The 122,827-nt window shown below is 39.8% G+C and overlaps 2 protein-coding genes across 5 annotated transcripts; one reads left to right on the plus strand and one right to left on the minus strand.

Moving 5' to 3' along the window:
* Positions 1-2,352: 2,352 nt before the first annotated feature.
* Arsk (arylsulfatase family member K) lies at positions 2,353-27,234 on the minus strand. 2 transcript variants are annotated; one of them, XM_045134440.1, is made up of 9 exons: positions 27,006-27,233; positions 23,525-23,574; positions 20,308-20,437; positions 17,147-17,306; positions 12,541-12,823; positions 11,257-11,428; positions 8,031-8,255; positions 5,824-6,048; positions 2,353-3,607 (listed from the first exon to the last, which is right to left on the minus strand). In XM_045134440.1, exons 3-9 carry the CDS (start codon positions 20,375-20,377, stop codon positions 3,327-3,329), a joined length of 1,416 nt encoding a protein of 471 aa, XP_044990375.1. In that variant the 5' UTR covers positions 20,378-20,437; positions 23,525-23,574; positions 27,006-27,233; the 3' UTR covers positions 2,353-3,326. The 2 variants fall into 2 exon arrangements, with proteins under 2 accessions (XP_044990375.1, XP_004651487.2); XM_004651430.2 differs by lacking the exon at positions 23,525-23,574 and having other exon boundaries at positions 27,006-27,234.
* A 162-nt stretch (positions 27,235-27,396) lies between these two features.
* On the plus strand, positions 27,397-105,117 carry Ttc37 (tetratricopeptide repeat domain 37). Of its 3 annotated transcripts, none has more exons than XM_045133591.1 (43): positions 27,397-27,449; positions 32,632-32,702; positions 35,317-35,467; positions 37,109-37,199; positions 40,857-41,000; positions 42,585-42,676; positions 43,058-43,133; positions 44,039-44,179; positions 48,347-48,445; positions 48,553-48,661; positions 53,640-53,780; positions 54,963-55,064; positions 55,825-55,964; positions 56,869-56,955; positions 57,151-57,254; positions 57,748-57,874; positions 59,270-59,449; positions 60,128-60,252; positions 61,094-61,347; positions 63,188-63,290; positions 66,873-67,049; positions 67,137-67,281; positions 67,437-67,515; positions 67,606-67,667; positions 67,757-67,813; positions 68,874-68,942; positions 69,704-69,778; positions 71,048-71,189; positions 72,892-72,985; positions 75,511-75,588; positions 77,980-78,104; positions 79,315-79,438; positions 80,826-81,047; positions 88,763-88,835; positions 91,579-91,632; positions 91,811-91,922; positions 94,342-94,470; positions 97,455-97,576; positions 100,000-100,158; positions 102,049-102,201; positions 103,707-103,837; positions 104,200-104,323; positions 104,690-105,117. In XM_045133591.1, the coding sequence occupies exons 4-43, from the start codon at positions 37,110-37,112 to the stop codon at positions 104,762-104,764; spliced, it is 4,695 nt and encodes a 1,564-aa protein (XP_044989526.1). In that variant the 5' UTR covers positions 27,397-27,449; positions 32,632-32,702; positions 35,317-35,467; position 37,109; the 3' UTR covers positions 104,765-105,117. The 3 variants fall into 3 exon arrangements, with proteins under 3 accessions (XP_044989526.1, XP_004651671.2, XP_044989527.1); XM_045133592.1 differs by lacking the exon at positions 27,397-27,449 and adding an exon at positions 27,472-27,490; XM_004651614.2 differs by lacking the exon at positions 32,632-32,702 and having other exon boundaries at positions 27,406-27,449.
* Positions 105,118-122,827: the final 17,710 nt, after the last annotated feature.

Here is a 122,827-nt window from a genome sequence, read left to right on the forward strand (position 1 = left end):
GGAACTCCAGACACATGCAGCACTTTGTGCATCTGGCTTTACGTGGGTACTGGGGAAATTGAATCCTGCTAGTTAGGCTTTCAAGCTTGGCAAGCAAGCACCTTTAACCACTCAACCCTCTCTCCAGCCCCCAAATCATTTTTCTTTTTTGTTTCCTTGCTTGGAAAGAAAGCATCCGTTAGTGACATCTTGAGAAAGGGTAACTTTTTGGGAACTTGCATGTCTGAAAATTTCTTTATTCTTCTCTCAAGCTTAGGTGATGATTTGAGCAGGCTTAGGATTTTATTTTGGATAATGTTTTCCTCCTAAATTTTAAAGGCATTACATCATGGTCTTCCAAGCCATTCTGATTTGTGTGTTGGTGTGGGTGCACATTCATTCTCTCTTCCTTTCTAGAAGGTGGTTTTGCTTCTCCTTGCCTCTAACAAGTTTTATGTGATATTTTTATCCACTGTGATGAGCATAAACAAGGACTACAGATTGTATTTAATTATAGTGTTTCCTTAGTGGCATTTAATGTAAGTCAGCCTTCTGACCATTCTTTCCTATATTGCATTTTTGTGTGTGAGTATAGTATGAATGGTATGGTATGGCGTGTGTGCGTGCACATGCATGCACACTATGTATGCTTACGTACCCTGTCCTGTGGGGTAGCCTGTGGTGGCCAGAGAACCTTGGCCTGTGTCCCCCTCCATCACTCACCAGCTGGGTCTTTTCTGGGGCTGGAGCCCCTTTCTGATTCTGAAACTTGCTGTTCATGAGCCCTAGCGATTTTCTTCTCTCCTCCCCCTACACCCCCCACAGGACTGAAGATACAGTGTGCAAGGCTACGCCCAGCACTTTATGTGGGCTCCAGAGATTGGAACTCAGGTGGTCTCAGGCCTCATACATGCACAGGAAGCACTTCACGGCTGAGCCATCTCTCGTCCTCATCCAGTTTTTCTCCATTCATGACACTGACATTTGAAGTCCATGACGATGTTTGCAGCCTCTTCCTAAAATTGTCCTTGCTTTCACATGACTACCTTTGAGTTAGATCCACTCAGATGGGTATTTTAGACGGGTACACAGTCTTTCATACCGTGAGTACATAATAACATCTTGCCTTGATGTTAAACTTGCTGTCTTGAAATTGCAGTATTTTGTACATACAAAGTACAGAAAAATTAGCAGATTCACAGCCATGAAAAATTGGGCACAAGGATCATAGTTTGAACAAGATTCCAGACTAGCAGTTCTTAAATTTTGTTACACATTACAATTGCCTAAGATGATTTTCAAATCCCAATGCTTGGGGTAGAAGATAGACTTATATACTATTTTGAAACATCCTTAGGGGATTCCAAATTACAGCCAAGCTGTGGACCACAGGTCTAGACTAACATTTAGTAAGATGTGGCCTATAGGCCACACCTGTATTTTTATAAACAAAGCTTTATTAGGGTGTAACCATGAGCATTTGCTCTGTATTGCCTGTTGTGCATTCATGGTGAAAATGCAGAAATCAATGGTAGTTGAGAAAAAGTCCATATGGCTCACAAAGCCCCAAACATTTAGTATCTCAGGTATCTGGTCACAGTAACCAAAGAAATGTATAATACAAACCCTCAAAACATTAAAGTTATATCTCTAATATGTAATACATTTCACCATGAGTCAAAGGGTGAAAAATTAAACAATCCACAAAGGCAAGGGGGAGAACATTCTAAACATAATACAAAATTCCAAAGTCATGAAAATAAAGATTTGTAACTTTTAAAACACATGCTATTTTAATTGAAAAAAATCAAAATTATGCTTGGTGTTTTGTACAACGATTCATAAATTCACAAATGTACAGTATGAAATACAAATTTCTACATAACAAATAACTATTAAGAGACAAATGACAGTGATAAGATAGAAAGAAATTATTGCTATTATCATTATTACAAACTGTTAGTATCTAAGAAAAAGTGTGCCTACAATGGAAAAACGAGACTAACAAACAACAGAGAGGCAGGCTAAGACTAGAAATAGAGAAAGTAATGATAATGCAAATTTTGATTGTTATTAGATATATGAAAAAATGATCTCATTACGCAGAGAAAAAATATATAAAATAAAAAAAATATCTTTTATCTATCAGGTTGGCAAATGATGTGAGGACATGCATTTCTGATGAGAATAACTGTTAGTGTAATTGCTTTAGAAGCAACTTAGTATCTACAGTAATTTTGTAGATTTACTCTTAACTCAGCAATTCTACTTCTAGGTATTTACTGGTGAAGTGGAATGAAAAGAATAAAAAAAAAATGGGGCAATCTGCAGGAAAAAACAATGTGTATAGTATAGTCCAATTGTGTGTGTGTGTGTGTGTGTGTGTGTGTGTAAAAATATATCTGTTAGTGAATATGTTGCTTGGCTATAAAAGCAAGCGTAATGTGGTTTTAGTAGTTGAGTTTTTTGAAAGGGTACTGATTGAAAAAAAGGGAGACTTCTCATCCCTTGTTAACTCTTTTGTTCTATTTGAAGCTCATAATACGTTGTGCATGTATTACATATTTTAAAAAAGACCAGTAAGGGCTGGAGAGATGGCTTAGCGGTTAAGGCACATGCCTGGGAAGTCTAAGGACATAGGTTCAATTCTCCAGGTCCCACATAAGCCAGATGCTCATAATGGTGCATGCGTCTGGTGTTTGTTTGCAGTGGCTAGAAGCCCTGGAGTGCCCATGTGCTCTCTGGCTGTAATAAATGAGTAAAAATAAAGCATTCTAAAAAAGACTAATAAAATCAGTAAATAACCCATTAAATAGTCCTAATGCATCAAATACATCCACGTCATCCTATAAGATACAAGTAATTCATGGACCAATCATCAATTGCTAATATATTACTATTTTTATGGTTCATAAATGGTGGTTATTAGGTTATTAAAATATTTTGTATTTTGTATTATATAGCAAGATATAACTTGTAGTATTTATTTCTATCCTTTAATTCTTTGATTATTAAGATGGCAGATGCTTGTAAGAATAAGGTCTTAACAGTAACAAAGTTTTGAAAATATGAAATTTGAGCCAGGCATGGTGGTGCATGCCTCTAATCCCAGCACTTGGGAGGCAGAGGTAGGAGGACTGCCTTGAGTTCAGGCCACCCTGAGTGAATTTCAGGTTGGCCTGGACTACAGTGAAACCCTACCTTGGACACCCCCCCAAAAAAAGTAGCCATTGGCACTTTAAGATATAATACTTAAAAGTAAGTAAAATTAGTAAGCACTAACATCATGTCAGTTAAAGTGTTATCAACAGGTTTAGAACACTGCCTCCTTGTTATTGTTCAAGTTGTTACTGGAATTGTGGGGTTTTAAGCCATTCACGGATGGCCTTCTCATACTTCCTTGGTTCTCTCAGCCATTCTTCATGCCACCGAAGGTTTGCTATAACATTTGAATAGTTTTGCCCTAAACTCTGTTTCCACTTGATAAACTGCTCTTTATTGTATTGGTGGACAGCAGCAGACACTTTAGGGTAGTTTACAATAGAACGAAGTTTCTGGTCCAAAGAGTGAGCAATTTCTGGAAATTTTGTTGCAATATTTATTAGTTCATCTGGATCCGAGGAAAGATCTGAAAGAATGAAAATACCTGTCAAAATGGCTATTTTCCCCTAGAATATCATTTAAGACAGATAAAGTACTAGAAATCAAGAGCTGGAGAGATGGATTAGCAGTTAAGGTATTTGCCTGCAAAGCCAAAGGACCTTGGTTCGATTCCCCAGGATCTTTGTAAGCCAGATTCACAAGGGGCACATGTGTCTGGAGGTCGTTTGCCCATTCTCTCTTTTTTTCTCAAATAGATAAATAAAGTTTAAAAAAATAATTAGAATTCATTTTCATTCAGTTCCAGCAACGAGACGGGCCCTGCAACATGGTGAGACACTCATCCTTAGTGAGCTGGTTTCTCTCTGATGTGCAGGGGAATCACAGCAATGCTGGTACTTCAACTGCCTTGTACTTCCAAGATATCAGGATTCCTCATTTAGATAGGTCATGCTCCTTCTGGCTTAGTACTACTTTTCACTAACTCCTATTGTTTAAGTACCTTGTGCCCGCATTGCTGACGTTACATTCGCCAGTACTGTCCATGGAGAAACAGCCATGGACAAAGCGCTTCTTTCAAGCACTGCCAAGGAGAAAGCAGACAGACTTTTCTGAACTGCGAATGCTCTTATTTCATATGCTATGGGCAGGCAAAGGATGGAACTTAAGATGTCAGTCTAATTAGCAAGAAAAAAAACAAACCAGAAAGCCAAAGATCTTATGGAAACTAACTCCAGATACTGAAGAAAACTATATGCAGAGGGAAACTCTTCTATGGGTCTGCCTGACTGCACTGTCCAGACAGACCTGGAGACACATGTGACTTTGCGGGTTACTTCATAGTGCTTCTCTTTAGGAAAGGGGGGTCCACAAGAAAACTGTAATGTGCAGGCATGTCCACAGGCTGCATGTGGCGGACAGCAGCTTTCATCAGCCCAACATGAAACTGTTAACTCCCTGAAAGCATTATGAGATTGTTTTACAATTGATTTGTAATATGACTGTGCAGCCCCTCAGCAGGAACTCTGTACACGACACATGCAGTGTCAAAATCCACCACCCTTCAGCAGTCACATCTGCTTTTTTTGCAGAACATGGTATATATAAAAAAAAAAACCTGAAAAATGTCAACAAATAAAGAATTGGCTTTTATTTAGTAACTTGCCCAAAGAATTAGGAAAGGTGTTCTGATGAATGGAGAGGATGATACGTGAGGATGAGACAGACTTTGTAAGTTGAAAAAGATGAAGAAATTGGAAACAAGAACAAAAATCAGATGGGTGGTTATAAAATTAATTCCTCCTATGGTGCAAGAGCACAGTCCAAATGGTGGGCTTCTTCAAACTTCATTTTACAATGACTGTTGAAGGTGCGTGAGAACTTCATTAGTCATCAGGATGAACATTTAAGGACTTCTGTGTGTGTTAACTCTGATATTTGTAACTAGGAAAGAAACTTAGGGAGAAATAAATATTAATCATGGGCTTGGTAACTATTTTATGTAATGCTGAGGGTAAAGGATAAGAAAAACTAAATCAAAGAAATGCTATTTAAAAATTAGTTCATAGATAGTGAAGCTGGCAGGCATTTTTAGAGTGGAAGAAGCTAGGATGTTGGAGAGATCTATGTTGAACTCTTTGTTTTGCTAATTCTTAGCTGTGAGACTCTACATAGATGTCTGAATTTCTCTGACCTCCTAATCTCCTTCTCTATAAAGCGAGGAGAATGGGACTCTCTTGTAGGGTCATGGTAAACATGGAGCTATATATGTAGACTGTTTAGACTCCATAACAGTCAGCCATTAACTTTTCAGAAGCGATGAAACCTAGGCGCAATGTGAACGTGTGGCCTATTGACAAAGAAATACAACAGTGGGTATCCGAAGATCACTGATCTGAACACAGTGTCCCTGATCCAAAGCCTCGGGGAACTTGCTCTAATATTCAGACGCTGACCTGCAAGGGAGCTGCTCCCCTTTCATTCCTTGAGCATTCATAACTGGCATCATGACATGTTTCTGTCATCGGAGGCCGCAGAGACTGTAGATGACACCGTTTATGAACACACTGCTACTACAGTCAAATGCTTACTCTAAAGGCCATAACATCTGGGTTAACCATTTGTATAGCCTTCCCCACCAGGAGAAGCAGTAGGTATTCATTTACTTAACACTGATTATCGGAGCTCGTGAGCAAGTCTCCGTACGTGAGCTCATCACACTGACAGCTATGCGAGCAAGTTTACCGAAGAGCTGCGGCGGCACGGAGGCGCCGTCGGCGTACGCTATGTACTTCCACTGGTCGGTCCGGAGCATGTAGGTAGAAGCGTTTACGTCGCATCCGTGGAATTCACTCAGGACCCAAGGCGGGTGGAGGTTCTTGGTCGGATGTTCATTCCCAAATGGTTTGGATGATAGTGGCAACAAAGAGAACCCACTCAGGTTCTTAGGAAGAGGAATCCCAGCAATATCTTTGGAACAAATATATATATATACATATATACATATGGTTAAAAATAAGTATTTTAAAATAATTCCATTTTTAAGTAGTTGGAATTAAGAAATGACATCATTTACATTTTTTTCTATCATTAATAAGTAAAATTACATTTCTATAAGATCACATTTTTTGAAATTCAAAATAAAAATCAGAACTTTTCAATGGGAGGAAGGCAAGTGTTTAACAAAAATGTTAACTATTAAAAGAAAAATGCGCTTGAAATTTTTAAAAATTTTTTTTATTTATTTTTATTTCTGTATTTGACAGAGGAAGAGGTAGATACAGACAGAGAGTAAAAATGGGCCAGCAAGGGCCTCTATCCACTGCAAAGGAACTCCAGATGCGTGCACCCCCTTCCTTGTACATCTGGCTAACGAGGGTCTCGGGGAATTGAACCAGGGTCCTTTGGCTTTGCAGGCAAACGCCTTAACCACAAAGTCATCCCTCCAGCCCTGCACTTGAAATTTTGTGTTTAAAAGTAAAAAAAAAAAAAAAAAAAAAAAAAAAAATTTATTTCAATATCGTACACCAGGCTGACCACAAACTCACTATCCAGCCAAGACCTGACCTTGAACTCCCAATCCTCCGGCCTGCACCTCCCAAGTGTTGAGATCACAGGTGTATGCTACTTTGCCTAGATCTTCTTAAAAAAACATGCAGTTGCAAGTCTGTGGTTGCTGAGCATGGGCATAAGCACACAAAATCAGTCACTGCTTGGGAATTTTGCCACACTGATTCAAACGAACTCTGAAGAAATTTAGATAAATGAGTGTAAAGACTTTATAATAAAAAGTCAGGGATTTGTACTGCTTTGAATTTAAGATTTGTGTTTCACACTTTACCATTTCTGAAGAGAAGAAATAAGGTATCTACGATCTATGTGTATTGATAGTTTTTAAAATTCATGGTGTCACAGAACAGACGAACTGCAGTGTTTAAGTGCTAATGAAACTAAAGTACTCTTGAAATGAGAAAAGAAGCCACTAGTTTTTCATGATTATTCTACTATCTTCAACAAAAACTTCTTACCACCTCAATCTAAATGGTACTCTTAGAGATCTGTGGCTATGCCTGTATTGAAAAGGCAGTAAAAGCCGGGCGTGGTGGCGCACACCTTTAATCCCAGCACTCGGGAGGCAGAGGTAGGAGGATCACTGTGACTTAAAGGCCACTCTGAGACTACATAGTGAATTCCAGGTCAGCTTGGGCTGGAGTGAGACCCTACTTCAAAAAACAAAAAACAAAAACAAAACAAAAAGAAAGAAAAAGAAAAGGCAGTAAAGCAAGCAGTGCACAAAACTAGCTAAAAAGCTGAGGAGAAATGTTCATAGTGACAAATTAAGGGAATCTCCTAACTCTGTACACAGTTCATAGATTCAAAGTGGATAGAATATTCTACAAAGAAAATGCTTACATTTTAGGGAGAAGGTGGTTGAGGAGAATTACATGTTCTATAAATTAAAAATAGAGCTGTGGGCTAGAAAAATATGGCTTAGCAGTTAAGGTACTTGCCTGCAAAGCCAAAGGACCCAGGTTCAATTCTCCAGGACCCACGTTAGCCAGATGCACAAGGTGGTACGTGCACCCAAGAGTTCATTTGCAGTGGCTGGAGGCCCTGGTACACCCATTCTCTCTCTCTCCCCTCTCTCTGTCTTTAATAAATAAAGAAATCTTAAAAAAAAAAAAAAGAAAGAAAATGGAGTGATGAACTTGAATATCTTGTATGACGTACTTTATAGTCACATTCTGCTTGTGACTCCTCTGAGGGGAAAATAACAAAAGTGAGTGAAGAGCGCAGGATCTGAAGATGACCCATGTGCTTCAGAGAACCGCTCTGACTCACCATTCCACGAGCTGCTCGAGACGAAAGAAAGTTAGCAGGACCTCTGACTACTTTGCTTATTCATTCTCCAGAATCCCAAGTATAAAGATTTCCAGAACCGTTTTTCTTACCAAGCATAGTCGGGTAGATGTCCACGAGAGAAACCACATTTGGCACTTGTACACTGGCCCTAATTCCTGGTCCCATCATCAAAAGGGGCACATGGGCACTGGCTTCATACATGCTCATCTTGTAAAACTGCCGGTGTTCCATGGCCATCTCTCCATGGTCTGAAGTGTATATGACAACAGTTTTCTGAAGAAGACCTAACTGGCGAAGAGCTAAGATAATCTCACCTGCAACGGAATCAAGACAAACCCATTAACTCTTATGTTTACTTATCTTTAAAATATATACGTTTTAGTTTTGTGTGTCTGGAGAGAGACAGAGAAAGAGAATATGGGTGAGCCAGGGCCTCTTGATACTGCAAATGAGTTCCAGATGCATGCACCACTTTGTGTGTCTGGCTTTACATGGGTACTAGGAAACTGAACTCTGGCCAGAAGGCTTTGCAAGCAAGTGCCTTTAACTACTGGACCATCTCCCTAGCCCTATCACCATAAGTTTTTGAAAATTATTTATTTATTTATTTGAGAGTGACAGACAGACAGAGAAAGAAAGAGGCAGATAGAGATAGAGAATGGGTGCGCCAGGGCCTCCAGCCACTGCAAATGAACTCCAGACATATGGGCCCCTTTGTGCATCTGGCTAACATGGGTCCTGAGGAATCGAGCCTTGAACCGGGGTGCTTAAGCTTCACAGGCAAGGGCTTAGCCACTAAGCCATCTCTCCAGCCCACCATAAGTTTTTTTTTTAAATATTTTATTTTTATTTATTTATTTGAAAGAAAAAGAGGGAGAGAGAGAGAGAATGGGTGTGCCAGGGCCTCCAGCCACTGCAAATAAACTCCAGATATGTACCCCACCCCCTTGTGCATCTGGCTAACATGGGTCCTGGAGACTCAAACCTGGGTCCTTTGGCTTTGCAGGCAAATGCCTTAACCGCTAAGCTATTCCTCTGGCCCAATTTTTTTTTTTTAATTTAAAAAATTTTTATTTATTTGAGAAAGAGAGGAAGCCAAAAAGAGATAGAGTGCACGTCAGGTCCTCCACTCACCACAAACGAACTCCAGACACATGTGCCACCTTGTGCATCTGGCTTACATGGGACCTGGAGAATTGAACCTAGGTTCTTAGGCTTCACAGGCAAGCACTTTAACCACTAAGCCATCTCTCCAGCCTGTGTTATTTCTTCTTATTTATTTATTTAAGACAGAGACAGAGAGAAAGAGGAAGCGGGGGGGAGAATGGATGCACCAGGGCCTCCAGCCAGTGCAAACGAACCCCAGATGCGTGCGCCTCCTTGTGCATCTGGCTAATGAGGGTCCTGGGGAATCCAGCCTCAAACCAGGGTCCTTAGGCTTCACAGGCCAGCATTTAACCGTTAAGCCATCTCTCCAGCCCCTGTGTTATTTCTTAATACTATTCAACACAGTGCCAAATAGAGTACATAACAGTAAAATGTTTGAACAGTAATAGATACAATTTGTTGACTAGACCACAATACATACAAAAAGAAATGAAAAATGTATATATTCTATAAACTTTGTAACTTGAAGGACACAAACTGCTACATGCAGTTTTCCCTGAAGAGACAAGAATGTTAATCTCATTTTTTTTTTTTTTTTTTTTTTTTTTTTAAGATTTTCAAGGTAGAGACTCACTGTAGCCCAGGCTGACCTGGAATTCACTATGGAGTCTCAGGGTGGCCCCAAACTCATGGCTACCTCTGCCTCCCGAGTGCTGAGATTAAAGGCGTGCGCCACCATGTCCAGCTCATTCTCACATTTTCTGTAGCAGCATTAAAGTGGAGTATTTTACTTTAATAGATATGGATGAATGGGTGGTGGGAAGCTTTTTCTTAAATTTAATTTTATATATAACAGGTTATACTCTTTTATTCTCTCACCCCTGCTCCCATTTCCTTGGGGACCCTCCTCAGTGAGGTTATGGTATTCACTGTGGGGTCAAGAAGGCCTTAGTCCCATTGAGGTAGTGGGGGACCATGCCTCTGAGTATTCCTATCCGGGTGGCAAACTTTTAAAACCAACTTGTAAGGTACACATGAGTGAACGTTCCCTAACACAAGAAAATGCCAATGAAGTACAACTCAACAGATGTACGAGTTCAAGGCCAGCCTTGGTTACATAGTGAATTCGAGGTCACCCTGGGCTGAAATCCTGTTGCAAAAGATCACGTGCCTGGGAAGTCTTCATGACTCTTTTTTTCATTCCTACATTTGTTATATTATAAGTAACTCACTCAGTGCTTTTTCCTTTCTGCTGTATTCTGTTTACTCAGCCAGTAATTTCTCACAATATTGGCCAAAGTTGCTGTGTGGAGGAGGGGCCGCCTACACCTCACGACACAGTTGTCCTTCCCTTTGAGCTGCGGCACAGTGAGTGACATCATGCTATGGCAATAACGTTTGCTATCACAACAGCGATTATTTCCTACAACCAAGGTTTCTTCACACAGGAGCTGGAAACCTGAAACGCTACAAGTGAACAGATAAAACTTTCTTGACAATCATCTGCAGGTGGAAGGTTTGGTTCTGAGCTGACCATGAACCCGAAGGATGGCAGGAAATTCAATGGGAGAAAGAATTTGTTTTGTACGTGTTACAGGTGTGGAGGGAGGGGCACGATGTAACAACTTCTCATCGCGTTTCTTAGAACCCAAACGTCCTTGCAATTACCTGTTGGATGCCAGCAAAGAGGTGTTTCAAGATGACAGCATCCTATGGCTCTTTGTGTATAAACAAATCTGAGCATTTATAAATCTGAGAAATCATGATTAATTAAAATAGGGCTTTACTTTCCAATATTACTAGAATAGGAAAAGCTTTTTATTCTACTATTCATGCATTTTATGTCAAGGTCCTTAGCATTGTAAGTATGAAGTATCTTAGCAACTGTGGTAAGCAGTATCAGAATATACATACTCCTGCAAGCTTCAAGCAGCATGGCCACGCTTGATCAGAAAAGTATTATACTGTTTCTAGGGCTCGAGGGATTGCTTAGTGGTTAAGGTGCTTGCCTGCAAAGCCAAAAGACCTAGGTTCGATTCCTTAGGAGTTTGTTTGCAGTGTCTGGAGGCTCTGGCACACCCATTTCTCTCTCTCTCCTTCCTTCTCCCTCTCTGTGCCTCTTTCTCTCTCAAACAAATGAATAAAAATAAATTTATAAAAATATTATGCTTTTTCTCTATGTAATTGCTTATTAGTTATAACACCTACCAAGCATAGCATCTGTCTCGGCACACATTGCATAGTAAAATGCTCTAATCTTCTGAATTTCTCTCTCTGTGAACTTCCCAGTGCAGTTTTTTGTGTAAGAAGAGTAATAATCGACAGGGTGCATTTCTGGTAAAGGCAACCACTTTGGGATTTTAATGGCATCATGAGATACCTGAAAAGGAGAAGAGAAATCACTGCCATATTAGCAAAGTCATAATACACCTTTCCTCTGAGAAGCACCTATGCACACTTTATAATGCTTCATTAGTTAAATAGTTCAAAAATGTTTATGAGATGTGTAAAGAAAACAGCAAGTCAATGGGACTGGGGGAAGGCTTCGTGGTTAAGGCATTTACATGCTAAGCCTAAGGACCAGATGCACACAGTGGTGCATGTGTCTGAAGTTCATTTGTAGTGGCTAGAGGCCCTGGCACACCTATTCTATGTCTCATAAATAGATGGATAGATAGATAGATAGATAAAATATTTGTAAAGAAGGAAATAGCAATCAAACTCATAAAGTATGAACCAACTGACTATCTTGTATCTGAAATATTTAGGTTAAGAATGCTCAAGATTTTACTAAACTTTGCTCTACAGACCTACGGCAGTAGATGTGTCTCCTAGTGATAAATCTGTGACACTTGTACAAAAAAACCAGTATAACAAAAGAAGACTTAGTCAACAAAGATGAACATTCAATAAAGAAATGAAAGTGGGGCTGGAGAGATGGTTTAGCTGTTAAGATGTTGGTCTACAAAGCCAAAGGATTCTGGTTCGATTCTCCAGGACCCACGGAAGCTGGATGCACAAGGGGGCACACGTATCTGGAGTTTGTTTGCAGTGGCTGGAGGTCCTGCCACACCCATTCTCTCTCTCTCTCTCTCTCTCTCTCTCTCTCTCTGTGCCTCTTTCTCTCAAATAAATAAATAAAATATATTTTAACAAAAAGAAATGAAAGTGATATGAGATTACAGCTCCACTCCAGATATCCCAATGATTCAGAGCTGGAATAACTTAGTGAGTATACATTTGTCCTAACAAGAAATGACTCAGGACTGCCTGCACTGCTGAGAAAATGTCTTTCAGTCCCTCTTTATATGTAGACATAACACATGAAAATCCATACAGTTATTTTATTTCTTTAAAATTACCCCTTCAGTTTTTAACAAATTGGTATTGGCCAAGTCTGAAAATGTAAATTTCCAATTTTTCCTTAAAAGGAAAAAAGGCTGCAGATGCACTCTGTCCACTTCTACTTTTGAACATACACACTACATTTACCTTTTCAAGCCAATAAAGGGATGTGTGAAATGTTGAAGAGCCAAAGTTTTCTCCGGAAGATGGTGAGGGGTAAGGGTGTGGCAAGTTTAATCCCAAGTATAGGACAAATGGTCTGGTGTAATTAACCGCTTCCGTTCTTAACCAATGCACTGCTTTGTCCACGACCTTCCAGTCCTTTTCCATTACTCTTACTTTATCCTTACTGGGAATAAGATTAACCATGGGCCTGCCTTCTTGTTTGAGTAAGAATTCAACGTCTCTTGTCCATGCTTCCACACGATTACTGAGGGAGTAAAAAGAAAAAGATTTTGTAAGATATCTAGAGAGTGGCGAAAAACTGGCTCAACATACACACAAGGAAAACCATTTAAATAGTCATGGACATGTTCAAATAACTAGATTATATCTCAGCTGAAAAGCTGTTGAGTGTTACAAATTTGAAAACTATGGAGAAACAAAAAATGAATATTCTTTAATATGTTCTTTAAAATTAAGATAGATTCTTTAGACTAGTTAGTTTTCCTATCGAGATGGCTCAGAGGATGCATCACCTGCTACACAAGTGTGATTAGTTTAGTTTAGATCTCGAGAAGCCAGATAAAGCCGGATGCTGTAGTGGGCATCTATAATCCCAGAGCATTTATGGCAAGATGGGAGGAGGAGACAGGAGAATCTCCTGGAAGCTTGTGGGCTGGCTAAATGGTGTATGCAGTAGAGAAACGACGAGAGACCTAGTTTCAAAGAAGGTGGAAGGCCAGGAGCAATACATGAGGTTGTCCTCTGACATGACTGCCTTGGCATGCACGTGCCTGCACACCCACATAAACACACACACACACACACACACACACACACACACACAGTGATACAAAAGATTTACAAAAAAATTTGGCCTAAATTTCTAGTATTTTCCCTTATTCACTGAATTTTCTCGCATCTTAATTTTTTTCTCTCAGAGGACAGTACTAGCCAATGTTACCATAATTTTAATCAGTCTCTCTTTTACTTTGATGTCATGATCTTTTACATCCTCTTATGATGGTCTTGTGTAGGTAGTGTCAGGCACTGTGAGGTCATGGATATCCGGGCCATTTTGTGTCTGGAGGAGCACATTGTAAGGAGTTCTACCCATCCTTTGGCTTTTATTTTTACTTATTTGAGAGAGAGAGGGAATGTGTGAGAATAGGCATGCCAGGGCCTCTAGCCACTACAAACGAACTCCAGATATATGTGCCACCTTGTGTATCTGTCTTACGTGGGTCCTGGGGAATCAAACCAAGGTCCCTTGGGTTTGCAGGCAAATGCCTTAACTGCTAAGCCATCTCTCCAGCCCACCATAATTTCTTTCCATCATTAATGCTCTATATTTAAAACACCCTACCTACCACATATACTTCATATACATGTCTAAAGTGAGGTAAGGTCTCTCTCTAGCCCAGGCTGACCTGCAATTCACTATGTAGTCTCATAGTGGCCTTGAACTCACAGCAATCCTCCTACCTCTGCCTCCCAAATGCTGGGATTAAAGGCATGTACCACCATGCCCGGCTAAAATTTCTATTTTAATATGTTCCCAGTTCTTATCTTTTCTCACTAAAAATCAATTTTAACTATACTTTAAGTTAATAGTGACATGAATTTCTTATTCATTATAAACTAGATATTTTCTTCAACAGCTTGGCTTCTACGTTAATGACTTACGCAGTTCAATTTTTGGAAGTTGACTTGATTTTTTTTTAATGCAACATCCAAGTATATGTGGCTGACATAATTGATTAGAAGCATACCCAGACATTTCCAAGAAATTTGTTTTTATAAGTTTCAGTTAACATAAGTACATCTGAAGTGCTCTGTCAATTAAGAAAGACTTTTTAGGAAGAGATCAAATTCTCATTAATTGCAGATGATATGATTCTATACATAAAGGACCCTAAGGACTCTACCACCAAACTGTTAGAGCTGATAGACATTTTTAGCAATGTAGCAGGATACAAAATAAACCTAAAGAAATCAATAGCCTTCTTATATGCTAATAACAAACATGCTCTAGGATGAAATCAGAGAATCATTCCCATTCACATTTGCCTCAAAAAAAAAAAAAAAAAAAAAGTACCTTGGAATTAACCTAACCAAGGAAGTGAAGGATCTCTATAATGAAACTTTAAAACACTCAAGGCAGAAATTGCAGAAGACACTAGGAAATGGAAACACATCCCATGATCTTGGATTAGAAGAATCAATATTGTGAAAGTGTCAATCTTACCAAAAGCAATCTATACATTTAATGCAATCCCCATCAAAATTCCAATGGCAGTCTTCATGGAAATAGAAAAACAATCCTAAAATTCATTTGGAAGCAAAACAAAACAAAACAAAACCTTGAGTAGCCAAAACAATTCTGAGCAAAAAAATAAGGCTGCCTGCATCACCATACCTGATTTTAAGCTACACTAAAGAGCCACAGCACTATATATAGCATGTAATGTACGGGCACAAAAACAGACAAGTAGATCAATGGAACACAACAGAGGACCCAGATTTAAGTCTGGGAAGCGATATCCATCTGATTTTCAACAAAAATGCCAAAAATATTCATCAGATTAAAGACAGTCTCTTTAAAACAAATGATGTTGGTAAAACTGGATATCTATATGTATCAAATGTCTATCAAACCACCAGACAGGGCCATAGTAAGTCACTCTGGGCACTTACAGTACGGGTGAAAATACTTGTAGAGTCACGTTAGATGCCACACAGAACGGACCACACGAGGAGGCATTTCTAAGGCTATGTTAGCACTGACTTGCACCAATTAGCTAAACCTTCTCATCAATGAAATTAAACTCCAGCTAGCTTATGGGTGTCCAAAATTCCCAACCACAAGTTCAGTAGTGGAGACATTAGAATTCAAAAGTAGGCAAGCTCAAGTCAGGCTTGGTGGCACACACCTGTCCGCCTAGCAGGTTGGAGGCAGGAGGATGAGAAGTTCAAGGCTAGACAGCCGGTTTGAGGTCAGCCCGGACTACATGAGACCTTGTCTCAGAAACAACAGGACAAAACAGAACAAAAATCAATACGTAATTTGATTCTAGATTTTTCCTGTTAACCATGATGCCTGCCTGCCTGCCTGCCTGGCTATCTATCTATCTATCTATCTATCTATCTATCTATCTATCTATCTCCCTCACTCTCTCCCTCCCCCTCCCTCCCTCCCTACCTATCTACCTATCTACCTATCTACTAATCCATCCGTCCAGCTGTTTTTTTAATGCTGTGGATAGAATCCAGGACCTTGTGGCTGCTAAGTACGTGCCCTACCACTAAGCTACCCCTTATGACAAGAGGGCTGCAGGATTTCTGAAGGCCTATTTAAATGAAAGAAAATAAGTAGCAATAGTATTAAGTTGTAGAGAACCATCCAAGGCGAAACCAAGAAGTAACTGTTGTGAAAATAAGAATACGTGTTATAAAAACAAGAGTCAAGGGCTAGAGAGATGGCTTAGAGGTTAAGACACTTGCCTGCAAAGCCTAAGGACCCAGGTTTGATTCTCCAGGTCCCACTTAAGCCAGATGCACAAGGTGGCACTCGCATCTGGAGTTCGTTTGTAGTTTCTAGAGGCTCTGGTGCCCATATCCTCTCTCTCTTTCTTTCTTTCTTTCTTTCTTTCTTTCTTTCTTTCTTTCTTTCTTTCTTTCTTTCTTTCTCTCTCTCTCTCTCTCTCTCCCTCTCTCTCTCTCTCTCTCTCTTTCTCCCCCTCTTTCTGTCTCAAATAAAAATAAGTAATAACTAAACACAAAACAAAAAAACAAGGGTCTGCTAGGCCTAGTGGTGCACGCCTGTGATCCCAGCACTTGGGAGGCAAAGACAGGAGTTGTCATGAGTTTGAGGTCAGCCTGGACTAGAGTGAGACCCTATCTCAACCCTCTCCAAAAAGAACAAGAGTCAAAATAAATCAAAAGCTAAGCTATTTTATAGACATAATTTAGACTTTGTTTGTTTGTTTGTTTGTTTGGTTTTGGAGGTAGGGTCTAACACTAGCCCAGGCCGACCTGGATCTCACAGGGTAATTCTAGCTGGCCTTGAACCCACAGCAATACTCTTACCTTTGCTTCCTAAGGGCTGGGATTAAAGGTATGCACCACTACATCTGACTCAGGATTTAGACTTTAGCATTTAAGAAAAGCAAAACCACCTGAATACTAGCAATTTTAATGTTTCAAGCAGATTAAAAAATCTGAAGCTTTAGTCAAATTGGCACAATTAAGGGATTAAAAGATTGACTTTCACCTCTATGAAAGAAAGAATAAAAAAGAGAATACATGGGCTGGAAAGATGGCTAAATGGTTAAGGCGCTTACCTGTGAAGCCTAAGGGCCCATGTTCAATTCTCTAGATCCCACATAAGCCAAACACACAAAGGTGAGGCAAGCGCAAGGTCGCACATGACCACTAGGTGGCACAAGCATGTGGCATTTGGTTGAAGTGGCTGCGGCCCTGGCATGCCAATTCTCTCTCCCCATACCCCCCAAAATCAAAAAGAGCGTATGTGCTACCACAGAGGGTAGCAATTAGGATGACGATGATGATGATTGTGATGATTACTTACCTAACAGAATGATGTCCTGAAGTATAGTCTAGTTTTCCAAATTTTTGTGTCCAATAGCCATGCTCCTCCATGACATCCATCCACGTTGTGTAATTTGGATCAAGGCCCTTAAAATTATTCCATGATTCTGTTAAATGAGTGAAGAGGCCACTCCACATTGCTGGGAGACAAAGAGAAATAACAGAAACTGGCTAAAGAACAGCTTAACCATTTGTTTTGACTATGCTTAAGATAAGTTAGTTTTCTTTTGAAAATAAAAATAAGTTAGTTTTCATCACAGCTGGAATTGAATAGAAAGCCTGAGTGGAATTAGAGCCCTTTGTTCAGTTGTAAATGCAATTTCTAAATGTTTTCTCGGTTAGCTTTAGCAGTTACAGGTTAGACGTATCGTATACAGCTTCACTTTGCCGGGATGAACCTCCACGCACACACGGTTTCATGGGAGAAACAGGACTTATTTTAGCTTACAGATCCAAGGGAAGTTCCATTCATGGCAGAAGAAGCTGGTTCTCAGTCATCACAAATACAAGGAGAGAGAGAAACCATGACTAGCCAGAAAACATCAAAAAGCAGGAAGCAAGAACCGTCAGCAAGCGTGACCCCACCAGAGCTCAAACTGCTCTCTTAAACCTTAGGGCTAGGGCTGGAGAGATGGCATAGTGGTTAAGCACTTGCCTATGAAGCCTAAGGACCCCGGTTCAAGGCTCGATTCCCCAGGACCCACGTTAGCCAGATGCACAAGGTGGTGCACGCGTCTGGAGTTCGTTTGCAGTGGCTGGAGGCCCTGGTGCGCCCATTCTCTCTCTCTTTCTCTCTATCTGACTCTTTCTCTCTCTGTCTGTCACTCTCAAATAAATAAAATAAACAACAACAACAAAAATAATCCTTGGGCTAGACTCCAGGATCTGCCACAAGTGCCACCTCTTCCAGCCAGGAGGCTGGAGATCTGGGTTTTAAGTTTCATTTTGTTTTCTTTTTATAGTTTTTCAAGGTAAGGTCTCACTCTGGCCCAAGCTGACCTGGAATTCATTATGTAATTTCAGGGTGGCCTTGAACTCATGGTGATCCTCCTACCTCAGCCACCCAAGTGCTGGGATTAAAGGTGTGCCCACCACACCCGGCTTATAAATTTAATTTTAACACCTGAGTCAGTGGGGGGTCATATACCACAAGGTGCCTGCAGGGTAGACCTTACTTCCGTTTTATCATTAAGGATTTTTTTTTAAAATTCCTTGGCCTTTTCCAGGTTTTAAGGAAAATATTTAACTGTACTATGTGCATTCTCTCATTTTTCTGTAACTTCTTTTAATATTTTTCTTCCTTTTCTTATTTTGGTGTACACATATATTAGTTTGGAATCAGGTTTCTTTTTCTCTTCTAATCAAATGCTTCCCAAGAGGTGAGGTATCACCTGGGTTTGAATCCCAATTGTCTTCCTTCTTAAATAGCCTTTGTTAAGATATTTAACCTTTGCACATTTTAACTTTCATCTGTAAACTCAGGATAAAAACAGCATTTACCTTGTAGAAATTTTATGCTTGTGTGTTTATTTTATTTTATTTGACAAAGGGAGAGAGAGAATGGGTGCACCAGGGCCTCCAGCCACTGCAGACGAACTCCATACGCGTGCACCCCCTTGTGCATCAGGCTAATGTGGGTCCTGGGAAATCAAAACTGGGTCATTTGGCTTTGCAGGCAAATGCCTTAACCGCTAAGCCATCCCTCTAGCCTAAAATTTTAAGCTTATATATGTTAATACATGGAAAGCAGTTAGAACTCACCAGACACATAGTAAGATGCAGTAAGTATTCATTTTTATCACGCTTATTCCTTTTCTTTGATCAAAATCTTCAAAGTAGGGCTGGAGAGATGGCTTAGCGGTTAAGCACTTGCCTGTGAAGCCTAAGGACCCCGGTTCGAGGCTCGGTTCCCCAGGTCCCACGTTAGCCAGATGCACAAGGGGGCGCATGCGTCTGGAGTTCGTTTGCAATGGCTGGAAGCCCTGGTGCGCCCATTCTCTCTCTCTCCCTCTATCTGTCTTTCTCTCTGTGTCTGTCACTCTCAAATAAATAAATAAATAAATATATAAATAAGATTAAAAAAAATTAATGAAATCTGTCAACAGATTTGTGTACGAAATTCTTACATAAGCATTGTGCTAATAAACTGATTTTTTTTAAAAAAAATCTTCAAAGTATAATTCTTCCAGAAAAAAAAAGACCATTTAAAATTTTGCGGCCACTAGGGTTCATTAATAATTTCCTCACTTATTATATCAATTGTATATGCTGGGAGGGATACAGCGCGTGCAGCGTTTTGTAGATAAGGATACAGTAAGTTGCTTTACATGGTTCTTTAATGGCTAGAATCACCTTAGCCTCACTCAGTGTTCATTCTTATCAACATAGGATCAAACCCAGCCAAAATGTTTTTATGTATGGCTGGTTCTTCAGCCCTGAGCTATCAATTAGGATAGTTTAGGTTTCCTTTCATTGCTGGAAAATTCAGATAAACTTGACGATGAGAAGTTCTAACTACTTTGTGTGTATTTTCAAGCCCAAAGAGTGAGTTCCTTTTTCATTCGTCCACTGAAAAGTTTTCTTTTTTTTTAAAATTTTTATTTATTTATTTGCAAGCACAGAGAGATAGAGAGAAAATGGACACGCCAGAGCCTCTAACTACTGCAAATGAACTCCAGACACATGTGCCCTTGTATCTGGCCCATGTGGGTCAAACCAAGGTCCTTTGGCTTTGCAGGCAAACGCCTTAACCGCTAAGCTATCTCTCCAGCCCTGAAAAGTTTTCTTGGAGAGAGAGCTCGTCTAAGAAGGGCTCGTGCTTCCTCCTTTGCTAAGTCAGAAGCTTCTGAGTCATCAGCCAAAAAGGAAACGAAACAGAAACACCCAGAGAGACAAGACAGCATCGCAGGCAGTAACAGTTCTGTCTCCTGAAAAACACATTAAAAATCCCAAAACACATTAAAAATCCCAATACGCCCACTGCTCAGCCCACACCTTAGAACGCACACCTTTTATTGTGAAGTGTTTTTCTTAGCTTCCACATATGACCTTCTGACACTACTTCTGGCTATGGTATTTTAAACCGCAAATAAATTTCTAGGGCCTGGACACCCTCTTCCATTAATATTAGGCATGTCATACCTGCACGGGATGGGCAACAGATTGGTGAGTTTGTGTAGGCATTCAGGAAGGAAGTGCCATGTGATTTCATGAAGTCGATAAAAGGAAGTTTTACCACCTGACTTCCTGGTTGAAATGTTAACCTTCCATCCTGGAGGAAAGAAATTAAACCACCACTTACTACTTTACAAGAGAAGAAAGTCATTTCTTTTAATTTTAACCATACTATGTATTTAATTAATTAATTAATTAATTTACTTTTGTTTTTTTGAGGTAGGGTCTCACTCTAGCCCAGGCTGACCTGGAATTTATTCTGTAGTCTCAGGGTGGCCTTGAAGTCATGGCAATGCGATCCTCCTACCTCTGCCTCCAAGTGCTGGGATTAAAGGCGTGTGCCACCATGCCCGGCTAACCATACTATTTATAATGCAAAACTGCAATACAAAACTGCCATATGAAACCTCAAAAGGTAAAAAGCAAGCACAGAGTGTTAAGCACCCAGTGCCTGAATGTCTAGAATTTAACGCAGCGTGTTACACTTGAATCCATTTGGATGTAGCAAATGAAAGGATTTCTTTTATTATTATTTATTTATTTATTTGACAGAGGAGAGAGAGAGAGTGAAAGGGGGGGGGGGAGGATGGGCACCAGGGCCTCTAGCCACTGCAAGTGAACTCCAGATGCGTGCGCCCTCTTGTGCATCTGGCTAACGTGGGTCCTGGGGAATCGAACCTGGGTCCTTTGGCTTTGCAGGCAAACGCCTTAATTGCTAAGCTATCCCTCCAGCCCTGAAAGGATTTCTTGAAAAGTGCTTCTGGAGGGAATGATGGACTAATTTAACAAACACGTATTGAGTATTTCCTGTGTACCAAGCACTGTGCAAGACCTAAGAATGTAATGCTGAGTAGCATCTTGCCCCCAGTAAGCTTACAGTCTAGTCAGGGGCAACGAGTGCACCATCACAATCAGCCGTCATCGACACTTGACAGGCTCCAAGAGCACCGTGAGAAGCAGCCGCTCCCTAAACAGGGCTCGGTATTTAGCGTCTCATCATTCCGGGCCAAAGAAAGCCGGAGGAGAAGTCTACATTTCAAGCACTGTGCTAATGAAAGAAGGAAAGAGTAACCTGGTTTATCTGTCATGGCACGAGTGATTGCATATAGTGCTTTTTTTTTTTCTTCTTCTACACTTAGCCACCACAACTGATATTCTTAGTAAGTGTGTAGTATATATTCTTTTTTTGGGGGGGGGGTTCAAGGTAGGGTGTCACTCTGGCCCAGGCTGATCTGGAATTCACTATGAAGTCTCAGGGTGGCCTCAAACTCACAACGATCCTCCTATGTCTGCCTCCTGAGAGTGCTGGGATTAAAGGCGTGCGCCACCATGCCTGCGCCTGGCTTCTTTAGCTTTTTTGGAGGAGGGGAAGTTTCTTTAGCTTTAAAAAAATTTCTCTCTCTCTATATATATTTTGTTTTATTTTTGTTTTTCGAGGTAGGGTCTCACTCTTGCCCAGGCTGACCTGGAATTAACTATGGAGTCTCAGGGTGGCCTTGAACTCACAGCAATCCTCCTACCTCTGCCTCCCGAGTGCTGGGACTAAAGGCGTGCACCACCACACCCAGCTCTCAATATATTTTTTATTGATATTTGAGAAAGATGGAGAGGCAGAGAGAGAAAGAGAGCCAGAGACTGAGAGAGAGAACGGGTACGCCAGGGTCTCCAGCTGCTGCAAGCAAATTCCAGATGCATGCTTTAGCTTAGTGGGCTTTGGGGAATTGATCCAGTGGGTCCTTTGGCTTTGCAGGCAAGTGCCTTAACTGCTAAGCCATCTCTCCAGCCCTCTTTAGGGTTTTATTTATTTATTTATTTATTTATTTATTTATTTATTTATTTATTTATTTATTTTTAATGTGTACTGAAAACCAGTGACTCCAGAAATCCTCCAAGTCTTGAGCTTGAACTGCTGAGACATCTCTGTGGACTAAGCAGCTGCCAGTTTCTCTGCCTCGACAGACTTCAGCCAGCCGTCGTTGGACTGCCCAGTGCCCACGAACTGGGAGCCGTTCTAGTGAAACCCTTGATACCTATCTGGCTCGTTTTCTCTAGAGAACAGTGTCTGATACAATGGGTATGTGAGTTATTTCCACTTCTCAGCCATTAATATAACACCTCTGTGAGTATTCATGGAGAAGCTTTTGCATGGACTATTTTCATTTCTCTTGAATATATATCTTAGCATATAACTGGTGGATTACACAGTTGCTCTATGGTTAGTCAGAAGACCTGCCAGACTTTCCCAAAGTGGCTTAACCATTCTGCTTCCCCAATAGCGGTAAGTGTTCCAATTTTTTCATGTTCTCATAAACTACAGCTGTTCTCTCTGTGTGTGTGTGTGTGTAAAAATCAGTGTATAGAGTAATTTTAAGTATATATTAACTGTACAAAATAATTGGCTCACTGCAACATTTTCACACCTGTATATATAATATACTTTGATCACAGGCAACTCTCTGCTACATTCACTTGGTCCTCTCTTCTCCTGATACCCTAAATTTCTTGGTAATTCTCCTTCAACTTAAAAAAAGTTTTTCAAATATTTATTTATTTGACAGAGAAAGAGGGAGAGAGACTGAGAGAATGGGCACACCAGGGCCTCTAGCCACTGCAAACAACATCCAGATGCGTGCACCTCCCTTGTGCATCTATCTGGCTAACATGGGTCCTGGGGAATCCAACCTGGGTCCTTTGGCCTTACAGGCAAATGCCATAACTACTGCTAAGCCATCTTCTCCAGTCCTCTTCTTCTACTTTTATTTAGATATGTTGGATTATGAATATTTAAAAATATTTCTATGTATTTGAGAGAGAGGAGGAGAGATGAGGGGAGAATGAGAACACCAGGGTCTCTTGGCTGCTACAAACTAACTGCAGATGCATGAATCACTTTGTGCCTCTGGCGTTAAGTGGGTCGTGGGGAACCGAACCCAGGCCTGCAGGCTTTGTAAGCAAGTGCCTTAGCTGATGAGCCATTTCCCCAGCCCTGATAATGGTGTCTCATGGGGTTCATCTGCATGTCCTCAATGATGTTGAGTATTTTTCATGCGCTTATCTGACATCTGTGTGGCTTCTATGGAGGAATGCCGATTCAGATCTTTTACCCATCTTGGGCTGTCTCATCCGAAGTTGCAAAAATTACACTTATGCTTCCGTGTAAAACTTTTACAGCTTTAGCTCTTACAGTTAAATCGCTTCCCCCGCCGGAGTGAGGTCCTCAAAGGAAATGGGAGTCTGCAGGGGGAAGAATGAGAGAGAGAGACACCAGGTTGCTGTTGCAGGTGACTCAGGGTCTCTGCCTTCCTCAAAACCTTGTGTTTTATTTATATTACTACAGAACAAAAGCAGGCTTATTTTCCAGGAAGTATCAAAACACTCAATTCTCAGCAAAGTGCTAGACAGACTGTTTCACACCGAAAGGCCATTCTTTTAACTTTCTTATACATTCCTTGTGACCAAGCTTAGCAAAGGACTTATTAACCTGTTTGATTAGAGAGTTTTATTGTTTTCTAGATAACAAACACCAAGCAGGACCTGGTCGAGCAAGCCTTTCCAAGAAGGGCAATGAACTATAGGGTATCCATTTTCCATTCTTGCTCACTATGTGACCCGAGTTTTCATCACAAATTCCTGTACAGGGTAGAGGAGGGCCAGCAGGGTCAGGAAACCTAAATGCAGTGGCCTTAGCTCCTCAAGGTGGACTTCGGAATTTCTGGTGTTGTAATGGAAGGACCAAGAAATTCTTTTTTTCTTTCCGTCACTTTGCAAAGACCTCCTTATTAGTCATATTCTTATATTTATCTAGGGAGCACAAATCTGTACAAATGTTTTATTTTCTTTCAGCCCTCATTTCTCTACAGCAAGGAACAGTTTGAGTTTCCTTTTCTTGAAAGCCTAAAAAAAGACAGGAGTGCTATTGCTGATAGGAAAAACTTACCACGGGATATTGTTTACAATCATGGAAGTTGTCAATAAAAAAGTAAATTTAAAAAAAAGTTAAAAAAAAGAAAGAAAGAAAACCAAACACAGGGAACTGAATGGTTTCAGCTCCATCATGAAGTTACAGCCATGTGGAGTCCTCTTCCTAGCCAGGACCATTGTCAAACAGCAGGAGTGACTTTGCCTCCACCAATCACTGATTCATTTTAAGTTAATTTTTGTATGGTAGAAAGGTCCAACTTTATTCTTTTACATGTGAATATTCAGTTTTCTAAGCACTATGCATTTTATTTTTATTTATTTATTTATTTTGGTTTTTCAAGGTTGGGTCTCACTCTTGCCCGGGCTGACCTGGAATTAACTATGTAGTCTCAGGGTGGCCTCGAACTCATGGCGATCCTCCTACCTCTGCCTCCCAAGTGCTGGGATTAAAGGTGTGTGCCACCACGCCTGGCCTGTTTTATGTTTTAAACAAATACATCACTCTATTAAACACTCTTGTTTTTAACTTCTGGACTCTTTTTTTTTTTTGTTGATTATTTAAGAGCGACAGACAGAGAGAGAAAGAGGCAGATAGCGACAGAGAGAGAATGGGCACGCCAGGGCTTCCAGCCACCGCAAACAAACTCCAGACGTGTTTGCCCCCTTGTGCATCTGGCTAATGTGGGTCCTGGGGAATCGAGCCTCAAACCGGGGTCCTTAGGCTTCACAGGCAAGTGCTTAACCGCTAAGCCGTCTCTCCAGCCCTGGACTCTTAAATTTAGTAGTTTCTGATATTTTGAGGGGTTTTGGTTTTTTGAGGTAGGGTCTCTCTATAGCCCAGGCTGACCTGGAATTCACTATGTAGTCTCAGGCTATCCTTGCACTCATGGCGATCCTCCTATGTCTGCCTCTAGAGTGCTGGGATTAAAGGTGTGTGCTACCATGCCCGGTCTAGTTTCTGATTTTTTTTTTTTAATATTCAGGGTCTTTTAATTTTCATATGAATTTTAGGATAAGTTCTTCTACTTCTGTTAAAAAAAATCACAAAATCACAGAAAGAAGGAAGCAGGGCTGTGCAGTATTGTGAGGATGGGCTGTACATCAGGGCGAGATGCCATTCCAGGGTGCCTGTCTGGGAGGGAACAAACTAGTGGAAGGTCACCCCAGCCCTATTCACAGATGACATGAGTTTGTATATAAGTGACCCAAAAGACTCCACCAAAAAACTTCTAAAGGTGATAAATTATTTCAGTCAAGTGGCAGTTACAAAATCAATACCCTCAAATCAGTAGCTTCCCTATATGCCAAAGATAAACACATGGTAAAAGAGATAAATGACAAGATTCTGTTTTCAATAGCCACAAAAATGAGTAAATAAATACCTTGAGAAGTCACTAACCAAGGAGGTGAAAGGCCTATACAAAGAAAACCATTATGTATAATATTAGCTCTCACTTTTGCATTTACGTGAGTGCCCTTCATGTCTAGTTGGTTGAGTACTCTTATAATAAATAAATTTTGTTAAGTGCATTGTCTCCATCTATTGAGACGGTCAGTAATATTTTGTTGAGGATATTTGCATCTCTATTCCTAAGAAATACTGGTCTCTAATTTATTTATTTATTTATTTTTGCCATGTATTTGTCTGGTTTTGGAATAACACAACTATTGATCACACAGAACAAGTTAAGGAGTGGTACCTGCTCTACGATTTTTGAAAAGTTTAGGAAGAATTTGCATTCATTCTTTAAGTGTTGGGTAGAATTTATCCATGAAGCTACCTGGGCTTGGGTATTTTGAGAGATGTAGTTAGTTTTTCTTTTTAAATTTTTTTGGGGGGGAGAGTGAGAGAGAGAGAACTGGTGTGTCAGGGCCTCAGCCACTTAAATCAAACTCCAGATGCTTGTGCTACCTACTGTGCATGCAGAACCTTATGCTTGCATCACCTTTGTGTGTCTGGCTTAGGTGGGATCTGGAGAATAAAACATGGGTCCTTAGGCTTTGCAGGCAAGTGACTTAACCACTAAGCCATCTCTTCAGCTCCCAGTCAGGGATTTTATTTAGAACCTTCTGGTGATCAAATCTAGAAACTACATATATAAATTTCTTCACATCTCACCCAAACATTAATTCCTACAAACTTGGGTGACCTGACCAATGACTTAGAACACTGATACTCACTTATGGAAATGCAGGATTCTCTAATTTCTCCCAGAACTGAATCAAAACGTAGTGTTACTAAAAGTTAACAGTGGTAAAGTAATTTAGTGGATCCCACCTGTAGTTTCAAGCAGGAGAAGGGTGAGCCTAGGAGTTCCAGGCCAGAAGAGAATGCATTATTTAAAAATAAAAGTAAAACAAAAAAAAAAAAAAAAAAAAAAAAACCTCCTCGTCGCGTTTTATTTACTGTTATTTCATGTGTAAGCATATGTATGTGGTGTAGGAGTTGTGTTTATTTGAACGGGCGCACCAGGGCCTGTATCCCACTGCACAGGAACTCCAAAAACATGCACCACGTTTTGCATCTGGCTGAAGGGGGGTCGTCGGGAATCGAACCTGCGTCCTTAAGCTTTTCAGGCAAGCGCCTTAACCGCTAAACCGTCCTCCAGCCCAGGAGTTGTGTTTCTTACTTTGCATCAGGGTCTGCCCGATGTCCAGAGTTAGGCAGCCCGAACGGGGAAGCCTCTCTGAATCGGATGACGGCCACCGGTCCATGAAGGGGACCCCGCCCTCCCCGTACTTACGAAGGAGTCGCTGGCCACTAGCACCACGTTAGGCGCCGCGGATAAGCCGAGCCTCTGTCCCCCTGCCGCGGGGGTCGGTGCAGCCAGCGCCGAGGCTGCGATCACCGACACCCAGAGCAGCAGCATCCCGCCGTGAGCGGTTTCCAGAGCCGGACGCCGGGCCTGCCTCCTCTGGAAGTGCCTCTCGGGGCGAGGGGCGGCTGGGGGAACAGAACTTCTAGCTTGGTTTCCAAACATACCCTTCGGTAACGCCCCCCCCTTCACTGTAGAACTACAACTCCCATCAGGCGTCGAGCGATCGATGAAGAAATCGACCGCCCAGGCCTTAACCCCAGTTGAGACCATGGCAATCAAACACCGAGCCAACCAAATCTCAGCCACTTCCTGTCACGTGGACAACGCGCCGGCGCCCTGTCCCTGTAGTCGTGGAGTCGTCAGTCCCAGGTGGGCTGTGGTGCGGCGGGGCGGTGGGAGTCTCCGGGCAGGTGAAGCGCTGTTTCGGGAGGGAAGGGACGTCCGGTTGGGTGCGGCGCAGGCATGGCTGGAGGCGTGGCGGGGCGGCTCCCCGGGGGTGTCCTGCGGCTGTTCCCCCCCCCCGACGGGATGCTGCGGTGGGGGTGCCGTGGGATGCCATGGGGTGGGGACCCCCTCGCCGAGGCGCCCCGAGGACGTTCGCAGCCGCAGCGTGTCTTCGAGGGGGCTGTGACTGTTGGGGTGCGGAGCGGGGTCCCCAGGGAGGCGCCGGTGCGGGGCGAGTGGAAGGCCGCGAGCCGGGCCTCGGCGGGCCGGAGCCGGGGGCGAACGTGCGCGGCGTGGGGCCGAGGCGGCGCTTTGTGACGCGCCCCGCGGGCAGCTCCCCTCTGATTGTGGGGTATCCTTGGGAGCATTCTGGAAGCGGCAGCTTTCTGTCCCAGAGGCGAGCTCTTCATTTCACCGTGGTTTTCAGGTGCACAATTGCGTACCACGCTAAGTCGTTTTCATAGTCTAGCAAGAAAAGGAGGAGGAGGAGTTCTATTTTTTTTTTTAATTAGCTCTAATATCTAGCAGTGTTTTGTATAGAATAATTAGAGTAGGAGAAGTATCTTTAAATAGCTTACATACAGCGTTATGCGCCGAGCATTCTATTAAGCTTTGACTAAAGTACTTTTGTCACATGATTTTTATATGTGTCGAACCCGTTTTGTAACCACGTTGTACATAGGAACACAGACTTGGAGAGATGACCTGACTTGCTTGTCCAGAGTTAGGCAGTCTGCATTGGATTGAAAAGCTGACTAATCTGTGCCTCCAACTCATTAAAGACTTTATCTTCAGTTAATTACCAAATCTTATGACCAGCTGTCAAATTTAATCTCTATTTGTGAAGCAAAGTTGTAAATCTAGCTCCACCCTAAAGATACTTTGGTATATGCAGATCCGTACTCATGGTCCGCAGGGAACTTACTCTGGGGAGATCAGAACCTAAAATATATAAGATAATAGTACAGTAAGAAAACTTACGCAGATAGATCCCCTTATCATCAGGATGTGTGCCCCCAAATTGATTCGCATTAATTTGCAATGTAGAAGATACTTTATAGAAACAGTTTTGAGTGACATTTGGATTCATGAGACTTGTATCTAACTTGCTTTGTGGCATAGTGATGGTTATGAGAGCTCTTTGTTCCTGGACGTGTCTGCAGGATGACAGAGCCCACACTCTTTTTCTTCCTCCTCCTCAGCAGGGTCGGTGAGAGCTGGTGCTCAAGAGGGTTGGAGCAAGATCGATCTTTTCACGTCCAGAGACAAAATGCTACAACCATGCTAGAAGCTCCCAGTCCTCCTTTCCTTCTAATATTCAGTATTTCCGCCAGGTGGATTGCTCCGTCTGGACCTTTTCATCCCCTTTGATGGAAAACATGTTCCCTTTGAACAGTTCACTCTTCATTTGCGTAGGTCTGAAATTGAAAGTTCTTATTTTGAGCTAGTCAGTCTTTTTATACTTTTTACCATTCATTAAATCATTATGCTTTACTTTAAAAAAATATTTATTTGTTTGAGAGAAAGAGAAAGGCAGAGAGAGAGAAAAAAATGGGTGTGCCAGGGCCTCTAGCCACTGCAAATGGACTCTAGACACATGTACTAAGTTTGTGCATTTGGCTTACATGAGTCCTGGGGAATCACACCTGGGTCCTTTGGCTTTGCAGGCAAGTGCCTTAACTGCTAAGCCATCTCTCCAGCCCTGTGCTTCACTTTAACATGGATATTGTATCTCTCAGAAAAATCCTTCCTTTTGCTCCCTCTTCACTGGAAGTATTTCCCCAGTTCAGCTCATAATCATATGACTTCAGGTTTCTTCATTGTTTTAATGACTCTTCTGAATGTTCAGCATTGTTTTTGAAACTTTAAAAAGAAATTGAGAAAGAGGGGGAGAGAGAGAGAGAATGGACGCGCCAGGGCCTCCTGCCACTGCAAACGAACTCCAGACACACGTGCCACCTTGTGCATCTGGCTTACATGGGTCCTGGGGAATTGAGCCTGGGACCTTTGACTTTGCAGGTAAACGCCTTAACCACTAAGCCATCTCTCCAGCCCCTGTTCAGTGGTTTTTGGTAGTTACTAAGTTACCCTGTTAGCAAAGGTGCTTTCATGTGTGCATGTGTTTGTACTTCATGTGGCAGTGAGGGTAGGAGATCTGTATTCATTTTCAAGAGCTAGCAACAAAATAACACATACTCTCTTCCAATACTGGAATTTAGAAGTCTAAAATCGGAGTTGGCAGGTTTGGTTTCTTGAGGTCTCTTGTTGGCTGGCACATGACCACCTTCCCGGGGTATCTTAACTTGATCTCTCTACGCGCATGTGCATGCCTGGTGTATCTAATTTTTTTTTTTTTTTTTTAAGGATGACAGACTGGATTAGGGCCTATCTGCTTAATCTCATTTGGGTTTATTACCTTTGTAATTTCCCATTGCTGTTGGATTCTGAAGTACTGGAGTTGACACTATACCATGAATTTTTTGGGGGATACAATCATGCTCACAACAGAGTCCATTTGATAAGTCCATTTTTAAGGTATCTGCTTGGTTTTGTGAGCGTATTTTGCTGTTTAGAAAGTTCATTTGGAGAGTCTTGGTCTAGCTTTTGATTCATTGTAGGTCTTTGTACAAAAAAATTTATTTATTTGTTTTGTGAGAGGGCACACCAGGTCCTCTAGTCACTACAAATGAACTCCAGATGCATGTGCCACCTTGTGCATATGACTTATGTGGGTCCTGGGGAATCAAACCTGGGTACTTAATGCTTCGCAGACAAGTGCCTTAACTGCTAACCCATCTCTCCAGCCTTCATTGCAGGTCTTTTAATTTAAAAATAATAAAAAAATGATTTTAGAGAATGGTAATGTTTCAAAATCTTAGTTTTCTCTGAAGTAAATGTTCCATGATCACAGAAATTTCAGAGTTGCTAGGTTAAGCTGTCTTTGGGCATTTCTAAGAGGTTTTAAGTGCTAGTATACGTTATGACTTTTAAAGAGAGATATATAACATATGGCAACAGCAAACTTCCTCCACAGTTGATTAGATTAATGCCTTTAAGCATGGGAGTGAGTCTTCTTTGAATACATTGGAAATGTTGGAGTAACAGGTTCAGACTAGTGTGAGTTTGGTATAGTATGGAGCTGTATGTTTGCTACTTGAACTTGGTTTTGAACTATATGAATGGGTAGAAGTGGGAGCAAATAACTGAATAGAAAAAGCAATGATAAGCAGGTAGAAAACTTTGGAGGCTATAATATGAACTAATACTACAATGTTAACATACCTTTGCTTACATAGGCATTGAAAGCTGGAGGTCAGCTGTTTGTTGTATGCATTGCTGAGAGATTGACCATATGAGAGACCTACAGTTAGGGATTTATTGAATTAGGAGGGAGGACATGTCTTCCTAGAATAATTTAAAAATTACCTTAGCTGCTAAGTGGCTCAGCAGAGGAAGTTATACATAACTATAGCAGGTTTGACTGTGGTGTGTGTAATTTGAAGAGGCTGCTCATATTTGATGACAGCTGTCTTTCAGTAACATAGGCAAGAAGGTTAGTTCTTGAGAAGGCAAGGAAGAAGGTGCCCGTGGAGATGCAGAGGTTTTGAATATGTAGAGAAAATGTATAATAATAGTAGATCATTATCACACTTGTTTTTAGGAACGCCTGAAAAGTAGTGAGGTTAGTTGAGTCCCAGTAGATAAAGGAAACAGAATCAGTGTACATTGTGTTTGGCCACTCCATCCGTGTGCATGTCAGATAAGTGATAGAACCCTCACTTTACCAAGGAGAAAATGGGCTTGGAATGGTGAAGTAGGGTTGCTCAATGTCTAATGGTTCTTGAATGTAGATCCATTTGAACTCCTGTCATTTTCAACCATGTTATTAAGTCTTAGTGGGTGAATATGCCATAGTGAAATGACCAAAATATTTCTTTTAAACTTTTATGTATTTGTTTATTTGAGAGAGAAAGAGAGAGAGAGGGGCAGGTGAGAATGAGAGAGCAAGCACGCACATGCGTGCACACAAGGGCCTCTGTCCACTGCAAATGAACTCCGGACGCATGCACCACCTTGTGCATCTGGCTTTTACGTGGGCACTGGGGAAGGGAACCTGGGTCCTTAGGCTTTTCAGGCAAGTGCCTTAACACTAAGTCATCTCTCCAGCCTCCACCCTCCCACTTTTTTTGACATTGGGTCTAGCTCTAGCCTAGGTTGACTTGGAATTCACTGTGTAGTCTCAGGCTGGCCTGGAACTCACAGCAATCCTCCTATCTCTCCCTCTGGAGTGCTGGGATTAAAGGTGTGCACCACCACACCAAGCTGGGTACTTTGTAAGAGCAGGGTTAAAGTAACTGAGTAATGAAATCAGGCTGGGTGGGAAAGGTAAGCAGGTAATGTTGGATGGGAGTTAAAGGAACCAGTGAGAAATCTAGGTTACTACCTTGGTTTTATTTCTTTTGTGAAAGCTCTTCTTTCATAACGATGCATTATCATGCTTTTTTTTTTTTTTTTTTTTTGGTTTTTCGAGGTAGGGTCTCACTCTAGCCCAGGCTGACCTGGAATTCATTATGGAGTTTCATGGTGGCCTCGAACTCATGGCAATCCTCCTACCTCTGCCTCCCGAATGCTGAGATTAAAGGCGTGCGCCACTATGCCCGGCATCATGCTTTCTTTTCTTAACTGTGAGACCTGTTCTGTTGAACTGACTTTCTGCTTAGGTAGATTATTTATGCCTGTTTTCATCTAGTAAACTTCCTCTGAGTCCTTTTTTCACTTTTCACCTAACATTTTTCACTTCCTAGTTCTGAAGTGATAATCATGGTAAAATTTTGCCTATTTTATATGCCTATATGTCTAGGGTTGCCTAAGAATTTTGGGGGGCAAAAAGGGATCATAATTGGAAAAAAGAAGTCCAGGTTTAAATCAATTCAAAAATTTGGGTGGAGTAAGATTAGAAGAATAACTGAAAAGTATACTTATTTCTTATGTTTTAAATTATGCTAATTGAATGTGAATCTGATGCTTTAAAATGCAGAAAGTTTGGGGTTGTAAATGTCATCTGTTCTGTGTATTGATTTCATATATTTTTAAAAATTTAATTTAGATGGAAAATGGGTAAGGAGCATTCAGAAATTCAGTTCAGGAAGAAGATACAAGTATGATAATAGGTAAAAGGTGAGTGTCTGGAATTGGAATCTGTTTTTACTTAATGTTACCAGTTGTTCCTTTCAGTAGAAAGAATCAGTATAGACATTTTAGTATTAGACTATATGTCTATACAAAATACTTTAGACTTCTGTTATGTTTTATTCCTTTCTGTAATTAACTTCATTGCCATTATCATGTCTGTTTATTATTATTATTGAATCTTAGTATGATCATGACCAAATACACTTTAAAGTTTCCATAGCTTCAGCTGGGGATGTCAGGAAATATCCAGTTCAATTAGCTATAGGTAATAACTTTGAAGGTTATCATTATCTTTTTATTGTGACTTATTTTCTAATCCTTTTAAGTACAGTTGTTGCTATTTATAATATTTAATTTTTTTACACTTTCAAACAGGTATATAATGTATTTTGATCATATTCACCCCCATTGCCCTCTCTTTATTTCTCTCTGAACACTTTCTTCCTCCCAGCTCATTCTGCTGCCTCCTCCTTTCATGTCTTTTTGCTTTCATGAACTGGGTAGGAGTTATTTACTGGAGCATCAGGAACATACCATGGTTCTACCACTTGGGAAAAGTGACTTCCCGGCTGGAGAGATGGCTTAGCGGTTAGGGTGTTTACCTGCAACACCAAAGGACCTAGGTTTGATTCCCCGGCACCCATGTAAGCCAGATGCACAAGGCAGCACATGTGTCTGGAGGTTTTTTGTTTTTTTTGGGCAGCATCTGGAGACCCTGATTCGCCCATTCTCTCTCTGCCTAACCCTAACCCTCTCTCTCAAATAAATACATAAAAATAAAATATTTTTTAAAACAAGAGAGAGAAAAGTGACTTCCCTTTCCCAGCAATCATTAACTGTCAATAGCCCCTTAGGGAAGAGTGGAGCCTCCAAGTTGTTGTTCCTTTTTGAGCCTCATACATGTTGGGTGCAATCCTTTTAAATTAGCAATAGGAAGATTTTCATTATAGAAAAACATGCAAATATACCTTTTTAAAATAAACAGCTCAGCTGGAAGTGGGGAGAAATGATAGGAGGAAAGGTATTAGGGAAAACTATTGAGTTGTGGAAGGATGTTACAGACAGTTGTAAGAGCCCTAGAGTGTTGGAAATACTTAGATGTGAGGAAGATATCCCATAGTGGATTTATGCGTTACGTTTTCTGGCAGTGAGTTTTTACTTCATGAAAGGAAGTGAATTTGAATGGTAAATAGTAGGTAGATAATTTTCAGTAAAGGTTTATTTTTTAAAAAGTTAAGTGGTCTTTCTCTTTCTGCTCCTCCCCCAAAAAGGTCACTTTTAGGGCTAGAAAGGGACAAATTATTTTGTGTTTGAAACTTACATACATGCATATATGTGTGTGGATTTGTGCACACATACACACACACGTCAGATGAGAAGAGCATCTCAGTACCAGCATATTATGCTAAAAGAAGGAATGGGAAGAGAAGGCCAGAAGTATATTGCAATGTAAAGAATTGTAAAGAATGCATTCACATTCATACCACTTTAGAGAAAGTAATACTCATGGTAATCCTCCATGAGGAAACTGTCAGTATTCTAATTTATATTTTATGGAGCCTAACATTAAAACAAATTCCTTAAACTTTTAAAAATTCTGCCATTATAGTTACTAATGTGTTTTGGGTTTCTTCTACTAAATCTTGCTTGTGAAATTAGATTGAGATTAGTATATGGAAAGATATTGGATACAGATTGCTTAAAGAGAAAATGAAGTTTGTTTGTAGTGGGTTTTACAATAACATAATTGGAACATTTTCAGTTGTTCTATGTTGCTCATTTAAGTCCAGTCTGTCTGCCTCACCTTCATGATTTTCATGGTTGTATATTTTACCTGTCAAACTCACCGTCTTCTATTTGGTAAACTCCCGTGTGATCTGTTCAGCTTGGTTTTCTCTTTGTTCCTTACCCTTGACTTCTCTCTGTACACTTATCTCCTACTAGTAATTTGCTTTCTTCCCTCTTTCTTAGTACTGTCTTCTCCACATACTGGCCATTAGTGACTTTGTACAACTCTTCTTTCTCAACTCCTACTGGCCTCTACTTTCTATTCTTGGTTCTCTAATGGTTTCTATGTGTGAGGCGCTTCTCTTAATTTAGGTTATGTTTAGAGTGGCGAGACCTTTTATGTCTTTTTTATGTCACGTGCAGTGACCAGCTTTTGTTCTGGATGTAGATTTAATGCCATTTGGTTCTCAGGTGTGTGTATGTGTGTGTGTGTGTGTATATACGTGCGCGTACGCACCCGCATGCTCCCACCTAAACACTGGGTTGTAGAAGAGATGGGTGCTTCATCCTGGGAGGATGTGGTCTTCTGCTTACTCTTTTGTTTGTTTGTTTATCGAGGGAGGGTCTTACTGTAGCCCCAGCTGACCTGGAATTCACAGTGTAGTCTCAGGGTGGCCTTGAACTTGAGACAGTCCTCCTATTTCTGTCTCCTGAGTGCTAGGAATAAAGGTGTGTACAACCACACCTGCCTGTTTACTCTTACTTTGAAAACTAGTTTTATTCTTTTTAAAATATGGACATTTCTTGAGTTTTTGTTTTACTTGATGTCGCCTTTTCTTGGCCTCCATCACTGATATTCTTGTCCTTTTAGTCCACAGGTTATTTTGCAGAAGAAACTGGTTTGGAAAATTTAATGTGAAGTCAACATTGAAATGTATTAATTACGGCCATCAAGATTTGTAGAACATAAATAACTCCTCCTCGAGTTTGCACCTTTCAGCTAATAACCAAAATCATTTTAGGTAAGGCAGTAGTTTCTAAGATAACAACACATGAAATATTCTATTTTAAGGTTGATATTGTATATATGTAAGTACAATGATTGTGATGGAGAGGTAATATGGAGAATGGCATTTCAAAGGGGAAAGTATGGAGGGGGGAGGGAGGGAATTAACATGTTTTTTTTTTTTAATTTTTTATTTATTTATTTGAGAGTGACAGACACAGAGGGAAAGACAGATAGAGGGAGAGGGAGAGAATGGGCACGCCAGGGCTTCCAGCCTCTGCAAACGAACTCCAGACGCGTGTGCCCCCTTTGTGCATCTGGCTAACGTGGGACCTGGGGAACTGAGCCTCGAACCGGGGTCCTTAGGCTTCACAGGCAAGCGCTTAACCGCTAAGCCATCTCTCCAGCCCAAGTCTATAACTTCTTAATACCCAACTTTTTTTTATTTTCTAATGAGATCAGAGATAAATGGAGTTGGCTGAAAGTACAAAGGTTTCTCTTTTCAGTGTTGAATTTGTGTTGAGTTGGATTTGCTCCTGGCAAGCCAGAGTAAGTTGTAAAATATTAAGATGTGCTGATAATTAGTCCATCATCAAATTAATATATTTTAAGTTGGAGTGAAGAAGTATTTTGTCTATCAAGTGAAAAAAATGTGGGTTTTTTTTTTTTTTTTGCTTATTTGTATATTTGAGAGAAAGTTTCATGTAGCCCAGGCTAGTCTTAAACTCACTATATAGCAAAGGATGACCTTGATTGATCCTCATGTCTCCACCTTCCAAGTGCTGGGATTACAGGCATGCATGCACCACCACACCCAACAATAGAAAAAAAATGTGTCATAGATAAAATTAGTGCACAGGTTGTTTTTTTTTGGGGGGGGGGTAGTCATCACACTTCCATTAAAATGAAAGCATTCACATTCATACCACTTTAGAGAAAGTAATACTCATGGTAATCCTCAATGAGGAAACTGTCAGTATTCTAATTTATATTTTATGGAGCCTAACATTAAAACAAATTCCTTAAACTTTTAAAAATTCTGCCATTATAGTTACTAATGTGTTTTGGGTTTCTTCTACTAAATCTTGCTTGTGAAATTAGATTGAGATTAGTATATATTTTAGGTAAGATCAGATTATCTGTGATTCAGCTAAATGTATGGAAAATATAATTCTAATACAACTTAGTTTAACACACATTTATTAATCATCTATGATTCGTCAGATACTAAGTCCAGAGAGAATGGAACAGTGGAAGAAACAAAAACAAAAAAAAAAAAAAAAAAGAAAAAAGAAATTGTCTTTACCCAGAACTGAGATTCTAATGGAGTCAGGATAATCAGTTTGATTAGGTAGAATATAGTGTGTCAAATGAGTTAAGCGCTTTGAAGCTAAAATGAAGCTAGGTGTCCTTGTAGGGAATAATGAATGGGTAGTTGTGAGTAGATAGAAGGGTTAAAACCCTAGTGGAGTCAGGGAAGATTCTACCGAGGAAGTGACATTTGAGTAAAAATTTGAAGAGATGAACTGTGTGTATAGTAGGGTTTATGCAGAGATACAGAAGGAGTTAGTTGTCTTTTTTCAGATGGTTAAATTTATTAGACCTCTTTGATTAGGGAGTTCTTGTTGTGCATTCACCAGGCATTTTGCTTTGATAGAATGTCAAGCAAAGAAGTGAAGACTGCTTTGAAAAGTGCAAGAGATGCAATCAGGAACAAAGAGTACAAAGAAGCCTTGAAGCATTGTAAGGTAACCGACGGGTTTTCCTTGTGCCTTCAGTGACATGCCAGCTTGTGAGTTAAGTGTTATGTAGCATGTGAGTCATTTACAGTTGCAATGCAACAGAAATGGTAAGCCTTCTTAGGACCATTAGAGTATGGTTGGACCAATAGCTTCTTACTATTAGTATAAGCTGATAAGTTACACTTAAGTATTGTGTTTCTCTTTATTGCTAAATTTTCAAAGTCATGATCTCCAAACTTTTATGTGTCAAAAATTATCTTGGGCCAGGCTTGGTGTCGTACATCTTTAATCCCAGTGCTCAGGAGGCAGAAGTAGGAGAATGGCTATGAGTTCAAGGCCACCCTGAGACTACAGAGTGAATTCCAGGTCAGCCTAAGCTAGAGTGAGACCCCACCTCAAAAAACAAAACAAAACAGAAATCTTTGGATAGCTTGTATTATGGAAGGCTGCTATACTTTAGCATATTTCTTCTTTTATGGTATTTTGACATTCTCTATGGTCTGTGGGTTGAGGAATCAAGAGAGTAATGCTTCTTTGTATGATGAGAATGTTTCTGTTAGAAGAATTGTGCAGGAAAGATTGAGGACCATGGTAGAAGTGAAGTGCTTAGGAAGGTGAGAGAGGATGTGGTCCAGAGCTTGAAATGCAGCCTTCACCCTTCTATCTTAGGAGAAAAGATAGTATAAATCCATGCAGGGTTCAGTTCCTAGATGTGGTAGGAGAGGGTTAAGAGCATTCCCCTCTGATGCCTCTGCTTTCTTGATGAAGTACATGGTGGTAGAGAGAGACAACTTCACAGGAGGTTTGAGACATCCGTAGGCCTGAAGCAGGCATCATTGACTGTGAGAAAACTTAATAGTGAGAGTTGGAGGGATTGCTTAGCCCTGCTGAATGCTGATTTGAAGTTTCATGTTACTAAAGTGAATTCAGTGAACTCAGTCAGCTGTAGTTATCTACCATCACACTCAGCTTGTCTGGCTTGGGTACGGGAATGGTGGAGTTCATCAGTGGATGGTGGGAATGATAAAGAGAAAGAGGCAGAGGAGCCAAGGATGTGATGGCAAAGAAGAGATGATAGTGATGGGTTGTAAGAAGGTATGAGAAAAAGTACTAGGAAAGAGAAGGCTTCACACCTTAAAGATATGTGGGGCTCAACAGTTGTTACATGACAGTGAAATAGTAATTGAAGTGGGAAGCTTGGAGAGAAGCAGAATACTGATGTGGGCAATGCAGGTTTTAGGTGGTACAGTCGAATGAGGCTAAGTAACTAACCGAGGGGCCAGTCTGTAGTGAGACATTGTCATGTGTGGTAGGATGAATACAGGAATTGACATGGAGAAGGATACACAGCTTTCACTGAAGAAGAGTTTCCAAGGAGTTGGTAGATGGTAGCAACAAGCATTTGTTTAGTAATATTTTTGGATGGATGGCCCAAGGTTAAAATATGGCTGATCCAGATTGTGTGATCCCTGGGCCCAATGAAGAATTTGGGAAGGTAGTGTGGAAGAAGTTGGGTAAGATCAGGAGAAACAGACATATGAAGCTGAGCATCTAAGGAGTAAAGAATGTCTTGTGAGGTTTAGGCTTTTGGTGGTGACAGGCCAGGAGGGATCTGAATGCACAAGGGCACTCATGCTGTGAGTACTCTGTTCAGGCTGGGAGAGGAGACTATTTCATCTGGTGCTAGGCTTATCTGACTAATAATGCCCAGATAGATCTTCCAGGTGCATTTTGGCTGACATCTCTTGAAGAGTTTCTGCAAAATGATGGTGTGAATTCCACTAAGTAGTTGATAATTTATAAAGGCGAGAGATCTAGTTAAAGAACACAGAGGAACAGAGCAATGGCAAATGCCTGATTACTCATCTGTAATGATCCAGAAAGTTGCTTGAGACTAAGTAAAAAAATTTTTTAAATATTTTTTTTTTTTAAGGAAAAGGCTTAAAATATTTTTATTTATTTATTTGCAAGCAGAGAGAGAGAGGGAGAGAGCGCGCGCGCACGCGCGTAGGGCTGGGTGCACCAGGGCCTCCAGCCACTGCACATGAGCTCTAGGCACTCGTCTCCTTGCTCTTTTAGCTTTATGTGTGTACTGGAGAATCAGACCTGGGTTGGTCATTAGGCCTTACAGGCAAGTGCCTTAACCACTGAGCCACTCTCCAGCCCCTTAGTAAAATTTCTTAATATTTTTATTTATTTATTTGGAAGGAGAGGAGAGAAGAGAGAGAGACAGACAAGACGGACAGACAGAGACAGACAAAGAAGGACACAACAGGGCCTCTAGCTGCTATAAACAGACTTCAGAAGCATGTGCCACTTTATGCATCTGCCTTTACATGGGTACTCGGATCGTTAGGCTGTGTGGGCAAACACCTTAATTGCTGAGCCATCTCTTCAGGTCCCTAAGAAAAAATTGTAATGAAGAAATGTGTATTTGCTATGGTTTTGCCTGATCACCAGCTTGCCTGCTTGTGGGGCTTTATAGCATTGGAGAAGTGTCTCTTCAGGAAGCTTTTCCCAGTTCGGGCACATGCAGTGAGGTACTTTTTTCTCTCTTTGCTTGGAATCTTGTGCCTATTTTCACCACACTTGTAATCTCAGATTCCGAATCCCTGATCACTAGTCAGGTAATCAGTAATTACTACTTGGTGGCTGACTGATGTGTATCTTGTATTGAGCATTTGCTTTCCTCTAGCTTACAATTTTCTACAAAAAAAAAAAAAATCAATATGTCTAATATAAGAAAACATTATTATGGTAAAGGAAAATGTCACAGTTAGCTGAAGTGACATGAAATGCAGAACAGTTTTATGAGTGGACTAGTAGCAGTGTGGAGGCCAGAGGGATGTGGGCAGTCACCACTGTGTGCATACTCGGAGGGATGTGGGCAGTCACCACTGTGTGCATGCTCGGAGGGATGTGGGCAGTCACCACTGTGTGCATGCTCGGAGGGATGTGGGCAGTCACCACTGTGTGCATGCTCGGAGGGATGTGGGCAGTCACCACTGTGTGCATGCTCGGAGGGATGTGGGCAGTCACCACTGTGTGCATGCTCGGAGGGATGTGGGCAGTCACCACTGTGTGCATGCTCGGAGGGATGTGGGCAGTCACCACTGTGTGCATGCTCGGAGGGATGTGGGCAGTCACCACTGTGTGCATGCTCGGAGGGATGTGGGCAGTCACCACTGTGTGCATACTCGGAGGGATGTGGGCAGTCACCACTGTGTGCATGCTCGGAGGGATGTGGGCAGTCACCACTGTGTGCATACTCGGAGGGATGTGGGCAGTCACCACTGTGTGCATGCTCGGAGGGATGTGGGCAGTCACCACTGTGTGCATGCTCGGAGGGATGTGGGCAGTCACCACTGTGTGCATGCTCGGAGGGGTGTGGGCAGTCACCACTGTGTGCCTGCTCTGCGCTCTCAAGGAGGAAGAGGGCCTTTGATGGAGCCATCATGCTCCCTTGGGCAGCTACAGAAATATGTCTCACTTTTCAAGCCCTTTGTAGTCTCGGATACTCAGTTCACTCTGTCTTCAAGGAAGCTGAAATCAGGTCTCCCTGTTAGTGCTAGATCCAGTTTTCAGATTCATAAAATGACTGTTTTGTTGTTGTTTTAGTAATTTCTATAATTTAATGGCTTGCTCTCATTTTTTTTTAACCAGACAGTGTTAAAACAAGAGAAGAATAATTATAATGCCTGGGTTTTTATTGGTGTTGCTGCAGCTGAGCTTGAACAACCTGATCAGGCCCAGGGTGCATATAAGAAAGCTGCCGACCTAGAGCCGGACCAGCTACTTGCTTGGCAGGTATGTAGATATTTTTTTTTCTTATAATAAGGGTAAAGATATTTTTCCATTGTCCAAAGTTAGGGTAAAGTGTTAATGTAAACACTTGAATTTATATTTTCCTATATGAAAAAAGTGTTAAATTTTCTATATGTAATAGTTTTTTGTTTTAAAGTGATACTGAACATATTAACACTATTTAACATCCTATTTACTGGATTATCTCTCAGTGTACAGACTTAAATTGAAACATGATTATATAAATCTTCATCTTAGTCATTACTTTCTAGAACATTACTTTAACCATTACTTTCTAGAACATTCTCTATGCTTACCTGTATTTTGTATTATCTTCTCTCTAGAAAAGAATATAAAGAGAAATAATATATAAAATTTTTGTTCTTTTGTGTTTTATTTTTTATATATAATATACTACAATTGTATATTTATTTTTTGTAATATATAATTTTGAATTTGACTCTGAGTATGAGTTGAATTTTTATTACCGATCTTAATGTTTTTAATTAGATTCTCCAACTTTTTAATAATAAGTAGATTTATCTCATATGTCAGTCACATTTCTGCAACAGTAGGAGGTAGTTGGCTCTGGTGAGTACGAACCTGTTGGTCTCAGCTTATCATGAATGAGAGCTTGCTATATACACTTGGAAATGGCTGTTCTTATAATGTACTGGTTGGCTGAGGATATCTGACCTTTATTTCAAGTAAAATAATAATTTCCATAGCAACATGATTTTATTTTTGACTATGTCATAAAAGTAGTGTCATGTAAAATAGTCCATAAATCTTCTCACCACATCCATGCCCACCTATATAAACACAAAAACGGAATTGTAGATGTCATAGATACATTATTTAGCTTAATTGTAGTACCCATTTTATCACATACAAAATTTTATTGTATATTTTACATATTTATTACATATAACTTTTTCATACCAATGATACTGCAATGAAGCTGTTTAAAATTTTTGAAATTTTTAAAAGTCTTGTTGCATGGTGAAAAGCACTGAAAAATTATTTTTTATTGTGAAACACTTCGAGGTAATTTTGAAAGTAAAGAAAATGGTGGGCTGGAGAGATGGCTTAGCGGTTAAGCGCTTGCCTGTGAAGCCTAAGGACCCCGGTTCGAGGCTTAGTTCCTCAGGTCCCACGTTAGCCAGATGCACAAGGGGTGCATGCGTCTGGAGTTCGTTTGCAGAGGCTGGAAGCCCTGGCGCGCCCATTCTCTCTCTGTCCCTCTATCTTTCTCTCTGTGTCTGTCGCTCTCAAATAAATAAATAAATTAATTAATTTAAAAAAAGTTCTTTAAAAAAAAAAAAGAAAAGAAAATGGTAAAAGCATTCTTCTGCTTATCATCCAGACTCATCAGAAGTTTACTGACAACCAGTATTTTTTCATCAATGACTTTGCTATTCCCTCCTACCCTCAGTTTATTTGGAGGGAAGTCCCATATATATCAATTCCCCTGTAAACTCTTACTGTAAATAGTCCTTAGAGATTAGGACATTATTCCACACAATAAGTAAATGTGGGAACATCAGAGATTTTTGTAAGCATAGTGACCACTACTTACTCTTTCAGGGCTTAGCCAGCTTGTATGAGAAGTGTAATCACACAAATGCCAAGGATGACTTGCCTGGTGTTTACCAAAAGCTCCTGGACCTCTATGAAAGGTAAGGACCACTTGTGTGGAAGTGCGGGTGAAAGCGGAGAGGCGTGGAAGTAGAAGGACTGCAGACACGTGCCGAGGCTTGGGAAGCGCTTTCCTTTTCGAAGTTCGTCACGGGTGTTCCTGTGACTGAAATAGAATTAAAGCACTACTAGTAAGAAAACCGACTCACTTTGGAATTTTGATATTATATAGTCAAGATAATGAAAGATGGCATTTCTTAGTTCTTTTATGAAAAACATGTTTCTAAAATACTGTAGTATGAAAGAAAATGTTTTACTATTTAAAATAATATTGATAATATTGGAATATTTAAATTTTTAGTGTCCTTGGTTATTTTCATTATCAAGTTAACAAATTCTGTTTTCTTTCTTTTTAACCTAAGTGTTGACAAGCAGAAGTGGTGTGAGGTCTGTAAGAAACTTGTGGATCTGTATTACCAAGAAAAGAAGCACCTAGAGGTGGGTTAACTATTTGTTAGGGTCCAAGACCTTTTTCAATAAAAATCTTAGAAGAAAGCTAGTGTCTTAATTCAAATGAAAATTCAAAATTGATATATAATTTGATATCAAAGAATTTAAGGGCTGGAGAGAAGGCACAGTGGTTAAGGTGTTTACCTGCAAAGCCTAACAATCCGGGTTCAAGTCCCCTGTACCTACATAAAGCCAGATGCACAAAGTGGCGCACGCATTTGGAGTTTAATCTGTAGTGGCTAGAGGCTCTGGTGTGCTCATTCATTTTAGTTCTTTTTTTTTTTTTTTTTTCTTGGTTTTTCAAGGTAGGGTCTCACTCTAACCCAGGCTGACCTGGAATTCACTGTGTATTCTCAGGGTGGCCTTGAACTCACGGCAATCCTCCTACCTCTGCCTCCCGAGTGCTGGGATTAAAGGCCCGGCTTCATTGTAATTCTTATTCTCTCTCTCTCTGCTTGCAAGTAAATCAAAAATATTTTAAAAATTAAGAGATAATTACAGTGTTTGAAAACTGAATCTGAATTTGAATGTAAGGTGCCACAACTTGTAAACTTGAAACCAGGTAGAGTGTAAGTTAGCTAGTGTCACTTGTGGAATCTGGTGACCAATTTGTTGTTATCTCCATAGATGTTCTAAGTTGTGGAGATTATACCTTGTGTCACCTCTCCTGTCTACTAGGTGTCTCTGTTATACTTTTGATAGAAGATTGTGGAAATTTTCCTAATCAACTTGTTTTATTATGAGTTTATGTGTGCTTTTATTATGATGATGAGTTATGATGGTGTTTTTATGTATTAGTGGGTAAAATATTTTTATCTTTAGGCTCTGTGATTTTTGGTGTTTCTTTTTGGAACTGAATATCAAATTACTATTTAAAATTTCCTGTTTAATAGGTGGCTCGAATGTGGCACAAGCTGATAAAGAGACGGCAGGAGGAAGGCGCAGACAAGCAGGAGCTCCACCAGCTGTGGAGAAGAATGACTCAGTTGCTGGCCGAGAGCGTGGCAGACGAGAATAATGAAACCCAGCAAATGGTATCACGCTTATTTATTCCTCATAATTTGTAACTTGGAAATTAATTAATTGAATCTGGAAGGTGGAAATGCAGCGTATTCGTGTAGGAGAATGCTGCACGTTAGGCTCGTCTCGTCAGTTTTGTGAGTTTAAACTTACAGGGGTTCTCTGTGAGGGCCGGCAGCCCTACGCGGACTATGAAGGGAGTAGACCTCCTTTTTGGTGCTAGAATTCTTTCCTTTGTATTCATAAGAGTCCATAAATACGTTAGTAACTTAATAGCTGCAGAAATGAAACTGTACAAAAATCGACTTTCACAACTGCTATAACTTCAGAAAGTTGTGCTTTGAAACTATGTTTTTTTATACTTGTGAACTTAGAACACTGAATTCCTTTGAGGCAATTCAATTAGAGTATTTGTATTTGGTAGTTAGATTATTGTTCTCTTTTAGTGTATAGATTTTCAAGTAATTAAAAAGGATTTTTAAAAAAATGTAAAGAATGGTTAATTTAAGTGGAAGATATCATTATCATAAATTTTCATTAATGAGTTATTTTATTACAATAAATCACTATCTTTGTTAAATATAATTGTTAACAGTTATAGGCTCTGTATTAAATGGGAACTTTTTTGTATATTTGCTCAGTTGTTCACTCATTAATTTGTTCTTTTATTCAGAAAATATTTATTGAGAATGTACTATATGTCAGGCAATGTCCAAAGGGCTGAGGATAAAAATGTAAGAATAAGATTTTTTCTGTTTTGTCTGATATGTCTGTCAGCTTTTTGTCATGGAACAAAATACCTGAAAAAAAATCGACCTAAAAGAGGAAAGGCTTATTTGTCTCAGTTTCAGAAGTTTTAGTTCATAATGATCTGCTTTGGTGGGTCTGTGGTGAGAACACCCTGCTGGGGACCCCGTGGTGGAGTGGCGCTTCTCACCTCATGGCTCTGATGCAGAGATGGAGAGGAGGGGCCAGAGCCTCAGTGTCCTGTTCAGTGATCCCTCACCTACCTCACTGGGCTGCGCTGCTGCAGTCTTACCACCATGGCTGCTACCACTAGGCAACCCTGCGCACATAGATGGCCTGTGGGGGCACTTAAGATCCAAACCTGTGAGGATAGTGATTTTTCTGTCTATAAGAGCGTTTGTAGAGCTTTCATGATCGAATTAGGCAGCTTGTCACTTTGTCTGGAGCCATATCTTCATAATACAGCCTCATTGTTCTTAAGATAGTGTAGGGTGCCAACATAAACAAAAAGCCATTTTAAAAATATATTTATTTGTGTGTAGATATGAGAAAGAGAGACACAGAGGGGAGTAGGGAGAGGGGGGAGAATGGGCATGTCAGGGCCTGTAGTCATTGCAAAGCAATTCCAGGTACATGTGCCGTCATGTGCATCTGGCTTACTTGGGTTCTGGGGAGTTGAACCTAGGTCCTTAGGCTTCCCAGGCTAGCATCTTAACTGCTAAACCATTTCTCCAGCTGGCAAAATGCTATTTTTATGTATACTATACTCCAGAAAACATAATTCATTTTTTTTCTTTTAAAGAGACAGGGTCATACTATATTGCCCAAGCTGGCTCCAAACTGCTGGGTTTAGGCATTCCTCTGTAAGTTCTCTCTCTCTCTTTTTCTCCTTTCTGTTCTTTTTTTTTTCCTTTTCCTTTTCCTTTTCCTTTTCCTTTTCCTTTTCCCCTTTTCTACTTTCCCCCTTCCTGTTCTTCCGTTTCCTCTTACTTTTTTCTGTGCTGGAGATTGAATCCAGTACCTTGCACATACTGAGAATGTACTCAGCACTACACCCTAGCCTCCGTTTACGTGCGCACACACGTGCACGCACACACACACACACACACACACACACACACACACACACTTTGTTTTTATTAGGTTGAAAGTTTTGTGGATACATCATATATTAGCACTGTCATATTAGCACTATCTTTTCTCTCTTCCCTACCCCCATTCCGCTGAGGCCCTCCTCAGTGGGACAGCTGGTGTTCCCCTGGGGTTGCGGGTTATGAGATGTGAGAGCATCAGTCAGCCATTGCAAGAGGAGGGCAATGCCTCTGGACATTCCCTCCCACTCTGTGGCTCTTACATTCTTTCTGCCCCCTTTTCTGCAAAATTCTCTGAGCCGAGGTGGGTGTGTTTTAAGTCTGCTTTTAGTGCGGACACACACATTTTTGATGTTACTTGCCGTGTTTTTTGTTTTTAGACAGGCTCACTCTTTAGCTCAGGCTGGCCCAAAACTTACTGTAGAGCCTGGTTAGGTTTGCTTCTCCTACCTCAGCTTCGTAAGTGCTAAGATTCCAAGAGCATGCCATCATGTCTGGCAATAATTTTTAATTAACATATATTGATTGTGTGTATTGGTGGCTCATGCACACAAGAAGCATTAATCATATCCAACTGTCATTCTACTGCTTTCTCCACCCCTGCACTCCCTTAATCCCTAAGATTAAGAATTGATTTCTAAGCTGGGCATGGTGGCACATGCCTTTAATCCTAGCACTAGGGAGGCACAGATAGGATTGCCGTGAGTTCAAGGCCACCCTGAGACTACATAGTGAGTTCCAGGTCAGCCTGGGCTGCAGTGAAATTGTACCTCGAAAACAAAGAAAGAAAGAAAGAAAGAAAGAAAGAAAGAAAGAATTGATTTCTATATACTGTAAATTGGATAAAAAGATAAGGGTTGGAGTTTGAATAATAATAAGTGTTCAGAAAAATGCTGCCTATTGTCCATTTGGAATCATTGCATTATTAATTTATGAGCTCATTATATTAGATTATTTGAGATTAGGCTTTCTTTATCATAAGATCATTACCTTTGCCAGAGCAGTGCAGTTTTCTTTCCTTATGTAGACTTTATATCATAATTATCAAATTTCAGGTAATTGGTGGTTATGATAACTAATTTTGATTGTCAACTTGATTGTATTAAGAAGCACCAAGAACATTAGTGGAGTCATACCTTTGGGTGTGTGTCTTTGTGCTTTCTAGAGAGGATTAACTACTGGGGACTGTGAGGGTAAAGACCAGCCCTGAATATGAGCAGTACCATTTCATGGGCAGAGGCCCTGCACTCAAGCTCCTGCTCCAGCCACATATGAGCACCTCCTTCAGACTACTGTTGCCCTAGCTGCAGGCTGACCCCAGAGCCTTACCTAGCCAGCCATAACCCCAGGACCACGGCATGCTCGCCATGATGGACTGTACCCTCACACTTAAATCACAATAAGTCCTCCTTCTCTTCACTTGCCTGGTGTCAGATATTTGGTCCCAGCAACAAGAAAAGTAACTAATACCAGAGGTCTTGTCCTTAAGCCACGCTTATTAATTTAAACATGTCAAATTTGTATAGTCAAGTGGGGAGTAAATTATGCTTTCAAGTACTTACTTGTTTTGGATTCTTCTGTCACTTTTCTTTCTCAAGACATATTTGGAAGCCTCTTTTGGAATTTTCTTGAAAGTCTGTTAATGCAATTTGAAGAGAAATGACTTTATCACTGTTCCATCATGCTTGTTTTTTTGTAACCAAAAGTAAATCCAACTTTTATAATGATTAAGCATTTTCTACTGTTTTACTTGTTCCAAAGATTATGCTAGTGATTTCAGAAGAGATGGTGTGAAAATACTGAGCAATAGCAGGTATAATAGCATATAAGATTGTACTACAATAGATTGCTTTGGAGCAGACAACCAAGAAATGTAAGAATGTTTTATTAAATTAATGTCAATTTATAGTTACAACTCCCTGGTTTACTGAAGTCTTGTTAGCAAGTTTGAGTTAGTATACATTCTAAAACACATTTTTTCCTCATTGAAATTGTTAGAGCCAGTCTGTCTGTGGTGGTTCACATCTGTTATATCCCTTCATTTGGGAGGCTGAGGCAGAAGGATTGCCACAAGTTTAAGGCTGGCATGGGCTACATAGTGAATTGCAGACCATTTATACTATAGAGTGAGATTCAAACTCAAAAGAACAACCAACTGACTGACCAACCAACCAACCAACCAACCAACCAGACAAACAGACCAAAGAACTGTCAGGACCAGACAAGGAAGTGTGTTTGCAGCTTGTTGACTGCATAGCTTTTATAAAGAAGTCTTACTCATTCAATTGCTTATCACATTTGTCATTAAGCATACTACATAAATAGCTTTTTGGTTTGTTTCAGCTTTTAACTGCCTTTGAGAATGCATTGGATTTATCAGACCAGATCCCTGGTGAAGATCACCAGGTACTTTATAGGCATTTCATTGAGTGTTTATCCAAGGTAAGTAGACTTTGAAAGCATAATGTGCCACTTGTGTTTTTCTAATTATGAAAATGTTCACCTTTACATTTTACTATAGTTGTTTCTTTTGCTTTCATGTTTTCAAGTTTCCTTCCGAGACTGCCAGGTTGAAGAAGGCCTGTGAAGGAATGATAAACATCTACCCCACCACAGAGTTCCCCTTAGAAGTGCTTTGTCTACATTTCATTGAGTCAGGTACTTCCTTCTCTGTGTTTGGTAGAAGTGGCCTACTTGGGAGTGATGCTGCTGTGACTAACAATATCTTAGTGCTTATTGTATGCAAGATGTTATATCAGTGTTTCTGAACATAAATGAAATTCAGTATGGTTTTGCTGAAGACAAAATAGGCAACTGCAGTCAGCCACAGGAATTTTGAGTTTTAGTTACTTGTTCAGCACTGAGAAAGACAGAAAGAATGGGTATACCAGGGCCTCTAGCCATTGCAAACAGATGCACTCGCCCCCTTGTGCGTCTGGCTTTTGTGGGTACTGGGGAATTGAATCTGGGTCCTTTGGCTTCCCAAGCAAATGTCTTAACTGCTAAGCCATCTTTCTAGCCCTAGCAATGAAGTCTTTATTTATCTATTTTCCTGTTGGTAGGAATTAAAGGGTATCTTGAATTTTCTGCAGAGATTACATAAGCAAGTTTGTTGAAAAGTACTCCAGATGTTAGGTGCAGAGCTATGGAGCAAGGCACAGTTTTGGGGGGAGGGGAATAGTAAAATATTGTTTGCTGTAGTGGAGGAAACAAGTAAAACATACTTGGCTGAATGTTATGAAAAGAATTTTTTGGAAGATTAACCTTTTCAGTATGCATGTTATACCATAATCACAAGTTCATCTTTATGAATCCTGCAATGTCGCAGTATTGCAGTTTGTGACTGAAACAGAGCAGATTCAGGTTAGAGTGATGGAAGTCTGTAGTTGTGGATGTCTGCATCTGGAGTCTGAGGCTGCCAGTCAGGCAGATTGGTCATCTTGGTTTTTCACCTCAGCCTCCATAATTTTTGTCAATGTTTATGTTGAATGGATTACTTTATAATACTTGAATTTCACCCATGCACATGCTTTTATTCCCCTGAAGTCAATAAGTTCACAGAAGACCTGATTCATTTTCACCATCATGTCAGGCTTTATAAAAGAAGTTTAGAACAGCCTTGGCAATTGTCACTTGTTGTAATGTTCTTTTTTTTTTTTTTTTAATTTATTTATTTGAGAGCGACAGACACAGAGAGAAAGACAGATAGAGGGAGAGAGAGAGAATGGGCGCACCAGGGCTTCCAGCCACTGCAAACGAACTCCAGACGCGTACGCCCCCTTGTGCATCTGGCTAACGTGGGACCTGGGGAACCGAGCCTCGAACTGGGGTCCTTAGGCTTCACAGGCAAGCGCTTAACCGCTAAGCCATCTCTCCAGCCCTGTAATGTTCTTTTATGCTAAATGGCCTTCTTGATTTTTTTGCTTTGTTGCTGGCAAGGGGGAGGATGTGGAAGCTTGCTTCATCAAATTCAAGTAGAAAATGGCTTTTCTTAACATTTTGTTTTTAGGGGCCAGGGAAATAGCTTATTGGTTGAGCACTACTTAGCATGCTTGAATAAGGTCCCGGGTTTGGGCTCCAGCACTGGGGAAAAAAAAAAAAAAATGGAAAGCCCAGGTGAAAATGAAGAATTGAATGTGATCATGTTGTACTTTTTCCCCCCTTATTCTCCCATGCTGTATTTGTTTAAAACTGAAAATTATGTAATGTTGATCAGTTTCTTTGGTATGTCAGGTTTGAATTATTTTCAAAGTCATACTTTCTTGTAGTATAATTTAGGAAACTGAATTTTCATAGAATTACTTTGCATCTGGCAAATTTATACTAGGAATTTTACTATTATCAGCCCAAGACTGGATTACCCTTTTGAGAAATAAAATAATATGATTAAGCTGTTCTAAAATGTGTTAAATATGGGTTTAGAATCTTTCAAAAGTTAGAACTGTTAAGTTAAATAAATTATATTACAAACAAAAACAGCTAGTTCCTTTCTGTTTTTATTCTTTACCAAGATATTTAACAAATGTCTTCAACATCAACTAGCATGAAGAAGATAAAGATCGAGGGTTGAAGCTGGAATATTCCTTCCCTCTTCACATTCTTACTGTTGCTAGTTTTAGGGAACAGTAGGTCATTTCTCTCAATGCCATTTGGTCACATGTGGCCATGTGTTACCTGGATCTATAGAAACAGTCTTTTGAGATGTCTTTCTCTCTCTTTTCCCACCTTCCCTTGCTTCCTTCTTCAGGGTCTCATGTAGTCCAGGATGGCCTTGAATTTGATTAGGTAGCTTTCAACTACTGTTTCTCCTCTCTCTCCAAATGCTGGGATTAAAGGTGTATGCTGTCATGCCCAATTAATTTTGTTTATTATAAATTGAGCTTCCAGGCATTAAAGGAATAAATCTATTAGGAAGGCTTGCCTTGTTTGAAATGTTGCCTCTGTCTCACCTCCACCTTTGAGAAGTGGCCTCTCCACCTCATGCACCCATGTGCATGCAGTGTAGGGTTCCCCAACCGTGAGTGGTCATTGACTAGAGGTGCACCTGGCATTTCCTCTGGTTATCCCAGCTGTTTTGTGGAATAAAGGCAGTTGGTGTTTCAAGGTTGTCTGTCATGAATTGTATTTCTTGTTTGTTCGTGGCAAGGGCTCACTAGCTCAGGCTGGCCCTGAGCTCATTCTGACCCACCTTCCTCAGTTTCCAGGGTGTCGAGATTGGAGGCATGAGCCACCATCTCCAGCTTATGAGTTCTCTTTCTTCAGAGTAAGAGTTTTTTATTTTAATATTTTATTTTTGCTTGTTTATTAGAGAGAGAGAGAGAGAGAGAGAGAGAGAGAGATAGATGAGAATAGGCAGATAGAGAGAGAGAGAATGGGCACACCAGGGCCTCTAGCCACTGTAAACGAACTCCAGATGTGTGTACCCCCTTGTGCACCTGGCTTACATGGGTTCTGAGGAGGCAAACCTGGGGTCCTATGGCTTGGCAGGCAAGCGCCTTAACCACTAAGCCATTTCTCCAGCCCCAGAGTAAGAGTTTTGAGTCAGATGGGTATTAATCAAAGGTAAAATTTTAATAGCTACTTTTTCTTTCCTAGAATGTAGACTCTAAACTTATCCATTACCAATTAATAATCAAAATGTTTTTAAACATCAGTTCATAATGGTATTTTCTTTTTTTTTTTTTTTTTTTTTTTTTGGTTTTTCGAGGTAGGGTCTCACTCTGGCTCAGGCTGACCTGGAATTCACTATGTAGCCTCAGGGTGGCCTTGAACTCGTGGCAATCCTCCTACCTCTGCCTCCTGAGTACTGGGATTAAAGGCGTGCGCCACCACGCCCGGCATAATGGTATTTTCAAAGGATTATCCTACATTTAATGAATGCCCACCGTATATGAAATAGCACGCTAGTATCTACTGTCCAGAAGTTACCGTTTAGTTTCAGAGACACGGAGGCAGGGCGTGTGTATGAGGCTTAACAGCAGAGCTGACTAGATTATTAGCAAGTCCCTGCAGTCCTATGGTTCGTAAGCATAATCTCTGCACTAGTAGCGTCAGTATTACCTGAGACCCTGTTAGAAACAGATTCTCCAGTCTTAAATTTGGACCTGTTGAGCCAGAAGCTGGGAGTGGCGCTCAGCATACTCTGCTTGCAGTCCTTTGTTTACTGAGTAGTTGAGGCGTGTCCGCTTAGACCAGACCACTGGAGAGAGATGGAAAAGCCACTGCTGTGTGTAGTGAGATACAGTGGGTATAGAAATAGATGTATCTGTTTCTGGAGTTCATATGTGTATAAGCAGTAGTGAGAAATATTGATAAAAGTAAATTCATATCTGGAAGTAAAATGTCTAAGCAATTTGATGGTCTACTAATTTGCTTTCGCAGTTTGTCAAACAGTACTAAAGTTTTAATTATTTAATCATTAGGAATTCATATTTTGGTACTAATTTGGTGTTAAATTTATTATAGAAAATGTTATTTATAGATTATGCATTGGTATGCATTTAGTTTTGAGAAATTTGAGTTACAATGGTTTTATACAAATAATACACTTAGCATCTCTGGCTAAGTGATTCCATATAAGTTTGGTGATATGTTTTACCAGAGAGGTTTTTTAAAATGATCTTATCATATGTTATGTTGAATTTATGTTATAAAATTTTATTAACTATATTATATTTTACTATATGAAGACATTTTTATTTGTTTCCATGTTTATTGTTCCAAATTTAGTTTATTTTCAGTACTTTTAAAGAAACTTCCTATGTGATTAAACAATTTATTAAAGTGTTAAATACTATTCACTAATTTTAAGAAGAGAAATCATAGCTTTCATTTGTTATGTTTGCTTTTCTGAAAATTGAGGTTGGGGGAAATAGAAATATATATCTTTTCAACTAAATTTATTTTGTTAAAATAAATTTAAAAATAAATGTAGGCATTAGATGATTATTATATAAGTTAAATTTTTATATAGGTAAAGGTAGTTTGAAAAAAATGTAGAGCTACATTGCTGAATTTGTCAACATTAAGACAAGTGACTAGGTCTTTGTTCAGTGTCTTGCTGAGTCATCACCCAGCATCTTGGATGCTAGGATGCTGGGATTGACTTTTGTGTCCCTAGCAGAGCATGGTTGCTCCTGAACAGAGATTGATGAAGATACTCTCCTTTCACCCAGTTCCTTCATTTCACAACTAAAATTGTTACTGCTAATAGGAAAAACAGACCTGGCAAGCCATAGGTTATATGACTGCCTGCTGACAAATGCCAGTAGATTTCTTGCTTGAAACTTAAGTATGACTTAAAGTTTGATACTTGTGTAGTTTTTATTTCTACTGTTTAAGAAGGTACAAGCCAATAGTTTTTGTTATGAAATATTCATATTGTCTATATTTGTTGATTTATTTAAAATTGTAATACCTAAAGTCAAGATAGTAAAAAAGTAGCTTTTAGAAGTTTGGTGTGTGTGTGTGTGTGTGTGTGTGTGTGTGTGTGTGTGTATATATATATACACACACATACATACATACATATACATATACATATACATATACATACACATATACATACACATATACATACATACACATATATACATACACACACACATATATTAATAAGTTTTTATTTTAATTCTAGGAAATATTACAGAAGAGGGACAGCAGTATTGTTGTAAACTAGTGGAAATGAATTCCAAAAGTGGCCTGGGCCTGATTGGCTTAGGCACTAAAGCACTTCAAGACCGAAAGTACTCAGATGCTCTTCGTAACCTAGAAGAAGGTAAGGCGCAGTTTGCAGCACTTCACAGGAGGCTTGGCCCTCAGTCAGTAGGGCTGCTCTCGGAGCTTTTCGTTTAGTCTTTTGTCTTTATTTATTTACTTGAGAGAGAAAGAGGTGGACAGTGAGAGAGAGACAGAGATAGAGACAGAGCAAGCATGCCATGGCCTCCAGCCACTGCAAACGAACTCCAGATGCATGTGCCACTTTGTGTATCTTGTTTAGGTGGGGTCCTGGGGAATCGAACCTGGGTCCCCTGGCTTTGCAGGCAAATGACTTAATTACTAAGCCATCTCTGCCCCCCCTCTTGTAACTTTTTTAAAGAAAGTGTCTAAGATAGGAAAAAGAAAACACACACCTGGGAGCTTGCTGAGGTTTAAACTCCCAACTTTTCTACTCCACAGTTTTAAGAACACAGAATTGAACTTTCTTAATATTTTTATTTATAAAGGAAGAATGATTTCAGGAAGCCTTAGACTTTAACTCAGTCATAGCAGGTATGATGGTTTTTGGATGAGCATTTGTTCAAGATGAGATATGACTGAGTTACAAACCAGGCAAGTAGATGAAAATAGTGGAAAAAAAACATTTGAGGCCTAGAAATGGACCTGTGGAATTGCTAAAGCAAAACTGTTGTTCAGGGTAGTCCAGTGAGATCTGATAATAAAGAATGCACGGAGCTGGGTATGGTGGCGCACTCCTTTAATCCCAGTACATGGTAGGCAGAGGTAGGAGAAGCACCATGAGTTTGAGGCCACCCTGAGATGACATAGTGAATTCCAGGTCTGCCTGGGCTAGAGCGAGACCGTACTTTAAAAAAAAAAAAGTGCACAGGAAGTGAGGCTGAAGAGAGCCTGGGAGACCTTGTCAAAAGTCTGCACAGCATTCTGGGAGCAATGAAGAATCTGTGGAAGGCGCTAAAGAGTTTGTCTTTCTAGAGATACGTGACGACAGTGTAGCACATGCGTTGCAGGATTCGGGGCACCTCAACTGCAATGGCAGTGGTGGAGATAGAGAAGAGTATATGGGCACAAATGGATTGAAGCGTGGAATCTGTGTGCCTCATGGTCTATTAGAGGAGAGAGCTGAGGAAAGGGTGTGGGGTCTGATTTGGAAAGTAAACAGAACTGTCATTCATCCAAGTTCTCATGGAAACCTTGGTATTTGCTCTTTTTCTCCTTTCAGGGTTGAAGGACAGGCCCGTGTGCACAGTGGGATGGTGTCATCTAGCGGAAGCCCAAGTGAAAATGCACAGGCCTCGGGATGCGCTTCTTTCCTGCAGACAAGGTAATCTTGACCTCCTGTGTTTCCACAGAGCTGCACGCAGAGCTGCTTGTTTTCCCACTGAATGACAGAGAGACTAGTTTTTTAAACATGTTTTCTTTCCATCTTAAACTGGCATAACTAGTGTAAATTTCACTTAGGAGGATGAATAAATACCCAATCTTATGCGTGTCTACTAGTAGCAATGGGTACTTAGCAAAGGTTTCCTGCATTGGTAATTTTTACAGTATAGGCTTGAGGGGAGGTGTTCTGCCCTTTTAGCAAGGAAATTTTCCGTTATATCCAGAACCTTTATGAATTCTTAGTTTGTTTGATATAGGTAAGGGAATTCTTAGCCCTTAATGTAACCCATTTAAATGTAGTAAGGTAGGATTGGAACTGGGAAATCAGAAACAGGTGATTCTCTGTTCTTGACCCAGTGAGTACCTGAACTCTCTAGCTATAAGAACAGTGGAGGTAGTAGATCATTGTAATTGGTCTTCTTTCAAGTATCCTTAACTTGCTGTACTGTAGGTAAGAGCTAACAGACAGCTACTGTTATGGCTGTGAATCTTCAGTTTTATTCTTGTGAAGAGAAGGTTTTAAATTGGTATGCTTTGTTTCAAATTCTGGTCTTTAATTACAGGGTACTTAGATCTTCAGTTATTCTTCACATATATTGTTTGAGAAATTTATGCTTAACAGTATGTGCAGTATTGTATATCATCTTTAAAATGTAGACAAAGTGTGCTGTTGTTTCCTCACTTATACATGCTTTTGTCAGCTCTGAAGAACATGGAAAGCATTGATGCATGTGGCGACAGCCTTCATCAGAAGAATCGTTGTCTTCGTTTGAAAGCGGAGGCTTTGATTCAGCTCTCAGACTGTGAGTCTTCAGAGGAGGCAGTGCGTACTCTTAATCAGGTAGGCCTTGACTTTTCGCTTTCAGCTTCAGTTTCCAGCAGCGAGGTAACAGCCATCTCTCCTAGCCAAATGTTTACTTGCATCCTGATAAATCATTCATGTGCTTGGAAACTCCTAAAGTTGTTTGTTTTCTTTTGATCAAGAACTCCAGTGTTCCTTGTGTGAGGAAGTCTTTCTTTAGTCTCAGCTGCTATATTCCCTTCCCTTTGTCCTCCTGGGTTATGACCACAAGATTATTACTAACTAGGTTTCTGAAGTTTTACCTTTAGAAAACTTACTACAGGTAATTGACAGCCTAATTGTAGGTGGATGATAGTTGATTATGAGTTTATTATAGTAGTTTCTAATTTTCTTAGGCATTTGGAATTTTACATAATTGGAAGTATTAATATAGTAGAAAGTGAAGCCTTTGTGTCTTTATTCTGTTAGATGTTGGTCTTCTGTGAGCATGTTTTGGGCACGTGTACATGCATGTGTATGAGTGTTCATATATGTGTGGGTGCGTGCGTGTACGTGTGTGTGTGTGTGTGTGTGTGTGTGTGTGTGTGTGTGGATATGGAGGCCAAAGGTCTATGTCAGGTATTTTCTTCAGTTGCTTTCTACGTTGTTTTTTCAGAGAAGGTCTAGAACCCATAGCTCATTCCTTTGGCTAGACAAGCCAACCAGTACGAACTAGGGATTCTCCTGTCTCCACCTCCCCAGCACTAGGATTGCAAGTGTGAACTACCAAACTTGGCTTTTACGTGGATGATGGTGATCTGAACTTAGATCCTCATGTGTGGGCAGCACACGCTTTGCCCAGCAGACATCTCCCCAGCTCTCTGACCATTCTTTAGTTTGAACAAATATTACTGCAGTTTTGTTGAAGGAGAATTAATAGCCATTTTGTACAATTGTTTTCTAGGTTTCTGATGCAAATAATATCCCAGGACTTCTAGTCCTTAAAAGCTTGGCCTATCTGAACAAAGGCTCGGTAGATGAAGCCACCAAGGTTGGTGTTTTTTATTTAAAGTAAGTTTTACTTAGCACTTAAAAATTCATGGTTGGGGATTTAGTTCATTGGCACAGTGCGATGTGCCAGTTAGGTCCCCAGCATGTGAACACACTCACAAAACAAAACCCCAAGGGAATAAAAGTTAAGAGCCATTTTACGTGGATATGAAATTGACAAGTATCTCCTTTATAGATCATGGAAGACCTTCTTCCTTCTTACCCCGACCTAGCTGAAGTGCATGCTCTTGAAGCATTGATTCATTTTACCAAAAAGGACTATGTGCAAGCAGAAAAATGGTAAGGATGCATAGACTGCCTGTAGATCTAGGATCATACTGTATGTCTCAAAATTTCAGAATGGGTTTGATGAAGATCCAGTTTCTGAAGGCTTTAAAATACATTTCAGATGTAGCACAGCATTCATAAAGATTTCTGTGATGGATTTTTAATCCAATTAGCTGATCAGACGATTCTTCTAGCCAGTGCTGTATTTGCTATATGCTCTGAACACTTAGCACATGTCAGTGCCAGAACACCACTGTCTTGCTTTTAAAGCCCATCTTCAAAACAAAAAAAAAAAACCAAAGCAGAAATAAATTGTTTTTTCTTATCCTTGCCTAAATCTTGAAGTAGTAATATATTTTAAATTTGGGTGCCTTGTATCACTTAACTTGATTTCAGTGCAGTCTTGGAGTGTCGTATTTTACACACACGTACATTGCACATACATGCACATGGCATGTCAGAACACACACTTAATACTCCTTTCTACCCCCTTTGGTGATCTTAGTTTCCTGAGGGCACTTGAGAAGGATGCTGAGGTAGCTGAACACCACTGCCAGCTTGGGTTAACATACTGGCTTATGAGCGAAGAGACAAGAAAAGACAAAACAAAGGCTCTTGCCCACTTTCTGAAGGTAACAGTTGCTACTCTCCTTGCGTGAAGTGGATTCCACTTAAAATCAAATAGGAATCATGCACATCAGATGTTTAAATTTACTGTTTACTGAGCTGCATTGTTTTCAAGATTTAAGGAGATGTTATTAGATTAAGAGAAGGAAAGAGGAGAGAGCATATAAAGAGCTCCTGCCTATGAGAAGGCAGGGCGGGTAAAACCCGGGGTAGAGCGTGGCTGCCCATGAAGACAGAAGCAGAATTAAGCTCCTGAGCTGCATTTTCGTGTGTCATTTCTTACATAATGTATTTTGTGATGTTATGTGGATTCAAGGAGAGAGAGTTAAATCATAAAAGTATAAAAGTATATTTCTTAGAAATTTATCTTACAGAAAGTGAAACATGATCTCTGGAAAAATACTGTTTTAGCTCATTTCCACTAGTTTTATGGGTATACCCGTCTAGGATTTCAGTTTCTTTTTCTTTTAGATGTTTAACATCTGTAAGTCTTACTTTTTTTTTTTTTTTTTTTGCTTTTTTGAGGTAGGGTCTCATTCTGGTCCAGGCTGACCTGGAATTAACTCTGTAGTCTCAGGGTGGCCTTGAACTCACGGCGATCCTCCTACCTCTGCCTCCCAAGTGCTGGGATTAAAGGTGTGTGCCACCACGCCCGGCCCAAGTCTTACATGTTTTTTAACTAGTTCTTTTTTATTATTTTATCTTTACATCTTTATTTGAGAGAGAAAGGCAGATAGATAGAGTAAGTGAGAATGGGTGTGCCAGGGCTTCCAGCCACTGTAAACGAGTTCCAGACACATGCGCCACCCTGTACATCTGGCTTATGTGGGTCCTGGGAAATCGAACCTGGGTCCTTTGGCTTTGAGAGCAAATGCCTTAACTGCTGAGCCGTCTCTCCATCCCTGTAAATCTTACATTTTTATCTTGACCTAGAAGAGTCAGTGAATTAACAGTTACTCAAGCTTCACATTTCATTCACCAAAGAAATTATGGTTTTGCTTTTGTTTATTTTCAGTAAGCAGTGAGAGCCTACTTTCCTATCTGTTTTAGATGTTTTATTTTTACTTATTTGAGAGACAGAAAGAGGCAGACAAAGGGGAGAGAGAGAATGGGCACGTCACGGCATACAGCCACTGCAACTGAAGTCCAGACACATACGCCACCTTGTGCATGTGGCTTATGTGGATCCTGGGGAGTCGAACCTGGCTCCTTTGTAGACAGGTGCCTTAACCACTAAGCCATCTCTCCAGCCCTCTTATACTAATGGATATTTTGGCATAGTTTTGTATTTTTAATGAAATTGTTTCTTCTTTTAAATCTGTTTACTATATCTCTTGTGATTTTAACAATACTCATTGGAACAAACTTTTAATATCCTGGTGTCAATATTTATTTCCAAGGCTGCAAGACTGGATCCATACATGGGTAAAGTTTTCCGCTATTTGGGTCACTATTACAGAGATGTAGTGGGAGATAAAAACAGAGCCCGAGGATGTTACAGAAAAGCTTTTGAGTTAGACGACACTGATGCTGAGTCTGGAGCTGCGGCAGTTGACCTGAGTGTGGAGCTTGAAGATACGGTATGCCTCAAGACCACTTTTGCCCTCTTATATTTATTTATTTATTTGTTTGTTTGTTTGTTTTTGTTTTTTTGAGGTAAGGTATCACTCTAGCCCAGGCTGACCTGGAATTCATTATGTGGTCTTAGAGTGGCCTTGAACTCAGGGTGATCCTCCTACCTCTGCCTCCCAAGTGCACCATGCCCGGCTTCCACTTTTTTTTTTTTTTTTTTTGAGGTAGGGTCTCTCTCTAGCCCAGACTGACCTGGAATTCACTAGGTAGTCTCAGGCTGGCCTCGAACTCACAGCAATCCTACCTCTGCCTCCCAAGAGCTGGGATTAAAGGCGTGTGCCACCACGCCCAGCCCCCTCTTATTTTTTATACTGAGTATTTAAATGAAAGTGTGTGTGAACACACACACACACACACACACACACACACACACACACACACATTTGAAAATTATCATTAGTTTTCATTTTCTTTATAGATACCATAGAAATATTTTTTGCCATCATTTCTCTTTGGCTGATACTGAAATTCCTTGCTACTTGCTATTGAAACTAGTTTTATATATACCATTGTAAATTAAAAGACTAGAAATGAGGAATTAAACTATATTTGTGTATGTTACATAGGTGCTTGGTATTTTCATGGTAATTAACTTGGTAATTCTGATACTGATATTTTCTTCCTAGGAAACTGCCTTAGCAATCTTAACAGTAGTAACTCAGAAGGCAAGTGCTGGAACAGCCAAGTGGGCCTGGCTCAGGCGAGGACTGCACTATTTGAAAGCTGGTCAACATTCTCAAGCAGTGGCTGAGTAAGGCATCTTGCTTATATTTAGACATTGTAATGGTTCCTAAATTCAGTTTCTTTTATATACCAAATAACTTTTGTACATGGCCTCTTACCACGTTGCTTTTTGACAGAAGAAATAGCAAACTTATTTATAGTTGATTGGTACTTATAGCCTGTAAGGTAGTAGAATTGGAAACTGGGTTACCTCATGTACAATGTAGTGAAGCCTTTAATAGTATATAAGTACAGTAGGTTCTTGAGAAGTTTCATTCATGCTAAAAATGTTTGTAGTTCCACAAACATTCCTTGTTTTTGGACAGGGGAGACACTTGGCAGTTTGAAGAACATTTGTACTTAAGTAGCTCAAGTATGGTTGTGTTTGGTCATTCGGTTTGATCTATACTACAGGGTTAACATGCTTGTATCAAGACAGTTATTTCTGACATATGCTAACTTCTAGAACATAGGCCATCTGAAATTTTTCATAAAAATGGAAGTTGATCAGAAATTTAAAGCATCCCTTCTATTTCTATATTTTAATTGTTCCATATTAATTGATAGAAGGGTTGATAAGGGCAGGCTAAGATTTCACATGCCCTTGTGGGATAGAAAATGGAATTCTTCAAGATAATCCAGAAAAAGAGATTTTGGTCAGCATTTTGTTCTCATTCATTCTAAATTGTAATAAAGCATCCCAGTGTTAAAAGCATTCAGGTCATAAAGAGAAAGGGAACCTACTTTTAAGTGCCACATTCATTAACGGAAGGGCTTGTAATTGACTCAAGCTGTTTATTTCATATTTTCCTTTCATGTAGACATGGTTCTATTACTTTTCATTCTCTCACTGTTTCTTAAAACTTTAGTTTACAGGCTGCCTTAAGAGCAGACCCAAAGGACTGCAATTGTTGGGAGTCTTTAGGAGAGGCATACTTGAGCAGAGGCAGCTACACAACTGCCCTGAAGTCCTTCTCAAAAGCCAGTGAGCTGAACCCCGACTCCATATACAGTGTGTTCAAGGTGGCAGCCATACAGCAGACCCTAGGCAAGTACAAGGAGGCTGTAGCGCAGTTCCAGCTGATCATTGCAAAGAAGGCAGAGTATGTTCCTGCTTTGAAAGGTAATGTCCCTGAAAGAGCTTCTTTGGCTCTGCAGCACTGAAGTCTAAGCCCTTGAGTAAATTTTCTACCTAAATGTCTTGAGTAACTTGAAAAGAACTTACTTAGTCAGTAGCAAGTGTCTGATATGAACATCTGATGGTATTGCTATGGAGATTTGAATGTCAGAAGGTCTAGTTTTACTTCCAAGCATTAGTAAATAGTAAGACAAAGCTTTTCTTTTAGACTAATGGAATGATAGCTGCTGGACACAAACATGGATCTCTAAAGCAGTTGTAAATTCTTTTTTTATTTTATTTATTTATTTTTTTAAAATTTATTTATTTGAGAGCGACAGACACAGAGAGAAAGACAGAGAGAGGGAGGGAGAGAGAATGGGCGTGCCAGGGCTTCCAGCCTCTGCAAACGAACTCCAGATGCGTGCGCCCCCTTGTGCATCTGGCTAACGTGGGACCTGGGGAACCGAGCCTCGAACCGGGGTCCTTAGGCTTCACAGGCAAGCGCTTAACCACTAAGCCATCTCTCCAGCCCTGTGAGTTCTTTTTAATTGCAGCTTGTATTGTATTGTATCTATTCCTTAACAAATTATTTTTAGTGGTATAAGGAAAAAAAGGCAACTCCATTTATATATAACTTAAACTTTTAAGATTTACCATTTCAAAAGACTCTCTAGTCTTTTATATATGCTTTCCTCCATTTCTTTCACTACTTCTCATGTATTTATTTGGTGTTACATTTTAAAAACCTTTTTACACTCTTATCTTATTATGGGGCGCAGAATTGGCACACTAGGGCCTGTAGCCACCACAGTCAAACTCCACATGTGTGAGCCACCTTGTATGTATGTGTCATCTTGTGTGTCTGGCTTACATGGGCTCTTGGGGGTTGAACCTGAGTCCTTAGGCTTCTCAGGCAAGCACCTTAACAACTAAGCCATCTCTCCAGCCCTTAAAAAACTTTTACTTGATAACTTCCATACATATAGACAAAATACCATGATCATAATCCCCTCCCACATCCCTTCTTCATTGAATCTCTTTTGTCTAGTCTCTCTCGTGTTTTGATGTCATCATTTCCCCTCCTATCATGCAGGTCTTGTATAGGCAGTGCCTGCTGTGTTTCCGGAAGACGTTATTTCTTTATTGCAGAGCACCCCACCTCTTTTTTTTTTGGCTCTTACATTCTTTGTACCACCTCTTCCCCAATGGTCCCCTAGCCTTACTTAAGAGTGTGATAGAGATGCCTTACTTACCCTCACTTATTTTTGGAGAGACAGTTGTGGTTTAAATTCCTGAGTGCAGCACCTTAGGCTGCTCTGCCATCCTGACTTGCTGAGGTCTAAATTCATAAGTGTTGGTTTTGAGTAACATAATTTGGAGATTGAAATATTTTTTTTTCCTGCCTGTTTCTGTCCCTCCTTCCCTTGTTTTGTAAAACCCTTCTCAAAAGAAGGAGTGTTCACCTTCATGAGATGTTGACTGGCACTTGCAAAAACTATTTTGTCCAATTTTTATAGTTTGCTATACAGATTTTAATATAAAAAGGTTAAATCTTGTTTCAAAGCAGTTAAAATCATATAATAGAACATAGGTTTAGATAAAATCCTCATTTTGGAGCTGATGTTTGTAAGAGGAAAGGTAACTTTTCATAATTTGTAGTGTGTGCTTATTCCAACCAAACTTGCATTCCTTTCTAATGATATCAACATTATGTCTAGAGATAATTTTATAAAATATCCTTTTGTTTTCTGTGAAGTGGCCTTAAAAGAACCACAGTATGTTTATTATTTGAAGTTTGCTTTGTATATATTCTAAAGACAAGTGCAATCTTGCCTGGTTGCAGGTTTGGGCGAGTGCCATCTTATGATGGGAAAAGCAGCTCTAGCCGACTGTCTTGATGGGAAAGCTGTGGACTACATAGAAAAAGCATTGGAATATTTTACTTGGTTAGTATTACTGCATTTATTTTCTTAGTACTATAAAGTCAAATTTAGAAAATAATTTTATGACCACTCTGTTTGATACAGAAGTTATGCAGAGTATCAGGCACAAAGAATAAATAGTCATTTAATCCGGTAGCATCTGTGTTGAGCTAATATCACACTTGGAGGGAGAGGGCTTCTTGTGCTCTGAGTGGTGGCTGCCATGCTGAGGGAGTGGGCAACAGCTCTGGCAAATGAACTCGTGCTCTCTGTCCTGAGCTCTGGAAATGGAGCGTCCCTCACGGAGCGGACTGGGACACGAGGCTTCAGAGCACACTGCTTGCCGTTCAGCAGCAGGGCCTATGCTAGCCTGTTGGTAGGGAAGTATGCTGTCTAGTTATTACAGCACAAAGGCTGTAAGCAAAAAGGGGTGTGTCTAAAAAATAATCAGAAAAGTTTGAGGACATCTGGTATGTTTATAGAAGTACAAGTTTATTACAAAGTGTTACTTGTGGAGGATGACTTTCAAAAGTTCACAAATTGTGTTTGTGACACACACCTATAATCCCAGCTATTTCAGAAGCTGACACAATAATATAGTGAGATCATATCTCAAAAAGAGGGGAAATGGAGAACAAATTAGATATCAGGTACAAATTTTAATTTTATGCCTCTTTAAGCATCTCTTCTAGAGCTTTCCAAGTTTGTTCTTTTTTTTTTTTTTTTTGGTCCCCAAGCCTTCTTGGCTCACAGATTTTTACTGCTATTTTTTTTTTACAGACAGAGAAAGAGGCAGGTAGAGAGAGAGAGAGAGAGAATGGGCGCGCCAGGGCCTCCAGCCACTGCAGATGAACTCCAGATACGTGCGCCCCCTAATGCATCTGGCTAACATGGGTCCTGGGGAGTTGAGCCTCGAACAGGGGTCCTTAGGCTTCACAGGCAAGCGCTTAACCGCTAAGCCATCTCTCCAGCCCTTTACTGCTATTTTTAAGTCACATGTAATACAGTTCTTTTCAAAGGGGAAGTTATTGTGAAGAGGGCATTCATTGTTGTACCTGGCATTTAACAGTCCATGTGAACTTTTTGATGACAATACTTTAGCTACAAATACTGCCTTTCTGAGCTGGGGGCATTTTATTCTGAATGACATGTAGCACTCAAACCAATTTTGAGATGGCATATAAAATGTTTAAAGTTATAATCCCCCATTTATCTTTATTCTGGACTTCTGAGGCCTTCATACTACCACAGTTATGTAAGAGTGATAGTTATTTTGCTTACAGATGTTTATTTAGTTAATTAGTTATACTGGGGATTGACTCTGTGGCTCTGTACATACTAGCCAACTGCTTTACCACTGCGCTGAAGTCATACACTTAGTCCTGAATGTTTTGTTTGATTGTGTTTTAGTGATATGGAAAGGACGTTAGAGTTTGGCCTGGTGAAATTGGCCTTGTGTGCTTTTCATGCTGCCAGTTTTAGAGATTTTACTGAAGTGTTTAGCAGTCCGTTGCCTTATCTACTTGGTTACCTTGTACACTTTACTAAGGTATTTAAAGGAACTTGAAATAATATCTTTCTTTTTGAGCTTCACAGTGGGTTTTTCAGGCAAGGCTGCAGTGATCAGTCTTTCTCAGGAAGATATTGGGGGATGATTTTTAGCTAAACTCCTTGAGTAGAAAAGGCTATGGAAAATGTTCCATCTACTTGTCCATCTGCCTGTGACAGAGCAGTGTATGACAGCTGATTATTGAGTCTTGGCTTAAATGGGATGCTGTTTTTTATTTATAAGATCCTGAGAGAAATGGAGAGAAACATATAGCTCTGGTTTTTCTTTCTACCAAGAACAGCCTTCCTCCATCTCCAGTGTAATCTCGTTTTACTTTTAGAGCATTTTTATTCATGTTGCTCTTGCTTCTGAATATGGATCTTGATATTATCATATTTATAGCTTTCCTAGTTTTGGTTCCAGAATGAAAATGCTTTGGACCACCAAATATATTTGATATGCTTGCTGTTTTTTTGAGGGCTGGTCTAAAAGCAAAATTCTGAGTTTATAATATGCAAATGTGATTACTGCCTTAATTATTGTTTAAACAAACAAAAAAGTACACTTTTTAAAAAACCTGGTATTGGGGCTGCAGACAGGCTAGTTGCTTGCTTGCGAAGCCTGTGGGCCTGGGTTCAATTCCCTAGCGCCAGCTTACTGCAGGATGCAAAGTGGTGCATCCATCTGTGACTAACATGCCTACTATACTGGGAGACAGTGCAGAGGGAATCCAGAGCTCAGAGGAGCCACCTGTCTGACAGTCCTTTGTTTGCAGCAGCAAGAGACCTTTCTCAAAGAGGATGGAGCACAGACAGCTTCAGTCTTCTGATCTCCATGTATATGCCATGGCATGCATGTGACCCCCACACATATGTATGCACACACAAACACACAAATGCATAAAAGTAAACTTGTTAAAATTCAAATTTTAAAAAAATGTTTTATTTATTTGAGAGAGAGAGAGAGAAAGAGGCAGATAGAGAGAATGGGCATGCCAGGGCCTCTAGCCACTGCAAATGAACTCCAGACACATGTGCCCCTTTGTGCATCTGGCTTTCATGTGTCCCGGGGAATCAAACTTGGGTCCTTAGGCTTCTCAGACAAATGTCTTAACCACAAAGCCATTTTCCAAGCCCTAAATTCAAAAATTTTTTTAAATGTTTATTTTTATTTGTTTGAGAGAGAGACAAGGAGGCAGACACAGAGAGAATGTGTGTGCCAGGGCCTCCAGCCACTGTAAATGAACTCCAGATGCATGTGCCACCTTGTGCATCAGACTTTACATGGGTCTTGGGGAATTGAACCTGTATCCTTTGGTTTTGTAGCAACTACCTTAACCACTAAGCCATCTCTCCAGCCCAAAACTAATTTTTTTAAAAAATTAAATTGGTTCTGAAGGTTTTTTTTGTTTTTTGTTTTTTGTTTTTTTGAGGTAGGGTCTCACTCTGGTCCAGGCTGACCTAGAATTAACTCTGTCATCTCAGGGTGGCCTTGAACTCATGGCAATCCTCCTACCTCTGCCTCCCGAGTGCTGGGATTAAAGGCATGCGCCACCATGCCCGGCTGGTTCTGAAGATTTTTTTTTCTCGATTATTTACTTTCTGCCATCTCTAACACAAATGAAAATAAAGAAAAAAACTGCAAAATTTCTGCCTCTTAAAGTAATAAAAAAAATCTTTCCTTTTTATCTTCCTATTGGAGGACATGTGTGAATAGAATTTAGTTAAGAAGAGGTTAGTAAACTCTCTCACCGAGCTTAACTGTGGTCATTCTTTTTTTTTTTTTTTTTTTTTTTTTTTTTGATTTTTCAAGGTAGGATCTCACTCTGGCTCAGGCTGACCTGGAATTCACTATGTAGTCTCAGGGTGACCTCAAATTCACAGCAATCCTCCTACCTCTGCCTCCTGAGTGCTGGGATTAAAGGCGTGTGCCACCACGCCCAGCTTGAGATCATTATTCTTAATCAGATCACATGTTCAATTTTTCTGTTGTAGTGTTGCATACTGACCTAATTTTCTTGGAAGTAACTTTTGAGAACCACCTTGCTCTTCCCTCAGGGCCCTGAAGCATCGAGCTGATGTGTCCTGCCTCTGGAAGCTCATTGGGGATGCTTGCACCAGTCTGCATGTGGTTTCTCCAGCCAAAGTGAATGTTCATATCTTAGGGGTCCTTCTTGGTCAGAAGGAAGGAAAACAAGTATTAAAGAAAACTGAACTCCTCCATCTTGGTGGAAGGTAACTTAGAAAGATTCCCAGTCGTTGACATTTGTATTGAGTTAGAACATTATAAAAACATACCATTCATTTTTATTTTTTCCATAGGTGTTATGGTCGTGCATTAAAACTAATGTCTACATCAAATACGTGGTGTGATCTTGGAATTAATTATTATCGCCAAGCACAGCATCTAGCAGACACGAACAGTAACACAAATGATCTTAAAGAGTTGCTGGAGAAATCTTTGCATGTATGAAAATTTTTTTATAAACTTTAAAAAAAGCTCAAGTACTTTTATGAAAAAATGTTTGATAAATACTATGGTATTTTCACATAAACTCATATTTATCTTTATGCAAGTTCTATTATGCAAGAAATAAAAAAATCTAATTTGACTTCTTTCAGTGTCTGAAAAAGGCAGTGAGACTCGACAGTAATAATCACTTATACTGGAATGCTCTTGGTGTGGTTGCATGTTACAGTGGTGAGAATCGAGTAACACTTACTTCAATATTTTAGAAGGCTTTTTTTTCAGGTAACAACGTTCAGTTACTTCACATTCTATGTGTTTCAGGTGTTGGAAATTATGCCCTTGCTCAGCACTGTTTCATCAAATCAATCCAAGCAGAACAAATTGTAAGTGTTCTCCTGGTCTATGACAAAGAATTTTCTCTGACTCTTACTTACATAGGGGACCTAATTATTTCTTTAAATACATGTTTTAGAATGCTGCTGCATGGACGAACTTAGGAGTGTTATACCTTGCAACTGGAAACATTGAGGTATCATTCTCAATTTTTATGTATTAAGAATAAATAATAGTTTCTGCATATTAATGTGTAGAGAAATACTTTTCTTATTATCCAGTCTACTCTTAGATATGCTAATTGATTATAGCTGATTGACATCTAATTTATTATGTTGTATAATAAATGTATAATTTTTTTTTTTTTTTCCTTCTTTGATACTCAAGAAACTTCTGGTTTTCTACTTATGGTTTTGATGATGCAGGGATTGAATGCTGGGTCTTGTGCATGCAAAGCAAGTACTCTACCACTGAGCTTACTTTCCAGCTCTGTCTTTGTTTTGTTGAGACAGAGTATTACTGTGTAGCCCAGGCTAGCCTTGAACTCACTATGTAACTCACACTGGTCTCAATAATTTGAAGCAGTCCTCCTATCTAACAGTTCTGTTATAAATTAATTTGGTGACTGTCTACACATGTAAGAGAAATCCTTGGTACACATTATAGAGGATGGGTGGGCGTAGGTAAGGGAGAAAATGAGTTAACCTATGGCTGTGTAATTGAAATATTTGGCTTTATGCTAAATGCTAAAGCTTAAGTAAGTAGTGTTTTAGTTGATAAACTCCGATGACTAGTTTCATTATAGCCAGGCACAATCATTGCTCATGAGCTGTCTTCTTCATCGGAATATAAGTCTCCTCCTGTCACATACAGGTTATTGTGAAACAGTGTAAAGGATTATGGAATAGTAAGTTGTTTTTTGTGGCAGGGGAAACAAAGCATGCCAGCCAATAATGAAGTGTCTTTCAATCCTCTTGCTATCAAATGGGTGTGTGATTGGGTCAAAGTGCTGCAAAATAGAAGGTAGATGCCTATGTGTCAGTTTTGCTGGGATCAAAACTCCCAATCTGTAGGGAAATCTGTTGTATACAGGATTGTTCTAATACTATGTTGTGAAACATTGCGTTAAACATTGCTTATTTTACTGAACAGTATAATTTTAGTTTCAAGTTTAACTTCTCGTATTTCTTGTGCTTTTTTAGCATAATTTAAGTTTATAAAATTAATGTGATATTTTGTTATCATTGTTTTCCTAGCTAGCTCATGAAGCTTTCAAAATGGCTCAGTCTCTTGATCCATCTTATTTATTGTGCTGGATTGGACAGGTAAGGTTATAACAGTTCCCTAATACACGTATTGATATAAGTAACCTGTTCATATTAACAGTGGTAGTAATGAGAACAGACAGCATCTGAAAGCTTGTTGCATGCTGGCCACTGTGCTTAGTTCTTTGTGTTCAGTATTTCAGTGTGACTGTTATGTTCTCAGTCAGTAGGTATTACCATAGTCATCAAAGTTATTTTATTTTTCTATTTTGAATATATTTTTGTTCTTAAAAAATAACACTTCAGAGGCTGGAGAGATGGCTCAGCAGTTAAGGCGCTTGCTCATAAATCATAATCACCTGAATTTGATTCCCCCGTACCCATGTAAAGTCAGATATACAATGTGGCTCATGCATCTGGAGTTTGTTTGCAGTGGCAAGAGGCCCTGTTGTGCCCATTCTCTCTCTCTCTGTCTCTCTGTCCCTTCTGGGTGTTGTGGCATGTACCTTTCATCCCAGCACTAGGAGGCCAAGGTAGGAGTTCAAGGCTAGCCTGAGACTAGATAGTAATTCCAGGTTAGCTTGGGATAGAGTAAGACCCTACCTTGAAAAGCCACAAAATTTTTTTTAAATGAAAAAAAAAAAAAAAAAGTGCACAACTGGTTAAGATGGTAGCAGTAGAAGTAAACTTAACTTTTCTTTTTAAACATGGCTAGTAAGCCTCTGGTTCTTTGATGTTTAGGTCTGCATATCATCATTATTCTTTTTTAAAACGTATTCTTAATTCTTTTAAAATGAATTGAGATTTTCCCCCTTTTATAGGCTCTCATTGCAGAGACAGTTGGAAGTTATGACACCATGGATCTCTTCAGGCACACCACAGAACTTAGTATGCATGTAAGAATTTGTGTTCTTCTTGAGGATGTGTCAATGAATGAAGTATTGTCCTTGTTAAGAAAGATGAATAGAAGCAGGGCACACTAGCACGTGTCTGTATTCCTAGCACGTAGGTGGGGGAGGCAGAAGAATTAGAAATTCAGGGCCTTTTGGGCTGCATAGTGATTTTGAGGCCAGCCTGGGATAAGACCTTCTTTCAAAAAGAAAACAAATGAGGACTGGAGAGATGGGTTAGCGGTTAAGCGCTTGCCTGTGAAGCCTAAGGACCCTGGTTCGAGGCTCTATTCTCCAGGACGCATGTTAGCCAGATGCGTAAAGGGGCGCATGCATCTGGAGTTCGTTTGCAGTGGCTGGAAGCCCTGGCGCACCCATTCTCTCTCTCTCTCTCTCTCTCTCTCTGTCTCTCTCTCTCTCTATTTGCCTCTTTCTCTCTCTGTCACCCTCAAATAAATAAATAAGTAAATGAACAAAAATAAGTAAATAAAGAAAACAAATGAGTGGGATGTGGTACAAGGGTAATTATAGCAGTCGTTTCCACTCTTTCTTAGAAGCAGATGTACTATGTTCATGTGGAGGCCTTTTGGATTTCATCTTCCTTTTCGTGTTCAAAACTGATAAATGACATTGAGACTTAATAGATTTCGTAATAGTGGTTGAGGAGAAATTGAGACTGAAAAAAATAGACTTGAGATGAAGAGTAGGTTTGGTTGACATTTCTAGATTATGAAAATGTTTAAGGGCTGGAGAGTAGCCATTAAGGGACTTGCCTGCGAAGCCTAAGGACCTTTGTTTAGCTCTCTGGGTCACATGTAAGCCAGGTGCACAGGTAACAAAAGTTTAAGGTCGCACATGTGTATAAGGTGGCACATGTGTCTGGAGTTTGATTGCACTGGTTGGAAGCCCTGGTGTGCAAATTCTGTCTCTCTCGCTCTCGCTCGCTCTCGCTCTCATTTAAAAAAAAAAAAAGCATTAAAATTAGTCTGTTTCCACCTGTGGGAATGGTACTGGGAAGGGAAAAACCAACCCAGTTTGGAGGCCTCTGTTTTCTGCAGTGTATGTCATTTGATTCTTCTACTCAAGATTGAAGCAAATGTTGTAAATATGACCTTAGCTGTGTTTTATCATGGCTACCCTTTATTTGAAGGCACTTAACAACTACTTAAAGAAGACTAAGATATTTGTATTATGTTGTGGTGCATTATCGTATTTCGTCATTGGTACTGGTGCATTATTACCTTTGCTCGCTCACTCACTTTGGCTTTTTTCAAGACGGAAGGCGCATTAGGTTATGCGTACTGGGTCTGTACTACGTTGCAAGATAAAAGCAACCGAGAAACTGAGCTCTACCAGTACAACATCCTCCAGATGAATGCGATTCCTGCGGCACAAGTTGTTTTGTGTAAATATGTAGGTAAGATACTTGTTATGTACTAGCACAGTATTTGACTACTAAAATGATTTAAGAATCTCTAAAACTAACTCCTTCTAAGTAGGGTTTGGGGAGATGGCTCAGTGGTTAAAGGCACTTGTTTGCAAAGCCTGCTGGCCACAGACTTCCTCAGCTCTAGGTGTTTACGAGAGTGCTCACATGTTGGTCTAGTAGTGTCCCAAAAGGCTGAACAAATTGCCTTCTCTATTAAGTGGCCAGGCTAAACGTTTTCTTACTGCAGAAGTAACTTAAATTATTTACACAAAGAAGTAAATCTTCAGCTTTTAGTAAAATCCAGATACCTGAAACAATGAACAGATCATTCTCTAACAAACATGCATAACTAATTTTTAAATTATATGGTGGATCCCTATTGAGTATTTAAACTATATGTATGTATGTATTTTGTTTTTTTGAGGTAGGGTTTTTACCCAGGTAGACATGGAATACTATGTATTCTTGGGCTGGCCTCAAACATGATCTTGGTGATCCTCCTACCTATGCCTCCCAAATGCTGGGATTAAAGGCATGTGCCACCACACTCCACAAAATTCAGTACTATGTCTTTTTGGGGGGGTGGGGTGTTAAACAAAATTTGTGCTTATTAAGCAAATCAAACTATGTTATGTGCTTGGTTAAAAAAAAAATGAAAATAGAAACCTAAAAGACAGGCTGGTAGAAAAGAGAAGGCAGATTATACCTATCTTTGCTTCTGACTCTGTGCCTTGGAGGGCTGTGGCACTTGGAGGTCTGGATCTGCTAGCTGATTTTGACAGTTTTCTCAGGTGGTGACTTGAGAGATTATCCGGAAATAACTTAGACCATGTGATCTTCAATGTTTGTGCTGATGTTAGTACCTAGGAAATACATTAGATATTGTATAGTTTCAAAGGTTTGACTGCTTGCTTCTCACTACTACTTTCAGGTAGATTAGATTAAGCATATTTTTCCTTCTCTGATGTACCTTAATGTCTGATGTATTTGACATTAAATTTAAATATATTGCATTGAAAATGACCAGATCATCTTTTTTTTTTTTCTAGTGTAAAATGCTGAGTTACTGTTTTTCAAACCACAGTGACTGGAACAGAAACACTAAGAGAAATTGTTGTTAAATTAAATTATAGGATGGCTTATTAATTAGCAACACAACTGAAATTTTTAAATAAATGTTATGACCAATTTTAACATGTATTACAATTTTAAATTGCTATACTTTAGAAAAAATATTTAAACTCTAAAACAACTATAAACCATAACAAATAAATATTCAGTAATTTTTAAAATCATAAAATGATTACTAGCATTTTCAAGATAAAATTAAACCATTCTTTGATTTACAAATATATTTAATTCTTATTTATTTGTTTGAGAGAGAAGAAAGCAGAGAGAGGGTGAGGAACAAAGAGAGAGAATTGGCAGGCCAGCAAACTCCAGAACCATAAGTCACCTTGTGTGTCTGGCTTATGTAGGTCCTAGGGAATCAAACCAAGGTCCTTTGGCTTTGCAGGCAAATGCCTCAACCACTAGGCCACCTCTCCAGCCCAAAACTATTATTCTTAGTAATTTCATTGATCTTGGTAGGTAGTCTGATGTTGAATACTAAAAACAGGGGAATTAAAGTAATATTTTTGTGAATATAACCAGAACACTCATACAAAGTAAAGATATTTATGGCTTTCAGAAAGAATTCAGAATTATGCTCCAGCTTTCACAATGTTGGGTTACTTAAATGAACATCTACAACTGAAAAGGAAGGCAGCAGATGCATACCAAAGGTAAGAGGCTTTTATCTGAACTACACTCATTGTTATATTGGTTAGTTATTTTAGATTTAGTCTCATGCCCTCGAAGAAGGAACTGTGTTTTCCTAACACAATCAGATATTCATATGAAAGCTGTGAAAGTGAAAAGATCCAGTCCCACATTTTCAGCTGTATTTTGGATTCTGTTATTTAGGGTAGGCAAAACAGAAGCACCTAGATTTTGTTTTACAAAAAAAATCTTAAAAAAAATGAAAAAGGGCTGGAGAGATGGCTTAGCGGTTAAGCGCTTGCCTGTGAAGCCTAAGGACCCCGGTTTGAGGCTCGGTTCCCCAGGTCCCACGTTAGCCAGATGCACAAGGGGGCGCACGCGTCTGGAGTTCGTTTGCAGAGGCTGGAAGCCCTGGTGCGCCCATTCTCTCTCTCTTCCTCTATCTGTCTTTCTCTCTGTGTCTGTCGCTCTCAAATAAATAAATAATTTAAAAAAAAAAGAAAGAAAAAAGAAAAAGCCAGGTGTGGTGGTGCACTTGGGAGGCAGAGGTAGGAGGATCACCTCGCTGTGAGTTTGAGGCCACCCTGAGACTACATAGTAAATACCAGCGTGGTCAGCCTGGACCAGAGTGAAACCCTACCTTGAAAAACAAAACAAAACAAACAATAACAACAACAAAAATTTTTTCTAAGAGCTTGTCTAAGTTGTATTGAGTTAAAAAAAAAATAGACTGGGCTGGAGGGATGGCTTAGCACTTACGGTACTTGGCCTACAAAGCCTAAGGACCCATGTTTGACTTTTCCAGTTTCCACATAAGCCAGACACACAAAGGTGAGGCAAGTGCAAGGCTGCACATGTCCACAAGGTGGCACAAGTATCTACAGTTAGATTGCAGTGGCTGAGGCCCTGGTTGGTGAGCCGACTTTTTTCCTTCCTGTCTCTAAAATAAATTAAAAAAAATAAAAATTATTAAGAAAAAAACAAGATCCTGTTATCATGCTGGTGGGAGAGAGTCAACAAGCTAACAAATACCTGATTAGTAATAATTGATAAGAAATGAGCAAGAGAATTCAGAGGTAAGAAATAGCATTTTATTTATTTATTTTTTTCAAGGTAGGGTTTTACTGTAGCCCAGGTGACCTGGAATTCACTAGTCTCAGGGTGGCCTCGAACTCATGGCAGTCCTCCTACCTTTGCCTTCCAAGTGCTGGAATTAAAGGCGTGTACTGCCATGCCCAGCAAGAAGTGTCATTTTAGATAGACCGAGAGTAAGGGCTCCCAGGGAGAAGTACCCAGGCCTATGGAAGAAGCCAAATCCCTGTGTGCTCAGCGGTTGAGCAGCCCTAGGTATGGCTCTCTGGGAGTCAGCACAGGTGGATAAGACACTACTTACAGGAATGACAAATGGAAGATTCCTCAGATCTAAGCAAGTACCAGAAGTCTGGTCAGCTGTAAATGAGGTCTCCCAAATAGGTTGCTATATCCTTTTCTAGATCTCTACTATGTAGTTTACAGGTGTAATCACTAGATGGTACTGTAGGCTATAGATAAGTGAATTTTGCAGGTGATGGAGGTTTTGGAAAAAAACCCACAATTTTCTTAAAAGTATCCATAAACTCACAAATGAGCAGTATAAATGTATAAATGTAGTATTCTATAGCAAGCAGAGAGAACTAGACAGCTTTAAGGTGTTTGATATACTGCAGATATTATGACTCTTAACATTGGCTAAAAGTGGTGATTCCACAGTCCCATGAATACACACTACTCATTTTTGACTCATTACCACTGCTGTTTCATGCCTTATATTATTAAGGTTTGAGATCACAAATCTTGCATAAATCTAACCAGAGGTATAGTTCTTAAAGTCCATAAAACGCTTATGCTTCCTCCGCAAATTGTTTCGTACATGCTAAGGGGATGGAAAGCTTTCTGGGACTGCTTACTGGCAGACTCTCCTTCAGCGGAAGAGAGGCCACACTGAATAGCCAGGGCTTTTTCGTTGTGCGACATTCCCTCACTGTCCATGATGACTGAGCATGGAAAGAAAGTGCATGCCCCCAGGTACTTACCTAAGCCTGGAGCAACTTCAGATCTTCTGCTGGGCTCACAGCCAAGGGCACATGAAAGCACTGTTTTCTGTCTTTGTGACTCAGAGTACTAGTACATAAATATTTCCAAGAATGTCTTCTGTAAGCTATAATATGTTGAACTCTAGTACTGTGACAGTCATTTCCCATGTTTTGATTAGAAATTTTAGAATATGTCAAACTCAGTACAGTAAATAACTTCACTAGCCCAAAGGAACTAGAGATTATTTTATTAAAACTATTTTTTTCTGACAATCTAAAATCTTTTAAATTTTAAGTGCTTTTGTGGTATCAATTTAACTAACTAAAAAATAAGTATTACAAATAGTACTAAGGAATTAGTAGAATTGAATGAAAAGAAATTTTGTACATGTGGCCAGGGAAGAAAGAGTAAGATCATGCTGTTTTACTAGATAATTTGAAGTAATTTTCTACCTCCACCCCACTTTTTCTTAAAGGGCAGTTATGTTGTTACAGACTTCGGACGACAGAGATTCTTACAATGTGACCATAAGAAATTATGGCAGATTACTATGGTAAGCATATTTTTTCCATTAATTCTGTGAAGCTTGGGTTGCTCTGGGAAAGTTACGGGATTAGAAAGGTACAGATTAGTGTCCAGGGCACTGGAACAGGTAGGATATATTATTCCCAGAATTCTAGTATATGTTAACGCTTCCTATACATCTAACCTAGTTTGCCTTGGGAGGAGTGAAGTTAGAACACATGGCTTGTGTCTCGTAGAAGAGAACATTTGGAAGAGAGCTAGTCACTATCTGTAATAGAGGCCTGATTATCTAGAAGAGGACCGATTTTATACTGATTTATTGTATTTTCTTAAATTAAGGGTAGACATTACATGTCTAGGAATCCCTTTAAGACAGTATACAAAATTTGGAAGGCTGGCCAGGTGTAGTGGTCACCTTTAGTTCCAGCACTTGGGAAGCAGAGGTAAGAGTGTCACCATGGCTAGCCTGAGACTGCCTGGGCTAGAGTGAGACCCTACCTCGAACAAACAACAACAACAAAATTTGGAAGGATGGAGAAGGAACTATGCATCTAGCTTCCTGATTTAAAACAAAATAGCAGAGAAGATTAAAACTAGTTGTTTTAGAAAGTAGAACTAAGACCAGGGCTAAAAGTATAGGAGCAAAGTTTTTGAGTAAAGTTAAGGAATGATTGCCATTTAGAGCTGCCTTAAAATTGTCTAAAGCAAAACTGCAGATTGATGTTTAGCAATCAGTGCATATATCTTTTTACAAAATAGAAACACAAGATGGCAGTTCTTTCCTTTTACAGATGCAGTTGAACCCTGTCTATAAACATGTACATTTTACTGTTCTGTTTGCTGCTCCTTTTAAACCATTATATTGAAGAGTTGGCAGGACTTTTTGTTTTAAGATTCTTGTGAAGCAGAGGATATCTTTTGTAAGAAATTACATGCAGTGAAGTATCTGTTCTCTTTAGTTTTGATATTTTATATAAGTATATATAATACTTGTGAAGAAAAATTTTATCTTCTATTGAAAAATAGCCATCTATTTTCTTTTGTATTTGTCTTTAAGAGGAAGTACACTGAGCATGCAAGCTTGTAGTAACAAAGGATTGAATATAAATTAATGAAGAGCCACCACTCAAATGTAGCATCCTAAAATTCTACCATAATCACTACTGTGCATTAACACATACACTATAATTCATATTTTCTCAATAGGGCACAAAAAACTTACGTGTACTTTTGTCTGTGAAATTGTATTATGTCTATATGTGCTCCAAAAAAAATAAATGGATATGCAGACAGATGGTGTATGTAAAGGCTAGGTTTTGATTCTTACTAGGCATTTTGAACTTATTAAGCCTGCAAAGGTTCTAGCATCATATTCTTAGGATAATATTTGATTAATTTATTAAGCTTAAAAATAAGAATTTTTTATAAAATTCAACCTGGAGTTATTTTTATAACTTGGGATTTTAATTAAGGTTTACCAAAATGAGAGAGAGAGGGACTAGTTACAGCCAATAATTTTCACATAGTTTTAAAGAAACAGAGTATAAAGTTAAAATCCTTTTAGTATGTCCTATACATGACATGCCCTTATTTATTTATTTATTTTTTTTTTGAGGTAGGGTTTTGTTCTAGCTCAGGCTGATCTGGAATTCACTATGTAGTCTCAGGGTGGCCTTGAACTCATGGTGATCTTCCTACCTCTGCCTCCCAAGTGCTGGGATTAAAGGCATGTGCCACCACGCCTGGCTTATGACATGCCTTCTATTTTGTCTTTTTAACAACTTTAGCATAGACACGCCTGGCTTATGACATGCCTTCTATTTTGTCTTTTTAACAACTTTAGCATAGATTGTAATTTATAGATAGATTATAGCTACTATAAAAAGGGCAGTGTAAGTAAAGTTATTAAAAGAAGCTTAGCTAGGCATGGTAGCTCTTACCCTTAATCCCAGAACTCAGAAGGCTAAGGTAGGAAGAGCACCATGAGTTTGATGCTTCCTTGGCTACAGAGTGAGTCCCAGATCAGCCTGGGCTAGAGCGAGACCATGCCTCAGAAGAAAAAGAAGTCTGTATTTTGATGAAATTTTTTTTTTTTTGCTGGGTGGGGTGGTGTATGCCTTTAATCCCAGCACTTGGAAGGCAAAGGTAGAATTCGAGGTGAGCCTAGGCTAGAGTGAGACCCTGCCTTGAAAAAAAATTTTTTTAAATATTAAAAATAAGTTGTAGTCAGGCATAATGGCACATGCCTTTAATCTCAAGAGTTGGGAGGCAGAGGGAGGAAGATCACTTTGAATTTGCGGCCACCCTGAGACTACATAGTGAGTTCCATGTTGGCATGGACTAGAGTGAAACCCTCCCTCGAGAAAACAAAACCAAAAGACAAACAACAACCACAAATACTTTGTGTTTTGCTTCATAGTTCCGTTGGTGAATATGACAAAGCTATTGAGGCCTTTAAGTCAACATCCCTTGAAGAGCTAGAAGACCTCATAGGTTTCGCATTGGCTCTGTTTATGAAGGGCTTATATAAAGAGAGTAGCAAAGGTAAGCATATTGCTTCAAGCAATGGGGCATATCTTTTCTGGAAGTCAGTAGAGTTTAATCATGATGAGCTTACATGCAGAAAGATGTGATAGAGAGAACTGGGGTGGTGCCACAGTGTTAGAGGAACCTGACCTGGAGCCAGGAGCCAAAGTGGGTGCTTATGTGACACCTCATTTGTGTGTTAACGATGAAGAGTCCTTTCACTAGTGCTGTGAGGTAAACATTTATCTCACGTGGAAGGAAATGGAGGCACTCAAGGTAAATAGATGAGTTACCATGTGAAAGCTTATTGCTATGCGGTGCTTAAATTAAGATTTCTGAGAGTTGCTGGAGAGATAGCTTAGTGGTTAAAGCACTTGTTTGTGAAGCCTGGGGACCCATGTTTAACTCTCCAGGTCCCACATAAGCCAAACGCACAAGGTGACGCAAGCTTGGCAGGTTGCATATGTTTACCTGGCATGCCAATTCTCTCTTATAAAACAAGATTTCTGATAAATGAAGACCTCAGCTGTTGTTAGTAGTGGTAGATTTTGATTTCTCCACAAATGTCAACTGGATAAAGTCTAAACATATGTGCTGGTCATTTTCAGTATTCTGCTGGGTGATGTTGCTGGTCTGTGCCGGAATCCCCCCCCCACCCCCCAGGATTTTTGATGCTGTCCTAGTGACTCCATGCCTCCGCTTTGACCCTGAAAGATAGTGATTCAGACCCCCAATATGTACTGACTGTAGAAGATGGTGATTGTTGCATCATCTAATGATACCCCAGAATCACCTTGGAAATAGCTACATCAGGGTAGACTGTTAGAGAATTCTGTTCTACCTGCTTGAAAACAAGGGAACAATAAAAATAAAAGTTTACAGGCAGGACAGATGGCTCAGCAGTTAAGGTGTTTGCCTGTGGAGCTGACAATCCAGGTTCAATTCTGTAGTACCCACGTAAAGCACAGGGTGGCACCTGCATCGAGAGTTCATTTGCAGTGAGTGCATAGAGGTCCGGGCATGCCCATTCTCTCTCTCTCTCTCTCTCTCTCTCTCTCTCTCTTACTGTCTCACTCTGCTTGTAAATAAGTAAATAATTTTTTATAAAGAAATAAATGTTTAGTTAGATCTTTTAAAAAAAAAGCACTAGGAAAGGGGAGAAGCTGCATTTGTATCAGTTCGAATGGCTTTGATATGTTGCTTGCTCTTTTCTTGTTCTCTGTAACAGCCTATGAGAAAGCCTTATCTATTGTTGAGTCAGAGCAAGACAAAGCCCATATCTTGACAGCTTTGGCAATAACAGAGTACAAACAAGGAAAAATGGATGTGGCCAAGTCACTGCTATTCAAATGGTATGTGTGGCTGATTTGAACACAGCCTGATGAGATACTTCAGTGTTTGGGTTAAGGTTTGGAGCAATGTAAAATCAAATGCTTAATGTTTTAGTAACTTTGGGGTGCACAAAAGGAATTGGACCCACTTGGTTCTAAATTGACAGTCACAGGTAAAACTGATTCTCAACTCAGGACCCATCCAGTACTTCAAAACCATCCTCTACTCTGTGTGTACCATTGTTTTGTGTTGTCTGGTTTTTTGAGAACAATTGATCACACGATATGATAAGATCGTAGATCTTTACAGAGTTGGAAGCCTTAATTTTACATGGAAGCACCTTCTCCCACCCCTCCACCCTCAATGTTGGGAGGTACTTCCCATCTTCAGATTTCTTGACCAAGCTTCTGTTAAAATCACAGTTACTTCCTTGGCCTAACCCAGTAGTCTCCTGGAGTGGCTGCTCATCGTGCCAGTGAAGAGGCCTTTGGACTCAGGGATTAAAAATTGCAGGGGTTTCTAAGCAGTAAGGTCAATAAGACTCTTCTTAAAATAACTCCATTATAGTACCACATGAATTTGCTTGGAAGTCCAGGGGACCTTTTGGGCAGGCTCAGCCCACTAGACAAATGCTAGCTCTCCTTTCTACTTAATGTTTGTAAAGCATTGGGCTCTGTGCGGGAATCACCACGGCTGTCTCTCAGCCCTGCTGAGGTGAAGCCTCTCCCACCGTAGCACCTCCAAGCTGGTGGTGGTGGCTCTGTTCCTCTGTAGCTCCAAAACCCAGTGCTTCTGGTGATGGTACAGTTCGTTTCCTCCGTGCCTCTAAAACCCAGTGCTTCTGGTGATGGTACAGTTCGTTTCCTCTGTGGCTCTAAGACCCAGTGCTTCTGGTGGTGGAATGGTTTTGTTCCCTCTGTGACTCTAAAACCCAGTGCTTCTATGTAGTCTGGCCACCATCTCTACTGTTACGCCCTGGGGCTTTCCCACAGCTCTGTACCTTACCGTTCTTGTGCTTAAACCTGGAGAATGCTGTGTCTCTGTAATCAGTCATCCTCTGACCTCCTTTGTAGAATTTTACTAACACTAAACATTCCGCTAAAATATTGTCATTATTTAACTAAAACTGAGACCCAAAGAGGCTAATTTATATGTTTGTAGAATTTAGACAAAATGACCAGAAAAAAAAACGTGGATATTGCTGCTCTATGTAGAGTGACTGGTATTTTCTTCAGCCAGGAGAATTACTGTGTTTAAAAGCCAAGGAATTTGTTTTTATTTTAATCATAAAACTGACTTAATTTGATGAACCTTGCATTTTGTATTAAAATACTAAACATCATTTAGTAGTTATAAACAACACCATATTTATAATTGGCTAACAGACTATTAAACATGTATTTTCAGCTCTCTCTTAAAGGAACCAACCACAGAAAGCCTCCAAGCCCTGTGTGCTCTGGGGCTGGCAATGCAGGATGCCACGCTGTCGAAAGCAGCGCTGAATGAGCTGCTGAAGCACGTCCAGCACAGGCACAGTGACTACCAGCGCTGCCTGCTGACTTCAGCCGTTCACGCCCTCCAGGGCCGCAGCGCGGCTGTGCAAAGACAAGCTTCAAAAGCTGTCCACAGGTAAGCCTGGAACGTGGTACAGTATGGCTCTGTTCAACATTAGGGCTTTATTAAGAATATAGAAATATGTAAGCATATTTATTTGGCAACCAGACTCTGATTTGATGAAATTATACATCAGGCCAGGAAACTGACTTTGCCTATTTATTTTACATCTAAGGTCTTAAAAAAATTATTTAAGCTGGGCATAGTGGCTTGCATCTTTAATCCCAGCACTTGGGAGGCAGAGGTGGGAGGGTTGCTGTGAGTTTGAAGTAAGCCTGGAGTACAGTGAGACCCAACCTTGAAAAGAGAAACAAAAAAATACTTATTTCAGAGTAAGAGGTAGACACAGAGAGACAGAGACAGAGAATAAAAATGAATGAATGGGGATGCCAGGGCCTCTAGCCACTGCAAACCAAATCCAGACACGTGCCATCTTGTGCATCTGGCTTTCTGTGGCTTCTGGGATATTGAGCTTGGGTCTTTCGGCTTTGCTGTCAAGTACCTTAACTGTGAAGCCATCTTTCCGGCCCATATCTAAGGGCTTTTTCTTTTAATTCATTGGATGAATTTGGCCCTTATTTAGATGAAGTCTTAACATATTTTTATATAAAAACCTTTGATTCTCAAGATTATAATGTTGTTCATTATTTGATGCAGACCAGGTTGAAGGTTTTAGGAATTTTGGGTCACTTAAATGCTCATTAATGCCTTCAAAATTTGGAAAATAGGAAGATATTTAGTGACAATGGTTATTTTATTTTTGGTATTTTGTATTTTTATTTTTTTTTCTTTAATGGTTCATTCTTATTCATCTCTGCTGGTTAGATACATTTTAAAAAATTATTTTTATTAATAACTTCTATGATTATAAACAGTATCCCAAGGTAATGCCCTTCCTACCCCCACTTTTCCCTTTGAAACTCTATTCTCCATCATATCCCCTCCCCTCTCAATCATTCTTTCTTTTATTTTGATGTCAAGCTCTTTTCCTCCTATTATGATGGTCTTGTGTAGGTGGTGTCATGGATATCCAGGCCATTTTGTATCTGGAGGAGCACGTTGTAAGGAGTCCTACCCTTCCTTTGGCTCTTACATCTTTCCGCCATCTCTTCCGCAATAGACCCGGAGCCTTGGAAGGTGTGATAGAGATATTGCAGTGCTGAGCACTCCTGTCACTTCTTCCCAACACTATGATGCCTTCTGAGTCATCCCAAGGTCACTGTCATCTGAAGAGAAGGTTTTCTACCAAAAGTGAGAGTAGCATTAATATATGGGTATGAACATTAAGAGAAGTGCTTACTGGGCAGTTTGATAAGCATAGTGTATACATTTAGCCAGACAGCAGCAGATGTTACACCCCTAGGGCTCGTGACTACCCGTTTTAGGTTTTCAGTATCAGGGACGTATTCCCTTCTAGGTTACGGGCCTCCAGTCCAATTAGAGGCCAATTGATTTCCACCATGACAGACGTACCACTATTGTACCCACTGGTTCATTTGGCCTGACTGGCCATGTATAAGGCTTTCAGTGTCCTCTGCTGAGTATCTTCACTGGTGATTTCTCTCTCTCTCATTGAACTGCATGCAGAATGGCTTCTTCCAGCTTTCTGTCAGCTGGTCTACATGGAGGAGGTAATCAGCTCAGTTCCAGCAGGATTTCTCAATGGCCTTGCAGCCAAGGTGTGGAGTCTTCAGCAGTAGGGTCTTACCATCTATTCCTGGTGGGAACCTAAGAGCCTTGACAATGGCCTGCAATGTTTTGGGGGCATCAGGGACCTCCCTGGCCAACAGCTCACTGGAAGGTATCCCATCCGTGGCACTGAAAATTTTCTAGTAACAGTCTGGCTCCCGAGTATTCCATTGTCCAACAAAGTAGGTTTCCATATGATTTATTTATATCCTCCTAGATTTTGATAAGCCCTCCCTCCACCTTTCCTTTACTCAGTCTCTTCCTGCTAACATCACTTAGGCCTTTTCACCCCCATTAATCTATTCTTCTACTTACATATATACAGTGCCATACTATTAAGTACCTTCCTCCCTTCCTTTCTCTTACCTTTATATCTCTTTTCTAGTTTACTGGCCTTTGCTACTGAGTTTTCTTCCTACTCACACAGAAGTCCAATCATCTGTAGCTAGGATCCACATATGAGAGAGAACATGTGACGTTTGGCTTTCTGGGCCTGAGTTACCTTGCTTAGTATGATCATTTCCAGATCCATCCATTTTCCTGCAAATTTCATAACTTCATTTTTCTTTACCGCTGAGTAGAACTACATTGTATAAATGTGTCATATCTCATTATCCACTCATCAGTTGAGGCACATGTAGGCTGGTTCCATTTCCCAGCTATGGTGAATTGAGCGGCAATAAACATGGTTGAGCAAGTATCTCTAAGGTAATGAGATGAGTCCTTAGGATATATGCCTAAGAGTGCTATAACTGGGTCATATAGTAGATCTATTTTTAGATATCTTAGGAACCTCCACACTGATTTCCACAATGGCTGGACCAGATTGCATTCCCACCAACACTGTAGAAGGATTCCTCTTTTTCTACATCCTCGCCAGCATTTATGTTCATTTGTTTTCATGGTAATAGCCAATCTGATAGGAGTGAGATGGAATCTCAGTGTAGTTTTAATCTGCATTTCCCTGATGACTAGGGATGTCAAACTTTTTTTAGATGTTTATATACCATCTTTGTTTCTTCTTTTGAGAACTCTCTATTTAGTTCCATAGCCTATTCTTTTAATTGGCTTGTTTGATTTGTTATTATTTAATTTTTTGAGTTGTTTGCACATTGTAGATATTAATCCTCAGATGTGTAGCTGGCAAAAAAATTTTTTTTTCCCATTCTGTAGGTTGCCTCTTTGTTTTAGTCACAGTGTCCTTTGCTGTACAAAACCTTTGTAATTTCATGAGGTCCCAGTGGTTAATCTGTGGTTTTTATTGCCTGAGGAATTGGGCTTATATTTAGAAAGTCTTTGCCAAAACCAACATGTTGAAGGGTTTCCCTTACTTTTTTCCTGTAGCAGTTTCAGAGTTTCAGGCCTGATGTTAAGGTCTTTAATCCATTTGGACTTAATTCTTGTGCATTGAGAGAGAGAAGAATTTATGTTCAATCTTCTATAGATATATATCTAGTTTTCCCAGCACCATTTGATGAAGAGGCTATCTTTTCTCCAGTGAGTATTTTTGGCATTTTTTTGTCAAATATTAGGTGGCTGTAGCTACCCAGACTTACATCTGGGTCCTCTATTCTGTTCCATTGATCTACATGTCTGCTTTTTTGCCAGTACCATGCTGTTTTTGTTACTATGGCTCTGTAGTATAGGTTAAAATCAGGTATGGTAATACCACCAGTCTTATTTTTGTTGCTCAGTATTGTTTTAGATATTCGAGATTTTTTTATGATTCCAAATGAATTTTTGGATTGTTTTTTCTGTTTCTGCTAAGAATGTCATTGGAATTTTGATGGGGATTACACTAAATGTGTAGATTGCTTTTGATAAGATTGCCATTTTTACAATATTGATTCTTCTGATCCAAGAACAAGGGATATCTTTCCATTTCCTAGTGTCTTCTGCAATTTCTTGCTTGAGTGTTTTAAAGTTTTCATTGTAGAGATCCTTCACTTCTTTGATTAGGTTTATTTCAAGGTACTTGATTTTTTTTTTTTTTTTGATGCAACTGTGAATGGGAGTGATTCTCTGATTTCATCTTCTGTGTGTTGTTGTTAGCATATGGGAAGGCTACTGATTTCTGTGTATTTATTTTGTATCCTGCTAGATGACTATAAGTGTTTATCAGCTCTTAACAGTTTGCTGGTAGAGTCTGTAGTGTCTGTTATATGTAGAATCATGTCATCTGCAAATAATAACTTGATCTCTTCCTTTCCAATTTGTGTCCCTTTTATGTGTGTCTCTTGCCTTATTGCTATGGCTAAGACTTCCAGAACTATATTAAATAAAAGTGGGGACAGAGGACACCTTGTCTTGTTCCTGATTTTAGTTGAAAAGCTTCCAGTTTTTCCCCATTTAGTAATATATTGGCTGCAGGCTTGTCATAAATAGACTTAATTATGTTGAGATAGGTTCCTTCTATTCCTAGTCTCTGTAGGAGTTTTATCATGAAGGGATGTTGGAATTTGTCAAATGCTTTTTCTGCATCTAATGAGATGATCATGTGATTTTTGTCCTTCAGTCCATTTTTATAATGTATTAGATTTATTGATTTGTGTACCTTGAACCATCCCTGCATCTCTGGGATAAAGCCTACTTGGTCAGGGTGAATGAGCTTTCTGATCTATTCTTGTATTCTGTTTGCCAATATTTTGTTGAGAATTTTTGCATCTATGTTCATGAGGAAGATTGGTCTGTAATTTAATTTTTTTGTTCTATCTTTGCCAAGTTTTGGTATCAGGATGATGCTGGATTCGTAGAAGGAGTTTGATAGGATTCCTTCTTTTTCTATTTTATGGAAAAGTTTAAGAAGCAGTGGTGTTTAGTCTTCCCTGAAGGTCTGGTAAAATTCAGAAGTGACTCCATCTGGGCCTGGACTGTTTTTAGTTGGAAGATTTTTGTTAATTGCTTGGATCTCCATACATGTTATAGGTCTGTTTAAGTGATTAATCTCATCTTGATTTAATTTATGTAGGTCCTATAGGAAATAATACATTTCTTTCAGATTTTCATACTTAGTAGAGTATATGTTTTTATAGTATGTCCCTATGATTTTTTTAGTTTCTCTGTTATCTGTTGTGATGTTGTCTCTTTCATCTCTAATGTTATTAATTTGTTTCTCTTCTCCATTTCTTTTGGTCAGATTTGTTAAGGGTTTATCAATCTTGTTTATCCTTTCAAAGACCCAACTCTTCGTTTCATCGATTTTTTTGGGTTGTTTTTGTTTGTTTGTTTTTGTTTCTGCTTCATTAATTTCTATCCTAATCTTTATTGTTTCTTCCCGTCTACTGATTTTTGGTTTGCCTTGTTCTCCTTTTTCCAAGGCTTGTGGGTGAAGCATTAGGTCATTTATTTCAGACCTTTCTAATTTCTTAATAGAGGCACTTAAAGCTGTAAATTTCCCTCTTAGGACTGTCTTCATTGTGTCCCAAAAGTTTTGGTATGTTGTGTTCTCCTTATCATTTGACTCTGAATTTTTTGATTTCCTTCTTGATTTTTTCATTGACCCATTCCTCATTTAGTAGTGTATTGTTTAGAGTCCATGATTTTGTGTATGCTCTATAGCTTTTCTTGGTATTGATTTGTAGTTTGATTCCATTGTGTTCAGATAAAATGCAAGGAATTACTTCAATTTTTCTGTATTTGTTAAGATTTGTTTTGTGTTCTAATATATGGTCTATTTTAGAGAATGTTCCATGTGCTTCTGAAAAGAATGTCTGTTCTACAGAATTTGGATGAAATATCCTATATATGTCGGTTAGGTCCATTTGTTCTACCTTATTTAATCCAGATGCCTCTCTGTTTATTTTTTGCCAGGATGACCTGTTTGTGTTTCTCTTTGTTGGACTTTGTTAGATCTGCCACCTGATCTTCTAGTTTAGATATTCTGTCTTCTCCTTCATCCATTCTACTGGTGCGATTTTCTACATAGTTTTTTATTTCATTGACTGTGTTCTTCATTGCTAGTAATTCTGCCTGGTTTTTCTTTATTATTTCTGTTTCCTTATTTATATTTTGTATTGACCTCTTTATTTCATTAAATTGGTTTCCTGTATCTTCTTTGATTCCTTTGATTCCCTCTTTGACTTCTTTGAGCATATGTATAATCATTCTTTTGAGATCTTTCTCAGGCATTTCCTCTAACTCATTCTCACTGGAGATCATTTCTGATGCATTAATACTTTTTGTTGGATTTACATTGTCTTGATTTTTGGTATTTCTTGTGTTATAATGTACATATTTTTGCATCTTGGATTAATACTTGGATTTTCTAGTTAGCTGCAATGTTATTAGATGTATCATTCAATCTGATGATACATATCTTCAGGGTAGAATCTTAACGTGCTAGGTATGGCTCTGACGACTCTTAGAGTATCTACAGAAGTGGCCCTAGATGTTGGGTTTGCCTGCTATGAGAGTATTCAAGTAGGCTGAGTGGAACAAAATACAGGGAGATTCTAAAATTCTAAAAAACATTGTACACTTTCAATGAAAAACAGCACAGAGTATTTATGCAAGAGTAGGTATTGTGACAACCAGATCCTCTAACAAAGTCACACTCCCTTAGGGTGTATGTTGTCCCACACCCTTAATCCTGTCACCTAGGAGGTTAGGATTTCTGGTCTGTTGAGGGTTCCAAGGCAGTTTGTGACCAAGTGTGACCCTTACCTAATGAACAACAGAAGAGGAAACAAAGCCACTAGAAATCAGGATGCAACAAATAGCAAGCCCAAAATATAGCTTATTTAAGAATGACAAATCCGACCAGCCGTCAGATTTAACATTATTATTATAATTTATCCTGATATGGAAGGTGCAGTTAGCACTTCTGATTCAAGCTTATATACCAGACTTATCTGGCAGGTACTGACCTGGTATAATCCCAGTTACCTTTTGGGATGGTTTTGGTCTTGGTTATGCTGTGCTCCTGCTTGGCTCTCTCTTTGGTGCTCTGTGGGTTCAAGTAGTTTGGCTGGGTCACTGTACTGCTGCTCTGGTCACTGGCGCTGGGGGCTGTGAGCCCCCTCCCCCTGGTCTCTGGTGCTTGCTGGGTCTTGTGGTGGGGGAGAGGAGACTGTGGATGGTGGCTCTAGTTCTTCCGCTGGTCCACCTGCTTCTCTCCCTCGTGATCTGCTCCTCTGTTGTTCTCTGCGGTTCTCCACATTTCTGAGTTTGTGACGAGCTCTGGTGTGAGTGGAAAATCCCCTCACTTGGCTTTTCCTGGGGCTCAAGCCGAGCCTGGCAGCTGTGGCCCGTGCACCTGGTGCTGCTGCTCTGGGGCTGCTTCTGCCAGCCTGTGCGGGCTCTAGGTGCTCTGGATCTCTCCTACTTCTCTGCTGCCATTGGTAATTTCTTATATACCTCAGTTTTTAGTAGAAGAGTGTATTTTGCTGTGTTTTTTTTTTTTTTCTTTTTCTCCCCTATGGCGCCATCTTAACCAGAAGTTCTGATTAGATACATTTTAAAACAATAAATTACTTTTTAAAGTATGTTACTTATTTGAGAGAGTGGAAGAGGCAGAGGGGAGAGAACGAGTGAAAATGGGCACAGCTGGGCTTCTAGCCACTGCAAACACACTCCAGATGCATATGCTGTCTTTGTATCTGGCTTTATGTGCGTACTGGGGAATTGAACCCAAGTCCTCTGGCTTTGTAGGTAAGCACCTTAACTACTGAGCCATTTATTCAGCCCCAGTACATTATTTCAGTACTCATTATTTCGATTGAAATCCATCTTTCTACTGTAGACCACAGTCTATCCTACAGTTAAATCTTTAGTGCTTCCTTTCACGTGCCCACTTCTTTCACTTTCTTACTTGTGTCATAATTTTGTAGTTATCACATCCCAAATTTTCCATCTTTTCATAACTTTTGATATATAGGAGACACGGTATGCTTCCTAAAATTTAAACCATTTTCAGTGAACATGGGACAGTTCATATGAACTTAATTAAGGTATCTAAAAGGTTTTAACTTTTGAAACGTTTGTTGTGCATTTTGTGGTCAAAGTCCCTCCTCTTCTAAGCCATCCTTTTTGGTGTCTCTCAGTAACCCTGCTGACCCTGCTCTCTGGTCTTTGCTGTCCCGTGTCGTGGCTCAGTATACTCAGAGAAGTGCAGAGGTGAGTCATGTTCTGCAGTGTGCCGAAGGTAAACAGTGTGGGATATGGAAAACAGATTGTAAAATGCAGCATTTTTCTGAATAATAAATATAGTATAGAGGGCTCCCCTTAGTCAACTTCCCACTATTTATACATATTCTAGACTGGCATTCACCATATTAAACATTGTACCGTTTTGGGCATTGTGGGCACTTCAAGGCAGTTAGGAGGACCTTTATGAACACCTCAGTTTATGTTAATGCCTATGTGTATAAATAACATGCCTAATAGAAGCACTAGTGATTGTGTTTTTAAATTCCAAAAGATAGTTCAAGCCTTTTTAAAGGTAATAAAGTATGAATTCCAACTTTGCTAACGTCTGCTATATGTGAAGTCACTGGTGTTCTAAAGAACGATACAGTGTCTCTTAGTCACAGTAGCCAGATATTTTCAGATGTCTGGTTTCTTCTGTAACTAAACTCTCTTTCTTTGTTCACACAACTAGTTGGCAAACATAATAACAACTAAATGTTTTAAGTACTCATATTGGGCTGGAGAGATGGCTTAACAGTTAAGGTACTTGTCTGCAAAGCCTAAGGACCCAAGTTCAGTTCCCCAGTACCCACATAAAGCCAGATGCACAAGGTGGTGGATGCATCTGGAGTTCATTTGAAGTGGCTAGAGGCCCTAATATGCCTAGTCTCTCCCTCCCCCCTCTCTCACTCAAATAATAAACACTCATATCTAATAATAATTCTAATATTCAAAGTCTTTGGAGATTTTTTTGGTTTCTGATAATTTTCACTAACGGTAGCTTTATCTCTTTGTATGCCTAATAGTGTATATTTAAAGATTATTTGTGAACATAATTTGAACCCTAGAATTAAGCTTCCCATCCACAGAAGGAATTTGCACTTTTTCTGTTAACCTCTTGGCCACTTGGCTAGTTTAGAACTTGAGATTTTCTTTGCTGTACAGGCTTGTGCTGGGTTACAAGTCAGTTGACCCTGGCCTTAATTCTGATTCAAGAAAGTGTAGCCCATTGGAGGCTCCGCAGATTCTGAAGTGGGCTTTCATACCGTCCTTTTCATGTAGGAGCCGCAGGCCTTCGTTTCTGTCCCACCAACCCTTCATGCCCATTGTTGGGGGTCTGCGTGGCAGAGGTAGCCCCCCTGCTCACTTGCACCTCTGGATGCTGCCTTTTTTGTTTTTAATTCTGGCCTCACAAAGCCTTAATATCTTGTCCGTTTTCAAGTCTTTTTTTTGTTTGTTTGTCTTTTTGAGGTAGGGTCTCACTCTAGCCCAGGCTGACCTGGAATTTACTTGGTAGCCTTGAATTTATGGCAGTCCTCCTACCTCTGCCTCCCAAATACTGAGATTAAAGGTGTGTGCCACCACGCCTGCCTTATTTTTCAGTGTTTTTAAGGGTAAGTTTTTGAAATATTTTATCCTAGCACTTCTTTGATGTTAAGGTGCAACTAATATCTCCTGGTAATTTGGTCAAAATGCAGATTGTGATCTAGCAGGTCTGAGGTGGGGCTGACGTGCTGTATTCCTTATGCCCTTTCAGGGCATGTTTGTGCCTCTGATGCACAGCCCACAGTTTTAGTAATTTTCAGTGGATGAACTGGTTCAAAGAACCTGTGAGGCCATTACTGTTACACAGTGAACAAGGTGTTCCCTGTGCTGAGCATTGCTATATTTTAGGTATTTAGTCCCAATAGCAGTATGGAGTTGCTGCAATTACTGTCCACTTTATAGAGAAGAAAATTAAGACATTGAAGTCATGTAACTTGTGCAAAATTGTAGTTGCTAGTGGAGATAGGATTCAACTTCATCTAACTCCTGAATCCTCCTTTTACTCTGCTGTTAACCTTTCTTCTTTTTAATCAACCTTTTACATTTTTATATTAGCAAAGCCTTTGTTTTTAGCTTTATTGAAAGTAAAGTTTGAAAACATTTTCCAAAAATACTTATTTGCAAAGAAAGAGAGACGGGATGTGAATGAATGTGCCAGGGCCTCTAGCTACAGATATGTTCACCACTTTGTGCATCTAGCTTTATTTGGGTACGGGGCAGTCGAACCCAAGCCATTGTAATCAAGAGCCTTAACTGCTGAGTCATCTCTGCAGTCCTGAAAACATTTTTTAAGAATATTTTATTTATTTAATGAGAGAGAGAGAATGGATACACTGGGTCTCTAGCCACTGCAAATGAACTCCAGATGCCTGAATCACCTTGTGCATCTGGCTTATGTGGGTTCTGAGGCATCCTTCAGCTTTTTCATAGGCCAAGCGCCTTAAACACTAAGCCATCTTTCCAACCCCCTGAAAACATTTTTAACACTCTTCTAATATAAGTGAAAAATGTAGTATTCTTTAGATAAAGAATGAAAAAATTATTTTGAGACAGGATCTGGGCACTGTGGTCCAGGTAGTACCATATGAAAACTGTGACACTTCATGTTTTTTATGTTTTTCTTATTTTCGGTATTGAGTTATTATTGAAGCAATAATAAGCTCTTTGGTGCTCTGAAATTCAGATATTCATTTTACTAAGGACTATGGAAGTTTTTAAGTCTATATTTTCATGGAATAGAACTAGTTATTCATTTTGTGATATTTTTCTTTCTTTTGTCTGTCTTCTAGTCTTTTTATTTACATTTAAAAAGTGAACTTTTCAAATGATTTCATAGAAAGGTTTTGTTAGTCTTATTGTTTCATGAACATCTTTGCATTTGCCTAAACAGTGTGTTTTACCATAGGGAGGTGCTGCAGCAGGAAATGTGGCTCATGTTCTAGGCTCACATCATGGAAAGGTTAGTTTGCTCCAGCATAAAGGAAACATTTACCTTGCTAACTAACATTCATGAGTGAATAAAACATTGCTTCTCATAGTTTCAGGGTTTGTATCATTTCTATGCAACCCTTTTTGAAAGTTTCAAAGATGGGAGCTGTGAAGAAATTGATTGACACACATTGTTTTCTCTTATATAGAAGGCCTTATTGTATACTGCAATAAATCAGTTGGCCATGGGAAGCAGTACAGCAGAAGATGAAAAAAATATCGCATTAAAGACCATTCAGAAGGCAGCTTTCCTGTCTCCAGGTAAAATCATCTATGTCATTTTATCAGTGTTGTGTTTGTGACTTTTGGAATCAGTGTGTCCTTCCATGAAGTAAGATAGAAGGGGCTTTAAAGAATGTGTTTTGAGGTGTCTGTGCATATAATGATTATCTGCCTGCATTTGGGTGTGATAATGTAGTTACTGAAGCAGGCTGAGGGGAATGTCTTCTCACAGATATTTATACCCTTCATTGAAAATCTAAATTATAAATTTTCAAGTAATTTTGTTTCAGTTATCCACTGGTCTGGTTTAGTTGGTTTTTACCTACATTTAATAAGCTATTTAAGCAGTTATGTTTATGTTTACTTGATTGTGAACGTTTGGGATGTGTCTTGTATGGTGTATTAGTTACTTTTCTTGTTGCTATGACAAATTACCTGACAAAAGCAGCTTAAGGAAGGAAGGTTTATTTTGGCTCATGGTTTGAGGTCACAGTCAGTCCCTCACGGTAGGACAGGCATATGGCGGGTGGGAGCAGGGCAGGGGCAGAAGCGGCTGCTGCATTGTGTTTGCAGCCAGAAAGCAGAGAACACAATATATATTAAATATATATTAAAGATTTGAGCAAAAAAAAACCCACTTAATATGATAGAGATTATTTCATGCAGTACCTAAACAAGCTGATATACTACTGTTTATTCTTTCATTTTGGCATATTCAGAACAAAAAGAAAACATTTGTATGTGTCTATGTTATATGTTGGTAAGTTTTAAAATTTTATAGGGGTCCCCAAATATTTGAAAGACTTATTCTCAAGAATTCCATTTCTGTCCAGAAAGATGGAAGATCTGTTAGTCTTTGTATAAATGACCTAAACTATAGGAAGGTAAAATTGTCCATATCATATCTAGTAGACTCAGATATTTCTTATGTCATCCTGATAAATGACACACTGAGGACATTGTACAATACTTAAAACAGGAGCTGAAGAGGGCTAGAGAGATGGCTTAGTGGTTAAGACGCTTGCCTGCAAAGCCTAAGGACCCAGGTTTGATTCCCCAGAACCCACATAAGCCAGGTGCACAAGGTGGTGAATGCACAAGGTGATGAATGCACAAGGTGTCTGGAGTGCGATTTCAGTGGCTGGAGGACCTGGCGCACCAGTTCTCTCTCTCACACACATGCCCAGACATCAGAAATTATTATTATTATTTTTAATTTTTTATTTATTTGAGAGCGACAGACACAGAGAGAAAGACAGATAGAGGGAGAGAGAGAGAATGGGCACTCCAGGGCTTCCAGCCTCTGCAAACGAACTCCAGACTCGTGCGCCCCCTTGTGCATCTGGCTGACGTGGGACTTGGGGAACCGAGCCTCGAACCGGGGTCCTTAGGCTTCACAGGCAAGCGCTTAACTGCTAAGCCATCTCTCCAGCCCAGAAATTATTTTTTAATCATTTTATTTATTTGAGAGAGCAAGAGAGAATGAGGCGCAGAGGGGGGGGGGGAGGGAGGGAGGGAGAGAGGGAGGGAGGGAGAATGGGCATGCCAGATCCTCAGATGCTTGTGCCACCTTGTGCATCTAGCTTACCTGGATCCTGGGGAATCTAAACAAGATCCTTTGGCTTTGCAGGCAAATGCCTTAGCTGCTAAGCCATCTCTCCAGCTCAACATCAGAAGGTTTTAAAAATCATCTATTGTTTTTCAGTGGTAGAAGTCTTAAAAGATTAACTGTTGAAGTATACTACAAAATAATAATAAAATCTTTAAGATTTACAAATCTTCTTCCAGCTTCTTTTCACAACTAATTTTCCTACAAGAAGTTTATGCACCTAACCTGTGTGTTCTTTAGCCTATTGCTGTCAGGCTTCCTACCTCACCTGAAGCTGCTGTCCTAGTATGAAGAAAGGAAAGAAAGATGAGTGGATGAAGGGTCAGGTCATATAGACAGCACTTCACTTGGCATTTTGAAGTGTCTTTCATGGCTTCCCCTTGCAACATAGAGTCAGTGAGTGTTCAGCCTTTCATTTGACTCTTATTTTTCTTAAGAACTGAAAGACTATGTCAGCGTTTTTACCCTGCAGCTGAGTTATAAAACAGGAACTGAGTAGGGAAGAAGGGCCTGGGTTTGAGGCTTGTCCTTGATGTATAGGGAAGTGATTGGAGTTGTCCTCTCCATATGAGTGCAGCACTGAAACAGCTGTGGTGCCAGTCCTGGGATGAGACCGGCCAGTTATCCCCCATGTTTAGATATGTTCAGAAAAATGGTAAGTCTTGATGGTTAAGAGTAGCACTGTGTTTCCTGAAAAGAATCATTCTTTCTTCCTTTAAAAACATGGATTTTTTTTCCTAAAGATATAATTACATTTCATTGGGAGGAGCTTATAAGCTCTTATTTTTGATAGCTTTTCAATAACATGCTGATCTTAACACATGCTTTAACTACATGCCCTGTGTTTAGGTGACCCTGCTGTCTGGGCTGGTCTGATGGCAGCCTGCCATGCTGATGATAAACTGGCTTTGGTCAGCAGCGCTCAGCCAAAGAGGATGGATTTATACTTGGCACTGCTATCTGCTGTATCTGCCTCAAGTAAGTTTTAGAAAGCATTTTTATGCATGATTGAATTCAGGTTTCTAAAATTATGAAATCAGGAACTCAAACAACTTCAGTGTGCATTGTTATAAAAATACATTCATTAGGGCTGGAGAGATTGCGTAGCGGTTAAGCGCTTGCCTGTGAAGCCTAAGGACCCCGGTTCAAGGCTCGGTTCCCCAGGTCCACGTTAGCCAGATGCACAAGGGGGCGCACGCGTCTGGAGTTCGTTTGCAGAGGCTGGAAGCCCTGGTGCGCCCATTCTCTCTCTCTCCCTCTATCTGTCTTTCTCTCTGTGTCTGTCGCTCTCAAATAAATAAATAAAAAATTAAAAAAAAATACATTCATTAAAGAAACCATTAGTATTTTGCTATATAGAAATGTGCTGGGCTACATGTTGTGATATATACTGTGTGCCTATTCTTTACATACTGTTACCTGAAGTCTTTGTTGTATAGCATTTACCTGCTTCTAGATTGGTCCAGTTTGGGTTTGAGGTGTGTCCTGGACAAAACCAGCACTGAAATTGTCCTGTGATTCTTCTTGGCTATCTTGGCTAATGAGATTATCAGAATCGTTTTATAAATCTATTAGTCTAGTGAGATTTATCCGCGTTGTTTTCTAAATTTCTAAATGCCTTCATTGAAAAGTGACCTGGAGGGATGGCTTTAGTGGTTAAGGCATTTGCCTGCAGAGCAAAAGGACCCAGGTTTGACTCCCTAGGACCCACGTTAGCCAGATGCACAAGGGGGCGCACGCATCTGGAGTTCGCCTGCAGTGGCTGGATCCCTGGCCTACCCATTCTCTCTCTCTCTCTCTCCCTCTTTCTCTGTCAAATAAATAAATAAAAATAAAGGAAAAAAAGAAAAATGACCTGTAATTAGGATAATAAATAGGTTAATCTACTTTTGCCTTGGATGAATAATTTTTCACCACATTTTTTTTAGATTTTCAGCTATTTTTTATTCCATGTTAAACATCATTAGTGTATATCTTTACGAATTATAAGGGTAAATTTTTTAAAAGTAAGCTTTTAGAAAAATCATAATACTGAGATTATTTTAATAAAATAAACTGCATATAAAAAATGAAGATTATAGAGTTCACCTCATTTGTTACTCTCTTCTCAGAGAACATTGTTTTGCACTGACTGACAATGGGTAGAATTGGATAGAAAATCAGTAAAGATATAATGAAAGCTGTGAACTACTTGACACTTAAAGAACAAGCCCTTCTTTCTCTTAACAGCAGCAGAGTATAGCCTTTCTGCATACACTGAACATTAACATTATAATGTCTGGCGACAAGAATGCGGTTGTCCTCTTGGTAATAAACAGCATAGCACTCCAGGCAATTGCGCTGACCTGCCCTGGGAGAAGAGCTGGAAAGAAACATTCTTACTGGAAGTTTTATAGCATTAAATATGTTAGGAAAGGAGTAAGGCTTTCCTCCAATAAACAGCTTCAGCTTGTATCTTGAGAATCTAGGAAAAGGGGGGGTGGCTGTTGAGATGGTGCTGCAGTTAAAGGCACTTGCTTGCGAAGCCTGGCAATCTGGATTCAGTTCTGCAGTGCCCATGTAAAGGCAGTTTCATAAAGTGGTGCATACATCTAGGGTTTGTTTGCAGAGGCAAGAGGCCCTGCTGTGCCTATTCTCTCTCCCTTTACTTACAAATAAATGAGTAAATTGAAATATTTTTTAAAAAATAATTTAGAAAAAGGAAGAGAAAGTTAAACCAAAGTAAGCAGAGGAAAGAAACAATAGAGTGTCTCCTTGATAAAGGGGTATGTGCAAGAAATAACACAGGCAGAGGGACAAACAGAAAACAGGGTCTTTGAGAAGATTAATACAATCAATAAAGTTCTAGATGGATCAGGAACATCTACAGGATACCAGTATTAGGAATGAAAGCAAGTTTGTCACTGCAGCAATGAGAAGGTGAATATAAGTCTTTTAAGTAACCTTATTCCTTGATATTTGAAACTGAGAGAAAATCAGAAAACTCATTGTAAAAGCTTTGTCAAGAAATAAATTGATTAGCTATACATGTATTAGGGACATTAAATTTACAGTTCAAAAATCTCACAAAGAAAACTGTAGGACCCAAAGCTTCACTGATATATTCCACCAAACATTTAAGGAAAAAAATAATATAAATTCAACACATCTTTTTCTAGAAAATTAGAGGTTGAAATTCTTCATAACATCTGTGAGGCCAGTATTGCCTTAGTTCTCAAACCAAAGACATCACAAGAAAAGGAAGGGACAGAACATCATTCCTGAGCTAGACAGGAAAGTCTATGATAAAACTTGGGCATTCCGTCTTAACAGCATGAAAAGATAACACTTCTTGATGAGTGGGATTTGCTCCAGGAGTATAAAAATGAGTAGAACTTATTTTCACAGTATATGAACATGCCACATATGAAGTTACATACAATAAAATCTGGTTTTTGGTGGCTGGAAACTGATGAGGTGTTGGCGGGAGCAATGTATGAGCAGTGGGTTGTGGGCAAGTTGGAGCTAGATGCGATTACAAAGGGTAGGAGGGAAGTTTCGATAATATGTTCATGACATTGATTGTGATGTTTGTTCATCACTGTATAACTGTGTCAGAATTTTTCACATTGAATAATTTGAAAACATGTACTTTATTGTACTTCAGTTCGAATACAAGCATATCATTAAATCTTTTTCAGTGAATTTTCATTGCTGTAGATAGTATTTTTAATGTAAATCACAGTTATGTGAAGTCAAGTTATTAGGCTTAAGTATTCTTATCATAAATTTTTTCAGAAGTTTACTAGTCTGTAATTCTGACACTTAGGAAGCCAAGGCAGGCAGATCATGAGTTTGGAGCCACCCTGGGCTGTACAGACACTGTCTCAAAAAGAAGTATGGCAAAATGTAGTTGTAGTTACTCCCCTTGGGAACATTATTGAATTTACAGAAGAAAGTAACAAGGCATTTTTTGTTTACAGTTAAGGACCAAGAGTTTCTTGAAAATTACAACCAGTCTCTTGAAAAGTGGTCTTTCTCCCAAGCTGTCACTGGTCTGGTAGACACAGGAAGAACATCTGAAGCCGAGTCTCTGTGCACAAAGGTACTCATGCTGAGTCATGCGTGGAGGTGGAGTGTGGTGGGGAATGTGCTGGTGGTGGTGGTGATTACAGCTAACACTTTCTGACGACAAGTCAGTCATGACATGTATCACTTTTATTTGAGCTTTACAGTAGCTCTCTGATGGAGTTTTTCATTATCATCACCGTATTTACAAGCGTAGGCTTAGGGCCTTCATTTGTTCAGTAGCTCCCAGCTAGAAATAAGTAGCTAGGCAGCTGTTGTACCACTGAACTCCATCCTCACACTTAAATTCTTAATAGAAATTTTAATTTTCATTTTTGGATACCATTATGAAGTCCTTTATTTTCCTTTAATCTTTGAGTACACCCTTCAGAGGGATATGTTTCTAGTATCTGTTTTTCTCATAGTCCTGAACTAAAGTGCCGAATGACTATGGAGATAATTGATTAGGGACCTGAAACATCTAGGTTACTGTTTATGTGCTAGGATTCTAGGGCCTTCTGCCTATAGGCTCTATGAGTAGAGACTCAGAATCTTACCTACCATATAGTGGGGGCGTGCTAAATATTAAATGAATGAACCAGTTGCACATATCTACTCAACAGTCATGGTGGTTCAGGAGCGCTTTAAGCATGGTTTTCCCTGTGAAGACTTGAGTTTACCGTATCCCCAGGGGGACTGGGTTGTCTTCTTAGGCAGGACTTTTGAAAGAGAAGTATAAGTTTTACAGAAGAAGAAGACTGGACTTTGATCTTAAATTCTCTACAAAGCAGAGCAGGAACTTGTCTTTCATGTAGGGAACCTGTCTGAGCTAAGTTCAGGACAGCCTATGACATCATGGGTGTTTACTGTGCATAGACTACTGTGACACACTAGGGAACGCAATGTGAACTTGCTGTGTCATTTTGTTTCCTTTGCTCTCTTAGAAGAAAGCAGTCAAATATTGTTTGTATCTATTTGACTGTGATGTAACTGTGGCACACAACTTTAATACCAGCACTTGGGAGGCAGAGGTAGGAGGATCATCATGAGTTCTAGGCATTCCTGAGACTACATGGTGAATTCCAGATCAGTCTGAGCTAGAGTGAGACCCTACCTCGAAATCCCTCCACCCAAAAAAAAGATAAGCATGCTTTTAAGAGACAAAACAGGAGAAATATTTTAACTAGAGAAGAATTTGATGATTGCCAACATAGGAAACAGTAATATTTAAGGAGATGAAAACACTAACTTGATTTGAACATAACACATTGTATAAACGTACTGAATTATGTAATACTGTATCTAATACTACATGGAAATTGTATATGTTAATTACATGTTAATCTGACTCAGGAAGGGAAACAGACCACTATTTTCTACTTAAAAACAGCTGAATTTGGAAAGGTGTCTTAAAAATGCCATGAGTTTGGTATTGTTACTAATTATATATTTAGTTTTTCTCAGGAATATTTTGTATTTGTTAGTGTATGGGACTTAAACATATTTTGATAAAGTTATCTCTACATAATGCTATTAATTCATTTTGGTGTACTTTTTTGTTTCTGTTTTATACATTTACTGTTCATTTATGTCTTTTGTTGACCTGATGTGCTAACCTCAGTCGTTAGTTCTAGTAGCTGATTTTTCCCAACCTTTTCTATGTATATGATTAGGTATACAAATAAAAACATCTTTGATCCTAGAGGGATACATATATATGTGGAAGGAGGTACATATACATATGTATATTTGTATATGTGTTCATGTATTTAGGGTATAAGTAATAGCTTATGGAAATGGGAAAAAGAGTCCTTTTTCTTACTTCTAATGCAAAGAAATCTCTTCCAGGGAGAAAAGCATACAAGGTTGAGAAAGAAAAAAAATTCTACTCTTCTTAAGAATAACGTTTGTTCCACTTAAATGACGATCACATTTACTCTTCATTGTTTTATTTTCTTAGTTCAGCTATTTATATTCAGATGCTAAACTTTTTAGTATATCATCTAAGAATAAACTAAGCCAATGACATATTAAAACTATAAAAATGATTTACATGTCACAACTATAGTGTTACTTAGTGACAGATGTTTTAAGTAGAGGCTTTGGTAATCCCAAGCAGTGTCATGCCTGATTGAACTTTTGTAGTTGTTTCTTCTAGTCAGAAAAGGCTTAAATTAAGAAAAAATTTCTCCAACATGGAGTATAGTTTAATTGCCTTTTACTTTTATCAGTTTAGAGCCGTGTGTGTATGTGTAATTATATATATATGTTTTTTTTTCTTTTTTGAGGAAGGGTTTCACTCTGGTCCAGGCTGACCTGGAATTCACTATGTAGTCTCAGGGTGGCCTCAAACTCATGGCGATCTTCCTACCTCTGCCTCGCAAGTGCTGGGATTAAAGGCATGCGCCACCATACCCAGCTCTCCATTTGATATATTTTTATTTGGGGTTTAATTTTTAGAATTTGAAGAATAACCCTGACCAGCCAGCTGTTATCTTACTTTTGAGACAAGTGCAGTGTAAATCACTTCTGGAAACACAAACGCCACTTCCAGACACTGTACTTGAAGAGCTGCAGAAGACAGTCATGTCCAACTCAGGCTCTGTTCCAGCTTGGCAGGTAAGCTGTCTCCTTTCCTACATGAGTCATACGTAAAAATGTTCCATGATGTGGCTGGAGGGTTGGCTTAGTGGTTAAGATGCTTGCCTACAAAGCCTAAAGGCCCAGGTTCGATTCCTTAGGACCCACCTAAGCCAGATGCACAAGGTGTCACATGCATCTGGAATTAATTTTCAGTGGCTGGAGGTCCTGGTGCACCTATTCTCTTTCTTTTTCTCAAATAAAATGAAATTAAAATGTTTCATGATGCTTGTTGAGGTAAGGGATATGTTGTCTTTGTTTTTTTAAACTCACTACATATCCACCCGTTTCCAGATACAAGGGTATTGTGGGTGAGAGTAACCAATGAATTTCAATACTGGTTTGCAGTGTGCTTTTATAATGCTTCAGAATTGTTCAGATAATGTCTTTTCTGAGGGGTTGATATGAAAGATGTAAAGGAGCTAAAGAAGAGTTGCAGACATTTCATAGTAACCCTTGCCCTTACCTAACTCAGAAAGAGCATTCCTAATCAGATAAAAATGCTTACAATAATCTTCTGTGAACAGCATATTTAATAGAGTAATGTGAATACTTTACCTGAGGTTACTAACTTAGCATTATATTAGAATTTTAGAGAAGAAATTAATATGTAAATATTAAGAAAAAAAGTAAAATTTATTGTCTATGTACAAAAAAGAAAACCCTTCCAAGAATAAGTAAATTTAGCCAGGTTGCCCAAGAGTCAATATGTAAAAACTAACTGCTTTTTTTTTTGTTGTTGTTGTTCATTTTTATTTATTTATTTGAGAGTGACAGAGACAGAAAGAGAGAGAGAGAGAGAGAGAGAGAGAGAGAGAGAGAGAGAGAATGGGCATGCTAGGGCTTCCAGCCACTGCAAACGAACTCCAGACGCGTGCGCCCCCTTGTGCATCTGGCTAACATGGGTCCTGGAGAATCGAGCCTCAAACTGGCGTCCTTAGGCTTCACAGGCAAGCGCTTAACTGCTAAGCCATCTCTGCAGCCCCTAACTGCTTTTTTTATTGGGGAAGAAAACCAAAATACAATAAAATAAAGCAACTTAAGTGAGCACAAAACATTGCCAAAGGTCTAGAAATAAATTTAAGAGAAAAATGTAAGAGACCTTTATGTTATAAACTGTACAGTACTGTTTACAGAAATATCAGAATTAAAGTGAGCATTCATACTCAAGTATAGAAGAGTTCAGAACAGTATCACATTTCAGTTATCTCCAAAGTAAACTACACTTTCACATAACCTGAACTATGATTAGGATTTTTGTGTGCATTTCTATGTAGAAATTAATGACTTATGAGGAAATACAAAAGATCTAAAGTGACTGGCATAAACCTGAAGAAAAAAAAAGTTGGATGTCTGAATGATAATGAACATCATGACTACATATAAAGTTAGAAGCCAGAACAAACAATGAGATCAGTGGAAAGGGAGCCCTAAAAGTCTCACACGTGCTCTCTTACCCAGCCATCACTGTAATTCAGTATGATGGTCTTTCAGGGAAGGGTACTAAAGTAATTAATATTCATGTGGAAAAAATGAATCTTGACTTATAACAACAGCTGCATAGATTACCTTAAGGTCAGCATTTACAAGACTTACCAGTTTTCACATTGCAGTCTGATTTTATTCCTGACCTGCATGCCATCTTGAGAAACTTTTGGACTTAAGACTAATGTGGCTAGTAAGCTGGTGTAAATAGAATGAGCAGTATGACTACCCATTTCTTGGCCTATAATTTTTTGGTTTCGGACACAACTAGTCAGTAAATAAATATTAGAAAACCAAGTTCATGAGTATTTATGGAGTCTGTTGGGAGTGGGGTACTGGACTCTGCTAAACTAAAATGCTCTTCATGCTCCTTCTCTTCTCTAGTGGTTGGCACAGGTGTATCAGTCTCAAGGAATGATGGGTGCTGCAGAGATGTGCTATAGGAAGAGTCTGCAAGTGGCTTCCCAACAGGGCAGCTGGAGTGGGAAGCTCTCAAGTCTGCTGAAACTGGCCCTGCTTGCACTAGAAGTGTGCATGGTGAGGTGATGCTCCAGCTATGACCGTGACCTTTTCTTAATACAGAAGAAGGCTCTCTTAGGTTGTTGTTACTCTGTGGAGTTCTTCCACATGTCTTGTGGCAGGCTTTGAGAAGAGCTCTTCAGGAACATCAGAATAACAGAAATCTGTAGATTGCACAGATTGTATAAATAATTAAAACAGATCTGTAATCCACATTGACCCATACTTCAAAAACTGCTTCATTTTTATGTTCTTAGAGTTTCCTCAAAGGAGAACCAGTCATTCTCATGTTCTCATGGTACAATAGAGTTGTTTGAGAGGAAAGTAAAAAAAAAAAAAAAAAAAAAAATCCAAGCTTGAAATTTGAGTTATGACAATAGATTTTTTTTTTGTTTGATGTTCATTTAAATTAGAATTAAACTTTGCTGCCCATTTGTGACAAAGTTGGCAATATTTAACTTTTTTCTTAATTCAGTGTGACATTCTCAAAGAGGTTATTTGTAGTGATTTTATATCAAAGTGTGTATACATGTTACCATGTTATCAGATACGAACTTGTGAAAATCTGCCACAATCACGAAACTACAATTAGGCAGAAGTGCTGGGAAGGAGGAAAAAGCTTTGTGCTTCCGTCTGTGACCACAGCCTTACTGGGGACTGGAGGGGGATTGGAGAGGAGGGTGTTGTCAGTAGCTTTGCATGGTGATTAAAATGATGACAAGTAGCTCACATTTTACTGAGAAGAAAGTTTGTGGATGAATATGGGAAACAGTGATGTTATAATTCATGAGCTCTTTGAACAGAGGAAAAAAATCTCTTCAAAATAATAAATACTAAAAAGATAGGAAAGTCAAAATAAAAGGGAATTCTTAACACATTGTTCAGTACACTGATGTAACATTCTGTTATAAGCTTTTGGCTAATTTTATAGAATACTTTGATTTCTTAAAATTCAAAGTGCCGTATTTTAAATGTCAGCGAGAGGCTGGTCACTGGTTTTCCGGAGTCATCAGGAGTGGTTTTATTAGGCTGTGCCTTGCCTGTTTCTGCTGAGGGCTCTGTCAGTATAGCGCACACCTCCACTCTGTTATCCGGTCCATGTTTTTTAAGCACTCAGCTTCCTGTGTCACTGCACAAATGACTGCTGCCCGCACTGCACTCAGAGAATATTGCTCAAACGGGTTTTCTTGCAATTTACTGTTTAAAATTGACTATGTATTGGTGTGTTAAATTGACTTTATTAAAATGTGAAGTGAACGATGTATTGAGTCATTATGCTGAATATTAAAATGTGTATTGTTGGTATCTGTAACGAGAACATCTTGGGGTTGGTTGTCAGGGGCCACTGCCCACATGGGGGTGGCCCTGTGGGCTGCATTGAGGACCCAGGGAGCCGCTGTAGCAGCCCACCTCTTTGTCATTTATATGGTGACTTACACAATTAATAAATGAGAGTTGAACTGCATATTTTTTAATGTTGATGCATCAAAACTTTGGACTAATATTTATCTTCTCTTTTACAGGCTAATATTTCCAGTGATCACTGGTCATCCTTGGTTCAGGAGGCGACAACTGAAGCCTTGAAGCTTTGTTTTTGTCCACTGGCTGTGTTTTTACAAGCTTTGTTACAATTTAACCGCAAAATGGGGGCAAGGTATGAGGAATCTGTGTTCAGTTTTTCCTTAGAAACCTTACATATAGACATATTTATAGTTATCTTCACAAACTAGTTTCACAAGCCTTGGATATTGTTATATCTGTACTCTAGAACAGCTACCTAATAAGACTGTTACCATTAAATAAGACCATTTGTAAAATACTTATCATGTGCCTAATGCATAATAAACATTTAGTAAATACTAATCATTATTGTTATCTTAATTATCTGAATCAAAATCAAGTAATCAGGTAACGTCTTCAAAGGAATGACAAAGATAATATTTCTGAGAGACTAGCATATACATAGCCCAAGGTAACTTAAATGCTTTGAACTAAGTGTGAGCATCTTTCTCCCAGAGAGACCCGGCGACTTTTGGAGAGAGTGGTGTATCAGCCTGGATATCCCAAGTCTGTTGTATCAACTGCACGTTGGTACCTACTGAGACATCTGTATGCCAAAAATGACTATGAGCTCATAGATGTAAGGTTTTTCTTTATTTAAAATATTTCATATTTACCTGAAAGCTTGAGTTATTTTTTAAAAATTATTCCCTATTATGATTGAACAGGTCAGCACACATTTGCAGTAAGGATTTAGAGATGACAAGTATACACAAAGCCCTTACTTCTCCATAGGACTGACAGTTGTAGTAGTCAGCAGTTTGGCATATATAATCATAAATTGTGCTTGTCTTATGTTAGCTTTACTGAAGTAACGTCTTTCAGGAAAAGTAAAAGATTGTATGTAGTCACTTTTTCTTTTGTTAATGTTCCCCATTGAAAATTACTGCTCTTTGGAATCTAAATATAGATGTTCTAGTAATGTTCCTGATGTGATTTCCCAAAGGTGCTGGTAAAGAATGCTGAAACTCACAAAGATCAAAGAGCTTTGAAACTGAATGAGAAGTTGTCTTCACAATAAAAGTGGCAAAGAATCAAGAAAAGCTTTAAGAATCAAGCAGTACATCGAGTTTTCACCAAACAACATATTTTAAAACCAAAATTGCACTCATCCATTGTTTTTCCTATTTATAAACGGAAGAGGGTAAATTTCTTAATGTATGGATGGAATTTTATATTAACTCTTGATCTGACTTCAACTCAAAGATCATCTTTGATTTAATGGCCCAGAAGGAAAGGAAAACGGTGATTCCCTTTTATTTTTGAGTAATTTTTCATAAACCATTATTTTTTGCATTCTGCATGGTACATAATGGAATATCTGTTTGGGTTATCCCTGACAATAAAGCCTTGGTAGCCATTTTCTAAATAATATACAAAAGCAGAATTTTTATTTGTTAAAAAAAATTCAAAGTTTTATTTCTTTGTGAATGCTGGAGTTCTGCAGACCAAGTCATCATGAAATCTGCCAAATGTTACAGTTCGTTTTGCTAGGGTTTCACCTCTCTCAGATTCTGTTGAAGTGTATTATGAATGTATGTGAGTCTTGACTGCTATTGGGTATGTTTATAGCATTCAGAATGCTCAGGTATATGGCTGTATTTAAAAACATTAATGGAAAATTTTGGAAAACAGTGCTGGTGATATTTAATTTGATCATGTAATTCCTTCAATCATGATGAAAGGTATGAACTTTTTAAATAAACAAATCAGTGTCTTAATTTATAGTATCAATATGTAACATAATTTCTTTTTCTTCAGATTTTACATGTATTTTAATATAATACATTTTTTAAAATAAAATTTAAAACTTTATTCAAAAAAAAATTACAGAAGCTGGGTGTGGTAGTGCATGCCTTTAATTCCAGTACTCAGGAGGCTGAGGTAAGAGGACTTGGTGTGAGTTTGAGGCCAGCCTGGGACTACAGAGTGACTTCCAGGTCAGCCTGGGCTAAAGTGAAGCCCTGCCTTGAAAAAGAAAGAGAGACGGGGGAGGGAGGGAATAAAAAGAAAAAATTAAGGAAAAATAAATTTACAGAATCCCTTCCCACCACCCTATTTTGCCCCCTACCCCATGAGACATTTTTAAGTTTCATGTTGTAAAACTTAAAGGCAGACTTACTATCTTTTTTTAAAAGTCATTTATACATTTAAAGAAACTATGTTGCTTACTTTGGATTTGTGTTTTTAAAAATAGTTTTAGACCTATCCATGTTTGTTGTACAAAGAAATGTGGTAACATAAGGGTGCTTTTGCTCTGAGTCAGAAGCTTCTTGGTGTGAACTTTGTGAAACATGATGTTTTACGTGTATTTTGATTGATGATAGCCTGCAATTAAATTGTACTTCAGATGTGAAACTGAAGTGTAATGTGGTATCTCTAAAATTCAGTGAAGCCTTATGATCAAGAGCCATGTACTGAGAATCTTTTCAGAGTGTGATGGCTTGGACTGTGTATTAAAGACCTGCCTAAGAAATTCATCCATGTTTTTGAGCCACGATTATTGAAGCATCCTTTTTTTCATTTTAACAAAATTAAACAGTACTGTTTTCTGCCTATTTCATCCTTGTGCTCTCAACTGTCCAGCTCATCTAGTGTTTTATAGCTTGACCTACAGCCAGCCTGAGGTGCCCTGCAGATGGCTGCCGGTGCAGCTCTGGTGCCCATGCCCTTCTCTTGCCATGCCCAGATTGGGCTGCATTTCTGCCTGTGTGCTTGGTTCCGTTTTTGTCAGTCGCCTGTTGTTGTGGGATTTCTTTTGCTTTGAAAGGTCACTTCTCTCACTTAGAACATAAACATCTTATTTTCTTTTTATGAGAACTTTTAATATATGAACATGCAGTAATTGGTTCCTTGGAACCCTTTATCTTTTTTGCCTTCTTCCCCCCCTGCCCCCATGCACTGACTAACCTCCCTTTTCAAGGCAGCTCTTCCTCTATTTTATTATCTTCTACCTCTTATCCCCCTCAGTGTTGATGGGCTCAGAGCCATGCTGGTTTTGTGGGGGATCACCACTGGGGGTTGTGAATACACCAGTCGGTTCATGTTGGTGGACAGTATCCCAAAGCACGTCCATGCACCTGTGGCTCCGGTATTCTTTCCATCCCCGCTTCTAAGATTCCCTGAGCCGGGGAGAACATGGTAGAGGTCTCTTTTAGTACCACACTCTTTATAGCTTCTTATTTTCTGCCTTGATCAGTTTTGAGTCTCTTCAGTGTCTGCCTCAATCTCCATAGGAGCAGTGCACTGACTTCCAGTGGGCAGCACACACATTTGTAATTCGACTACCTCTTTGGTGGGTATGATAGAGATGATTTATCTAGTGCTAAGCCCTAGACTTTATTTTCTTCTTGTCATTTTGATGAGTCTTGGGTGTCCTTGGTATTTGTCACCACCTAAAAATCTTGTGATTCCCAGTATTCCCTAAAATGCCTGGTTGTTTGGATTAAAGGTTTGAGCCACCACACCAAGCAAATCTTGTCACTCCCAGTAGCCCCTAAACTGCTTAGAGGGCGGCTTAGGGAGTGGGGTTGGAGACACGGGGATACCTCAGTCCATTTAGAGTTCCTTTAGAGAGCCAGGTTTCCATATCTCCCAAAGGGCATTTTAGGCCAGGCATGAGACTAAAAGATGAATGATTTTTTTTTTCTGTCTCACAGAAGTCCAAGAACTGCATGGTAACAATGCTTTAGTAATCTCCATCAAGAGAGAAAATAGAGAAAACCAAAGCCTTGTGCCATTTGTCAGTCTCATTTCTCTTCTCACGGAAGCAAGTGGCCATTTTGCCTCAAGATAAGGTCTAGGGGCTGGAGGGGTGGCTTAGTGGGTAAGGCACTTGTCAGCAAAGCGAAAGGACCCAGTTTGTTTCCCAGGACCCACATCAACCAGATGCACAAGGCAGTGCAGGCGTCAAGCTCATTTGCAGCCAGCCCTGGTGTGCCCTTTCTCTCTGCCACTTTCTCTCAAATAAATAAAATAAATTTTAAAAAAAGATAAGGTCTGGAAGACACATGGCATAAATCTGGGGGAGGGGCACCTCTTTCTCAAAAACCCAGCTTAACATGAATTTAAGTAACATAAGGCAATTAGTATAATTTACGGTAGGGAAGAGAAAGCAGTAGAATAGTTGATCTCAATATGTTGACACTGATTTAAAGTCTCAATAGCCTTGTGTAGCACTTTATTAGTTCTTTTATTTAGTTAAAAAAGCAAGTCTCTGGGGGTCCTCAAGAGCATGCCCCAAGCCAGGGCTCACGTGGTCCCATGGCAGCCCACAGTGCTGAGATGGTGTAACATTTCAGAACTTTCAAGATTATACTTGGAAATCTTGGGTCTGGAGATGTAAATTCTTTCCAGTAGGACCCTAAATAAGCTTAGGGTGTATGGATTTAGACTCTTACTGATGAAACTAAATACAAGCCAAAGCTACGCCATCCAGACGCCTCCAGCAGGGTCTGTGATCATGAATGAAAAGATGTCTTTCTGCATGCTCTGGACCTTTGGCCAGGGAACAGGGCCTCAAAAGATCTGTCTGGGCTGGGGCTGGCATACCAGTGCCATGTATTTCCTCCACCTCCTGCTTCCCAGGCTCTACAAATTTAAACCCTTGTCACAGGAACCCTTTGTGGACTTAGACTCTTACTGATGGGGCCCTAAAGATCTACAATAAGGATCCTTATTGATGAGACCCCAAAATGTCTTTTGATCTCAGTTCATCTGGTTGATCCTAGCCTGCCTGTGTGGGATCTGTGACCGTTTTGGAGCCATGTTTATGGCATGTCTCTGACACACATTTACACATTAGCCTCTGAGTGTGCTTCAGCCTGAAGTGATACTGACAGACAAAAACTCCAGAGCACATCAAATGCGAGCATTTCCCATTCACATGGTGGGCTGCGTGGATTAAGAAAGCCATGCATGGGGCTGGAGAGATGACTTAGCGGTTAAGCGCTTGCCTGTGAAGCCTAAGGATCCCAGTAAGAGGCTCGATTCCCCAGGACCCAGGTAAGCCGGATGCACAAGGTGGCACGTGCATCTGGAGTTCGTTTACAGTGGCTGGAGGCCCTGGTGCTCCCATCCTCTCCCTCTCTCCCTCCCCCTGCCTCTTTCTGCCTCCTCCTCTCTGTTTGTCTGTTGCTTTCAAGTAAATAACTAAAAATAAAAAAATTTACAAAGAGAAAGGCATGCAATTGACGTGTAATTAACCTTATACAATACCAAAAGGTGCCTATAGCATGAAACATTTTATTTCTTCTAAAACCTGAAAACATCAGATACAGTCAGTAGCCATTGAACATGCCTCTTGGTTCTCTGGTGGAAAACACTTAAAAAGGCAGAGCTGGAAACATCAGGCAAATGAGCTTCATCTTCTGCCCAGTGATGAGCTTAGTTCTGCTGAGTGGGTGAAAGGCACAGGTCCCTGTCTGCGAACGGGGTCCCTGCCACCACCACCCCATCACCATTGCCGTGTGGCCTAGGTTGCAGCCCAGTGGATTCTATCTAGACCTGCAGGGAACTTTGACCATGCCTACCAGGGACAGTCATACCAAGCCATAGGCTTTGACTCCATTCTCAGCACCAGGCATGAGTTCTCTCCCACTGGGTGGGGCCTTTATCTAATCGGAGAGCAGTTGATTACCCCCACGACTTAGGTGTCACTGTTTCACTTGTGGCTATGGTGGTCTCCATGGTTGATTTCGTAGCTTGCAGGATCCACTGCTTGTTCAGACTAGATGGCTTCCTCCCTCCTCCATCCCGCAGCAGCTCTCAGTGCACCGCCCAATGGCTGCCCTGCTTGGGCTGGGCGGGGGGGAATGGGAGACGGTTCATATCAGTTCCATCTTGATTTCTTACTCCTCTGTCTGCAGCCTATGGTGTCTTAGCAATGGGGATAGGACCCATTTTTGGTTTAAAAGATATAGTCACTTGAGATCTTTTGTACCTGAGACCACTCATGATGTGGTTGGCCTTTGTTCCAAGACCACAGTCCAGTCAATAGTAACCTTTTTCCAATTACTAGAGACCAGGGGTCTCACTCTAGCCCAGACTGACCTTGAATTCACTATGGAGTCTTAGAGTGGCCTCAAACTCACGGCAATCCTCCTACCTCTTCCCCTGTGTGCTGGTACTAAAGGCATGTGCCACCATGCCTGGCATTTTTGTTTGTTTTTTGAGGTAGGGTCTCACGTTAGCCCAGGCTGACCTGGAATTCACTATGTAGTCTCGAACTCACAGTGATCCTCCTATCTCTGCCTCCTAAGTGCTGGGGTTAAAGGTGGGCGCCACCATGCCCAGCTTTTGGTGTTTTTTTTTTCTTTTTTATACACATCTTTTTTTTGCTTCTACTTTTTTAAATAGCTGCCAAGTGACTGTGAGCCTCAAGTTATTCATAATCATGTAATTTTATAGAATATGCTTTGTGCCAAACTTAGTCTTAATATTCTTGTTTAGTACCAGTGCTAAACACATTCCTAAAACAAAATTGGAAATAAATCAGCATTATCAGATTGTAGAAATTTTAAAAGTGGCCAGAATTAATTTTTGGAGTTCGCACATAAGTTTAATAAGACAAATTACATTAAAAATTATTTCCTGAAGTGCTAATATTCAGCATTCCTATTAGTGTTTAATTCTGTCACATTTGATCTGAGAACCAGAGTGTCCCTTTTACTGATTTCTGCTCAGCAAACAATGCAACTACTGTGTGTTTTTTGCACTTCTACAAAATAAGCTATTGACAAATTTTAATTTGGAATTCTACATAACTAGATTATAAAAATGGTTGTACATTTGGGGCTGAAGGGGTGGCTTAGTGGTTAAGGCATTTGCCTGCAAAGCCAAAGGGCCCTGGTTGTTTCCCCAGGACCCACGTTAACCAGATGCTCAAGGGGACACACACATCTGGAGTTTGTTTGCAATGGCTGGAGGCCCTGGGGCACCCATTCATTCTCTCTCTCCCTCTTTCTCTGTCAAATAAATAAATAAATCTTAGAAAAAAAGTGTTGTACATTAAGAAAAATTTAAAAATGAATTAATTTCCTTGTGAATAATTTGGCTAGATAATTGCTGGTAATATATGAACATGAAAGATTCTGCAGTTGGCTGTTCCATAAGAGGCTTAGTTTGTACTTTGAAGAAACTCTACAACATGAAAATGAAGCACACTTTCTGGAGTATAAATCAATGGGGATTAAAAATCTGTTTTAGTTTTTGCACACATTTTGTTCTAGCCAACTTGACCTTTCCTCAGTAGATGTCTTTGCCCACTTCAGTTGCTAATGTTGGAAAATGTGTTTCTTTCCATGCTGAATGGTCTAAGGTGCAGCACCAACTTCAGGACCCTCCCTTTGTAGAAGAGAGTTTTGTTTGTTTTTACTTAATTTTTTTTTGTTGTTAAGAAGAAACTTTTTATGGACATATCATATGTTGTTACCATCATTCCCCTCCTCCCTGCCCAACTCCACTGAGTAGGTCCTCCTCAGTGGGATTGCTGGTATTCACCATGGACTTGTGGGATATGAGTTGTTTTATTTGTGTACTTTAATAAAGGATATATTTATGTATCCTTTATTTATACATGGATTCATATATACTTATATATATGAACACTTTTTCTAGAAATGAAATAAGAAAATTCATTTTAGAGTACATGATCCAATTTTTATTTAGAAAATAAAGTTGCTTAACATCTGTTGTACCTCAAGACCACTCATGGTGTCTGTCTGTCTAATGGGCTATATAATAATTTCTTTTTCTTTCTTCAGCTGATTAGGGAGCTTTCAAAAATAGTAATATTATGAATTCTCATATATCTGAACACCCTAAGCAACTATATGTATTTTCAAATGCTGTTTTTAGGTCATAGAATATTTTGAAGTAGGAATTGTTTTTCCCCTTAAGAAATAGCTAGTGTTGCTCTATTAAAAATAGCTAGGAAGCCAGGTGTGGTAGGGCACGCCTTTAATCCCAGCACTCGGGAGGCAGAGGTAGGAGGATCACTGTGAGTTCGAGGCCACCCTGAGACTCCATAGTGAATTCCGTCAGCCTGGGTTAGAGTGAGACCCTAACTTGAAAAAAAAAAAAAAAAAAAAAAAGAATAGCTAGGAAATGGAACCAACCGAGTCTATCAACAGAGGAACAGATAAATGAAAATGTGGTACACATGTACAATGGAATTTTCCTTAGCCATAAAAAAGTGAAGCCATGGAATCTGCAGGAAAATGGATTGATCTGAAAATTTTATATTAAGTGAGGTAGCCCAGACTCAGAAGGACAAATACTGAGTGTAATCTAACATACGTGGATCTCAGATTCAAATTTTTAAAAATTATCTTTATTTTATTTGTTTTTGCATGCAGATGGTGAGAAGGGAGATTGGGGTGGGGGCAGAGAATGGACATACCAAGGCTTCTAGCTACCACAAACAAATTCCAGATGCACGTACCATGTTGTATATCTGGCTTTATGTGGATCCTGGGGGAATTGAACTTTGCAGGCAAGTGCCTTAACCCTCTGAGCCATCTCTCCAGTCCCCCTGGATTATAATTTTTATATGTGTGTATAGATGTGGATATAGTCACTAGAAACCAGCGAAAGGGATGGGACGGTTAAAAAATTTGAGGAAAGGGGGAAGCAGGAAGTAGAATACATGTGACATGAAAGTGGAAGGAAGCCTACTGATGCTAGAAGGGTACAAGGGGCATTAGAGAGAGGAGTGGGGAAAGAGGATCAACCAGTACAAAGTATGTATGAAAACAAACGAAAACCCGGCATGGTGGGTCATGGTTTTAATCTCAGTACTATAAAGGCAGAGACAGGTGGACTCCTGAGGCTCACTGGCCAGCCAGCATAGTCTTGGTTAGTTGAAGGGAGAAAACCTCTCTTAAAAAGGGTGGATGATGTCTGAGGAATGAATCCAAGGTTGTTCTGTGGTCTCCACACACATACACGGATAATGGACCCCCTCACACACACATGAACGTGTATGTACACAACCTACAAACCCTCAAAAACAGTACAACAAAATAAGCTGTTGTGGGCTGGAGAGATGGCTTAGCAGTAAGCGCTTGCCTGTGAAGCCTAAGGACCCCAGTTCGAGGCTTGGTTCCCCAGGTCCCACGTTAGCCAGATGCACAAGGGGGCGCATGCGTCTGGAGTTCGTTTGCAGAGGCTGGAAGCCCTGGCGCGCCCATTCTCTCTCTCTCCCTCTATCTGTCTTTCTCTCTGTGTCTGTCGCTCTCAAATAAATAAATAAAAAATTAAAAAAAAAATAAGCTGTTGTGAAACACTTGAATTTTGTTCTTATTAATTTTAAATTTAGCATTGAAAATAACTTTGTTCTAGTGAAGGGAAATGGTACCAGGAGAGGGATAATTAAAGTTGAAATATCCACTAAATAAAGGTTGGATTTCATATTACGTCCCCAGACTGTGAAATGATTGGCATACCATGAACTTTACTAATCATTTAAAAAAAATCATCTGGGCTTAGTATTCACCACATACTTTTCTCTGTTTGCATTATGTAATTATAAGAACATAATATTAATTTTCTGGAGATAAGATAGGTAATAAAATCACCTGTCTTACTGTTACTGCTTATGGTATGCAGGATAAATGGCCTCCAAATACAGTTGTGTTGAGTACTGAAGCGAGGGCAGAAGAGACTGCAGGTGTGATTGATGTGTGAGACCTTGAGATGGGGAGGGTGTTCTGGTTCTCCTGTTGGAACCAGTTTAATCAGAAGAGTCCTGTCAAAGTTGGGTGTCATTCCTCAGTTTAATCAGAGCAGTTCAGAAGAGGGTGAGGGGAGGGAAAGAGAGGTCAATGGACAGTCAAAGAAGCTCTAATTGCTGGTTTTCAAGATAGAGGAAGGGGACCACCAGCCATAGAATGAGATGGCTTCTAGAAACAAAATAGCAAGGAAACATTCTCCTATGGGCCACAGAAATAAAGAAAGCTCTGTTAACATCTTAAAAATATATATTTTATTACAGATAGATAGATATGGAGAGAGAGAGAGAAAAAGTGAAAGACAATGAACAGGCATGCCAGGGCCTCTTGCTACTGCACATGAACTCCAGACACATGTACCATTTTGTGCATCTGGCTTTGCATGGGTACTGAGGTACCAGGGCCAGCCCAGGCTTTGCAAGCAAATGCCTTTATCTGTTGAGCCATCTCCCCAGGCCCCTTGTTAATATCTTGATTGTAAGATGAGATCCAGGCTTGACTTCTGATTTACATAGCTGATTTACACTACTTTAAAATAGTAACTTTTATAATTTGTTGTGGCAATAATGGAAAGTTATTGTATATTAAATTTTATAAGATCACTGAGATTGGGGCTCATCATACCAATTTTTTTCAGAAGAGAAATCATAAGATAAAGAAAATGAAGAAATTACTTGTGAAAATGTCAATAGCAAAAGTACTGTAGAAAGTGGCTGTTGATTTCTGTTATAATAATATTATAGTAGTGTTCCTAACCAACATGCTGCATACGGTACAGCATCACCAAACGAAAATAAGAATTCTCTCTCATGCTCTTCTGAAAAAATCATGAAATTATAAAACCCAAGCAGCAAGGCTTAAATGTTTTAGTATTGCATGGATATGTGACTGGGAAAGTCCCGACTTTTAGCCTTAGGATTTTATTTATTTATTTGAGGGAGAGAGAGGCAGACAGAGAGAAAATGGGTGCGCCAGGGCCTCCAACTACTACAAACTCCAGACACATGCGCCACCTTGTGCATCTGGCTTACATGGGTCCTGGGGAATCGAACCTGGGTCCTTTGGCTTTGTAGGCAAGTGCTGTAACCACTGAGGAGTCTCTCCAACCCTGGCCTTACATGAAATCATACAGTCAAATCCTCATAGTGACCAAAGTTTTCCATGTCAGCAGTGACCTGAAGCAACGTGCTGAAATACACTGCTTGGTATAGCACTTGTGAGGCAGAGGCCCTGGCTTCCACTTGGAGAATGTGATCCTTTGGGACTGGAGACAGATGGCTTAGCGCTTAAGGCAATTGCCTGCAAAGCCAAAGGACCCAGGTTCAATTCTCCAGGGCCCATGTAAGCCAGATGCACAAGGGCGCTCACACATATGGAATTCGTTTGCAGTGGCTGGAGGCCCTGGCATTCCCCCACCCCCAATCTCTCTCTGCCTATTTCTGTATCTCTCTGTCTCAAATAAATAAAAATTATATATATATATATATATAAAGGATGTGATCCCTTGAACATAGCCAGTACCATCTTCATCACAGCAGCCATGACTCCTTGCATGAGATGCTCACGATTGGGCCTGTTGACATGCCCTCACGGAAGTGTTAGATCTCAGCCATGCCCTCTTGCTCGTTCCCGCCAGCTGGCGCTGACTCTGCCCCAGCTGCATGGGGCCTCATGATCTGGGAAGTTGCTCTTAGAGCATATATTGTATAGAGGTTAACTGAAGGTGGGGGGGGCTGTATCCATGCAATCATGGGGAGGCTGTCAGTTGTGCTGGGGTGAGTCTTTGATGGTGTGGCTGTTGTGGGATCACCCATACTGCTACATAATCCCTCACCTTTGTTCCTGTAAGTAGTCCCAATAAGTTCACTGCTTCACCAGCATGGACTTTGTTGACATTGTCACTTTGGTCTGTTTGGTCTGTGGGTGGCAGACAGTTGTTTTTTGTCTCCCCAAGGACAAGTTCACATGACACTGAACACTGAGCCTGCAGGCCTTAGGGTAGAAACCCTTTGCAAAAAGCTTGTAAGGTAAACATTAACGCAGGCCAGCACCTGTAATTGGTCAACTACAGTTATATGTTCCTGCTATATGCCAAATAGTTTGTAATATTTTATTTATTTATTTTTATTTGAGAGAGAGAGAGAACGGGCATGCTGGGTCCTCCATCCAGTGCGAACAACTCCAGATACAAGTACCACCTTGTGTATCTGGCTTTATGTAGGTACTGAGGAATTAATCGAACCTGGCTCCTTTGGCTTTGCTGGCAAATACCTTAACTACTAAGCTATCTGCCGTCCTCTCCCCCCAACTTTTTATTTATTTTATTTTATTTTTAATTTTTCAAGATAGGGTCTTACTCTAGAGTCCAGGCTGATCTGGAACTCACTATGTAGTGTAGCCTAGAACTCTTGGCGATCCTCCTATCTCTGCCCCTTTGTGTGCTGGGATTAAAGGCATGCACCACCACGCCCAGCTTTAGCACCACCCCCTTTTTAACCAAAAGGCCACTCACATTAAATGAAACACATTATTTTATAAATCTGTGTCCTAGATAGTTTAAACAACTTGAGTCTCAAAGATCTTGCCTCTTAAATTCTATTTGCTTCCCTTTGATCATACAAAAGATAGTTTAGTTTGTATATAGAGAAAGGCTGTATAACTTAGTATTGGTCAATGGGAGCTTTTCTGGAAAACCACTATAGCCTGACTGCAGACTGCTCTATAAAGACCAAATCTTAGCTATTTGTTCAAAGCAATGGATTTAGAAAGAAAAAAAAAGAAAGTTTTTTTTAAACATGCTAGTTTCAGAAGGTTGGAAATTACCCTGGGAAGAAATCTTGTATTGTGGAACAAGACAACAGGCTTTATTTTATACTGACTTTCATGTTTTCCTGCATATGTGCATTCCTGACTGGGCTAATTTATGTTTGTGACACAAACGTCTGTGGGCACAAAGAAAAGCCAGATGGAGCAGATGGTGTGTGTGTGTGTGTGTGTGTGTGTGTGTGTGTGTGTGTGTGTGTAAAATGTGAGGTGGTTAGGGAGAGAGAAAAAATACAACACATTGCCAAGAAGGCAAATTTATATTGTTCTAAGCAGTTTCAATAAGATGGAAATCACCCAAGGTTTTCCCCACCATGTGACTGAAGATTTTTCCAAGAAATAAATGTAGAATAGATAAAAGAAACTCACTGGACCCTGATAATTTCTGACATTATCAAATTCTAATTATTGCTGTAAGTCATAAAAACGTAGAAGAGTTGAGATGTGAATGAACTTGCCTCTTTATCCTAACAAGCTATAGTCAGTGTGTGCCATTTGGTACATTCTGAGTTCTAGGGAGGAATCTTAGCAGGCAGGGAACATCCTCCAAAGAAATAACTTTGTAAATTTAAGTTCAATTGCTGATAGGGAATACAAGCTTGATTTGGAGCTTTAGAGAAACCAAGGCCAAAGTTTTCTCTAGCTTCTTCTCACAGTCCCTCAACTTTTTTCATATCCTCCCATACTTTAGGTACTGTGGTGGTTTGATTCAGGTGTTCCCGATAAGCTTATGTGTTCTGACTGCTAGGTCTCCAGCTGGTGACAATTTGGGAACTGGATACTCCTGGAGGCACTATATTGTTGGGGGTGAGTTTATGGGTGTTATAGCCAGCTTCCCCTTGCCAGTGTTTGGCACATTCTCCTGTTGCTGTTGTTTTCTCTGCCATCATGGAGCTTCCACTAGAGTCTGTAAAAAAATATAAACCCTTTCTTCCCATGAACTGCTCTTGGTTGAGTGCTTTTTTCCAGTAATGTGAAGCTGAATACAACAGTTAAACTTGGTACCAAGAAATTTGTTGCTTCTAGAAACCTGATTGTGTAGCTTTTGGACTTTTGGAACTGCTTTGCAGGAGGAATGTTGATGAATTTGAAATCTTGGCCTAAGACACCTTGCAATGCTATAAGTACAGTTTGATGGACTATTCTGGTCAGAGTTGAAAGACCTGAATGCAGTAAGAACTATGGACTGTGAAGTTTGGCTTATGAGGGTGAGAAAGAGCATTGCCTGGACTGGGCTAGAAGCAGTTTGTGTGAGAAGCTTGCTGTTATGCCCATGTCCTAAGAACTTGTGCAGGGTTGCACTACACAGACATAGACTGGAATGAGCAGAGGAATATGGTACAAATAAAAATTAAATCTTTGGGCCCAAACTGCTACCCATTCAGCTGCAATTGTTTTAGAGGTTACAACCTTTGAGATTGGGCCAGCTGACCTGCATTGGGACAAGAGGAAGAATGTAGACTCTTTCTGAAGGGACCTGAGTGCTGAAGGAGTGTCCTGTTCTTCAAAGTCTGCTTTATTTCCCCCTGATTAACAAGTCGGTAGTCTGCTTGGTTATGGAGTATAACAAATGCAGGAAAGGGAGGATCATTGAATTTACAACATTTTTTTTTTTTTGAAATGACCATGGGCAGTGTGAAGCAGGCTAATTAGATTACCTGCATGGAGACCCAATGGAGCCATGAGGATGGACAGTGGATTGCAGTAAAGACCCAGTGGAGATGCCAGGACTATGGGCTGGCTGCCAGGGAGAGCTGTCGACAGCAGATGAAGTTTTCCAGAACTGTGAGTAGCCTGGTTGGAGGGGGCAGAATTGGAACTCCAGAGACTTGTCACTGGTTAGAATTACTGAACTTGGAGAGTTTTCACTGCCTAGAGTTGTTGGACATGGAGCTACAGAGTCTGATGTTTCCCCTGTTTGTTTTAAATCTTGTGTTGGTTGAATATTTCTTATGCCCAATGCCATCTTTAAAAAAATATTTTATTTATTTATTTGAGAGAGAGAGAGAGAGAGAGAGAGAGAGAGAGAGAGAGAATGGGCATGCCACAGCCTCCAGCCACTGCAAACAAACTCCATATGCATGTGCCCCTTGTACATCTGGCTCACGTGCTTCTTGGAGAATCAAACCAGGATCCTTTTTGGCTTTGCAGGCAAATGCCTTAAGTGCTAAGGCATCTCTCCAGCCCCCCAATGCCATCTTTTACAGTGTGAGTTTATTCTGTAGTTATATACATATATATGCATACATACACACACACACACACATATATATATGTGTGTGTGTGTGTGTGTGTGTATATATATATATATATATATATACATATATATATATATATACATACACACACATAATTTTGGGGGTCTATTACAGCTCAGTCTTAATCTTGGACTATGGGGATGTTTTAACATCATCGGGATTGATAAAAACTATGGGGACTTTTAAAATTGGACTGAATGTATTGCATTTTATATCATGGATGGCTAGCAGTTTATGGGGGCCCAGGGAAGAATGTGGTGGTTTGACTCAGGTGTCCCCATAAACATGTGTCTGACTGCTAGGTCTCCAGCTGGTGGCAATTTGGCAATTGGATCTTCCTGGAGGTGGTGTAATTTGTGGGATAGGCTTATGGGTGTTACAGCCAGTTTCCCCTTGCCAGTGTTTGGCATAGTCTCCTGTTGCTGTGGTCCACCTTATGTTGGCCAGGGGGTGATGTCCACCCTTTGCTCATGCCATCATTTTCCCCTGCCATCATGGAGCTTCTCTTGAGTTTGTAAGCCAAAATAAAGCCTTTCCCCCCACAAGCTGCTCTTGGTTGGGTGTTTTCTGTCAGCAATGCAAAGCTGACTGCAACAGGTACCTGACTACTTTCTAGGTATTGATGGACGTGGCACTCTTTTAGTCATCAGCGAGTCCTTGCAGAAGAGGTAGTTAGTAAGAACCCAGGAGTGTATGTTTGCTACTCTTTTCTACCCATTTCACATTTCCTGAAAAATTTCTATTTCTGTCATAACTATGTAAGTCTTTAAGGGCTGGGAGTGGTGGCATATGACTTTCATCCCAGCCCTTGGGAGGCAGAGGTAGGAGGATCACCATGAGTTCAATGCCAGCCTGGATCTACAGAGTGAGTTCCAGGTCAGCCTGGGCTGGTGTGAGACCCTACCTCAAAAAAAAAATAGTATTTAAATTCTAAGTATGGAATATAGCATAGAGACTTGAAAGGTTCCTTGGCGAGGCTGTGAATTGGGTTGCAGAGGTGTGTTTTTCCAGTACCATGTAATCATTGCCTATTTAAGTCTATGCCCAGACATTTGTCTTGTATACATGGTATATTAGTTTTTGGAGATAATGGCTTTTACTTGGCATAAGAGCTGCTGGCTTTGTTTTGATGGCTCTCATTTGTAGAGGAAATGGGATCTATTACAGAGGGTTATCAGCATCTGATACACGCAGTCAATGTCCATAGTCTTCCTTCAGTGGTTAGCTTTGCTCCTCTGAGATAATGGAAATGCTTTTAAAATAAGGAAATGCTTTCATCATGAAGACTTTTATACAGAAGGAATCTATATTTTTGCATTTCTGTACTTTTGTCCATTTGCTAAAATTATTGTAAAAAGCAGTTTTCTCACATTCATACTAAAAAGATGATTTAAGCTCCTATATTTTTAGATTTTTAGATAGTGATCTCAGTCAAGGTTACATGAAAGAGTATTGTGGAATTTGTCTTTTCCCAATGAAAATTGAAAGTTTTTTAAAAAATATTTTTGTTTATTTTTATTTATTGATTTAAGAGCAACAGAGAGAGAGAGAAAGAGAGAGAGGGAGAGAATGGGTGCGCCAGGGCCTCCAGCCACTGAAAACCAACTCCAGACACAATCTCTGCAGCCCTGTTTTTTTTTTTTAATTATTTTTAATGTTTTATTTATTTATTTATATTTATTTATTTATTTATATTTATTTATATTTATATTTATTATATGTTTTTAATGTTTTATTTATTTATTTGAGAGCGACAGACACAGAGAGAAAGACAGATAGAGGAAGAGAGAGAGAATGGGCGTGCCAGGGCTTCCAGTCTCTGCAAACGAACTCCAGACGCTTGCGCCCCCTTATGCATCTGGCTAACGTGAGACCTGGGGAACCGAGCCTCGAACCGGGGTCCTTAGGCTTCATAGGCAAGCGCTTAACCACTAAGCCATCTCTCCAGCCCCCTGTTTGTTTTTGATTACTCAGTATCATATGTAAAGCACTGTGCCTTCTGAGTATCAGACACCAGCATTAGATAATCCTCATGTATAGAGAAAAAGTATAAACTAATGCTTTGAGCAGGCATATACAACCTGGGCCCACAGGATAATTATACATGCGGCCCAACACATTTGCAGATGATGATGTCATGTCCCAATGCTGAAAAATTCCATACCTCTGGTTTAGAGCAAGTCCTACGGGCTGGTAAGTTTACATCTTGGCTGTATCTGTCAACATGGCCTTACCCGAGCTTCTTAACCTTTCTGTGCCTCAGAATAGGCATCTGGTAGATTGGGTGGGTATATCCATTTAGGCCACTTTGAGAAATTTCTAGTATTTGGTAATCACTCAATAAATGTTTCCTCCATTTTCTAAATCTCCAAGACAGGTAAAGTATTTGTATCAACTGTTCATTGCTGGGACCAAATACCTTACCAAAAGCAGTTCATGGCAGGAAAAGGGTTTAATCTGGCTTACAGTTCCAGAGGGTAAAGTCCCTCATGGCCAGAAGAGAATGAGAGCCACAGGTAACATGTTGACACAGGATGAAGAAAGCAAACAGGATGTGGAGCTGCACATAACACCTTGAGGTGCTGTATTTCCTCCAGCAAGACTCTAATCCTAAAGGTTCCACAACCTTCCTCAACATTACCACCAGTTGTGGATTAAGTGTTCAATCACAGCAACCCATGGGGGACATTTTACATTCAAACCACTACTCTTTTTTTTTTTCCTTTATTTTTTCAAGGTAGAGTCTCGCTCTAGTCCAGGCTAGTGCTGGAAGTAAAGGTGTGCTGGTCACCATGCCCGGTGATAATAGGGATTTTTAATGTTGGACTGAATGCATTTTGTTTCATGAGATGGCTATGGGGCCTATGGTGCTCAGGGGCAGAAAGTAGTGGTTTGAGCCAGGCATGGTGGCGCACGCCTTTAATCCTACCACTTGGGAGGCAGAGGTAGGAGGATCACCATGAGTTTGAGGCCACCCTGAGACTCCATAGTGAATTCCAGGTCAGCCTGGGCTAGTGAGACCCTACCTCGAAAAACAAAAAACAAAAAACAAAAACAAAAACAAAAAGTCCTTATTGTCTTTAAAGTTCCCACACTGTTCAAAAATCCAGTCTCATCTGAGACTAAAGGCAATTTTGTATATAATTCTGAGCCCTTCTAACTATTAATGCACAGAATAAACATTTGGAATTTCAGGATCAAAGGGTTATGTGTGTGTGCGTGTATTTAATTTAAAATGTTTCCAAATTTATAGACTCATATAATTTATGAACATGCAGATTTCTTATCACCCTTGTCAACTCAGTATCTGCTCATAGGAAAATGGTATCAAAGAGTTAATTTGATTTTCATTTGTTAATAGTGAAGTTGAGAATTGTAGTTTGAATATGATAATTTGACTGACGGGCCCCACACACTCAGGTGTTTTATGGAAACTGAGCTTGTAACTTAGGTCTCCAGCCACCTGGCTGGAGGAGATGTCACTGGGTCTCAGATTGTGGAGTCCAGCCCTAAGGTGCGTTGGGGGGTGGATCTGAATTCCAACCCACAGGTGTGGAGAGAGCAGTGGGACCTCTGGCCATTCATGTTTGCTGCTGTGGTTATTCCTCTCTGCTTGGATGTGTGGAAGTGAGCAGCTTCCTTCCACCACTGATGAGAGTTTTCCCCTGGATTTTGTGAGCCTGATATCAACCCCTTCCTCCCATAAACTGTCCGATTGAATGTCCTTCCTGGCAAGGAGGAACTGATTAGAAGAATCTTTCCATACTTTTGTTTTGGTTTTGGTTTTCTGAAGTAGGGTCTCACTCTAGCCCAGGCTGGCCTGGAATTAACTCTGCAGTCTCAGGGTGGCCTCAAACTCAGGGTGATCCACCTACCTCTGCCTCCCAAGTGCTGGGATTAAAGGCGTGTGCCACCCCGCCCGGCCTCTTTCCATACTTTTATTGGTCACTGTATTCACCTGTGATCTCCCTTCATATCCTGTGCCCATGTTGAAAATAAACCACTGGAATTTATTATTTTCTGACCTGTAAACACGAGGTGACCTAGGATATGAGCTCTTGATCCTAGCATGACGCTTTATAGCAAAGGGCACTGTTGCATCTGAAAGGCTTAAATCCTACTATGAACAGCCCTTCTACACAGCCAATGCTGCCATATTCATGTCAGTAAACGGAGATATTTTGCACATTTGAAAATTAGAACCCATGAAAGCAAGATACACAAGGTGGCACACACATTTAGAGTTTGTTTGCTGTGCCTGAAGGCCCTGGG

The sequence above is a fragment of the Jaculus jaculus genome, chromosome 14, assembly GCF_020740685.1.
Source record: "Jaculus jaculus isolate mJacJac1 chromosome 14, mJacJac1.mat.Y.cur, whole genome shotgun sequence".
Taxonomy (NCBI): Eukaryota; Metazoa; Chordata; class Mammalia; order Rodentia; family Dipodidae; genus Jaculus; species Jaculus jaculus.

Excerpts from the sequence above, each read along its gene's own strand:
- Arsk (XM_004651430.2), bottom strand. The coding sequence starts at position 27,131 with ATGCTGCTGCTCTGGGTGTCGGTGATCGCAGCCTCGGCGCTGGCTGCA. Across the intron at positions 20,438-27,005 it reads TAGTGGCCAGCGACTCCTTC|GATGGAAGGTTAACATTTCA; the intron begins GTAAGTACGGGG and ends TCTTTCCTCCAG. Across the intron at positions 17,307-20,307 it reads CTGTTGCCCATCCCGTGCAG|CAATGTGGAGTGGCCTCTTC; the intron begins GTATGACATGCC and ends TTTGTCTCCCAG.
- Ttc37 (XM_045133591.1), top strand. The coding sequence starts at position 37,110 with ATGTCAAGCAAAGAAGTGAAGACTGCTTTGAAAAGTGCAAGAGATGCA. Across the intron at positions 68,943-69,703 it reads TATTGTGCTGGATTGGACAG|GCTCTCATTGCAGAGACAGT; the intron begins GTAAGGTTATAA and ends CCCCTTTTATAG. Across the intron at positions 78,105-79,314 it reads ATATAAAGAGAGTAGCAAAG|CCTATGAGAAAGCCTTATCT; the intron begins GTAAGCATATTG and ends TCTCTGTAACAG.